Source organism: Salmo salar, chromosome ssa03, assembly GCF_905237065.1.
Source record: "Salmo salar chromosome ssa03, Ssal_v3.1, whole genome shotgun sequence".
In the NCBI taxonomy this organism is placed as follows: Eukaryota; Metazoa; Chordata; class Actinopteri; order Salmoniformes; family Salmonidae; genus Salmo; species Salmo salar.
This window is the reverse complement of record NC_059444.1, coordinates 57,699,841-57,810,050: the sequence shown is the minus strand read 5'-3', so window position 1 is coordinate 57,810,050 and position 110,210 is coordinate 57,699,841. Positions and strand designations below refer to the sequence as shown.

Below are 110,210 nucleotides of genomic sequence, written 5' to 3'. Positions count from 1 at the left end.
TTTCCACATGTCTGCGCACTACCCTACATTTTGTAATTGCACACACAAAAAATGCATTCAATATTATCTAAAATAGTTGTTATTGTTGACATGTATTTCACTCCCAAGAGTTAATGTATTGCACATGGGCGTGTGGAGAGTAAAATTGCTAATTTAGGCCTCCCCCAAAATGCCTGCGTGCACTTGGGTGTGGTGAACGCTCCTTCTAAAATAATACATTTTGTGAAGTACAGCAGGCCCAGACGCTGTAAACGATCTCCATTAAAGACACCAGCACCAGACTCTACCTCATGTTCACCCCAGCTTGTTTTTACTTTGCGTCAGGGGCAAGGCTTTCATATAATTTGCAGGCCATTTAATAGCACATTAACATTTACCGTCTACAATACATTTTCTAACTTCTATCTTGTTTTAACTTTGTAATACAAGACAAATATCATTCACAATTTTTACAAATTATTTTCTGCATTGTGAACACAAACTTCTCAATAAAATTCAATGAACAAAAACAAACTCAGAAGCCATATATGCTTTTGATAAATGCGTTTATTTCTTACAGATAAATGTTACAGCATTACTATTGATGGTATGTACTCTATATACAGTGCCTTCAGGAAGTATTCATACTCTTGACATATACCACATTTTGTTGTGTTACAGCCTGAATTCAAAATGGATTAAATGTATATTTTTTCTCTCCCATCTACACACAATACCACATAAAGACAAAGTAAAAACATATATTCTCAAAATTTTTCCAGATTTATTAAAGTTTAAATACAGAAATGTCTAATTTACATAAGTATTCACACCCCTGAGTCAACACATGTTAGAATCCCCTTTGGCAGCGAATACAGCTGTGAGTCTTTCTGGGTAAGTCTCTAAGAGCTTTGCACACCTGGATTGTACAATATTTGCATATTATTCTTTAAAAAATTCTTCAAGCTATATCAAGTTGGTTGTTGATCACTGCTAGACAACCATTTTCAAGTCTTGCCATAGATTTTTTTAAGCCAATTTAAGTCAAACTGTAATAAGGCCACTCAGGAACATTCAGTGTTGTCTTAGTAAGCATGTGTTTTAGGTTATTATCCTGCTGAAAGGTGAATTTGTCTCACAGTGTCTGGTGGAAAGCAGACTGACCCAGGTTTTCCTCTAGGAATTTTCCTGTGCTTAGCTCTATTCCATTTCTTTTTATTCTAAAAAAAACTCCATAGTCTTTGCAGATGACAAAAATACCCATAACATGATGCAGCCACCACTGTGCTAGAAAATATGAAGAGTGGTACTCAGGACATAAAGTACATTTCTTTGACACATTTGTTGTAGTTTTACTTTAGTGCCTTTTTGCAAACAGGATGCTTATTTTGGAATATTTGTATTCTGTAGAGGCCTCCTTTTTAATCTGTCATTTAGGTTAGTATTGTAGAGTAACTACAAGGTTGATCCATCCTCAGTTATTTTCTATCCCTGAGTGGTTTCCTTCCTCTACAGCAACTGAGTTCGGAAAAGACGCCTGTATCTTTGTAGTGACTGGATGTATTGATACACCATCCAAAGTGCAATTAATAATGGAAAACCACCCTGGTCTTTGTGGTTGAATCTGTAATTTTCTATCCCTGAGTGGTTTCCTTCCTCTCCAGCAACTGAGTTAGGAAAAGACGCCTGTATCTTTGTAGTGACTGGATGTATTGATACACCACCCAAAGTGCAATTAATAATGGAAAACCAACCCTGGTCTTTGTGGTTGAATCTGAGGGACCGTACAGATAATTATTTGTGTTGGGTAAAGAGATGAGGTAGTCATTCAAAAATGTTAAACACTATTATTGCACAAAGTGAGTCCATGCAAATTAACATGTAACTCGTTAAGCAAATGTTTACTCCTGAACTTATTTAGGCTTGTCATAACAATGGGCTTTCATTTTTAATTAATTTGTAAATGTTTCTAAAAACATAATTACACTTTGACATGATAGAGTATTGTGTAGGCAGGTGACACAAAATCTCAATTTAACCATTTTAAATTCAGGCTATAACACAATAAAATTTGGAAAAAGTAAAGGGGTGTAAATACTTTTTGAAGGCACTTTCTGAAGGTACATCTTCATATATAACCCAAGAGTTGCCATGAATATTACCACAGGAATGTCTCTGTTGGGGATATGACTGTTACACGTGAATGGCTGATACACTTTCTCTTGTTTGTTTTGATGATTTAATGTGAAAGAGTATAGACTTTTTGGACTGGTTCAAAGAGCGAGGCCCTCAGGGGCGTGTGTGTGAGTTCTGTGTTGTGTGTGTGTTTGAGCGAGAGAGATCTGTCATCATGAAACCTAACAACTTCATTAACTTGGTCTGAAGGCGGATTCTTACACGTTCAATGGCAATGAATTTAAAACAGGTTAGGCCCTATCTGCCTTTGCATTCTGCATTTCAGTTGGCATTGAAGCCTATTATCTACTTCCCCAGAGTTAGATGAACTCATGGATACTATTTGTATGTCTCTGCATACATTATGAAGGAAGTCTAACTTCCTAGGTAGTTTCGCGAGCCAATGCTAACTAGCGTTAGCACAATGAATGAAAGTCTATGGTATCGAGTAGCATGCTAGCAGTTACTATAGACTTCCAGTCATTGTGCTAATGCTAGTTACCAATTGCACTAACACTAGTTAGCAACTTCCTTCAAATTGCACGCAGAGACATAAAACTGGTATCCATTAGTTAATCTGCCTTTGGGGAAGTAGATAAAGGGTTTCATTGCCAAAATCCTGAAGTATCCCTTTAAGGCTTATCCAGAGGGGGCTCACAGAAAGACGACAGAGTATAACACATATGCATGTCAGAACGGTCATTAACAGACATAGTGTGTTTGTATGCAGTCATGTCAAACCTTCAAACTTCCACATCTGTAGTATTATTTCAGCAAAGTATTCACGAAAACATTACCCTTATTTAGACGCTAGCCGAAAAGGCTAAAGGCATTTGCACTTCAACTACAACTTCATGATACTGCGTTATATATATATGTATATACGATTAACGATTATATATAATTATATATATATTATTTGTCATTATATTTTATCTTATCAGGATAGATAATGCAGTCCAATATCTTAAAGGCTGGTACTTTACATTCCACAGAAATGTAACGCTGATTTATTGTGTCTAGTTATTGCTCAAATGTGTAGGTTACTGTTTACTGCTTTAGGCTAGTAGCAACAATCCCCTAAAGAACCGCAGACTGCATACTATTTAGCATATAGGCTAATATTAGCTGCATGCTATACTAGTGCTGAAGCTTCTACTACTAGCCAATATAGGCCTACTGCTGCTACTACTTGCTTTATATATGACACCCCGTAAGGTTCTATATAGAAGAAAATTGGTTCCAAATAGAACCTTGTATGGAATGGAACCCAAGAGTTCTATATGGAACCATACGGGGGTTCTACATATAAGCTTTAGGGGTGCCATGTATGAAGCAAGCAATATAACCCTTTTTGGTTCTATCCAGAACCTTTTTTCTACGAGTGTAGGCTACTCACAAAACGTATTTGATTAGCTCTCTTGTGCGGAAATCCACTTAAGAGACTTTATGAGTGTCTTTAAACAGTTATAAAGAACCTGAGCATATTCATACGGTATCATTTCATTTCCACGTCACTGGTGTTGCCCATCAACATTATGTGCATATATGCACGAATTGATTGTGAGACTGTGTTGTGCCCATAGCTTTGGAGAGGCTATATGATAGTTGTTATAACTCCTGCCAATATCAGGTTTCTTATTGAAAAGTGAGAGCCTCTGTAGTAGAAAGAAATATCTGATGATGAATTATAAGTATGGATAAATATGTTTGTTTCATGGTTTGTTTTAAGTTGATTTAACCATTTTGTGTTATCAAAGCCTTATTATTGTAACTTGTTGGCCTATCTGCTTACCAATGATTACATTTTGTTACGATTTCTGTATTTCTCAATTTACCATGTTAAATTGTATTCGCCAATATGTCTTATCAAAATAAGTGAAGAATAGTCTGAGTCTAATTTGTGTACATTTTTATGCTCGATGCATTATAGTCTACAACAATTAATTAAACGTTGCTCTTTACATTTTTTTTTACATTTCGTGCGGTTTGCAGATCATGTTTTCAATGTTTACTACTCCAATGTATCTAATTAAATTGTTGGCACTTTGCACAGCGGGTATTTGGTGGAGTTCGTTAAATTATCACTGCAACATTCAAGCCAGTGGAAGGCTACATGCAATGCTATTTTATTTATTTATTTTTATTTAACGTTTATTTAACTAGGCAAGTCAGTTAAGAACAAAATCTTATTTACAATGACGGCCTAGGAACAGTGGGTTACCTTGTTCAGGGGCAGAACGTCAGATTTTTACCTTGTCAGTTCGAGGATTCGATCTAGCAACCTTTCGGTTACTGGCCCAAATGTGTGCAGTGAAAAACATTCAAATCACCTTACAAATGAATCTCATCAACCCAATTCCCTTTTCGCATGTTTTCGTGTTTGGCAATTAGCCTATATTTTTTACCATAACAGCTGTTAGGCTATTTAGTGCTCAATAAATCTGCAGATATATTCGAGTGCAAACACAAGGCAAAGTTTTATCAGCCGAAGGTATTTCTAAATTGCCGTCCTTTTTGCACTTGATAGAAGTTGTTCTGAAGCTGAAATGCATTAGTTGCTAGCACCAGAGCCAGTGGAACGCAGAGAGAGCAGTGAAGGCCGAGGCCAAAGCTTTGACCCCCTTGAATGTGACAAGTCATGCACAATACGTGGAAAGCCGCCAGAAATAAATATGAACTGTCTCCAAACCGTTAACTTACGAGTCTTCTTTGCTTTCCCCTGTATCAGTAAAATGGTTATCATCCGCTGGGTTTTAGAATATCCCGGTGTAGTCTCATTAGTCTCATTTCTTCCGTGTTTACTTTTTGTGTCTGAGTGTGAAGTGAGCGTTTTTGTCAGTGGCAGGAATGCTACAGCAGACTCGTTTACGGTCCCCGCCACAGGCGATATATCAGGTCTATAAAAATCAAAGCTGCCTGATGTAGCATTTTATTATAGTATTAAACGACCAAAAAAGTTCAAGTAGTTTCTTCTATAAAGACAGGGGATTGGCACGCAGTAGTGTTTAATGCGCTCGTTAAGAAACATGACTGTTAATCTGCCAATAAAGCACGAACATAGACGTTTCCTACACCAGAGGAAACTCAGACGGAAGTTTGAAGAAAACAAACTAATAAAGGTCTAAAACCTGAAGATTTGAAACATAAAACGTGATAGGCAAGAGAGATGCATTTGATTTGATTTGACATCCAGAGATGAAAGTGATAGAGAAATAACGGCGCCTTAATAGTATTGTGATGTTACTTTGATTCTGATGCTGTACTGGGCATTCATACACGTAATATATTGGATAAGGCTTATTGTATTCAATGGCCTTGTTCCATAAAACGCATGCATGTATCAGTTTGATTAAGAAAATTATGTGGTCGCTTATTTGTCGTCCATTGTTTCCAATATGCATTTATAATGTCCTTGGGATCCATAATTTAACTGGATATTTCTACGACAGCCTACAGATACCCACATATATATGGACGCACTCCCATTTTGCATATTGCATAAAAAAGACAATTTATTTAGAGAGGAAAATATGTACAGTGCTAGGAGAGGTGCAGCCCCTTGGCGGATTGATTTACGCCCCATTGACGCTTTATCAGGGTCGTGAAAAAAGTCTGACCAATCATTTCGCTCCGAGCGCACAGTCCCCAGCAACCCAGCTCTACTTTGTTCGTGCGCTCGTTGAAGGGGAGTCGCGTAAAAAAAACGACTTCTGTCCTACATGTTTTGAATTCAATGAACCGTGTTTTGTATAATGTCCGAGAATGTCAATTTCTGGAACTCTGAGCAACTATTATGTGGACTCTATAATAAGTCACGAGAGCGAAGATCCGACTTCAGCCAGGTTTTCCAATGTACAGTATTCCAACTCCAGACAACCGGGGGGACATGGCGAGCATCCCGAATTCCCCTCTTGTAGCTTCCAGCCTAAACCTCCCGTTTTTAGCTCGTCCTGGAGCCCTTTCAGCCCCCATGCCTCCAATGGCTTACCAGCCGTTTACCATCCATACATCCCGACTCAGCCCGTGCCTTCCACCGACACCCGATACATACGCACTTGGCTCGACTGCGCTCCGCGCTCGGAATCCCTCCCCGGGCAGGGACAGGTCAAGATGGAGCCGCTACTGGGACACCTCGGGGAACCCCCCAAAATCGGTGGACACGAGTACATTTTGGAATCCTCTTCGGCAAGAGAGATGAATTCCAGCCAGGGCTCCGGATTCGAGGACAATAAGGATATTTGTGAAGTTAGCGAAGACAAAGACGGGCCAGATCAAAGTAAGTTATAAAACGAGGAAGTGAACAGTCTGTAAAGCTTTTAATGCTGTCATAAAACAGGAACAAAGAGATTGCGAGTCATAGATTCTCACTACCAAATCTGGTCCCGTAGTGTGCGTCTAACTTACTATGTATGTTTACGTTAGAATTATTATCATACATTTATACATACATCAGGTCAAGGTATGGATGATACTCTGTTTTTAGTGCGACATTTCACGTGCGCGGTTTTCTGCGCTGTCCTGCTTTAGTTTTGGGGACCAACTGGTAGTGAATATAATTTTACTGCAGCCCTTTTCACACTGAGTTGTGTAAGTTTTGGCACACAGTCTCTGAGAACAGGTTCTCTGCGCTCAATTGCACTTTAGTGCAGTTCATTTTGTCAGCAGCTTGTTTTAATCTAGTAATAACTGAACAACACCTCAAGAAAAACGTCCCTCTATTGAACTATGTGCCAAGAGTCTCTCCAATGCAAAATTAGGGGTTACCAGGGCAAGGCCCTCTTAACTCTAGTCGATATTTTAGTGTAAATATCCTCTCTAAGGGGAAACGTGCTTTTGTTTTATTCACGTCTGGTGGCAGTAGTCTATTTATAGACGTTTAATGTCGTTTAGAAGGTGGAGTGTGGGGGATTGGACTATATGTTCGTTTTTGCAATTATTATTTTGGCAAAGAAACCGCATTGACGACGTTTTCTGGAAAGCAAGTTTTATTGATGCCTTTAGGACTGTTGAGTGGGCAAGAGTCTCTCTTTCTTTAACACCAGAAAATGAATCTGAAACATTTTCCAAGTGAGACTCTCAGCTATTTTTTTTTTTACTAGCAGACTCGTTTGTCTGAGCTATATGACATTATGTGGAGGATGTTGGTCACTACTCTCAGTTGACTCACTGTTCTAGCCATGCCTATGGTTGCCTTGACAGAATAAAATGTATTTTCTGTCCTTTACCAACACTGCCTCATAAGATCAGGCTGGCTATTAATCAGGCCTGGAGCCGAGCCGGAGTAGAAACCTATTTATGTGTGCTACTCCGCACAGCACAGTCTTGTTGAAATAGGCTGTGCGTGCTCGCCCGGTAACGTTTTGGTGCACCGGGAAACTGAGAGATATACCATAAATATAGGCTATCTGAGGCCTAACCTTAATTGGATAGGTCAAGGTTCTGACTGATGGTCATTTTCGAGTAGCATGGACTGACGGTGGAGACGGACATTGATTTGAATCCACAAAATGTGTTCACGCAAACGTGAACTCTCTAATGGATGGTGCGCAACAGAATTCCCCTTTGTGTTGCCCTGGGCGGCATTCCAGAATAAACTACGTGCAAAGGCAATGAAGTTGGGAATTACACGTCCCTCTTTGTGCTAGCAGCGGCTCGTGAGTGAAAAAAGTTATTGCCCCTGAAGTTTATTAAGTTATAAGACCAGCCAACATCACTATTAATTGTTGTATGTTGGCTCCCTGGGACAGTTCTGGAAAAAAAATATAAATTATGATGCAACCTTATCGTAGAGAAATGCAATAACGAATCTCTCTTGGCATATACGAAAGGTCAATTTCTCAGACTATTAAGGTAAAATTGCAAAGAGACATGATGGTATTATAACGGTCCGTAGCCATTATGTCTTTCCATCCCAACATTCGTCACAAAACAGACCCCCACCCCATGATCATCCAGCGACAATACCCTCTTAAACGTGCATTGTTGCAGATCATGTCTTTGAGCTGTCTCATAAGTATTTATATGGCACACCTCTATCTCCGACGTGTCCGCCGGCAACGGATCGGTTTACAGGGTTATCAATCATCCCAGGGGGGTTATTTCCTTTCATGATAAAAATAGGATTGCATCATACGATTTAGGATATTGGAGACAGTTGGTGTGGTATTAAAGTGCGTGTCTAGGGGCATGGGCCGATTGGATTTCCCCACATTGGTTACATGTATGTAGCCTAAGAGAAATGGCCATGGGCTTCAATGAGCCCAGTTTTTTTTTTTTATCTGTAGAAATGCCCAGATCCATTGGCCAAAGCTATAACCCTTCACATATCCATACGCGTTATCGGATAGCACTGGATGGTTTGTCATGCAGTGACAGGAAAAGCCCTGACTTTGCACGGGATGAATGACACTAGGTGATTATGTACTTGGGGAATGCGAAGCACCACTTTGCGTGTCACAAAGCCCAGTTCTACCTCCAGTGCCCCGGAACAGGTATTGGTGTCCACTTGCAGATGCAATCGTTCCAATGCCATGCCTGGGAGATTTATATCCCCACGGCCTTTTGTGTAATCACGGTATTCTCAGTTTAAGCTTTTCAAGTCCATTTGAATACCATGGTAGCCCGACATGCAGGCTCTGCACAGTGATGTTATACCAAAAGCAACTGTGAAGAAATGTAGATGGGCCTACATGAAAATACATAGCATGCATTCCCGAGAAAGCCACCAGAGAGGAGAGGCGTCTCCACGGAGACAGCAAGAAATATTTCCCCTGGAACATTTCCCATAAAAAGGAGATAATCCACTTTCCAAAGCAACCGCATTTGAGGGGGACTGCATTTTTGTTTGGGTTAGCCTCGGTTGACTATAGGTCTCTCATAGTTCGAATGCTTTTGGCTCTGTTGGGGGAGGATAGCTTCTCCTCATAACCACGCTGCGCTTTCTTCCCTAATTGCATTCGGCTGAGGCCTGCTAACCAAGCTGAAGGGTGGAGTGCATTGCAATGATTGGAGGTTTTGACAAAAAAAAAAACTACGGGATACGGAGATTCATAGTTTACGAGATAACATCACATTCCAAGTGTTCCATCCATGTAGAGTGCACTTTTCACAACCAGGGTGATTTTCAAGGTCTAGTGGGGTGAAGAACACGAGTACCTTTTCCATTCTCTTTGTCTTTCCCATTTATGATAATGTTATGACAATATTAAATGACACCTTGTGGTCCAGAATGTACTTTCATGGTGAACATGAAGGAAGAACTCGCCTGTCCTCTAAACTCATTTACAAGACCCACCAAGGTCACCTTCGGCCTGAGGGGAGGTGATGGACTACTTTCCTCTCTCCTCTGCTCCATTACATTACCGAACACTCTTCCATTTGGAGCAATATGAGACATGGCTTTTGATATCACTTTAACTCGATTATGTATCGCATGGGCATGGAAATCTTGTTATTACGCACCGATGTTTGTATTTAGTTATGTTATTAGGCTTGCTAGTCTAGGGCCTGTTCTGGTCTGTGTTTGTTTGCCCTTTACTAAAGGTGTCCGTCTGACTTTCCCTTGTAGATGACCCCTCTGCCAACTGGTTGCATGCCCGGTCTTCCCGGAAGAAGCGGTGCCCTTACACGAAATACCAAACCCTCGAGCTCGAGAAAGAGTTCCTCTTCAACATGTACCTCACCCGGGACAGAAGGCATGAGGTAGCACGCTCGCTGAACTTGACCGAGAGACAAGTCAAAATATGGTTCCAAAACCGACGGATGAAAATGAAGAAAATGAATAAGGACCAACCCAAGGATTAAGAAAAAAAGGGAGTTATATTAAAAAAACAGCACCATCACAAAGAGTCTGCTTTCGCGTGACTTTTTCCTTAAATAGGCATACATGGACTGTCGTGGGTAAAGTGGGGGTGCAGGAAGCTTGTTTTTATTATTTTCCATCTCGATGTGAAAAACATCCTCTGACATTATAGAAGCGCAGACCAATAGAGAAAACTCTTATGGTGCTTTGTAGCTGAGTTGGTATAGCATGGCGCTTGTGACGCCAGGATAGTGGGTTTGATTCCCGGGACCACCCGTACATAAAATGTATGCACGCATGACTGTAAGTGCTTTGGATAAAAGCGTCTGCTAAATAGCATATATTACATTATATAGTAGAAAGGAGGGTGGATTCACGCGGCTCTTTCTCAAGCACTAACTTTTATCACTTATTTATTGCTTTACGCATGACACCAACGCTTCATCAGGAGAGGCATGGAAGTGCTGAAACGTCGGTTTCATGTGGTCATTAATACATAAGAGGAACGGTTGTAGTTAAAGGGAGTGTGCGACCTGCATTTATTCTTATCTTTTAGCTTTTTCGCTCCATTCCTCTCTTCAGCTCCATAGATGCGCCTTACATAACTGGTCTTTCACGAAAAATACATGATTTTATTATTCGAGCAGCAGTTCCCCAACTCAGTTGCCCCAATTATGTTATATTGTAAATCGATTAATAAGCTAGTGTAAAGGGGTTGGCCTATTATTATTATTATGAGTGTATTATTTATAATTCCTTGTAGAGTCACATCCCCCAGAGCCCCTTTGACTGGCTCGTATTTAGCAAAATATCAGGGTTCCATGTATTTGTTGTAATCCCTTTAAATACTAACTCAACAGGTATGTGCACACTCTTATATGTATCTCTTTTTTCTACATGTGCATCATTTTACCTTCAAGTTCCTTGTGCGTAAAAGTGCGTAATAACCTAATAAGGGTTTCATATGGAAAGGTCTATGGCATAGCTCTCCAACCCTGTTCCTGGTGAGGTACTCTCCTGTAGGTTTTCACACCAACTCCAGTTGTAATGAACCTGATTCATCTTATCAACCAGCTAAATATTAGAATCGGGTACGGTAGATTAGGGTTGGAGTGAAAAGACACAGGACAGTAGCCCTCCAGGAAGAGGGTTGGAGAACCCTGGTCTATGGGGTATTTATCCTTTAACATTTCCTTGCGGTCAGTGTTACTATTTCGTTGTGTAATTGCTAAAAACATAACTTAAAGAGTTTAAGCCGCTACTGAGAGTAAATATTTTAGACTACTTTGATGTGGAAATTCATCAGGAATACGTGTTTTTGGGTAGATAGCGCGACATGGTATATTTCATTGAAGCAACATGCAACATGTAAGTTCACATTCAACATGGAACCTTGTTCGCGACTGCGATTAAGCCTAGTTTTATATAGTTCGGTCTGCCAATATAAGGTCAGTAGACCCGTTGGCCTGTAGCCTACTTGCATTCATTTAATGACTGTGCATTCTAACAGTGGAACGTTTTTAAACATTTACGTGGAAATGAAAGGGCCTACAATAACCCGCCCTTTTACACTCTCTCGTTTTGATATATGCCACAAAAAGATTTACTCATATGCGCTTAAATACAGGATATAACACCTGTCGAAGAAAAACAAGCCTACATTGTCTAAGAATAAAAATGTTTACATTGTTAGCGCATGCCTAATATCATAATGAAATGTAATTTATTTCTTTACGTTTGTGTGTTTTGAAAATGAAATCTATCTGAAGAAAAGCAGTTTTGGGATGGTAATATTTCTAATTGATTGTAAATAGGCCTAGGTGAATAACCTCAATTGTTTTATTCGGAATGAGTTGCATATGTTAAAAATTGGTGTTTTGGGAAATGACATCGGAGTTGAATGAGCAGACGTCGTTTTCCCAGTTTTAGATATTGTTTACATGTTCTTGTCCAGAATGTATTGAGCGTTAACTGATTTAACCGTGTTGTCGATACAATAAGGAATGATCTACTTATTTGGTGTACATGTATTTTTGTTTGTTTGTTTGTGGGAGTACTTACAAACATCCTGGGAAACTGTTACGATGCATTTTCAGTGAGATATGAAATGGGTGGCGTTTCTGGAGTCGCGCGCATAGCTGTCCTTCATTCTGAATATTAAGGAGCATTAGACCCTATTGTCTCTTCATGCGCTCGAGCCTCGCAGCTTTCATTATAGAGGCCTTCAGGTCATCTCAGCTGGACTCTTCATTTTTAATAACAACAACGCTGTAAGGACCGACTCCAGGAGCTACTATCCCACTCTGTCTTTTTTTTTTTATATCACATTAATCTCTTGTGTCTCTCATGTAAATTGTATTCAGTCCTGTGTTGTTTACCTGTGAGATAGCACTGCTGATGCTGGATTCGTATTAAAAAAATAGTTTACATTAGAACAACGTCTCGGCACTTTTTACTGCTATTGATAACTTCATGGAATTGATATGAGATTGAAATGAAAATAAAGCAGTTGTATTTAAGATAGCCAATTCCTTTTAGACAGTGAGAAGGTCTCGAGAGCGCGTAATAGGGCGCATATGCGCCTTCTCTGCGTGTGAGTGAGAACAAAACAAGTTTGAGCCTTTTTATACTTCCAAATTCATTTCATCTTTTAGAAGGAGCATGTGTTCAAAATGTGTCTCGTGCGCCGGAGCATTTGTTTTGAATTGTACTTGAAGGAAAGGAGTCAATTTGGCCAAGTATGCACATGGTTCCCTGAAGAAGATAGCCCTAGACCCTAACATTCATTAAGATGACCCTATGGCAATGTTTATCTTGAAGTTTTCATCTAATACGTTTATGAAAATTAAAAGTTTTGGTTAGGTGTATTTAAAATGTGTCACTCTGGGTAGAACCCGAGAAGGGGTTAGAGAAGGACGTGGAATGAAACCAATCGGCTGTGCTGTATTGTGCGTGGAAAATACTATTCATGAGGCCTGTGACATATGACTAGTGAGGTCGGTTAGGTGAGGTAGGTTATGTGAGGTAGGCTATGATTCTAAGGCCCATGTTCGCTTTGTTCCAAAGATGAACGCAAAGAAAACTATGATTTTCGAATGCGTCTTTCCAAAAATGGCACGCCCAGCAAATGCCCAACCCTTTGCATAATGAGTCCATGCATTATATTTAACTAAAAAGCAGTCTATTCATGAACTTGGATGAAATAGTTTTATAGATATATTGCGCGTATTTTGGTACAGTGTGGTGCATGATGGTACAATTCATACCCTATATACTCCTGTAACATCCTATAATAAACTATTATGCTAAATGTTTCATCGATTTCTTTTCAGAAATGGAAAATAACAACATGGGCGTGGAACTAAGGAAACTCAATATAGGCAACATGAGGTTGAATGTACAATAACATTTTTGGGTGTTATTCTCTGAATCCCTGCAGCCTGTAGTAATTAAAACAGATATTGAAGTTCGGGCCAACCAGAACTACTGGCTTGCAGATGTGCAACTGAGACATCGACGTTTTTTGCGTCGCCAAGCATATGTGAATAAAAAGCCTATTTCTTCTTAAGTAGGCTAAGGGGTCAGTATTAGTTATTACGGCTTTGTACCACCCAATCCTGGGCCTGTTATGGTATCTTTCAGGAGGAAACAAACAGCAAAGAGGATGTGGACTTTCGTTTGGGGAGGAGGAGATGGGGAAGCCGACTGTCATAAAAGAGAGAAAGAAAATTCAATGCGGTGTGCCGCAATAAAATAATATGACTGCAATAAAACTTTATAGGGTATAAATTTCTGAAGGTTAAGAACTAAACGGCTGTAAAGCAAACACCGGGAGAATGAAAAGTTTCAAGTCCTCCTTAATAACTGTTTCGAGGTGTCGTGGGGTAGGCCTAATCTACGTTCTAGACTGGGGATTTACGTTGTTCCATTGCGTTTGTCATTTATTGTTTGCTGCGTTTGTTGTTTACGGATTCCACTAGGAGTGGGGGGGCTTGCGTGGCGAGGTCTGTACTTCCAGATGAACCGCCGGAGTCCAGTGTTCTCGCAGCCTCCCTTTGTTTCACTTCCGAGCGCATCCTGGCCGCCCTACAGCAGTGCCATAAAACGCCACAAAAAGATTCTGGCGAGACGTCTGACATGGGGGAACCTTAATCTGTTTACAACCTCGCGCCCAGGCTAGGCTGGCCATTTTGTGGCAGAACCTTACATTGTTAGGTCGTGGAATGGGTTATAATAGGTGGCCAGAGTGCAGCTCTCTTTCTTTTAAAACCTCTGTTTCCCCATGTTCTCAGTTCGTAATTCTGTTGTATGACAGTATGCTCGGATTTTGGAGACATTCATTGAGTAAAAAGGCAAACTCCTGGATAGAGTAAATAAAATGTATCATGGGAATTTTATCATATACCAGACTATCATACCAAATCTGAAATGACTATGATCATTGCAACCTCTTTTTGACAATCATTACCACTCGTCACTATTTGCTACCACTATGAGGCCTACAATTAGACTACCTCTTCGACACTTTTCAAAGAAATTACCAGAATTATAGGCTACAATTAGGCCCCACAATAATAACCAGAGATGAACGAATAGTAATGAGCAAAATGGATATTATACTGTCTCTAAATTGCTTTGGCATTTAAATCTCTGCAAGCTACACTTCTCAAATATGTGCATAGTCAATGAATGTTTCTATTCAGATAGATTTTTATTGTGATCAAGATTTTATTCTTTTTTTTGGTTGACAGGTGAAACAAAAAACAAAAACCAACAGAAATGACATAAATGCTCATTTATCCCCCCCCCCCCACTCCCTCCGCTTCCAACCCACAGGACCTGCTTACTTAAGTACATATATTAAAATAATGACTTTATACTGCCAAGTGTTGTAGTCCATAAGTTAATATTTTCTAATTTTGCACCGTGTAGTCGAGAGATCATATGAATAAATGTGCCAGGGGTACCCTGGGGGCAGAGAATACAGACAGGGGTTGAGTCTGTCTTCATCTGGAAAGCTTTTTTGGGGAGTCGCAGAACTCATACGGGCAAAATGAATATTATACTGTCTCTAACTTGACTTCTAAATCACGGCAAGCTAGACTTCTCAAATATGTGCATAGTCAATGAGTGTTTCTATTCACATTGTTGATTCTGTTTTTCCATCATGAGCTTGATTCAAAGTTCTTAAGAATAAACATTCGGATAATTTTTATTTTCGTTTGAACCATGCACGAGAGAGAGGTCGTCGAATATGGTGGAAGCATAATTTACCGTCGTGTTTACACGTCATTCGTTTTAGAAATAATGAATAACCTCACTTGCCATATGATTACAAAGATAAATAAATATTTTAACATTATATGTTTCATTTGTTGTCTGCATATTATCAAATACAATACGGTATGCTTTCTACTAGGTAGATAGCTCATAGTGTAACAACTTAAATGAAACAAATATGTATGATATTTTTTTCCACAATATGTAGGCCCATGTTCGGCAGCTAATTATTTCTTACAAAAATACGTTTGTAGGCTAGATATAGATATTCCTCAATTGATCATGTGTTGTCAATTAAATAGACCTACATAATTACTCATTTTTAGCAATATTAATTAAACTAGACGGCATTAGGCCGATGTATAGACTAACGTATTCAGACTGTCTTCAGACTCAACTAGAGGAACAGCCCTTGTAGGCTATATGTTTTCTTATTTCGAAATAAGGCCTACACTTTCACCGTTTAGTTGTGAAATACCTTCATTATGTGGGTGTATGTGTCGTGTTTATAGAATCATAAACTGGTGATAACCTGAAATCCCGGCGGCACACCTAAAAACGGCCTCTTGATGGCGATGTTGGTCCACGAAAGAAAGCCTCCACTGTGTTGTCCGCCTATCCGGAAGTCCTTCGAAAACTCAGACAAGCCACTTACACCACCTAAACGTGGGCCAAGAGAGCCTCTTGAAGATATTTTGAAGGGCGGCAAGAAGATTAATATAGGCCTATATGTTTCTCCTGTATTATGGTAAGATTTCAATTTGGGCCTATGCATTTGGATAGTGAAATAGAAGCGCATTGACAATGATTTGAACTATTTGCTTGCTTCTTCAGAAATGTTATTAGCCTACAAATAATGTATTTGCCTTAAAGCACTTATATAGAGGGCACAGCTCTTCTGAAAAGATTATATAGCTTGCTAATTTTAAATAATTTATCTTCTGTTGGTTTAAAGTTGTTGTCCATGACTTTGGGAATAATTATTCAAATCAACTGAATGTTGTGAAGGTTTTTATGATTTATTGTTATTCGACTGCAACATGTTAAACTTTGCAGTACAACTATTATATTCATTATTTTGATCGAGAAACGCTGTTCATATTGACGTTTTTCACAATGTAACGAAATATGGAAATAAGAGAGTCTTGCTGTATATCGTCATACTAGAAGAAAAATGCCGCTAAATTGGGTTCAACCCTACATTGGTAACACTTTAGCGCTGTGAAATATGTTTGAATTTACATTAGAACCCCCTGATATGTAAAGGATAACAGTTAATTTCAGTGTAGCTAATTTGAAAGTTTGTTATAATTCGAATAGACAACTAATTGGTTTGGTTTAGAACCTTTATTCAAATTGCAGTACACTCCTTAACGTAGCCTATCGTGAAGGCTCATGCTATATAATATGAACATGGCAGACACATTGTCCTTCTGTAAGTTGGACATTCACATGACATATGTTTTATAGTTTTCCAAATACACGGTAAAAGCGTAGTCCTCATTCAGTTCTTCAGGTCTCCTACGTTAATAATATGTTTTAACAATTGCAACGGTTACATTTGACAGTAGCCTAGCAGGGCTAATACTTGCATACGCACACTAGGAATAAAACAATGCACATAAAATAGATATTTTCTCACTTCATTTCAACAATCCTGAACATATAGGCCTGTATCTTACATAATATCGGAAAACTGCATAACACAAGAATAACAAAAAGTTACAATTCGTTTGGCTTCTACACTACAATGTAAGTCATATATCGGCTAATATAGCCTAACTTAGAAATGTTATCATAATCTTAATTAACTAGGCTAGTTGTCCTAATACTAGAATTGTGAATAAATGCTCGAAGACACTCCTCCTTGGCTTCGTTTTGTAAATGCAAACTACGCTCAGCCTATTTCTTAAACCAATCGCGTATTGACAGGCCCATATTCTCTTTAAAACTGATTTTAGTCCCAATACTAAGAATATTTTCGTTTTTATGAGGTCATTAACGAACACAACCTTTTCACCAGTTGTCCTCTCGTTAGTTATGCCAGAAAATACGTCTAGGGGTTAAAATATCAGCTTCTATAATGACAGTCCGTATGGAAAACACAACTAAAATGACAATGAAATACTTGAATATTTCTGTATCGGTGAAATTGCTCCAAGTGAAGCATTTATGGTTTTGGTCGTGGAACCTCATAAAATCCTAACAGCTTTTTTGATGCTAGGTGTAAACAACAAACAGCCTCAACGTTTATTGCATTTTATAGTTTGTTAAACCATTTACAACCACTTTCTCCATTATACCACGAGTGGCGCGCCTTTCAGACATCACATCTTTATGAATATCATATTTATAAAAATACGATAATCAAAATGTTAAATCTGACTACCTCGTTTGTTCTCAACAAGCCTCAGACCCTGGTGCCGAGGCTTTGACAAGTTGTTTTAGAACTGCAATTACATTTATAGGACTTGTTAAAACTGATACCAATTACATCGTGTACTTTCACAATTTGCCAGGGCGACCCTGACATTTTCGCAAGAGAGGAACCCACCTCGTTAGAATTTAGAAATGAATGAGTAGGCTATATGTGCATCCCTTTAGGTTGACCATTAGCCAGGCTACATGCTAAAAATCAATCTCTTTAAGAGAGGTTTTTAGAGTGGGCACGTTGGGGTGGGGGGGGGGGGGTGGGGGGGCGCTCTGTATTTGATCTGATGCGAAGCGGCAGATTTCTCATTAACTTACCCGCTTGAATATATTAATGCGCATATTCTCCCCTCCTCTCTCCCTCGACCCCCCTCTCTTTCCCTTAGTCCCTTGCTCCCTCTCCGTCTCTCTCCCTTTCTCTTTTTCTCCCTTTTTCATTCTCTCACTCCTTCCATATCAGAAGCCCGCAGAGCAGAGCAGTGTCCGTGTGGGATGCGAGAAGCCAATGAGATGAGGACCCGGTAATAGATGCAAATGATCGTGAAAAGACACCGCAAAATATGAAACAACTCATTTGCAGCGGAGTAAATCACAGAAAACTGTTTGTGAACTGGCACCTCATACCGGAATTGTGATGCAGGAGCATTTCAGTGGAGACGATTTTATGGAATCGGCATGATTGTGGCTCCAGCTATTTAGATTGGGTGTTTTGAAATACAACATTAGTCCATATATTGCGAACTAGCTCGGGTTCTTTTTTTTACCCAAGAACTCGTCAATTGCCTTCCTCTCGAGCGCCTGAGTCTTTCTAATCACAAACAACAACAAAACCAACAAAAAACAAAAGATGAGTTCATATTTTGTCAACTCTCTCTTCTCCAAATACAAGAGTGGAGACTCTTTACGTCCCAATTATTACGAGTGCGGGTTCGCGCAGGACCTTGGGAGTAGACCCACAGTAGTGTATGGACCAGGCACCGGAGCAACTTTCCAACATCCCCCTCAAATCCAGGAATTCTACCACCACGGCGCGTCCACGCTCTCCAGTGCCCCTTACCAACAGAGTCCCTGCGCCGTAACATGCCATGGAGAGCCGGGCAACTTCTACGGGTACGACGCTCTCCAGAGGCAAACACTTTTTGGACCCCAGGACGCGGATTTGGTCCAGTACAACGACTGTAAGATAGCAGCTGGTGGCATCGGGGACGAGACCGAGAGCACGGAACAGAGCCCCTCTCCAACGCAGTTATTCCCGTGGATGCGACCGCAATGTAAGTCAGAGCTAAAACTGAAACACTGCTTGTGGGTATGCATGAAAAGAGGGAAAGGGGTAGAATGTTAAACCTTAAACCATCCGCCAGTAGGGCTGAGGTGCATTTCCTGTGTTTAAAAGGAGAGACACAGTGCTTTTATGGTTTTAAGGTGTCCAAAACGTACGAATCACTTTACAGTTTAATGACCCCGCCATATACAAGAGAGAGGGGAATAGACAGGAGAGCAAAGCTTTTCTCTCCATGTGTGAGCTGGCCCGCAGCTGATTCTCTTACTTCTCACCCCGGTTAAAGTTTTACTACTCGCTTTTACGACTTACAGTGGTCTCTGGGATTATTTCGCTACAAGGTGGCCATTTCCCACAGGTTAGGCGCTTTATGGCTTCACCTAATGCATTGAGTAGTCTATGTGTGTGCGTCAGACATGATTTACTTTGGATTTTACTTCATATCCTATGAATGTGTGGACATTGAACATCCAATCATTTGAATTGCATTGCAGTGCTGATAAATCACTTGGAAGTCAATCTAGGTTTAAGTAACCTTGGGGATATAAAAACGAGTGGATTTTATAATTGATAGCTTCACTCTGTAGGCCGAGAGATAATAACAATTGCTTATGGGGATATTGGGGATGGAGATAAGAGGATCGTATTTGTGAACTTGTATAGGCTATTCGTAATGGCTATTTGTATGTGTTCCTCAAACATGTCCCCTCATTTTGCCAACAGCTGCCGGACGAAGGCGAGGCCGACAGACCTACAGCCGCTACCAGACACTGGAGCTGGAGAAAGAGTTCCTATTCAACCCCTACCTGACCCGCAAGCGGCGAATCGAGGTATCGCACGCCCTGGGACTGACCGAGAGACAGGTCAAAATCTGGTTTCAGAACAGGAGGATGAAATGGAAAAAGGAAAACAACAAGGACAAGTTCCCCAGCAGTAAGACAGAGCAGGAAGAGATCGAGAAGGAGAAACGACAGAAGGAGCAGGGCGCGGGGACACACTCGTCCGGGGAAGACTGCGACAAAGCCAAGCAAATGTAAGCTATAGGGAGACTGAGGGGTCGAAATCAGCACCGCGGAAAAGGCAGCGAGAGCGATAAGGAAAGAGGAGCCAGCATGTGGTTTTGTCTCGGAACATGGCAGTCTTTGGCTAGTCGTTCCAGGTTTGATTCAATCGATGGGAAAGTCTCCTGACGGTGACAAAGGACAGGACCATTCACATTGTGGTTGTTGGGAGACAAAACGAAACATTTGAACGGGAAATTAAGCATTTGTACTTTTTATCTGATGTTGGAAAGTATTATTGTGTTAAAAATAGCGTCCTTTGTGGAACAATTATCGTGAAAAAAAAAACATTTTTATTGTTAGAATTTTGACATTAACAATTATCTTGGCAGCTGTATAGTTTTTAAGTTAAATTGTGCAATTTTTACTGTTCTCACTTCAATGTTATGATGACGTAGCGAATAATGAATTTCCAACAACATGAAACTGCCTATTTATGCTGTAGGCTTTCCTCTTTTTACACTTGTCCTTCCTTAGTTCGTTTTGATTGATGGTATTTTGTTGTCTTCCTTATTTGGGTAAGCATGCGCACAGTGCAAAAAAAATGATCAAAAATGAATAAAAATACAATGGAAATTAAAAAAAAGGTGTCATGTGACCCCTCGTTGAAACAGAATGTGTACTCTAGGCTACTCGTGAATTAGTTTATGGGGACTTGATGATACGCTTTATTGTTCTTCATCACTTTGTTCTATTGTCTGAACCTGGAAGCGGCGCAAGACAGAGGACACAATAAAGTTTACAAGCGAGAATCTGTGACATCATTGCTGTTCTCCGCTTCATTTCCTCTCAAGGTGTGAATCCCAATAGGCACCGTCACCACACAGACTGACTCAGCCAATTAGTAATCCCACCCAAAACCTTCACCAAACCAATAACTATTTATGGCTACTGGGTGCACACTTCTAACCATGTAGGATGACGCATGGTCAGAATTGTGTCGTACATGTTCATCTCCACACAATGTTGACGTAGATAAGGCCGTGGCATGTGGAACCACACTGTAAAGGCTGGCTAAATCATATGGCTATTTTGAAAGGCCTGGCTGTAACAACGCGTCCCCCACTTCAGAAACAAACGTGATGATATTTCACTTCCCATAACAGTCACATTCATGTTGAGTTTTATTGGAGAGAGGAAAGGAAAAAAGGCGCATAAAAGCACCTGTGCGCCAGGTGATTCCTGTCAAACACTGCGATAGGGTGGTAAGTGGCACGAGGTGACTCGAGACGGCTCCTGGCCCCCCTGTTCCGTAAAAGCAAAAGTGCTTGTGTTGTCCAGAGCTTCTCTGTCGTGCTCGAGATGGTTGCTGTCGACAGAGGGATGCTCGAAAGCAGAAATTCTTCCAGAACGGGCCCGAGTGGGCACCACTGGTCCACGGACAAAGTACAGGCTGCGTGCGCAGAGACCACGATAACAGACAGAGGAACTTACTGAGAGATCCCACCACTGACAAGGATAAGTAAAATCGATATGGAAACAAATAGGTTTTTCTTATTTGTGTGGTGTCCAACGAGAAGTCGAGGACATTTTAAGATCTGTCTGTATACATTCATTTGGATATTTGTAAGGATCAGGCCTTTTTATCATTGTGTAACGCGCCTGGTGATTACATAATATATTATATTGACCATCGATTTGTTTGTGTTCTAGTTAGTTCCTTGATTGGAGGTAGGCCTACCGTTCGGCGTACAGTGAATAGTATTTTATTTGTATGGTCAGTGGTGCACTTTTTTCCACATTAGCTGAGCTTGAAGGAAGCCCTACTGTTATTGGACGAGTTTGTATCACATGGCCCTTGTCACGTGGCCCCTGAGGAAAAAGGGGTGATATTTGGTGTAAATCTAGACTGTAATTCTGTAATATATCACAGTACCTCGTAAAACCGACACTAAAACCTCCCGGCCTACAAATCACCGGTCAAATTATGAGTTCATTGTATTATGCGAACGCTTTGTTTTCTAAATATCAAGCTGCAAGTTCGGTTTTTCCAAGTGGGGTCTTTCCCGAGCAAACTTCTTGCGCCTTTGCGTCCAGTTCACCAGGCGCGAGCAGCTATGTCTCGGGCTCCGGCGGCTCCGGCTTCTCCTCCTCTTCCTCCACACTGTCGGGACTGTACAATAACGCAGGGAACATGCCCACCCAAACCCGCAGCATGTATCCCTCTGCGTATGGGCTGGGCACCGGCTCTCTGAACATGCACTGCTCCCACTTTGAACACCCCGACCTCTCCATGATTTGCTCCGGTGGTGACCCGTCCAAGGTGTCCAGCTGCGGTAAGGCGGAGCAGAGACAGAACGAGGACAGTTTACGGATCTACCCCTGGATGAGAAGCTCAGGTACGTGAGCTTAAAATGTATGTTTTCAAAAGAAGAGGAAGGGAGAAAGGAATGGGGCTTTGCTCCGACCTAATAATTAAGCTAAACGGTCTTTAAACGGTGTTGTTGCGAAGTGGCCAGAGCGACTTCCTGAACTATGCTTTACGCCGCTTTGCCTGCGCAGATCTTTTATTGCTAAACGACCTCAATAAAACCATAATTTAAGACATCTGAATATTCATTAGGCGGTATTGTGTTAAAACAGAGAGAGGGGGCGTTGGATTATTTTACTCTGTCCTCGGGTAGAAAGAAATAGCCTACTTAGGCTATTCCATCACTTTCTGTTGTTTATGCTCTTGGTAAGCGCGCTCTACAACACTGCATGTTTTCCAGATGCCTGGACCCTGCCCTGTGTTCACTGGTTATATTAGTATCGCAGAAATGCCTCCGAATGTTGCAAACACCCTAAATAATACCATGCTAATAGTTGGTTAGCTCTTGGTTTGCGATGTTAGGTTGTGTTGTTTTGTTATAGAAACGCCTTTGTCTCACATTCTGAACTGGCTTGTTGAATAGCTTCAGTGGGCCTTACAGCTGCCTACAGCCCACCCAACAAACAAGTACATCTAGTCTGAGAAAATGATGCTTACAAAATAGCAATTCATGTTAGATTAAGTATACTGTCAAATAATGTGTGTATATGTGTGTAGATGTGTAAGTGGCTGTGTAGCTGTGGTATATGTCTGTGCGCGCGCCTGCCTGTGTTTGTGAGATGTGCGTTTTACGCACTTAAGGAGGCTGAACAATTACACACCATCAAGGAACAACTTTCAGTGCGCGCGGCTCAAGTGAAAAAGTGGCTGACAACTTTTTGTCTAATGATTTTCAGTAACCTCTCAAGGCCTTGGCTACTACTACCACAAACTTCCTATCAGTCAATTGTCAGTTTAGTGCTCCCTTCTCTTGTTAGCCTCTGGCGTAAAACGTACAACATCATAAATCGTTTTGAAAAAGATACGTTCTCATTAGCAGGGCTTTTGACATTTACTAGCAGGTATTCGTTGCCGCACGTTTTCTCGTCGTGTAAGTTGGGTGTAAGCTATTTATGTCCTTGTGTGAAATATGCGTACTTTAAAAACAATCCTCATGGAAGCGTGTTCATGCCTGGCATGTCTGTCTCTCTTTGCCAGCCTACCGCTTGCTAATTTGGTTATAGGAGCCACCAACTGACTTTGAAAACCTAATTTAGATTTTCAAGTGTCATTTAATGAGGCACCTGATATAAAGAAATACGCTTCATTGGTGTTTGCAATGGCTAAGACTATTCATACACAAATAAATATAACGAATCAAGACATTGCTCAAGTTGACTAGGTAGAGACAATGACAGGCAGTCTCTCTCTCTCTCTCGCTCACACACACACACACACACACACACACACACACACACACACACACACACACACACACACACACACACACACACACACACACACACACACACACACACACACAGTCTTGTACAGCTAACCTTGTGGGGGGACACAATTCACTCCCATTCAAAATCCTATTTTCCGTAACCCCTAAACCTAAACCTAACCCATACTCTTACCCTAACCGAAAAAACCTAACCTTAACCCTAAATCTAACCCTAGCTTTTAACCCTAACCCTAAAACTAACCCTAGCTCCTAACCCTTCACGTAATTCTAACCTTAACCCTAAACCCCCTAGAAATAGCATTTGACCTCGTGGGGACTAACAAAATGTCCACAGTTGGTCAAATTTTTGTTTGTTTACTATTCTTGTGGGGACTTCTGGTCCACACAGACAAACACAAACACACACACACACACACACACACACACACACACACACACACACACACACACACACACACACACACACACACACACACACACACACACACACACACACACACACACACACACACACACACACACACACACAAAACAATCTTTCAGAGATGAGACTTGCTAAAAAATACTATTTTCCTGACATGTTCACCGGCATGGCAGGGCCTAGCAATGAATTTATATAATTGAATTGAGATGAGTTGTTTAACTAGCCTGTATGAGTGTGATGTTTGAGCCTAACAAAGCAAATGCTGGTATGTGAAAGGAAATACACCCACTTCCCTGTAACTTATCCTCAAGCAAATGTCACTTTATAAATAATACCCTTATCAAATATAGTTTATAGATAGTCACACACACACACACACACACACACACACACACACACACACACACACACACACACACACACACACACACACACACACACACACACACACACACACACACACACACTTAACTTTCAATGTCTTATACACTGGGACGGGTGTGTAGTAGACTATGCGCGAGCGTACTAGAGGGCCTCTGAGAGCACAATGCTCGCCCTTGTTAAAACTCCTTACAAAACTGCGTTTCACGGAGAAGAATTCCAGCCAAGCCGTTTCTCTCTGCTGAAACACAAATCACCGAGGACACCATAGGAGAGAAAAATATAATCAATATGAATACTTCCCCCCCTCTCTATCCCTCTCTCGCTCTCTCTCTTTCCCTCCCTCTCCCCTTCCTCGGCTGGCTCCCCAGACACCTCCTCCTGTCTCATTTCGAGCCAGTTTCGCCCAGAATGTGACACGTCGCCAGAGAGGAAATGAGAACCACACCAGTGACCACGGCGTGCAATAAAACCCCACAGTGCTGCAGCTCAGCTCAGACTCCATTAGATGTCTGCCTTGAGCGGAAACGGGAGGAGACCCGTCCCATTCGCATCGTATGCGGAACTTTTGGAAGTAAAACCCCTTGTGTATGTCAACAGGGAGTGATCTTGTTTTGCTCCTCGTCTATATGCCATCGAGGTTTATTCGAGAAGGCCCTACGCCCCATTACGAGATAGGGGTCCTGTTGTGTGGTGGAGGTTGTGTTGTTGAGCACATCAAAACTCCCATTTCTGTTCCAAGGCAATGGAATGTTAGGTATTTTGTGCGAAAGGGAAATGCATGAATACACAGCTGAGCATTTCCAGCTGGATGTTATGGTTTTATAGCCTACTTGTATTTGAATGATACTGAATGATACTGTATATCAGTCCATATAGCATTACAGAGTTCTAGTAATTGCACCATGAATGTCAATGGAAAAGTAAGTGGCGCTAAGTTCGTTTAGATACTTTACAAAATATAACGTATTATGCATATTATGGAATAGGAAAACTGTAGATTACCTAAAATGATAATACAAAGCATGTAAAGGCCTATAGTATCTCATTACAAATTGCTTATTTATTACTATTATTTTCTTATTATTTTCATGAAACGTTGCAGGATTCCAGGGCAAAATGACACTAAGGATTTGTGGTTGGCCTATAGCTATACAGTCAACGCTATCTGACCAGGAATACTAATGAAAAATATATATATATTTCTGATAAGTGATACTTTTTACTAGAATTCCATAACAAAATAACAGTGTGGAGATTACTATCACTTCCGTTCAGGCCTATACATCCGCTTCCCTCGTATTACCCCACGGTTATACCTGCGGGGATTGTAAAACTGTTTACTGTACACTCTTAAAATTAGTAGTGGAAACAGCTCGTTAAATGTAACTTTTAGGTGTTTATTTTGGTCTGCAAGTCGTGTTTACAACATAGGCCACTACTGAGGTAGCACAACAGATGCACTACATTTGGCCCAGCTAGATTCAGAAATGTAATTTATTTCCAAACTATGAGAAAGATTTTCCCCAGTTGCCTTTTAACCTCTGAGAAGATAGTAAATAATAACAATATCCTCTCCACAACTAATCCTTCGAATCATATAATCTTCAGAAATCTAACTATATTGTTGCATTTATTCAGCAAATATCACAACATTTCCCACTACTGCACTTTCCATGCACCTTTATCAAAGCTTTGTTATTTAGTTTAAAAAAATGACAAGCTATAGCCTATAGGCCTACTCTTTCACAAGAACAAAAAACAGATTCGATCTAGAGCATTCGATTTCATAGAGTTTTTTTACTATTTCAGTTTGCTGAGAAAAAAATGAAACGTGTTTTCGCGCGATTTCTGTCTGTTCAGTGTTCTCACGCAAGCTCTGTTATTTACAGGTGCAGACAGGAAGCGAGGTCGACAGACGTACACGCGTTACCAGACGCTGGAGCTTGAGAAGGAGTTCCACTTCAATCGTTACCTGACCCGCCGAAGACGCATAGAGATCGCACACGCGCTGTGTCTCACCGAGAGGCAGATCAAAATCTGGTTCCAGAACCGGAGGATGAAGTGGAAGAAGGAGAACAAGACGTCCGGCCGGAGCTCCCCTGCAGCCGAACCGCCGGGGGGCGAGGAGGACGAGGATGAAGACCAGTAGCGACGGTGAATGGACGGTGAAAAGACTAATGAGCACTACACGAGACTGATATTATATTAAAACCGTAGGGGAAAACCGTGTCCCCCCTATTCTTACACTGAGTTAAACATACAATACTACCTATACGATTAATGATTCATGTAGCCTATTGCCACGTCTTGTTTTGTTAAAAGTACAGTGAAATTGTATAAAGAAAACAATTACAATGATTTCTAAGCGATACTAAATAAGCTATTGTTGCTTAAATGTTGATTTAGGTAAATATGATCTAGTTCTTTGGCATAGACCTGTAATATTGCAAAACCCTGTTTGGGAAAACTAGCCTGTATGCGGGGAAAGGGATCGGCTTTGCAGCAGTTTGGCAACTCCAAGATCATCCTTGTTATTATATTTTCATTCTCTGTCATCTTGTGATCTTCTGGATGTATATTTTATGACTTGTTGTAAGGGCTTTTACCCCTATGTCAATTGATTTTACGTATTTTGTTTGTTTTCTTGAGATGTAGGCCTACAGTGGACTACGAGATGTAGGGATTTGTATATTTTCGTGTTGTGAGGAACTATTTGTTATGCAATTGCACAAGTGTTCTGTCAATAAAGCAAAAAGTAATCAATTACAGATGATTTTTGTTTTGGATTTCTCTTGGATTGGGTGTGTGCTACATTCCTAAATGCTTAGGCCCTATATGTTTGTAATACGTAGGCCTATGCGATGGCCCATCGAGGAGACTTATGCTATTTGTTGAATCAGAAATAATATTCTTATCGAAGATCGAAAAAGACAAACGTTAATATTTATGATGGTTCAATCACTAGGCCTAGGCTACATGTACAGTTGTAGGTGATATTTCTTAAATTCATTTCACCAAATGAGCCCACATTAAGCATTTTGTTTAACACAACTTGTGAAAGCATGATACTATCCACAATCTTATCCGAATTTAGTCAACTTTTCTTTTTTTTCGCCCATGATCACATTTCTTTGATAGTAGGCTAGCCTTCCACTGACAGAATAGTCTGGTCAAATAAATAAATAGGCCTATTGATTTGTAGGCCTTATAGCAAAGTGTTATAATCTTCATTGAATATTATTTTGAATCTATGTTTATAAAGGTAGCCTAACCTGTTTAATTTCTAATGCAGCCCAATGTTTAATATTGATGATATAGGGATACTGGCATTGCTATGAAAAGCCTGTCAGTATCATGATTTCGATCCTGTTTAGTTTATTGATGCAAGCGTTTGAGTTATTTTGAATATTTAGTTTAGTGGCATATATTTTAGGCTAACCTATGGATGTTAAATATATCCGTTTGCCCTGGAATTGTTGGCTATAGTCTCTGCCTTGCTTCTGTGCATACAACACTGACCAAAAGAAGGCTTCTATTGGGGGTTGTAACTAATGCGTTTATTGCATCAATGAAAGACCGGAAACCACCGTAAAAGTAACCAAAAAATCAACAAAATGGGAAACAGGCGCTAAAGGAAACGTCTGCTTATGTGCCAGGGTTGCAGGCCCTGCAACAATACCCGTCTTCAGAGTTTAGTCTTTCCATTTTCATATTCGTTAATAATCAACACATTTCATTTGCTTACAGGAAGCATCAATTTGCATCGTTTAGTTATTGTATACTAGACGAAAACGAAACCAGGATGCAAATGCGTTTCATTCACTTTAGGACCTTCTTAGAAGATATCTTTATGATTTGGGCCTTGGCCACAATGCGGCGATTATATGCCGCAGTGCGAAACATTTTACGCACGCCTTTTACAGCATAGATGTTCAGTTGAATGTTGATATTTGCATATTTCCATGGTTGTGTTGTTCCACAAGATTGGATTAAAACTCCTTTATCAAAGTATCTCCTATTGGATATTTTGGTAGACTGGAATGCTTTGTTGTTTCGTTTACACGCCTTAAAGTCTGTTTTCAATGCTATATCGTAGCCGTGCAATATTTGTTGTTCTGAAAATAGTTTTGTTCTGAACATACACCACCAATACACCGTCAATACATACAGCTGGTCTCATGCAAGCAATATTAATGCGAATAATAACCCAAACATCTGAACAAAGGCCTCGAGAATGCGTAGATAGCCTATAACCAACGTAAATGGCTAACATTGACGTAATTTGAGGATGCAACTATTCAATGGTTCATCATTAGCTCTTGTTGTAAGTAGTTCTTGTTTTTATACAACTTATTTTCTTTTACATTTCAACAATACAATGATAATATAACCAAACAGCTGGAAAAGGTCAATATAAGCCTAGTCTTGTCCTCCAACGCATTGTGCCAATAGCACACAAAGATAACCCTTTTCAAATATCTTTGGAAAAAAGACTAGATAGGAAATATCTGAGCAATGTAGTTGTATTAATTGCTTATAAGCGCACAGAAACACGATCGGCCTACAAAATCATTCATGTGAAACACAAGACAAATCCTCCCTTTGCTGTTCCTATTTGAGAGAAAAAAGATGGCGATGGAGGAACCACTGCTGCTAAAGCAGTCATGAAGAAACGCAATAAATTCCTTGTTGTTTTATGAAAATTTACAACTTTGTGATAGAACTTTATGAGTACCTGGGTCCTGGGATTGGCCGAGGATGGTCATGTGGATGGGTAACGGGGAACTTTTTATGATTTCCCAAGTGGTTATATTGCAGCAATCTTTTGGACACCGCACCTTCTGTAGCAACACTGTGCTCCTTCAACGTTCTAGGCTGTTTAATCGCATGTATGAAATAAAAAAAAGAACCTTGTCCCCCGCGCACTGTTTCCAGAGAAACTGGGAGACCTGCCTCCACGCCCTGCGATATGCTAATGTGGCCGACTGTGATTGGGATTTCCGCTGCGATGGAGAGAGTGACTGACTGTGAGAGATCTGGACACACCGGAGGGTCTCGTCTAATTTTTCATACCGGGATGCTTCATTCCTGTTGACTAATGTAAATGAAAGGGCATGGAGGCGGCCTGCGACACTGTAAAGCCACAGTGGTGACTTCGCGCGCTAATGACCGTACCGAGCTAGGGCAACAGGAATGCTGTACCGCGAGCTGTGCGAGACTCGCGGATGCTATCCAAGGACTTAGTGACGGATTATCAACAAAGGTAAAGCGTGCTTGTCTGTCATTACACTCACGCTGTTTCGTTTCACAGAAAGTTTGAAAACAATGATTCAAAACGCAATCATAACTGCTCTCTCCAATGCATATATTCACATTTTAAGTGTGCATAAATCTTTAGTAAATATTACATTATATGATGATATTCTATAAGATGTCGTCACTCGAAAGTGCTTGGAGATGTTTACCTTGTTATGTGTGCATGACGAATTTGTATTTGGCTCGGAGGCATATTAGAGAAATATATATCGATTTCGATATGCTCATTTGTGGCTGGCTGATGTGGTTTGTGGTATAAGGATATCCGTGTCCGGGCTGCGAGGGCGAGGTTTGATGTAGCGGCTCCTACGCAAATAGAATTTCTGATGTACAGTCTTGGGTCACCTCTTAAGTGGAATCCTTAATCAAAAAGCACGGAGCTATACAACATTCCTTCGCTCTCGTACGCCTCCCTAAATCGTAGAAGCAAACAAGACGAGGCACACAACATGGCGTTTTGTAGAGATAGCAGATGATCTTTTGAGTTTAGCATTGAGGCTGACCGTCTTTTTTTCTAAATCCTCCATTACGCTAGGGCTTGACAAATAGTGGTGTAGCGTATCACTTCCAGATCACCGACACAACGCTTCCAGGTTACTGGACAGTTGGTACGTCTGTTCGGTGTAGAATGTTTTTGTATGTGTCTGCGGGGTGATCTCGCCCACTTTTATTGCTTTATTTCCCCTTTCATTCCCCCTTCTGTGCCATCATCCGGTATTTTTTTACACGCTAGACCCTTTGGTGCCCATTTGTCGTATCCTCATCATTAAAAGGTCCCCACACCCACCATAAAGGCTGCTTCCACAGTGCACTTGTTATGATATCTGTTTCATTCTGTCTGTGCCTTAAACCAGACGTAGTCTACTATTTACTTATTTCAATGTACCACCATACTACAACTACCACTAATAGCCTATACTTGCTTGCCAATCATCAACCAAAGTAATAACACATAATTTTTCCAATGTATAATCAATAGCGGTATTATTATTAGTAGTAGTATATAATGCGTAATTGTGTGTGATAATATTCGCTTCTAGCTGTGTGTCAAGGGTCTGGCAGTCTATCTGCTTATATATCTATCTGCAAGTATATCCATCCATCTGTGTGTATGTGTGTGTGTGTGTGTGTGTGTGTGTGTGTGTGTGTGTGTGTGTGTGTGTGTGTGTGTGTGTGTGTGTGTGTGTGTGTGTGTGTGTGTGTGTGTGTGTGTGTGTGTGTGTGTGTCTGTCTGTCTACAGCTTATCACAATACTTCTAATATCAAAATCTATTTTCTTTATCATCTCACTTCAGTATATGACATCCCAACAAACAACACAACAATTCCTTATTCAGTTTATTCAGTAGTACCGCAAAATACAGACTAAAATCCAATAAGAAAGTGGCATGATAAAAACAAAGGACCACTGGATGATATGGTATTTAATTGCAACATGTTATGATATACATTTACTATGTTATAGCATAGTACATTTGGTATGGTATCGCATATTGTCAGCAAAATACGCAGCCTACTATAGAAGTTCATCCATGCAGATACAGTAACTATCAAAGAAATAAACGGTAGCAGCCTAGTGCATAAACATATATCCTATTCCACTTAACGATGATAGAGACTTTGTTTTGGATTTCATTTCCAAATGTGATAAGCTGACTTGGCAGTCTTGTAGCTTTGCGGTAATGCCAGTTGATTTGATCTTGCTGTGACGCAGGTCGCTGGTTGCTGCAGCGCCTGCTCCTTCCTAACTCTTTGGTGCCATCTAGCGTCCATTTTTCCATAATGCCCAAAAGCCTCCTATATCAGGGCCTTCTGTCTGGTGTGTGTGCGTGTGCGTGCGCATGTATGTGTGTCTCTGTGTTCGAGTGTAATAGTGTACAGTTGAAACGTACATATTTTGCTCCTATGATTGTGCGGAAATGTGTTTGTCGCTAAGTGCGTGAGCTGTTGACAAACAGATATGTGATATTTCCAGTGTTATTGGACCCTCTTCTGAACTATTGCGTGTAACAAAACGGCGAGGCCCTGGCTGGGGCAGGAGATAACAGGAAAGCTGTAAAGGGCGGGTTGGGCTCGGTGGCAGTGAAACGTAAAAGAATGCAGAGGTTGTAAATTCTCGAGCTGCTGTTGCCGCGCTTTGATGTGCCTGCGTTTGGGGGAGATTTGTGGCACACATGCAGAAGCCCAAGCCTTAAGGCTCGATTTCGTGCATCCCCCCCACTTCTCCCCCTCTAAAAAGCCCTTCACCAAGACGTAAGCGGATGACCGCTCCAAGGTTATTGCATTGTGCAGTGAGTGGAGCGTGTAGTGGCTGTTATTACGCGGCTGACTTTAGTTGGTCATTTGGTGTATTAAGTGATGTTTTGTGCTCTCTCCCCAAGGAAACAACCGTGCTATAAATGCAATCTGGCCTTATTATTTGTGAGGGTCGTGTTGAAGTGGAGACACAGTGAGAGGGGTATGGAGCTGGATGTGTGTTGGAAGCATACAGGATTTGTCCTTGGTCACTGTTATCATTTGGTTTAGTGGGGTCACACACTCAAGGTAGTCATTTGTAAACACCTTGAGAATTTTTTTTCGTACCGTGTGTGTGTGTGTGTGTGTACATGAATGAATGCGTTTGTTGGTGCGTGCAAGCTTGTATGTATTACATTGAGCTGGCTAATTGTTTAGTTTTGATGTCAAATTAAATTTTACAGCTCGGGGATTCGATCTTGGAACCTTTCGTTTACAAGTCCAACGCCCTAACCACTAGGCTACCGGCCGTCTAGTCTATGTTACAACAAACAACATAATCATTTCCCTTTGAAGTGTGTATTTTACTATATCAGAATACAGTAATGACTAAATATCTAGATTTTGACTGACAACCATGATTAAAAGTTACAAAACATCAGAATATTATCAATACACTGTGTTAGAAGTAATTAGGTCTACTGTAGGCCTATATGAAACTCTATGAGACTAACGCTAGGAAATATTCCATGAGTAACCTGCGTCCAAAGCTTTTGGCTGAAGGCTGATCAGGTAACAGTCTAGTGACTTCACAAGAATTGAAAGTCCGTGAAGGACTAGTCACTTTCTGGAGAACAATAATAAAAATGTAAGAAATGGTCTGGCCTGTCTATCATTAACCAGTACAAGTCATTCACCGCGACTTAAAACCACACAATGCTGCATATAGGCTACGGTAACACTAGTTGCTAATATTGATCAAATTAGTTTGCTAATATTTGTTTATAGTTCTAAACGTTAAACTATGCATTTCCAAGCTAAACATGTGCGGGAAAGCATGGTTGTTAGAGTTACCTTTAATTTATGCATTATTCACTTAGGCTGTCTACCTCCGTTTAATTGGATATTTCCACACACTGTCATGCATGTAAAGACTTACAGAACTGGAGATTCTTCAGAATTATCGAGTTGCTGTGTTTGCAATGAAAATGTATAAGACTGGTGAATCCTCGGTTTAATTTAATACAATTTACTCAAAAGTAGAATACTTAAATCACAATAATCACTTTCAATAATCAACCAGGTTAAAAGTGGGATTACTGTTTATGACAACTGTAGCAGAACGGGGCGAGAAGTGTCAAAAGCAGATGCTTCTTTTCGATAACCGAATGAATTAGGCTACGCACGCCAGTGCGCACTAAACCGGCGAATAGAAGTGGGCACTAAACCGGCGAATAGAAGTGCGCACTAAACCGGCGAATAGAAGTCAAATGGTTCTAAATACTTCTGAATTGTTTATTGTGTTATGGTTAGGCTAAGTGCACTTATCTAATAAGCACTTAAAACAAATGTACAGTAAAGTAAGAGCTAAGCCAGGGGCATTTGTTATAACTTCTGTTGCCACCTCTTGTTTTCAATTCCAATCGTGTCTGTGAATTTACAAGCCCCCATAAAGTCATAAAACACTAAAACACTTTCCCCAGTGAAATAAAACAGGAACTCCAAAACACAAGACACCACAACTCGTTTACAGTTTTCTTGTATTTTAATGAAAGGCCTACATTATCACCAAGATTACAGATAGGCCGATGAAAATCTACAATCGACAAAAATTGGCCTTTTGACATTATACGCAGTTATTAACTTAGCAGAACAAACAATCGAGATGTTTAATCGTGCAAAATATACTCGTAAAGACAATTATTTCCATCAAAATGCTGCGCGTAAAACCCATTTTATCCACAGTAGCAAACATAACATTTACAAGGAAATATAGGCGTATTACTACTTGACTTTGTTTCACACACATACTCATATACATACATGTATTCATATATTACAACATAAACAAAATATACAGAACAATGCAAGACCATGAAAAGAGCACATACTCACATATGCATATGTCATGCGGAACTCGGGGGACTATAAGGTAGTTCCGGGAAACATGACAAAAAGTGACAGGCGCGTGTTTCCTCCCTGGTCTGTATAAACAAATCACAACTTTTTCTCCATACAGTCAGACGCATCTTCACTTGGATTTCCGGTCATAGTCCATCTATATTCTGTAATGTTCAATGAATTGGTATCCAGTGTGTTGCTTCCCATGCAATTTGTGGACAACTTTTCTGCAGTGCAGTTTTGTCCACAAAAGTTACCAAGTCAGAGTACTTCAGCTGGCTTTACATTGCTGTTCGTATAGTTATAAGGAGACCTGCAACGAGACAAAAAGCAAAATGAGAATTGGTTCAGAGGAACAGACATTAAAGTTAGTTTTTACACAATAATAGCGCCATATCATCAGATCATTATGCTAAAATGTGCATTGTTAAGACTGAAAAAAATGGTGTTATGGTAGTTATTATTATTAATTAATTATTAACCGAGACTTAGACTGGCCCATTTCTCTGTGTACTTTAACAAATGGTCACACAATGGAGGTTTTCCGTTCACACAAAACTAAGCCAAACCAAAGGAAGCTCTGTGTCCTGGTTTGAAAGGGAACCAAAATGAAAGTAAAAATACACAGGCTGCCGGCGCTATTCTACAGACAACACTTGTATGAGGACCGGACTTATTTATGGGACTGGCTAATTTATGATTTTGTAAATGCCATTTGTAAATGAAAAACAGATCCACACCTGACTTGACTCGTGGTAGAAAAGTCAGCGAAACATGTAAAGCTTTAGAACGCGTAATGACCTTCCCAGTCAATAATTTTGAAATAAAAACCGGTGCATGAAATGTGGTCAGGGCAGCATGCATGTAAATACATACTCAGACTAGACAAATGCGGTAATAAGGAACTTGTATGATACCGCAACGTAGGCCAGAGCCGTTCAACAAACAACCAATGGTAACATATCGACTAACGTATGGCAGCTAATTTGCTCTAAACATTTATATAAGCCAGGGCTCTCAAAATATTGTATCATATTCAACTAATGTAGGAATATTGTTCAGTGAAGGCAACTGTTGCAACACCCAAAGCAATTGTAACGCTGAATATTCCAATAAATTCCAATAAATATAATAAGCACGTGCATGTTGAAATATATTGTCAAATACCCGGATGGAAATCGCTATGGAAATAACGGTGATGATAATGTGCTGTAAGAGGGGAGAGGACATATGTCATCACATATCTACTGTACTGAGCGAATAAATCAGACCACCAAAAATATAAACACAAAATATTTCAAATGCAGAAGATAACTCAAACTCCCATTGGTGCGTCTCTATATGATCTACGTGTTCAAGTCCTTTTTAATGTGGGGATTATTTGAAGGGTCATATTTGTTGTCTTGAGTGAATAGGGCCTTTACCGTATATGGCTCACCAAAGACCACAGACAAGGGGGAGAAGTGTCTATGTATTCAATTTACCACTTTAAAATTCCAGTGTGATTCGTATTGTGCAATCTCATTGGAAGGAGAGAAAGGCGAAAGAGATGGGAGAGAAAAAAACGCCTGCTCTCGGGTTTGCGCTGGGGTCCCCCGGCGCATGCAATCACAGCCCCCCCTCCAGGGTGCTATTTTGCAGGCACTGACGCACGCTATTGGTCAGCGCCTGGTCAGATGGTATGGTTTCCCTCTGTCCCGCACTGGCACATCGCCACCCAGCGCCCCCCCTCAACTAAAACCCAATCTCCGATAAACTACTAATAGCTAAACCAGTTGGACTATAAAACACAACAAATCATAAACCAAGGAAAAGAACCTGTACCCTCCCAATGAGTTCCTATTTTGTAAACTCAACTTTTCCAGTGACTCTGCCTGGAGGACAAGAGTCTTTCTTGGGACAGATACCGTTATACTCCTCCGGATACACTGATCCTTTAAGACACTATCCTGGTGCTGCCTATGGCGCTACCAGCGTTCAAGACAAGGCGTACCCATCCTCGTATTACCAGCAGGCGAATGGTGCCTATGGCCGGGCCAGCGCCGCCGGTGCATGCGACTACGCAGCAGCCAGCTTTTACAGGGAAAAGGACCCCGCCTGCACCCTCGCCAGCATAGAGGAACATTCGCTCGTCCTGAGCCAAGACCATCGCAAGACGGACTGCTCGGGGCAAAATAAAAGCATATTCGGGGACAGCGAGGACCAGAAGCCCTCGACGCCCGTTTATCCGTGGATGCAGAGGATGAACTCGTGTAACGGTGAGTCCACATTGTCATGTCATTTTTTTTCTTCTTACGGTTTGTTTTGGTTTTTGCCTGTCTGGGCTGATACATAGAGCTCGCCTATTACATGTGACCTGCAGCAGCACTGTATAGCGCCGGAAGAGCATACAGTGGGAAATATTGTCGCTCTGGTTGTGTCTTAACACCCAGGCTGAAAGTAGAGGAAGCAAAGCATGCTATACAAAATAAAATGTACACTTTTGATGAGTCCTCCATATGTACAGTTTTCTCTCCCCATAAACTGTTATGATTATGGTTCCTATCGTCTCAAGGCTGACATTATTCACGTCCTAGATTAAAATCGCACGGCACACGAACACATCCTTGGCAACAATGGAGCAGCAGTTCCATCAAAGATGGGTTCTTATCACAAAATGGCTCGTATTGTTATTCTGACAGGGTTCCAGCTATTAGTGCTTAGTTATTCACCATAAAAAGACTCTCACTATCACAAAGTTCAAAATGTATCACAAGGCAAATACACATAGTGACAGTGCTATGGGTTACAGTTATAAATTAGGTCCGAGGCATGAAATATGATAGGGAAACACATTACACAACAATAGAGGAATAAATTAGCAGTATAAATTACATTCGAGGAATTCCGTTTCGACACACAAAAAAACCTAAAAAAACTCTTAACAGACAGTGAGAGAGAGCTACTCTTCCCTGACTGTCGGATATCCCAACATTTGAATTATGATCACTTTAAGTGCACCCTTCTGTATAGGCTTTTTATTGTTTTCTGTCTCTAAGCAGAAGCTGTGTATGACTTGCCAGAAGCAGTGTGGGTAAATTAGTGAATGCTTAGAATTATGATGATCAATAAAGAGCTCCTTGTTCTTTAATGTTATGATGCGCCATGGTTTGCCCCTACTGCAGGCTAGAATGTTTTTATGAAGATAAAATACGTCGTTATTAAACTTGTCAAAACTAACACCCCTTCTCTGAATAGCTTATCTTTTTGTATGTGTGGAAAAAAACTACAGGAAATAACATGATATTTCAGTTGCTTATTTCTAATGCTGGCGTTCATTGTTTGGCGCAAAAATACACCCATGTATGATTCAAATATCGTGCATATTTGTAAAAAGATATGACCTAAACCCTGTGCAATATGATTTAAGGGCAGCTTCCAGGACTATATAAATGATATCATTTTATGCTACTGTACACCACATGTCTACCAGTAAGGCGTAAATCTTTAGCAAAAGCTCACGAGTACCAGTCATGTTATTCGCCCCAAGCTCTTTCTCCTCGGACACAGCCTGTCTATATCAGTGGTATAAACACAAGTTAATGTTTGACTCTCTCTTCCCTTTCTTTTGACAGGGACCTTCGGTAACCCCGGTCGAAGGGGTCGTCAGACGTACACCCGCTACCAGACGCTCGAGCTGGAGAAAGAGTTCCATTTTAACAGGTACCTTACCCGGAGGCGCCGTATCGAGATCGCGCACGCACTGTGCCTAACAGAACGCCAGATCAAAATTTGGTTCCAGAACCGAAGGATGAAGTGGAAAAAAGAGAATAAACTGATCAACTCCTCTCAGACCAGCGGAGAGGAAGAGGAAGAGAAGAGGTCAGAGTAAAGAAGAAGACAAAAAATGCATAAAATGGCTTATGGCATCTTCGGATATCCTACACATATGAAGATACTACCTTCATATGTCCAAAGTTTCCACCGGTAAAGTTGTGTTTGGTAAATTTGTTGTAGCATTCCAGAAGTTCACTTAACTGTCTATTTTTGTTATTGTTATTGTCATTTTATGTTTCTTTTTTTTAATCATGATTCTGGTAGCCGAATGGCAGTGTTTTTGTGCGCTGATTTAGGATGTGGCCCCAAAAAATGATTGGTCATGTTTAACGAAACTATTTGAAATATATGTCATATTCGTGTTCATATTTAAACTGTATAGAAATAAAAGGAAATTCTCCTTGTATGGTGAATTAATGTATTTCTTTTGTAAGTTAAGTACCCAGCCAGATCGAGTTGTTTTGTTGACTTGTTGTATAGTTTCATGGGGAGAACAAACTGATGGACTGATAATTCAACACTACCAAAAGGCTGGGTCAAAAGTTTATATTTTATGGATTTTATACGTGGTTTATGTTTGTGGTTTTGTCACAAATAGGTATCTACTTACGAAATCATTCAATAAAATGTAATAATTATTCAACCTGTCTTGCACGGTCTGAGCGAGCATACTTTACAGGTCTTTGAGATTTTGTCTGTGCTTAGAACGCCATTTTCAATAAGTAGACTAGAACACATTTGGCTCAGGAAGTGAAATAGGCCTAGCCCTATATAATTCACAATTATGTCCAGAACAAAACTTGTGGATAAGGTTTTGAAACAGGAAATCATAGGAAAGCTAAATTCCTTTCTGGAAAACGTATTTTAAAGAACTGTCTACCATTTGGCCCTGCATAAAAACAGCGAGCACCGTCCATCTGCTACAGTTATAAAGGTATGCGCAAACACTGACTTGGTCATAAACCAAGGTTTGCTCTTTCACAGGTGTATGAAACACACGAATTTAAGTTGAACCGATGCAAGTGAATACTTAAGGCTCAAACAGTGACAGCAAACTGTGCGAGGCTGATTGAATGAATGGCTGGGTGAGAAAGTTGACCTGTCCGCACAGACACTCACCCAAACACTCAAGTGTCCATTCCACGACCCCCATGTCTCTCAATGGTCACGTTTCCCTTTCCAGGTACCATCAGTGTGACATTTCATATTCAATAGAACCCTCGGGCCTGGTATTCCCTAGTAGATAATTACACACAAATGATCTGGAAATTGTCTACCGACAACCTCCCCAGTGTACATGACACATAAAGTAGCCAAGACATCACAGTGTTGTCATTTGGAGTTTGAAGGAAAACATCACAAATACATATGGGGGCTACTTGTGAGCTACAGCAACATCTATAGAAGTGGGTCTTGCTTGGAGTAGACTGATATTCTCCAGGCTTCATGTTACAGATGTACCACACACACTTAAAATAGCCTCATGTGTGATATGTGAATACGTAGAATACATAAGTGTCAATCTGTATCCCCTTGGAGATAGTCTGGACTATTTCAAATATCCTTTTCCGGTCTATATGTAAGCATTAATGTATGTTCTGTATAGGGGGTGGGGTTTACATATCATGGTACTCATAGCCTACATGAAATAACTTGCGCCTTTCAATCAACAAACCATAAATCAATCATTACCGTAGATCATGACTTTGCATTCCTCTCGTGAACAGCAACACGTTTCCAGTCAATAACTTTGCATGCATGGTGCATTAGAAAAGAGCATAAAATACATACACAAATGATGTGACGTCGAAACAACGCCTTTATTTCCTTTCACGGCTAGGCCTACTGACCGACGACATTTTACTTACAGGTAAGAAACATTACCAGGTGTGCCGTTAGCTTAGACTGAAGGTTTACTATTCGCGTTAGAGTCTAGACCGAGTGTGTGCTATGTTCTAAATACAGACCTTTCAGACGTCCTAAAAATAGTCTCGTAACCTCAAATTAATAAAACAAAAAGGGAATTATATATTAATATGACTAATATCACAGTGTTCAATATCTATCAGGTATTATTATTATTATTATTATTATTATTATTATTATTATCTATGATGGAGAGCCAGTGGTGGTTCTAGACCATTTCAACTGGGGGGCCAAGCTGGGGCCAGTTGTACTGTTAGAGGGGTCAGTTACATTAGACGTTATTGTTGTCATATCGTTTTCTTCACATTAGCAGGCAAAATACAATTTTCATAATCATTAAAAAATGTATTTGCATTTTCTGTCTAATAACGGATGTAAAAATGTGTTATGTAAAAATTATTTCATACTCCACATTTAGGGGGGACACAAGGGGGTCCAAAATTGTTGTCACAGGGGCACTACCCCCCCTCCAGAACCGCTAGTGTGGAGAGCCAGTGTGACTAAAATATTACGAGACACTTCCCCTGAGGATGGTCGAATGAACAGGACTCTAAAATCGGCATCATAGCTATAAACGTTATTAGCTGTAGTGTGTGTTGGTCTACTGTATTCATATTCAGTTATTAATGGTGCATTTATTGCCACGAGCCCACTTTTTCTCCCATTGAAAAGGTTAGCAAAGACGCAAAATGATACTGCGATCACAACAACCGATAAAGAAAGTTATGGGGTAACAAATCATTTTTATTCTTTCCGAAAAGAGACCTACATCCTAACTAAAACTCCTTCTCCAAAGTCCTTCTTTACTGCATTAAATTAAATTCCCAGTAGGTGACGCTCTCAGCCAACACGGAGCACAACCCTGCAATGGGGAGGCACACGTTGACTTGAGTCTAACGACTCCCATCTCGTCATCATTTGTAACCATAGAGCATGAATTACCTCTTGAAGTCATCAGTGAGAATTTACGACTGGTCAACAAAAGCACGTGATTCTCAAACGCACCCCCACCCCCATATTTGGCCGCATACATAGCAAAAACGAAGTACAGTGCATTGCTATAATTCATTAATACATCATAAATCGTGAAGCACAGCGTTATAACGACCAAGATCTACAAATCAAGCCCTCTAAAACAACCTAAATGAGCTCTTACTTTGTAAACTCGTTCTCAGGGCGCTACCCAAATGGCCCCGACTATCAGTTACTAAATTATGGAACTAGCAGCAGCGTTATGAACGCCTCGTACAGGGACTCCGGCACCATGCATTCGGGCTCTTACGGCTACAACTACAATGGGATGGACCTGACCGTCAATCGTTCATCCAATACTGGCCACTTTGGGGCTGTTGGGGATAACTCCCGGGGTTTCCAGTCTCCCGCTCCGGAGACGCGGTTCAGGCAGCCGTCAAGCTGCTCGCTGGCGTCCCCGGAGCCGCTGCCGTGCTCCAACAGCGAGAGTCTGGGACCCAAATGCTCGTCGCCCCCTTCCGACCAGAGCGCCTGCACGACGGGCAGTAACCTCACCAACACCACACATTTCACTGAAATAGACGAGGTGAGCGCTTCCTCCGAGACCGAGGAGGGCACCCATAGAGCCAGCGCCAACCCCGCCGCCCGGACGCAGCAGAAGCAAGAGTCCACTGCAACCTCCACCACCACGGCATCGAGCGATGGCCAAGCACCACAGATATTCCCTTGGATGCGGAAACTGCACATTAGCCATGGTATATAGCCTACGTGATGTCTATCTTTACACATTTTGATACCAGAAAGGTTGTGTTTTGTGTGTTCGTTTTATCCGTTAGCGTTTCCTCTTGTTGCTCCTGACGGTGCCTTTATTTGAGCAAATTCCACAAAAGCACCATAAATCTGTCAAGAGGGTAAGCCTCGCAAACTGAGGGCTAGGGAATGGAACGGGGTGAGAGAGAGAGGGCAAAGCGGCAGGAAGATTTAAAAGTTGTTGTTCCTTTGAAAAGTTAAGCTTTATTACGTGTGGGAACTTTATTACTGCAGGGGGGGAGAAGAACGGCAATAAAATGTGGAGAACGGAGAAAGCCAGTAGAGAAAAAGTTGAGGGATGTATTAAGGACAGTGGCTATTCAGGAAAAGAAAATAGTAATGTTGTAACCAAGCATGATCTTTGTAATGGGGAATAAGATGCCGAGTGAAAGGAATGCATTGATAGCCTAAAAAAAAGACACAAAAATACCTTAATACAGCCGGATTAGGCGTGTAAGCACCATTTGGGGTAGTTTTATGTGCAGTGATAGCCGTAGCCTATATCGGTCGTGTGTTGTGTTTACAAACGTGTGCTGGTCAAAGTTATTGAGTATTTGCTTGTGTTATGCTTTTGGTGGTTCTTTCTCGTTAATGTTTATCCCCTTGCGTTTTATCCATGCTATTCAGATATGACTGGACCAGACGGCAAAAGGGCCCGAACAGCGTACACTCGCTATCAGACGCTAGAGCTGGAAAAGGAGTTCCATTTCAATAGGTACCTTACCCGGAGGAGGAGAATAGAGATAGCCCACGCGCTGTGCCTCTCAGAACGGCAAATAAAGATCTGGTTCCAAAACCGAAGGATGAAATGGAAAAAGGACAATAAACTGAAGAGCATGAGTCTGGCTACTGCAGGTAACGCTTTCCAGCCATAGACGTCACGCAAGTAAATAATACACTACGAGGGGTGAAAAGAATACACACGTTCAAAATAGTTTTTAAAAACACTATAACTGAGTACTGTACAGCGCGGCATCTTTTGGCATGTTGTTGATGTTTTAGGGCAATTTAACTTATACTGTGGTACTGCTTCTATAAAAACAGTTCATATTCATATGTTGTTGTCTTTTTAATACAACAGTGATTATTGTTTGGAGGGGGAAAAAGAAAAATAGATATAAATGCCGTCCGTTGTTATTGTTCTAAATATCGTTTATGTGTCAAGTGCTATGTTACTGCTTTCTTGAAAGTTGGCATGTGAGCTCTTAAATGTTATAACTTATTTACAAACTATAACGAATATACTTTACGAGTTTACAGCTTTAGAGACTCCTCTGCCCAAACATGAAGTTAAGCTGTTTTAGACAGGCCCCTGTATTGCTTTAGGAGGAGTCACCGTGTGTTATATATGATCACCTTCATGTTTTCATACCATTGTTTGAATCATATCTTTGGATTATTGTGTCATGTGTTTAAATTACTCATTTATTTTTTTGAAAAAAGGGAAACTTGTATATACAAAATCGTGACTAGAATTCCCGTATCCGTTCATACGTGTGTATAGTTATATTCAAAATGTAATTGTATATTATTGGATCATGCCTATGTTCCAGAAAGGATGTATATATTACACATTTTTCATGTGACCAATTGGCTATTTGTATTGGGCAGAGTGAATGACAAGTGTGTGGGGGAAAATGACAATTGTCATGTCGGACTGCCTGCCTGTAAGCATTTTGCCAATAAGCTTTTTGTATTTGTTTGTAGCTTACCTTGGAGTACAAAATAAAGTTCCTCATACTCAGACCAAACCCCTCGAGCACACTGCTTGTAATTCTCTACCCCCTGCCTACCTCACAAACGACCCAGCTGGGGTCAAACACGCATCAAACTCCTAGACCCCATGTCTACCCACTGTCCAACCCTGGTACACATGTATCCTGCTTTGTACGACATCAGCTGTCAATTCGTCTCAAAACCGTATCAAAATACTTCGGGAATATGTCTTCCAGAAATGCAGTCGGCCAAATGATAGGCTGGAGTTAAGTCATAAATTGAACAATCGCAGTTACGCATTACGCACAAGGACATGGCCACTACTGCAGTCATTCTCATGTTTAAAATGCAACCTGAGGGACATGTGGCAATCCCAACGACAAAAAACTGAAACTGAACTAAAATACACACCGAGCACACACTCTTGGCCCATCTCTTGTTGACAAACGTTGACATCCAAAACATGAACGAATTTGGCACTTTTCTGTAATGATTTCCTCATTGTTAAACGGTGCCCCTCCTGTACAAATTAGTTTACGTCTCACTTTCAGTAAACAAGCACTGAACTTTCAAACTTACCGGTGGGTTCTCAACCGTTGTTTCTGGTCCTACGCTACTTTTTAGAGCCGAGTAAAGGTCCTGCCAAAAAGCCCCATCTGCCCGGCGTTGCCTGGCCAATTGCGTTTTGAAAATTTGCTTTCCCCTTTGGCCAAACTATACCAAAAGAAGCTATGACATTTACATGTCAAACGGATGAGGGTTTTATCTTGAAGTTAGATCGTAAAAATCGCCCAGGCCACCGACAGATACCCCTTACTGGCTCTCAAAAGTCACGTGGGGTCCATAAAGTTAGTTTTATGGTTTTGGGGAGTTGACAATATATATTTCACATTCTAGAATGCAAGTGACGGTTTAACTGCTTCCGAGGGATTCTAAAGGGTCAGTAGTTAGACAAGAGCTCTGTAGTAGGCCACTGCCGTGCCCTTGTCTGGTACACACAATGTCAGCGCTCCGGTTCGAACCATTTCAATGCGGAAAATGTAGCCCGTGGACTGTATGAATGCACCAACTGCACAGTAAGTCCAGTTTTAAGGCTTATTTGGCTGGTGGCTAGGCCTAGGGGCAAGGGAGGAAGGAGAGGGGAGGCATCGTGTGTAATGACTGTCATTTATTTTACTCTCAACAGTGGTATTAATATGGTGCTGAATCTCTGGACCTTCATATATTTCGGGTATTTTAGTTAGGCCTATCTGCTATGTGTGGGGACATGTGATATAGGCGTCATAGATACATGTGTTTATGTGTGCTTGTGTATATGCTTTAGTTGTGTATTTGTGGATGTAACTATACAAACCTTGACCTCTGCCTCTGAAGGAATTCATGTAGACTCAACTGTTGAGGGAGGTTACTTAGACATATAGCCTGTCGTTTTTTTATTGTCATTTTGCATCTATGAAATAAAGTTTTGTTGTGGTATACACTTTGACATCCTGATTCGGAAGTATTGTTATTAGATATAAAAGTATTGAAATGTTCTTGTCAATAATCTCATAACGTATTAATACATTTAAAAGCTAAGGCTTTTAAGGTGCTTGGTAACCTGGAGTGGAGTTGCTTCAGCCACAGACAGATTGCAGCATAGGCTACTCGACGGTCATGGCGATGGGTCCTTAGACAGTAATAGAGCTGTGAACAGAAAAGAGAAAAGTTCAAAGTGGTTATTAATATGAATATGAGCGTGATATGCGTGATTATGGTTGTACATTGTTTCTACCTGTCTGATTGGAGGATCAGATATGCTATTGGGATTATCCAGTGGGCAATAGATTACTTTTACGCATACTGGTTTAGTGTATGGAATGGATATCAATACCAGCAATCAGAAAATGTCACCAAGTCCACTATGCCAAATTCCATGATTTTCATAGGACCACACACACACACACACACACACACACACACACACACACACACACACACACACACACACACACACACACACACACACACACACACACACACACACACACACACACACACACACACACACACACAATAATGATATGCGTCCTAGAGGTACAAGCAAATCTTTGTTCGTACCCTGCCCAAGTATTTTCAAGCAGGGAGGGTGTGAATAACAAAACTGGATGCGAACATTCACATTCGACCCCTGTATCAAAATCTCCATGTAGGCAGGACTATTTCAAGGAACAAAGCCTTGAGTTAAAATCCTTGAGATATATTCAATACCATGGAAATGGCACTTCTGTATGACGTATGATTAAATCATGTAAATTGTTTAATAGTTGTGTCAAAGCGACACTTACATTTGAGACCAACTGTAGCTGAACTGTAAACTTTAAACTCTAAATCATTACATGTCCTTGTGTAAAGATCTTTATCGTGGAATCTCTGGCAGTTACTGTCGTTCAAAAAAAACAGAGGATACAGACGTCATTATTTTAACAATTAATAGCTATGTAGTCTACCCAACCGCAACAGAGATAGCCTGGCGAATCAACGGCTGCTAATAGGGAGGGATTTTATTTCGGAAGTTCCTCAGAACTCGTCTACACATCTCCAACTGTCATTAATTATTTTCTCTCAGATCTATCCCAATGTATTTTCAATATGGCGACGACTGGCCCTCTTCTAGTATTTTCAACCGTCTGGACAGTTGTTGTTTGTAAGGACAGTTGTGCGTGCACATAATGCAAAATATTAAGAAAAAAAACTTCTTTACGCAGTGGAATATTTACCAGAAAAGTTACTCAGAAACAGCAATTTTAGTTAGCATTATTCATATTCATGACAGGCCAAAATTAATTCACAAGGATATGAGGTTTTATATGTCTAATGGCAACTTTTGCATTTGATAATCGGAAAATGGAAAATCCACTATAGGCTTCTCTATGAGGCCTATTTGAACTTCTGTTCATATGACGAATAACAGCATATCGAACTATGAGCAGACATATGTAAACACGTTATTAATGTTTAGTTTCACAAGAATACCTATATTACAATAGCAATTGCCAATTAGTTTAATATCAGATTATTTTCACTGAGACTACATTTAATTCCACTTTCTCTTTTCACAAATATGATCAAAATCAACAATGCAAAATCAATCATATATTCAGCTGTTGGGAAGCGTCCCATATGGTAGACAACTTGAAAATCCAATATTGTGCAGTGGGATCTTAGGCCTAGTTCATGTGTTTTTTTAACTCTCAATCCTCCTATTTATATATATAAAAAAGGAATATTGGGTTTCCGGTTTATTTTACTCTTGGCTCGTGGTGTGTGTGTGTGTGTGTGTGTGTGTGTGTGTGTGTGTGTGTGTGTGTGTGTGTGTGTGTGTGTGTGTGTGTGTGTGTGTGTGTGTGTGTGTGTGTGTGTGTGTGTGTGAGCGCGTAACAGACCGAGGAAGTTCCAGCCAGTAAACAGGAAGGCGAAACTCTGGTCGCGAGGAGAGGTTAGGGCTTCCATTTCATTTTTCATTGGCTTCCTTTTTATAATGATAGCCAACAGTCGGAAGGGCTCTGGCCAGAGGCCTCAGCCGGTCACAGAAGTAGTGCGCGACATATGCATTTTTTCCTCTTCAAAGTTGTCAAACGGGTTCACCGACCTAAACCCCCACGATGTCGACCGCTTAGTTTTTTCATCATCCGTTTCCCGTTTATGTAGGCTACATGTACTTTTTGAACAGTCAGAGGCTTAGCATGAGCATAAAAGTTTGTAGATGTGTGGGTGAGTAACTGGGCGACAGCTTTTTCATTGCAAGGTGTGTGTGCTTTTACGTGTGGGTGTGGGGTGTGTTTTGGTTATGTGTAGGCACAACATGAGAGAGCAAAGAGAAGCGTATCGGTAAACGGGTATGACAAATTGTATTGTGGTTTTAACAGAAATTCTGTTGTGTGTCACAAGCCTTCAATTTGAGGCGTGTATATAGTCAATTTCATTTGAGTTTAAAGAGAACATGACTGACCTAAATAATCTTGAATTATGACTGAAATTTGTAAATGGAATTTGGAGAGTTGCTGTTGCTTGTGTACCATATGAGCACGACTTTCCCTTTTGTCTGTGTCTCGACTGTTATTTGGTATCACAAAAACCTCAAGATCTTTCCGGTCTTTTCGATGCAGGACCTGGAACATTCGTGTGCCACATTTCGAACGTTTAAATTGCCATTTGAAACCGCGTAATGTGTTTTGCATATTGATAGGGGTAATCTGGGCGCATATCTCATCCATAATGCATAGGGTGTCACCGCGAGGTCAGCAGACGAACTATTCAAAGCGAGCTCTGAGTGCGCAGGCGCAACCACATTACAGCAAGCCCATCAAGCGCAGCTATGTACCATGTTTACCAACCGACAGGGGGAAAAGGAATGAAGTAAGTTGTTCTTATTTACCTATTGTTTACCCGCTTCTGTATCCGATTCTCAGGGTGAAATGGGGGGGGCAAAGGCAACGAAAATATCCTAAACGTGTCTTGCACGTGGGCTATGTAGTCTCCACGTTTGAGAGAGGACTTCAACGGAAACGCGCTGAGTACTACTATAAATCTGTTTTCAATTGCAGGCTGAGCAAATCTGATATTCCTTGCGTTGAGATAAGAACTTGATAACGCCAAATCCTTGTTAATATTCGCTAAGATTTATGATAATGGGATCACCCTCCTGCAAATATTTGAGGTTGTATATCACCTATATTGGATGTGTATTCCATGCATGTTGAGGTTTACTGATAACTGGAGGAAAGGGAATCTGTACATCATTTCATTACTTCAACATATTACCTTCGACGGGCTATTAATTCATTCCAGAAACCGCAAGTTATATTTGTGCAACTTTTCTAATTCTTATGTAGGCCTATGTATGTGCTTTTGTTTTGCATATTGCAGATTTGTAAAATTTATTTCACTTCTAAACTAGATGCTAATGGTTTGCGTCTTTCAGTTCTATCTATACAATAACAATAAGTAGTATTATAGTTTAACAATGAAAGTGGGCCATTACTGATCAAAATGTAATGTGTGAAAGACAAGTACGATATACAGGACTGTTTCATGTGAATACATATCGAATCTCAACCTTTTACCATTTGATGTCAGCATTACAAAGCATTTGTATTTTCCCATAAAGTTTAGTTTACTATGGTGATCTTATTCTTCCTCGAAAACCACTAACCATCCACCACTAAGTAGACCTACCTATTTTCAAAAATACTTATACAACTAAATATCTTATTTCTATCTCCATCAGGCGAAATATTTTCTGGAGAAGGCCTTAAACCACAAACACAAAAAGCTAGATGTCTTCCCCTTGTAGTTATTTTTACACAATTAGATCTGTGCCAAGGAATATTCACTTTACACTTTAAATGCAACTCTCTCCCGTCGCCAGCAGAGCCCGCTTTAGACCAAGTTCATAGCCACAAGAGAGAGTTGTGAGTCCGCTTATCTTCTACCCATCCAGCGCTTTGACCATTTGAAACGTAACAGTCGATAACCTAAACACTGTTCTTTACTAAAATAGCCCTCTCAACTGCGTCAAATTAAACTTTGATTCTATAAAGTGGAGACCACGAATCGAAACAGTCTTACTACAATACAAACAACAATTCACGTCAGACTGTCTATCTCCCTGTTTTTCGTCGCTTTGTTAACTACACGAAGAGCTGGAAAGGCAACCAGAAAATAAACCAGTAGTGTCTGTTAAAAGCAGTTCTGAGATAAGAGCGTAAGCATCGTAGTCTCCCGGTCTTTCTCTTCTCCCCTGAAGCTCATAAAGGAAGTTGAATACAGTATTGGTAGAATGGCTGTATAGCTGCATGGGGTCAAACAGTTGAGGGGTCAAAAGTTTACGTCGTGCGTGACTCTGCAGTCGGCTGTCGACTCTGTATTGTAGACCAATTGCTTGGTGTCAATGGCAAAGTGGGAGAGGAGAGGGAGGGATAGTGAGGAGGGGGCGCGAGGGAGGGGGCTGTAGATTGTCTCATGCGCAAAGATGAGAGAAATGATAGAGAGAGGAGAGGGATAGGTGAAGGGCTGACCTTCGTGGTAACAAAACAAGCCCCAGCGCGCGACGGAGAGAAAAATGGACGCTTAGATTGAGGGAAGAAACGGAAGGATTTGGTGACATTGGGGGTCTCTCACGCACAATGCAGTTGTTTGCTCTCCCCAAACGTCCTGTCACAGGGACAGCGGGAAATATCTAATGGCTCGTGCAATAGAATTGTATTTATTTGAAACAGAATCGAACATTTTGTCTGTTGTTGTGGTGGTCTAGTTTACCTTTTGGCAAAGCATTACGAAGAGAACGAGAGTAAACTACCCATACATAAAATGTATGATGAGGAATATTGATCATTTTCTCTAAAATAGCTCTTCATCGTATTGCAATTAAATGATAGAACCACACACGTAGCCTATGTTAATTCGTGGGCGTGTTAAAAAACATCAACATATAGGCCTAGGTCTAGAATTCTATAGTTTCCCCCTTTCCAGCATCGGATAATCCAAATAATGATAGGCCTATCAATTAAGCACACTTCATTGACACTAGCCTATATATTTCCGTTTGTGTTGCATTCTTTCACTGTCAGACATTTAGATAATAGGCCTGTATGAGGACACTTGTCAGTTGGAAAAATATGGGAAAGGACAAAGTAAAATGAATGATTTTCTTCATCGTTATTAATTCTACTCTTCTAATACTACAACAACTGCAACTATTATACTTGTATTAGTAGTAGTTGTAGCAGCAGCTGGCAGTTGTGATGTGCGGTAAATAATGATGGTGTTAGTGTTACTGCCATGGTGGAGGTCAAATTATACAAATAATAGGCGATAGTACAGGCCTAATAATACAAGTTGTGTTAAACTTGAATGTAGTGAAATATCTGAAATCTCTGTATGCGACCTGCGGTTATGGACCCCAGGGCCCCCCCTTCCTCTCTCTGTGCTTATCAGCGCAACGCCGTCAACAATCATCTTTATCTTGCTTACCATCTTAAAAATCCCTCACCTTATCTGATTTTCCGCTCAAAAATAATGTGCACGGAGACATCTTGAAAAACGAGTCTTTAGAAGGTTTATGTTACGGCTGGAATCCTTATTGAGCAGGTTCATTATATTTCCAGACGCTACAATTGCATGTGATGGTTTTCCCCTCACAAATGTGTTGGATTGTTTTTGTTCATGTCTATTTTAAGATAATGTATTTTGGAACCCCTGTAACAATTTAAAAACACAACAAAGTCTGTAGGCTACTAAAGGCGTATTGCAATGTAGATGATTTCAAAATTCAAAAGAAGGAAATCACCCTCTCTGTTGAAAAAGTAAACGTGTCACTTCCACAAAGAACTGCAGTAAACAGTGGAAATACAAGGAAAACATCCCATTCCCCCACCCGGAGGAAAACAACAGTTTTCATTTCACTGCGAAAGAATGGGTAAAGGATAGTGGTTGGCAGAAAAGGGATGTTTAGACAACGTTTTGTCCACATGGTGACAACTTTCCCTAGTAAGAATATCAAAGTTAAATACCTGGAATAAGGCTATCATGCAATCTGGTTGACCTTTGGAACCCTAAAACACCACCCTTCAGCAAAGTCATCAACAAATAGGCCTCCATTCCTCTTTACGTAAACCTCTTTATCTACGTCGAGAAGTTGGATGGGTGACTTTGGACATATTGTTGGGGTATGCTTAATGTTGGGGGGAGAAAAGAGAGAAGGGAGAAACGAGAAAATTGATAATTCAGTAAATAAATAATTACGTTATTGACAAACATTTGGCCTAATGGTAGAGTTTAGGATGATATAATTCTGGTTGGTCGGTATTTTGGCAAACAAATAAGTGCATAAGTGGTGAATAATTGTGTTAGAGAACATATCCCTATTGGAGTTCATCCGGAGTTCACTGAATTAATTTCAATTCCATTGTAGCTTGTGCGGTTGCCTAGCAGGGTATTGCCGTGAATATTAATATCTGCAGTTTGCACATGGCTAGAGAAAGACAATAATAAATGTAGCTATCGTAGCTTTACATTTTTCAGTACGTCAAAAGAATTAACATCGAATGATAGCAAAGATTATTTCATTTCTGTTGAGCCTAAACACGACGCGTGCGTCCTTAAAATGTCCAATGTAGGCCTAGTATATATTTAGATGAAAATAAGACTAAAAGTGAGCACATATGTTAGATCCACAATACTCAATAAATCTAGTGTAAGGAAAGGGTATCGAATATCCTCAACTGCATTTACTTAATACTTTTAAATCGACAAGTAGCCTAGTGCATTTATGGTGAAATATAGGCTATCAACTAACAATCAATTGAATAATTTATAAAATGTTAAACAAAACATATAAATATTTTAAACAAGATCGATTTCTAAATGTTATTCTACATTAACAATATTGTATATCACGGTTTGTTAACTGCACATTTGGTTCCCCCCATTGTGCACAGGAGATTTTATTTATGCAACAAAGAAAATGAAAATCACTATGCTTGAGTTGTTTTTCGGGCTTGGAAAGCCTTTTTGAATGAGCCCCCTTCCTAGTCCATTTTTCTTCAAAGTAATGACCTGGGCACAATTCTATATGACCGAGCAAGCTATGCATACATTACTATAGAAGTTGCGTGTGGGAGAGACCCAAAGAAGGGGTGAAACGCAGGTCAGCACGTCTAACAAATATTAAAATGTCCTCGGACTCTTGACACGCCTTGCTGTTTAACAAAGACTGCCAAACTGCGAGATTAATACGAAAACTTGAGTCCACAACAAAAATGCCTTAAAGCACCCGGTGGTTTGTCGCGTTCACAACAGTAGAGGGGTAATGTGCATTTTATTTTTTTAAGATGTATTAGGTGGCATGCGGTGGTGTTGAGCGGGGGGATAGACTAGCCCTCTTTTGTCGCCCACCGCAAGGTTAAAGCGACTATGTCGCATTCGTTCTACTGATGAAGTTGGTCTCCTGCTGTTTAATCGAATTATTTTCTTCCTCTTACAGTATGTGTAGTCTACGCGTCGGAGATTGGCTTGCGCCCTTTGGATAGTTTAATGTCCGCCTGCCCATTGTCGCCCTATGCTACCGGAGTGAAGCCTAGGCGAACACCGCGGAAATGAGAGGGAGTTTCACGCAGAAAGGTATCACGGAGAGGTCACGGGCTAAACCTGTAGCGTTAGAGAAAGGAAAAGGGGGCTTCGGGGCTCACGGTACGGCGAAAGAGAAAGAAAGGCTTGGAGAATCGACAATAGCCGGAGCAAAGACCGCGTCCTGTGTGCAGCAGGAGAGATGGGGAAAGGAGGGAATCGAAGACGAGATGAAATGTGCCAAGGAGAGAAGTAAGTAAGAAATTGGCGCTTCATTTACATATCGCGGTGTTCTCCATAGAGCAGGTGCTTGCCTGGGCGGACCACGTGCTTTGCACTGCGGTGAGTGGCACTGTTCCCCCTCCTTTCATATTCGGAGTAGTTATGACTTTAATTCAACCCATTGAGGCGCAGGACCCTGAGCACCGTGTGGTATTTTGGGGTGAATATTTACCTTGGCTATAGTTTGTGGGCGCTCTGCTTGAATGCCTGTCGGTGTACACATTAACCCCCGAAGGGGCAGATGGCTCAGGGGTCCCAATGCCGTTCAGATGGGATGGTTAAAGGGGGTGAAGGCGAGGTCGTGGACTCCAGGGGGTGAAATGGCTAGAGTGGGCACGAGGGCTGGACTTTCTCCCTTATGCTATGAAAACATATAAGGTCCTATTTTTGTGCATTAGAATTGAATCGCATGACATATGTTTCTTATACAGGTATGATTGAGACTAGCTGGATTAATTTGTTCATATTGTCCACATTGTATATTGATTCATTCAGCCGTGATATAAAGACTTCCTGCTGTTTTGAGGAGTAAGAAATAACAGAGTGAGACAATGCAAGAAAAGGACGATTTGAGTATTCAGGACATTGTTAAGGCCTATTTGTGAATTAAGCAGCCCAACGAATATGTAAACGCTAGGGGTGCTAAAGATTTCGTAATATAGATATTTTTTTCCTCATTACAAAGTATGAAATGAACAAAGAGAATTTTGGTATAGAGAGGTTCACTTCGATTCCATCTCCATTTTTTCGTTTTTCTGAAATTACGTTGGCTTTTGCCCAGTAATAGTTTCTTAAATTGAATTTGGTCCCAAAATCCATAACAAAGAACCCTTGCGATTTCTAAACAAAGACCCATCCAAAGAATAACCTATACTCATTGATATAGGAACACTTTGATATATATATATATTTAGACTAAAATGGACACATGGGATTATGAAATATCAATATGCCTACCTTTTGCTTGTTTTACCGCTCTAATTTATTGGTAGCCTATTAAATAATGGCACAATATAAGATATTTCAAAATATTTTAATTCTCCATCATATGAGAAGCCTATCACTGGTATCGTGTTAGATTATTAAATAATATTTCCTCATTAAATAAATAGCCTATTTGAATATGTAAAAAATATATTTTCATTATTGCAATTTATTTCAAAACCTTTGCATGTGAATCTAATTTTAAATGCCTCTTACAGAGAGGATGGTTTGGGAAACATGCTTGAGGTTGTTTGGAGGTGAAGGTCTTTGTCGAATGCGTATGTGCAATATTTTATTTTTGGAAAGTAAAAACTGTACTCAGAGACTATTTCACATGTAGCCTGGGCCTATCATTCTCAGAGGTATCCTGTACACACATTTTATCCGAAATATTTCAACATCGTTTGATACGCATGTTAATATAACTCTGTAAGTCATTTTACAGATTTTACAGATATAAAATGCCAACGCAACCTATTCCTATTAGGTATTGTTTACAACACATTTAATAACACACATTTAGCTCTCACAATGAAGTCGACATCAAATGGTCTACTCTGGTAGATTGTTGTGGTTCTAAATGCTGTCGTACACAGGTCTTACCTTGATAGTATTGATGATATTTTATATGGTCAATATGTTTGCTTCTTCGTAAGGTTGGAGTCTTGAGTAGCCAGAATTAGTATATGTGTTTTTTTCCAGGACGTTTCAAATCGAAATGAGAGACTGTGCTTGTTGTGAGGGGAAACTTGTTAAAAAGGTCGTAAATTCTGCTGTACTGCTTTAAGGATGTGAGAGGAGTTGGCCACTTCTTCCTTCGTGCATATTTTATTGTTTTATATACCCTACATCCGGATATCGCCGTTTGAGTGGTGTTTGCCGGTGACTTGTAAACAAAAATGACCTGTCATAAAAAACAAATGTTGTATTACAGACTGGGCTCGAGCCTCGGTTGACCTTTCTGCAGTTTGACTCACTTGATCTTTCTTGCTATGTGTATCGTTGCTTGTCAATATTGTGTACAGTAGTCGATAAACAGCTGGCACTCTTATCATCCCGTACACCCTCAAGTTTATTCACTTGGCTTTTGTTCGCTCTGCATTGTCAAATAGATGACTGGCTTCGGTTATAAACGAGCTCCCCTTTCTCTTTTAACTGTAGAAGGGTGAGCTTCAGTCTCCCCCTGAAGATGAATATTTTTTAAACCCAATTATTTACACGGATTTGCTCTTAATGTTCTTTTGTGGTTACCGAAAATCACAATGCCGTTCACCTATTGTGCAATATATTTTGGTGAGTCATGATATGATGTATTTTTCTAAACATAAATGCATGGAAGAAACAAATGTGAATTTGTAAAGTTGGTCCCTGCACATCACCAGCTAGCTATGTTTGCGAGCATAGCACCTTTCATTAAGTAGTGCTTTGGCACATTGCTGACACACTTGAAGGAAGCTTGCTTTGGCCGTAGCACGTTGATACCTCACATGACGCAGTCAAGGTGAGCAGCCCCTTTCAATACCTGTCCGGAGAATACCTGTCATCTATATATACCCTGTAGATCCGGATTTGTGTGAACAGACTCACGGTCACAAATTCATATCTAAGGGAGTATGTAGTTGATGTATACACTACAAGCCATCGATGGATACAGACGACTGCCAGTTGATGTTTATTTGAATTGTGTTGTACCATTATGATATATTATCCCAGTGTAGGCTAATGGGGTGAGATACTTTGTTATTGCTTTTCACTGTTGATAATTTCAGTAGAAAAGGTTAACCGAAAGTTATAATGAGTTTTATTTGCCATGTTAATCTGTCAAGTGCTGTGATTTGCTTGTCTTCCACTGAAAAGCGTTTTCACGGTGCCACCATTTCGATTGACAAACAGTCAATTTGGACAACAAAGGAGTTTTATCGCATGTTCACTCACCATGCATGGAGGCTTATTCCAACGATAACATTGCATGGGTTAGAGAATGGAGTCCTGATAAGGACCACAACTATTATTCGGTTGGCAATGCAAGGGCGCGTGGTCTCAATTACTATGCAAGGTAGGTGTGTAAATTGTTGTGCAGGATAAACGTGGTGTTTAGGGGGGACTGACGGTGAACTCGCTTTAATACAAAGGTCTAGCTGTGATTTAGGAGGCTTTGTAACCTGAATTAGTTGATGAATTTTCTATCGATCCTAAACAAGCCTAGATTCATCTCTGACAGCCTTCTGCTGCACGCAGCGCACGCCAGGGCATTCTCTCACCGTTATTAGGGAGTGCATTTAAAAGCTTGGCAAGAACGAGCACACGGCATCACTTTTCCCAGCCCTTGTTTTCAAAAGCTCCAGCCAAAAGAAGAAGAAAAAAAATAGTGAGTGAATATGGCTTAACTATCAAGCTTGGGACGCAACACGTTTCTTGTTTATGTACTGTATCACGAATTGGACAGGTGAGGGGGTTGGTTAGTTGATCTGCTCTGTAGACGTTTGAAAACTCCGGTGGTATGTAATTCTGGCGTGTCTGCTTCAGGTTGTTATTGTTTTGATTCGTGCTTTTCGCGAGCGTGCCAGCGTGCAAAAAAAGTATGCAACATTCGAATGCCACAAACTATGCCCAGATGATGTGCGGGTATGCCTAATCCTATTTCCTTATCCGGGAATCGTCAGGATCCACGCCATTGGCTCCCGCTGTCACATGGATTCTTAACTTTGTTCACTTGACAGAAAGTAGGAGGGTTCTACGAAACAGGAAAACGAGTAAAGCGATAGATATAAATTTTAGTATATTTTGTGTGCAATTCAAAGAAATTAATGGCCATGAGTTCCTATTTGATCAACTCCAACTATGTGGACCCCAAGTTTCCACCCTGCGAGGAATATTCACAGAATGACTACCTACCCAGTCACTCTCCGGACTACTACAGCGCCCAGAGGCGAGAGCCTGCTTTTCAGAATGAGTCGATCTACAACCAGCGGTCGGGCTGCGCCGACCCGCCTTACACAACGTGCCAGGGTCCGGGGCAGCCCACGGTGGTGATATCTCCACGGGGTCACGTCCTCCCCCCAGCCGGACTCTCAACCCCTCTCCCGGAGCCTAGCCACCATTGCGACTCCGTAACTCCAAGCCCTCCACCCGCCTGTGGCCAGAATCCCCTCAACCAAAGCCCTTCCACGGCCAGCTCTCGCAAGGATCCCGTGGTTTACCCCTGGATGAAAAAAGTCCACGTAAACATCGGTAAGTGCTGCTAACTTCTCCCTACTCTGCGTCTTTGTGAGCCTGAATCAGTTTACCTAAGGTGGGAAGCTTAGTGTTCGGTGCTAAATCTCTCTCCCCTCGTGAAGTAACCCTTGGTCTAGATTTACGATCGGCTGTTTGCAGGGCAATATAATTACATCCTCCATAAATTTTTATTGCACTTCTTCGCCAAGTACCTTTGAAGTCTATGCAACCTAGCCCTTCTCATTTCTTCCTAAGATTGGTTTTTATGACGACTCGACTATCCCATAAGTTAAGTTTTATGCTTTGGTAATTGGATTTTAAGTGGTTGGATGTACAAACGTGTACTTTCCTCTGTCACCTCTCTATTGTTCATGGAAAACTTTTATGGAAGCTAAAATATTCATATTTATGGAGACTACAATAAAACACTGATGGTAAGTCAAATAGTTGAACTCTATTATGGACCCACACAACTATTCTGCAATGATTAGAGTGTGTGCTTTGAGAACTAGAGCATGCATTCAGACAACGACAAATGAGACTATTGTAAAGTCACTGTTTAAAGACTTTGCCCTGTGCATAATACCAGCACCATACGCCAGAAATTCAAAATGAAGGAGTTGGGGCCTTACTTTTAGATAGGTTATTACGTTTGTATTTTATTAGGCTTTTTGTGGTACTATCCACTGTGTTTTGTCTAGTTTTGAATTAGTTGAAGCACCCATTCAGACTATAATAACACCCTCATGCGTCCCTCATTCACAGTGAACGTAAAGAAAGTACAATGGGCATCCATGGACGTGGGTTTACTTGTAGAACTTTGCATAACATAATCCAGCAAGGTTATGTCTATATAGGCCTACCTTGTGACGCTCTGAGGCCGATTTAATATAATATTCAAAATGTTTTGAGCTGTGTATTAATAATATATATTTCGGCCTACAAATGCAATACGTGTGTGTTTTGGGGATGGCCTGTAATATATAGCTTTCTGTCCCACAGTGAATCCAAATTACACAGGGGTGGGTGAGCCCAAGCGCTCGCGGACAGCCTACACGCGACAGCAAGTCCTGGAGCTGGAGAAGGAGTTCCACTACAATCGCTATCTGACCCGGAGACGCAGAGTGGAGATCGCCCACACCCTGGTTCTGTCCGAGCGCCAGATCAAAATCTGGTTCCAGAACCGGCGGATGAAATGGAAGAAAGACCACAAGCTGCCCAACACAAAGATCCGCTCCAACAGTAACTCCAACAACACAAACTCGCAAAGCAGCGGGCTCGCGTTGGGGAGTTCTCAGAACCGAACCAGCGGGCCTCCACCGAGCCTATAGCCTCCACCCTCCCCTAACCATCCACCACCCACCCACCATGCACTTTGAAACCTCCGTTTCTGGAGTGGGATACATGGTTTCCACCATGTTTTTACCTCCCCTCTTCAATTCAATTACAGGGATAGAACATGTTGGGGGAAAGAGAAGGGGGAGTAAAAAACGAAGAAGAGAACATGTGTATCTCAAAAAATGTAGAAGGGGAGAAGATTCAAACACAAACACTTCCAATGATGTGTTCACAACCTGATCCAGTTCCCTTTTTTTATCCCGTGCCCCTCTCCTCCTCTCTCTCTCTTTCTCTCTCCCCCTCCATTAGAACAGAAGGCGGCAGATACTTTTCAGATTTGGTGAAGATGGATCCGTGTTTCATCTTTAATCATGCCAAACTCGGCCCCATTTGTCATGTTTACTCTGCAGTACAAAGGATGAACCGTGGGCCTGCCCATTACCTCGACGTCCAACGTTGTGTTTAATACATAGCCCCCTTGTTTCGCCAAGAGCCGTTTTCTTACTCCTTTTTCTCTCCTCAATACTAAAAAAATACACCGAATATGTTCTCCGAACATGAAGTTTTTTTGTAAGAGAAAATATAGCTGAATCTCAGTTATATTCTATGTTTATATATTAAGACTGACAACGATTGTGAGGTCCGTTGCTTGTTCATTTTTACAGGGACTCGTTTTTCCTTCTTTGTTTCTAGCAAAGACAGGGTGCATATGAACAAAAGATGGCAAATCACGGTATTAACAAAGGATAGTCGTCGCAGTGGAATGATGGAGCTGGACTTATAGAATACTTACATATATGAACCAAAATCTGGTACAAACCTACCTAAGCATTATAAACACAGCACTACAATGTACTACCTAGCTATTATAATTACCTCAGTTGTACTTATGTTCATTATTTTCTTGCCTTGTGTTATGAAGTGACAGGTTAAGCTCATTTGAATTTTGTGGCAAGTATCTGCAATACGAACATATTCATTTCTTGTAAGTGAAATGTAATTTAAGCAATTTTGTTGGCCAGGGTTGTAAAGAGAAAAAAAGGTGCGTATATTGCATGACTGAATACACATTTATTTGATATTTTATCTTTCTCTATCTGGTATCCTTTCTTGGCACAAACATGCGCACACACTCCCTCTTTCTTTCGCCCTCTCTCTGTCTCTCTCTCTCTCGCTTTCTTCTCACCATGTGCCATTTTGGGTATTTTATTTGTATGTGTTCCTTTTATTTACATTCCAAAGATCAGTCCTGTCGCTGATAATGTCGAAATTTTAGTTTTTTCTTCCTTCATATTTGAATGTTGCTCTTTTTCTGCTTATTCTCCTCAGTGTCTACCTATTATTTGTAAATAGCTATAGAAATTTAATAAATGGCTGAAAAAGCATCCATCTATTCTCTTTGTGTCCTCCTTTCCCTCCCTCCTCCTTTCTCTGTTTCACCAATGCTATGGGTCCAAAAGATACTGAGATATGTCGCTATCTTCAGACCAGCTCCTTTAATAGCAAGGGATGTGTAAAAAAAATGATTCAATTTAATTTCGTCCTCCCATGGTGGGTTTTCGTTTGCCTTTCTATGTAGCCTGTCTTTAAAAAAAATCACTGAACATCTCCGTGGTGATTTATATCTTATGGTCATGAGTGATCCTGGTACATTATGCCTTGTAATCTCGTTTTAAATCACAAACCCCTTCGTTTCACTCTCTTCTCTCGTTAATTTAACGGTGCTCACACACCCGCTGCTCGCTGGTGCTGAAAACAGCCTGAAAATATGGATCCTCGTTTAAAAAAAAAAAATGTTAAATAGGTTCTCGGCTCGTGGGCTTTTAATGCTTTAATGAGTCTAATTTTTGCACAACAGTTTCTCGGTGTTTGCTGGCTCGCTGTGTATTTTTTTATATTACAAAGGAGCGGGTCGGTGCCATAGCTCAAACCCTGACAACCAAATAGATAATCAAGAAGACAAATGGCTTCTTTTGTAAGGCGCGGCTCTTGTATTAATTTTCATTTTCTTCTCTTAGAGCAGGTATCGAAAATATAGAGTAGGAGAAAATAACATTCCGTTTGGGTGTTGAACTTTAAACAAAAGTGTGGCCTCAAATTGGTCTGCTCGCATTCTGTGGAACAGAGACGATTTTCTATTACTTGCTGGTTGATGTAAGCCCTTGTGCCATATAGCCTCCTCCAATCACTTTATGTGATTTTATTTCTCACCATATATTTATGAAATGCCTTTTGAAAACCACCAGCGTCCTACAGGCCTATGCTATGCCTCAAGATACTGAAGCAAGTCCAGTCAAAGATACCCACATGGTACCATTGCAATACATACAATGTTGATAGGCCTACTATTGAATTCGTTCGCAGTATTTTTGAATGCGCTCTTTTTTTAAGTTCTAAATGTGTTTTCGCGTGAAACCGATGGTAGGCACTATAGCTCACACACATAGAGGCACACCATTGATTTTCATGTGGGGCCTTAGGCAATGTCTCTATACTTTTCAGATGGCAAGTGATATGTCCACATGTTGTTATATTCACAACAGTTCAAACGTCGTTGATTTGAATAGATACATTGGTCCCCGACGCATATGTGTCTTCACAAAAAAAAAGCCCCCAAGCACTTGCATAGTAAAATAAATGAATTTGTGTGTGACATCACATACAATATGCACCTTAGAATTCTATTCTTATCCTTTATTCTATTTTTTTTTTACTTCTGCTTTCGGAGGGTGAATAGGAGCGAACAGATTTCTAAGGGGCCCCAAAAGTTCACCACCATTATTTGCGGACAGAGCCAAGAAAAATGTGAGAATTATACAGAAAAATCATTAATCACTTCTTCTCTTTAAACACTTCTTCTCCTCTATTGTCATTCAGCAGCACAACTGCACGGACCTTCTGCTAGGAGGGGAGAGGAGTCTTGGAAGACACTTGAAGATACCACCCCCCCCCTTCTCAACCTACCACCTTCTTTTTGACCAAGTCTTGCCACAAGAAAACTTTTTTTCTTGAAGAAAATCCCCATAGAATCCCAACGCATTGAGAATCTTCGCATTACCGAGGATGGCAGCGACGAAGGTAATGACTTTTGTTTCGTTGGTATGCTTTTGTTGGAGTTTTATTGCTTTATAGCCCTTGCTTTCACAGCCGGGTAACATGCGCGCATTTGTTGAGGACAGGGGGGAAGGCTAGGTAGGTTTTATGGTCGCTTTGATATAGTGTGGGGACTTCTGGAACCCTGCTGCTGTGTATCCATGATCGGCGTGGAGGGTAGAAATGAAGTTGCGTTTTCCTGAGAATTTGTGCAACTGTTTACTTCTCTTGGGTCAGATGTCTCTCTCGCTCACCCTCTTCCTCTCTCGCTCACCCTCTTCCTCTCTCGCTCACCCTCTTCCTCTCTCGCTCTCTCTATTTGTTGCTTATTTCAATAGGCCTATGTTTTTAGTACGTTATATATATATATATGGATATGGCTGTATACGCTTTGTAATAGGCCTGCACACCCATGCATAATGATGTCCTTTTGGAAAGGATAGCATCCTTGTCTTCAAAGCTTGACACTGCATTCTTCCAGGGTTAGGCTATTTACATGATTAGAATGCTGTGCTATTTATATTTTTCTAATTGAATCTACTTTTTTAGTGTTACCTGCAGTTAGATTTGAATTTGAATATGAAGGCTAAGTCCTATCGTTCGTATACAGGTGCGTAAATGCAACAGAGGCTTGGCTATGAGTAATTAGATGATCAATTGGTCAAACCCAAAGAACGATTCATGGGGGGATACCGAGTGCTTTAAATAGAATTTACTTCGAAATAAACGACTTGTAGCACATCTCTGCAACGCAATTGCATTTAGTAGTTTGCTTAGATGAGCACGAATGCCTCAGAAGTGCATTCACTGCTGGTTGACTCCTTCAAATCAATCTCTGTGGATATATATATAAAAAGTCCAAAGGTTCTGCTATGGTTTCTGCTCCCTCTGCGGGCCTGGGTGGCATGATGCGTGTTAAAGTAACAGAAACAAATGGTAAAAATATAAGGATTGGTATCGAAGGGAGAGGCAGAGAGAGAGAGAAAAAAAAATCGATGGGTGGAATTGACAACAGAATGGCCTGGCCGAGCGCGAGTTCAACCAGGGGACAGTCACAGACTGACCCTTGGTACCCCTTGACCCCTCGCAGACTGGACACCGCTCCATGTTACATTTCCAACAAAGACCCCGGGCGAGTTAGTCATAACACCGCGGCCTGGTCACTGTAACCTCGGGGCACGGTGCTATCTTAAGAAAACAGACAGCGGTGCCCTTCACCAGAGCTATCTAGCTGCATGGATTCTTTTTTGCTTTCTCGTTCCCCTCAGATTCACAAATATATAGGCTGAGCCTCTGGTTGCTATAGGAGACGTTTGAGTTGTGTCTCACATCTCCTTGATAGGCCTCGCTATGAGTGAGACTGTACATTTCAGCAGCTTCAGCTTTACACAGGAAGTCATGGGGCTTTATACCCCCCCCCCCCCCTCCCCCAGATACGACTTTGCCAACGCCTTGCATTGTATCATGCTCCCTCAGTCCCTCTCCAGCCCCGCTTCCTCCCTCCTTGGCCCTAAAACCCCTCCAAGATTTGTTGGAAGCCTCTGCCGCTTGGCCCGGAGAGCTGCGGTGGTGTGGTGCCTGTTTCAGATCACACCGCTAATTGCGAAACAAATAGCCTCCGCGCATTGCTGAATTATTATTGTGGACAGCCATGGAGCGGAGGTCAGCGCCATGTAGTCACATAGATATATAGCTAACGCACGCGCACTTTGTGTGCAAAAGCTGGAAGCGTTTTTTTTTTTAAAGGAGACATTAAGTAAAGCAAAGCACCATTGTTACTGCTGCCAGCAACCCACTGTCCACTAATACATAGTACAGTATAACGTAAGCTACCTAGAATAGTGGTGGTTCTCTTTGGAGTCGTTTCCCTTTTCATTGTGGACCTATGGGCTATTACTGAATGTGTGGCTCAATATGATGTTGTTTCATCAGATAAATCACCAAATGCGGAATGTGCAAATAGAAGTAAAGTTCCATGTTACTATTTTAGCGAATAGGTTTTGGTTTCAAGGGTAGTAATGCATGGTAATAATGGATAATGCAATGAATAATAGCACTGCTCCTATCTATAGCGTTCTTCTAGCTAATCTCTTTACTTCTCTTTATTATTTAGCCTCCTACTACTATTATTATTATTAGAGCCTACTACTACTACCACTACTACCACTAGCTGCTACTGCTACTACTAGCTACTACTACTTTATGAATACTGCTATTATTATAGCCTACTAATACTACTAGCTACTACTTTAATTATACTACTAATGATAATAGCACTAATAATGATAGGCCTACAGACAGACAGACAGACAGACAGACAGACAGACAGACAGACAGACAGACAGACAGACAGACACAGAAAATACATACAAAAGGCTACATAGTACATAAATACAATACAAAGGCTACAGTACATACACTAACAGCATCCATAATTCATCTTTATAATTATGATCGCAACGCCAATACCTTGATACCGTTCATCATGTAGGCCTACCTTCATGTTTTATCATATTTCAGACTGGCTTCCATAGATTTAGAATTGTTTTCAGAAGCATACAGTATTGATTGAAACATACCTAAAATAACTATAGTATAATGTCAGGTTATGTTACATGCTGGCTGGATGCTGTCCTATGGAGTCCATGTCCGTCGCAGAATATATTTGAAAAAGGTTGTGTGTGTCCTGCCGGCTCTGACAGATTTACGATCCCCAATAAAGGCCGGGATGTTGGGCTTCGTAAATCAATCTCTGCTACCACATATAAACCTAGCCTTTAGCAAAACGTTGTGTTTACATAGGCAAACTTCAGCTTTGATTTTCATGGACTGCTGTTTGATATTTTTGTAGATTTGTTTTGATTGTCTATTTATTACTATTATGATGATGATTATTATTATGATGTCTTCTGTAAGCAAAAGTAACCCACATATAGGCTATTCTTTATTTACACAGTATTTAAATTGCTTTTTTTATGGACACTTCAGTTTTTAAGTGCAGTTTTATTCAATTCTAGAGTGATTAGGTTAATCATTTACAAGGATAAGGCTTTTGGGTGTTCCCATCGATCACGGATTTTTCTTAGACCTTTTCTTGCAATGTATTCCCCCCCCCCAAGAAAATAGGCTATTATTAGGCCTATATAATCATCACTATTATTCTCATTAAGCTATTGGTGTTGTTGTTGATATCAATATTATTATTATAATTAGGCTACACAATATGGTGTCATTCTTTTGTGAGTAGTATTCGTTTGTTGTTCTTATTGTGGTCATCTTTGTTGCGATTATATGGGCCTACTGTGATTAGTATAATTTATAGCCATCATTAATAGTGCTATCACCCCTGCAAATATTTGATTTAAATTATGTGTGAAATCTTTTGGAACTCGTTGAAATGTGATGTCACTTTTGGATTTCTATGTTTCCCAGTCGTACCTTTGTGTCTCCCCTATTCTTTTATCGAAGAGAGCAAAGCTACAATAATGATACAATAACGATTTTTATCTGATATGCACAATTGTATTGTTCTACTCTGCCATCCGCATGTAGGACCTATCGTGCGTGCATTGTTCACATTTTCCCCCGACCGCAAATATTTCAAAGAACCTGCTGGGCAAAGTTATAGCTGCAAAATAGCTTATCTACACAGCGTTGATTTCTTTCCTAAATAGTTCGGGGTAATTACGTTTGATATCAAACCCGTTTGTGCCGTTTTCCCTTCAAGCTGTTTAATTTCTTGTTTACGATATTTCTGGGGGAAAGGGAAGCATCTTCAGTGTTCTGTTGTTCTCTGCTACTCGTAGGCACAGCACCAAGTCCTGCTATTGTTTGACCTTCAGGAGTCTCCTTTAGACATAGCTGCATGGGTTTGTTGGACACAGCCCCAGGTCTATTGTTCTGAGTGAGTGCAATGGCAGAGCACACCAAAGGATTGGTACCATTGTTGCTAAGTGCTTGCGGCAGGGTCTCTCCCCATTCAACTCTCTCCTTTCTGCCGCGTGCTACCTGTCTTTTATTCGCTCCATAACGGTCCCTGTAAAAATTAATCACCCTCGTGCCACGGGCTTCCACCAAACTTGTTAATAATTAGATGCCTGCTATTTAGAGATCTCGTTGGCGCAGCTATGTGTGCCATCACTTCACAACTCCGATCGAAGTCATTCGAAAACAAGGATACCACAAAAAGGTAGTTGTTTTCTTTGATCTTTTAGCAATTGTGCCGTATTGAATCACCATCAGTAACGATAGTGTTATTATGAAATTGACTGTGGGTGAAAGAGTGTATGCATCAATGTCATTTCTTCCAGAATGGCCAAAGATGTATTTAATTATTGTGTAAACAAACGATTTGTGCAAACCAACAAGGACTTCAACGAATAACGTGACATCAATAATATCAACAATAGACCAAGCAAACAAGTTTAGCTATTACAACATTGGCTTTTAGTGTACGCCTTCTGTGCATAAATCTATATATAAATAAGGATTGCTTGTTTTCAATCGAAATAAAAACACCCTTATCTCGAAATACATAAACAGAGGTGGTAAGGAATAAAGACCAAACGAACGCACCCAAGTGTTTCACTATCCTCCTCTATTCGTATCATGTCATCCCTCTCATATGGCCACTTACCATAACTTCTTTCAGTAGCCTACATAGCACATACATAGCATAAGACGTATTTCTCCCTTTCACAAAGAGCTGTAGATTAAACGGTGCAGGCCTATAGGCTAGTCTTTATTCTATATTTCTGTAAAAGATTTAAGTTAGAACGTGGGCTCTGGAGTGTTGGGTCAGAGTGGTCCCCGGAGCGTGCAAGGAGAGGTACCCCATCCCCTCCTGGTCACGTGATTCATTAAATAATTAATGCAGAGGTTGCAGAATAGATATGTATTCGTCAGGAATATCGCAGACATGGTCTCCTTGTGTCTGACGTGAAATTCAACTGTCCTTTTAAAAACAAGCCCTATAGCGGAGGGAAAAAAAGAGAGGGGAGAGACACACAGAGGCTGCAATAAAACAAATTTGGACGGGAGCCTCTCGTCGTGTGGACATTGTGAGTATAGCGGAAACGGGGACGCCACTTCCACGCAAGTGCATTGCTGCGCCGTTGGCTTACCCGAGTCAATGAATTATATGCTGTTTGTAATATTGTGGTAAATATGTCAAAAATACTAATCTTGCCGTACTTTGACATCATGCATGTGTTTGCACCCATCATCCCATCGTTTGACTTCAGCCTTGGTTACATGAACAATAGTCGCCTTTACATGTCACAGTACTGCACTGTATTGCAATGCATTGATAGCGATGTATATATTTTAAAAGCAGTCGTATTACTATTCTCATCCGTCCCCCATCCCATCTCGGTCTTCCTCATGTCTGCATGTCTCTCTCTCCCTCTCTCTTCTTTTCAGCCAGCTACTTCGCTTGATTTATAGTGATATGTGTGTCAGCGGCAGCGGGCTGCCATTGTGTGTTTGTAAGGGAGTTGTGTTGTTTATGGCCGTCTCCACGATAAATCATTTCTCGGGGAAAATGATTGGCGAGTGATGATAAACGGGAATGAGGAAGAGATTCCTGGATCTTCGTTTCTCACTCTGGCTTTTTCGGTGCTTCTTGTCTCTCGCCGGTCGAGAAAAGCTTTTGCCTTTTTCACACTCCTCTCTCCCCCCCCCGCAGTTGATTATCGCGGGCGATTTACGGCAATGGATCAGCGACTAATATGAAGGCTAAGTAGCTCGAGGTCTTGAGTTACTGCATATGCGATTACCAATTAAGGGAAGATTTGTTTAAATTTGGCAAAACGGGAACGCCTCGTCGCCATGTGAATCTCATAAAAGCGCCGGAGCTCGCCGGCATAGGCCTAGTCATAGCCAGGGGTGTAATACCTGAGCTCCAGACCTTTTTTTGGACAAGATAGACAACTTAATTGGAATACAAACTTAGTAGGAGAAGAGTAGGCTATAATTCTGCTAGATGGGATGTGTTGTATAGAGGGGTGGCATGACGAGCATAGCATCGACTCACTGTAGCTAAAGGGACTGAATGATTCATTTTTAGAATATTTTCCGACATATCTTTTCGATACATTTTCTGTGGATTTTGTTCGACCATTGAAATGATGCAACATTCGATAACTTATGTCAGTATGGTGGTGTTTAGCAAACAGAAGATCGTATTTGTTATTATTTGGTGTACTATTGTGTCCATTATGCCGTCTCGAATGTCTGCGGGTTGTGAGAATAGCACAGGCGTCATTTTTATTGGTTGTGGTGGCATTTTGGGGGGAGTGGGGGGGGGGGGGGGGGGGATATGTTATTTTCTGGGCTAACCGTAGTCAGTGTCGTATATGACGCGTTAACGTTATTTTGGTGTGGACATAACATATGTGTATGCTGCATTGATGCTGTTGAAAGAGAAAACTACAAAGACAGACAAAGACTGCAACAGTTTCCCATTTGAAAATGCTTTACTCACATTTTGGTTTGAAAAAGGATGACGTTACAGATAATGAAATCAGTATGTTGTAGGATAATGATAATAGGCCTAATAATAATAATAATAATAATGATAATAAAACATATTTATAATACAGTGCTTCCTTTTTGTATTCATGAATACAAAAGCAGCTTAAATGTCAATACCATGGCTGGCTCCTTCCACAATCCTCCCCTTCGCCTCGCTTAGTGTAAACCTTTGTGTAACAAAATTAGAACAACTCTGTGGCTCCCATCAAATATTAATGGGCATAGCAGCGAGGGGCAGCACTTTTCAAAATGTCTATTCCAGCGGCGCTACTTGTTCTCGGGCGCTGTGTCAAAAACAATATTCCAGCTCATTTCGGTGGACGCTCAGGGGGCGATGAGAAGGGGACATTGTGCGCGTAAGAGATCACGGTTGCTCACAGAAACCGCCTCGTGTCTGATTTCAATGACAGCCCAGCGTTGGAAGAATTATTCCAAATGCCAGTCAGATGGGTAGCTAGGCTGGGTGCTCAGACTCTGGGTGGAAACAATTGTGCATCATCATCATAGTAAAAAACGAACTATTAGCATTACGCACAGCTCTAATACACGTAAATAGGCTACAAATAGATTAGCAGTAACACTTGTAAGTAGCATGTAATGGTAGCAACAGTGGGTTATGAGGCTTCTATAATAGCATCAGTATAATACTATTGCAAATGTTCTATATTACCCTCCCTGCCTTAGCTAGAGGTTGAAAGCTGAAAGTGGGCCCTTTGTTTGAATGGCACTTCGGTTCGATTCTATAGGATAGGCTATTGCACTTCAAAACCTTTCAACAACCTGCAACTGATTCACGGCGTCCATATTGTATATGTATATCTTTATAGGGCTCTATGTATGTATGCAGTAAGTGTGTCGGATTATTGTTTATCATTTGTGTCCCATACAAGGTCGTTAGAATCCCACGCATAGGAGACGAGGCAGCAAGAGCGCATCTTCCCGCTCAACAGCGTTGGGAACAATACAAATATATGGCTGCCATATTGAGCCCTTCTCTCACAAAAAGGCGCGACCCTCCAATAATACACCATTCATAAGCATAGTCCCTTTTCTCCGGAATATTCTCTCGCTTAACTCTAACTATTCGTTTTGTAGTGCTATAGCAAAAATATCGAGATAAATGTATTTCCATCCGTTTTTATATTTACATAAAGAAAACGGTGGCTTTATAATACTAGTATTTTGGAGCTAGCTTAAATTCGATTGTTGCACTTTGTTTTTACAATTATAGATACAAATAGATATAAATAGATAATGCTTACCACACTCATTGTAGTATAAAAACAATAATGGAACCTTTATGTAAAATAGCATGCATGGTACATAACACTGCAGGCGATAAAAGATTCACTAGAACACGACACTTTTCCTGTGGACAAAGAACAAAAGACGTACCATTAATAATTCATTTACGCGTAAATAAGTAACACATGTATCCACCAAATAATAGCCTGGACAAAAGGTCCACAAAACGCCATGGGATTGTTTTAATATATCCAAACAATAGATAATTGTTCCATCTAAAGCCTGTCCTTACCTCGATCTAACTTAGCTCTATATTTGCAATATTTTTCATTGTAAACAAATATCGAAAGCATTAGGTTAACTTTTACGCAATGGAAATCTAACCATCTATCATATCTTGCACTTATCCAAATGCCTGTAAAACATAAGCGTAATATGTGTCCTCTTTATTTCAGTCACATTGACCACCCTTAGCCATAATATTAAGCAGAAATTTTACATAATAGCTTACGAGGAGCCTAATACAATTTCGATATAATGTTACTCAATGACTTGCCCAAAAGCTACACAATAATGTAGCTCCTCAAACCATCTATTATAACCAGGTGAAAATACAGCTAAAATATCAATCTAGTGGTCAGATTAGTCTTAAACTTGAGTCTTAAAGTTGAAAATAATAGATGTTATTTCCCCCAAGTTATATTACTTCTATTATTATTATTATCCTTGTGAGTAGTCTATTTCAAACTCCTAATTGTGTTCAGAGGGCCAGGTAGGTATTGGTTGGCCAGGTAGGTATTTCCCCGGCCTTCAGTAATGCAGGAATGATTACCCCTTCGGAAATAAATCAATATGAAGCCCCGCGCTAATTTATAATGATCTGCAAGAGCAGCAATTCAAAGGCGCATGAAAAATGACCGGTGAAACCGTATCCAGAAGCTGCAAGGAGAATTTTCACCCGGTTGAAGAGCTTGCAGGAGAGCGATAAGAGTACTAAGCCGGAAATGTTCAGAAGAAAGGCAAGGTTTTTCATGCAGGACTAAAAATAACTCGGATACTATCGTGGCACATTTGCATCAGTATAATTGAATTTCCCACTATTCGTGTGGGTACCTCTCCCTCCCTCTCCCTACCTTCTATCTCCTTCTCTCTCCCCCTTTCTTTCTATCCCTCTCTCAATTTATTTCTCTCTCTCACTGTGCGCGTGTGTGTGTTTGTGTGTGTTTGTCTGTGCGTGTGTGTGTTTCTTTGTGTTGTCTGAGCGTAGGCAGATAACACTCAGACGCACAAAAGAATCGACCAAGAAACAAAGCCAAGTGCATCCGACTTAGTCACAAATTCTAAAACGTAATAATCTACATTTACAAACGTTAGTGCAGTAAAAACAGTCCCAGGGTGAGAGCTTTTAAACACATCAACATAGAGGTAATTTATTTTCATATCCCCTTACTAGCCCTCTGCTATGACGCACGCCTATTTCATTCGTGAAGAACATACTATCCGCTATCCGCCAACCATCCCCAGCCTAAAAATGAATTTAACTCTGGCAATAAAATGGCAGTATCGGAATGAGGTTGACCACGTTCACCCCTGCAGAAGCCCGCAGGTTGTAATCGCCATATGGCCCGCGTGTCGGCCTCGCAGCCGTGCAGTCAGATCCCTATTGGACAGACGAACCCCTTTGCCTTCTCCACCCTGTGTGTCCTGTCAGTCCACTGGTTCAGTAGTTCACCTTGTCAATCCACCCCGCTCCATGCAAGCAGCTATAGGCGGAAAAAAAGAGGCAGAGGGTAGAGGTGGAATCTATCGCCTGCTGCTGACTGCTAAGCCCGAAGGAATCGCATGCAGGGTTCGAAGAGTTCGGAAGTGCAAAGGGGGGCTCCGTGTTCGGGAGTGCTCGGGCTCGGAAGACCCGCTCGTGTTGATGGGTGCGCGCGCGCATGTGTTGTGAGCAGTCCGTCCTGCTCGCGGTTGAGGATATATAGCTTTCCAAAGCCGCCATGTAGACTTCCTTTTTTGTTTTGTTTAGTGGAAAGATATCATTACCAAATTACGCACAACGCATCCAAGGTCACCAAAAAGCAAAAAAAAAAGATATATTCCAGGCGCGTCTACAATAGATAATCCCTCAAACGCTGGCCAAGCTTGGCTCGTGAGACCCAGAGAAGTGCTGGAAGTCAGGTAAGGTTTTCAGGCATCTACTGACGCCGGATGCTTGGGCTCTTCCCAGTGTCCTATGCTCCTCTGTAGACAAGTCATTAATTATCCGTTGTGTGACCCATCTTTGGGTGTGCCTGAGCTCGCAAACTTTTGTGTTTTCGAACAGCCGAAGACAGATGCCTTCGAATAGGTAACCGAGGAGGGCTAAAGGGAGACTCGCTGCCCTCACTCTCTTTTCCCTCACCCTCTCAGTGCATTTCTTTACCTCTCCCTGACTGTCCCCCTTCTTCTTCTTTCTACTTCTCTGTCAAGCATTAATATCTGGGCTCCCACACCCCCATTTAAAAGTTTACTCATTGCGTAAAGTGCGGTGCATCAAATGTTAAGAGAGGGGAGTGGGGGACTCGCGGTGTGGGGTGAGCCGTGAATGGATCTGATGGCTAGGTGTAAAAAGAAGATGCATGTGCTCCTGATTTATGACTGTGTGAAAGGATTGCTTACTCTAGCTGCTCCCAATTTACCCTCGGCTTTTTCTCTCTCCCCAGGAATCCCAATATACTATCAAGCCCGTCACTACGGGCTCTCTTTGTTATTATTTTCAATATTGCTGTTTGTGGAACAACTGGTGCGCCACACAAACCTACAAATGGCGTTTTAGGCTATGTCAAGTAATGGAGATTAGCGCTATTCATTCTAACACGACCTGGAGGTTCATGGGACATTGAAAGATCTTGTATTTCATACTATAACTGTTAACCTCTAGGCGTGTAAAATAGAAGGTGTTCTAGTAAAAATAGAAAATGTTGACTTCAAAGGACCTCGAGAGCTCACTGATAATAGTAAGATAGTCATTCATAGGCCCTCAGTGAGCCTATACCCACATTGCTAATTTTGCTTCCCATGCATCTCGGTCTGTACATCTGCAAACACCAAATACCTTTGAGTCGATTAAATATATTGTTTCTATTCTAAGTGACCCATCCGTGAAATATTGAGATATAGATAAAGGCATATGGCACACAACCTCACTAACATGTTCTAATGTTACAAAAACATGAAAATAAACGGTGTAAGGGGACTTTGTACAGCAAGAGATGCAGTAAATGAAGCCATACTATTACATACTTTGCACAATGTCAACTTTGCACAATGTTAAACCATTGTAAACCGATTATCTGCAACTGCCATTTTGCAAGTACACATTGTAAACACATTATCTATGCAAACATTATCTAGACGACCCTGGAGATAAACACCAGCAAGATGTCGGTGAAAGACATCTTCAAGGCACATGGACTTGCAACCATATAGGAACCGATGATGCCAACTATAGCTTCTTTAACCCACAATAAGTAGCTGCGCGTAAAGGAAAACCAAACAAGACACCCACATATGTTGTTCTTGTTGTTCTTTGTGGTTTAAAAAAATAATGTATTTCATTATTTGTGAACCTGTTTGACATTTTACTGCATTGTTAGGAGCTAATAACATACGCCTTTCGCTGCACCCGCCATAACATCTAACCTCTGTACGCGACCAGTACACTTTGATTTGATTTGAACATGGTTTGTTATCTCACTACATGACGACCATGCTTTGACAATACCATTATACTTCCATAAAATACATTTACTTCTATAGACTAACTTTGTCTATAGGCTATAGGCTGTACTGCATATCAACCAGTAGTTGGATAGCTCGGTGGAAATCATGACCTGGCAGTTTGTGCGTCATGGGGTGGAAATCTGAATGAAACCACAAAAGTCTAAGTGGCCATGATTTAATTGATTTTATCATACATCACTGACAATATAGGCAAGCTCCAATGGAAAAAAGGGAAAGTAAAACTACTGTGTGTCAGTATATAATATCTGACAGCTTTGGATAGAATCCATGTGACCTTTATGCAAGTTATTTCCTATAGTGGCATCTGCTTAAGACGCCTTGGATCACGTTGCAACACAGCAGTCATTAGCATCATCTCTAAAGCAAATGAAATATCAAAAGGTACCATGAAAATCTAAACGTTCAATTGAAGTCGTTTGTATATTGAAAATAGGTCCAGGTTCCAGTACAGCCGACGAAATTCAACCATTAATTACCTAAATCTTGGTCATGTCCCCTACCCCATCCTCACATGTCATATTGTTGAGGTTGGCACTTTCTAGTTCTCTGAAGCAGAAAGGGTACTGTGACCTATAAGGCCCCCAACCAACCGTCTCCAAGTCAGCGTCCTCTTTTGAATTCTCGGTTAAAGATTACCACCTAGAGCCCTTCTCCCATAAAGATTAACCCTGATCTCTCAATGAAACTAGCTGATGGAAGGGATTCCTTGTTGAGCATTTAGAACATGAAGATGATCTATGTTCTGCAACCAAAAGCCAATATGCTGAAGTCCTTCATATGCAGAGAAGTCAGTGGCACTGATGCCATAGCAAGGCATCCATTTCTTCCCTCCCCATTGGCACCTTTCTCTCTCCATTCACACCTTCAACAAAGGAGGTGAACAAAATTAAATAAACACTTAGTAAAATTAGCTATAACGCCAGCATAAGAACGTAATCTAATGACATTCACTCTAAAAGCACAAAGAGCTAATCTTGCATAGACATATTTGGCCATATGTCTTATTCCAACACTAGCACACCACTTCTGAACTTGCGTAGGTTCTCTTTCACAATGACAGCTAGCTCCACGGGGATCGATACAGACATAACGCTCAGGTCACCGGGCCTCAAATGGGAGTTTAATTGTAATCTGGAAATCTTTAGTAGAGGGCTATCTGCGTGGGTGTAAAACCAAGCCCACTTGCTCCACCAGTCGCCCAGTGAGCAGTGCAGAAAGCCCTTTTATCACCCAAAGATTGGAGGCAGAGGCCTAGCATACACACTGGTCTCGCTCACTAAGTCCGTGGTGTTGACAATCTCACGTCATCCGGCGGAATGGGAGAGAAAATAAGATGCATCATGTCTCTCCTCGTTTAGAACAAATCGTCGCTTGCCATTTGGGATGCCAGTCGTTAGATCTCATTGCATTTGAAGGTGGCAGAATTCGGCGAATGGACTCTATAAAAACTACACCCTCACAGAGATTGGGAGAAAAATAGACATTTTGGAGTTGGGGGGGGGGGCATGCAAAATGGGGCAAAAGTCAGAGAAGTAACCAATCCGGCAAAGGTGAAGGAAAATATATTTCTCCGTCGTTTTGGAGGCATCAAACAAGGGGGAAGAGTAGCCACAATTCTATCAAAACCAGAGTATGTTGACGTACGCGCATCACGTGAGCGCATGATACCGGGGCATTATTTTGGATTTGGAAAGGACCTTATATTGTTGCTTGCTGGCTGTGTTTTCGCCCAGTCACTAACTCTGCTGTTAACAACTGCCTGGTAATTACACAACAAATGGGATTTCGGCGTTTCGCTGACTTCCAGAAGCCCATGCGGCCTCTTTGAAAGCCTTAGACAGCAAGGCCCGGATTAATACATAAATATAATACATTAAGAGAGGACTGCAAAGTAGACTTCTTCCGTTGATTGATCATTAATCTGGTGAGTTATTGCTCTTCAACGCAAAGGTCACTTGGAAAACCGAACGCCAATCCGTCACATCGAGATGTAGCCCCGCTGCATGCTTGTTAATTTCGCGTGTTTTGCACCCAGCTCGTGTTCATAAACATGGTGAAGTTGTGATGGTGGAGAACCGTTTTTCGGTAAACGAATGGCTACGGAGGGTGTGAGGGAAACATGGCCAGACGCAGGCTGGTGAACGGACAGCTAACGGAGTGTTGGGGGGGGGGCTTGATAATAAAGTTGGACAGAAACTGTTTGTGTACCAGGGCTCTAGTGTGGAGCTACAGGGCTGTGGGATCTGATCATTGGCGTAGATTTCATAGAAAATTTCCAAGCAGGCAAGCATTCCCCATTCCCCTAATGCCTGTGCATCCACTTAATATGCATTTTGATAAATTATTCAGGAGCCCTTTGTTGCAACCCGTGCAGAAACGAACCAGCCAAATCCCTATGTTGTTTGTCTCCGTTATTCCGATAGCCCTTTGCAAATGCCAGGCTTTTTGGATGATTTTCGTTGAATTAGTCCTTGGTTAGTCGTCATTTCTTCTGAATTTCCTTGCTCCCTGGCTCCTTTCAACCTTTTTCCACAATTTTTTTTTTGGCTCATCAGCTCTTCTGCTTGTAGCTGCCTCCTCCCTTTGTTCTGAGCGTGCAGCGTTGCTAGCTGCGGGGGCTGTAGCACCCTGCACTTTGTAGGTAACTTTACGTTAGTCCAGTAGGTCTCCGGGTCGAGCGAGCTATCGGTGCTGAAAATCTTCAAAACTACCAGGGTAGCAGTGGAGTAAAAACCGGGGCAACGGGGATGGAAGCGAGCCAATGCTGTGCGTGAGTGCGGGGATGCAATAAATAACTTTATATCGCTATAGGCCGCAAAGTCGGGGAGGTCGGGGAATCCTCGTTTTGATTTATGTGTTTGGGGTAGCTGTCAGGAGCCGGCGAACGAGAGCGTCCAACGTTTTTATTCCATTTTTAATAAGAGCTACTATGCAGACCATCATGGCCATTTGATTTCATTTCTGCTCCGGCCCTGTCTCTGGATAAAGCCATTTTCTGTCTACTTTTACTCTGAAACTGGATATAGTGCAACATTTACCTAGACTTTGGGATTATTTTCCCAGAATGGTGGGGCTTTTATTTACCGTGTTTCTCAGTGGGCGCTACACTTTCGTTTATTTTCGATTTCATTCGTTGAACTGTTCCGTTTATTGGGACTTTGTAAGCTATTTCTCACCTTTATAGCTATCTTTATTGTAATAATTATCATTTTTTCCCTATTATTATTGTGTTCATTATTTTCCTTATTATTCGCCTGTGGATATTATTGTTGTTGTTCTTATTAGTCTATTAGAATATGATTGTCATTAGAAAATATTTTGATCCCTACTGCCTTGATTGGTAGGCTATTATTAATTGCTAAATTAATAGTAACGAGTCAATGTCAACATAGCAACAACTAGCCTACTATTATGGATGATTATAACATGATTACATCAGTATCCACACAATTTCCTTTACATTTTATATTTATTTATTCAACATGAACCTCACTGCCGTGTGGATTGATTGACTTGCTCCATATGTAGGTCTACTGCGCGAGATTACAGAATCTCAAAAACAAATAATGAGAAATATGATATGTAATCTGATAGATAATTGAAATCAATACAGTGGGCTCATGAGAACACACTGGATTCTATCCTTTGGCTTTGCATTTATTCCGTGATTCCACGGGATTAATTTAAGGTTAACGATATCTGTCACCTGTGGTAAACTCTCAGGTTGCCTGTGTGTTCGATTTGTAGACAAGAGGTCATATGCACTGTATTGGATTTTTTATGACCTCCTTTGATTGCATCTTTCTCCCCCCCCCCTGCAGTTCCCTCAAGCCTTCAGGAAGCTGTATTCTTGCATAAAATCCAGTGATAAGAAACAACATAATCCCGGTAAGTCACCCTATGACAAGTATATAAGCATTGCAAATGACTATTTGCTCGTTATTATGAATATGAATGAAAAACGGATGTGTGATTGAATGCAATCTCTTCAATTAATAGCTTCATTATCCCATTGAAATAATCTTTTTGAACATAAGAAAACATACTTTTACATATTTGAAAGTAAATATGTTTTTATTGGAATGAAGTATGCATACATCGCATACATTCAACAATGATGATTTGGTCTGCATATGACATTCACATAGTCGGTAAACATTTCCTATGCCAAGAGTGTTTATTCTAATATTCTCTAGTATGGCATGCATGTAGCCTGTGAGAATGGCTTGTGATATATTTTTGAGGCAGTGGAATATAAGTATGAGCTTTTAAAAAAATAAAATAATAAACATCTCTTTGCCTATGTGCATAAAGCACCACAGATGAATCAAAATCATTGTCAAAATGGTGGTGCATGTGTGTGTGTGTGTGTGTGTCCTTGTGCTTGCTTGTGCTCTCTTCTTTCGATGATTCAATGAATGCCATAGTGTAATATCTGGAGAGAAAAAAAACATTATGGATGATGAAGGTATGGGCGTGTAGCATTATGTAGATTAGCCATGCAATAAAATCATAGGGTAACTCACATAGTCAAATAGGCACAGAGGTGGCAATGTCCTATTGTCCAAAATAGAAAACGAACACTTTCAATATATATAAATAGATAGGCTATGTCTTTCAATGTAAGGGGTCTGTCATATGAATACAGTAGACAATTGCTGAATACATTTTAAATGCAATATATTCACACTCAATGGCATATTCACCACACAATCACAAGCATTTACCCTTGAAAAAAAAAAAAATACACAACATTCAAAACACTTTCCCCCTAAAAAGCTTTCCTTCTCATTTAACAAAATAGGAAATCCCAACGAAATTTCTCATTGGAGTTTGTAGTCTCTTTATGTAATATGTTGGTTGCAATGTTCATTGCAGGAAAAAGGAAAACCTTGGCACCCCAAATCTGTCCATATATTCCACCGTTGAAATAGTATATCCATGACTCAGTCAACTCCAATATATCAGGAAGACGATGCATCTCTTGTCATCCTATGAAAATAACGAAAATACTCTTCCTCAATCTTCTAACAAGCACCGGCATGTTGTAATCCCAAAAATCATGTTGGTAAAGACTCTTCTCTTGCCATAACTAACAGAAAAAAAGAACTTGTCTTCTCCCGGTATGTACTTAGTCGTGAAAAAAAGACCAGTTGTAGATACAAAAGACTGGAGTGTTTGGGTTTTTAGTTAATTAGTAATATTTTAAGTGGGTTGCATTTGTCCATTTAGCAGTAGTTGCAAATCCAGAACAATGTCAGGCAGATAAAGTTGCAGACACCTACATTTTTGTCTCCTACCTTCTTCCTACACGGTTGGTGATCCTCTCTATTCAAGTTCCCACACGAAATGCATCTTTTTAAAGTAGCTGTTTACAGCTAGTCCTGTGTGGTAGAAGTCATAAATCTTACGTAGCCATAAACGAAGGGGGGTAGTGTCCTGAATAATAAAAAATAGAGAGAGAGGGAGGGAGGGAGAGATGGTGAGAGGTAGTGAAGAGAGAATATAAAACCTGTAAAACACCTTCGGCTTCGTGTTTTCGTGTTTTCATTTCTCCTCGTTTCCTTCTCAGTTTTTCTTCTTGTTGATTTACTTTTCTCTTCCCGTTGGGTGTTAAAGTCCTACATAGCCTACAGTAAAAACACAGGAAGTCCTTTCTTCTATTTTTTAACATGGACTCGCTATCGACGTTTTTCTAAGAAGTTTGTGTGGCACCGGCTTGTCCTAGCTGTTAAATACCACAGATTCTCTTCTTATTCCCCTTTTACTGATTTGTTTTTACACCCCTCCCTTGTTTTTCAAGTGCGCCTGTTGTCTGTTCCCTGAGCCCCCCACCAGCCTCCCTTTTTCATTTTGTCCATTTGTTATTACACTAGTTGTGTGTGTTGGGAGAGATGTGTTGAAACATTAACAATACAGGGAGAACTCGGTTTCTGCCTCGAGCCAAGCGGGAGCCGGCTGTGGAAACCCACTTCCTGGTAATTTAATATAGGCTACACCAGTGGAGGTAAAAAAACAAAGGCTCCTCTCATATACTTAACAATATTACCATGGCTTGACACCTAACCAGGAAACACGTGAATCATCAAAAAGTACTAGCGCTGTCTCTCCGCTTGTAGGCCCCTGTCCTGTCCAGCACGTCTGCAATTAGCATAATTTTTCACTGGTGACGTTGTTTGATGGGGATTAACAGCCGCGACTGGCGCTCCAAGTCAACCCCGCTATATCCGAATAGCTGCACCAAGGCCTTGTGTTGACAATACAATAACCCACCGAAAGAGCTACGAGGAGCGAGAATAACCACCGAGAGAAACACACGCATGGGGGGGAAATGCAATGGGGGAAATTTCGCGGCGAGCCCCGGCTCTGCTCGGATTATGATGTTAAGGTTTGCGCTGTGAGAGAAAGGGAAATCTGAGGCCATTGTTATCAGCGAGCAGGGCGTACCAGTCGACAGGGCAGCCAGGCACTTGCTGCCTGTCCATTCGCAGCCCCCCTAGCATTCCTCAGATCTTTCATGCCAGACCGTCTCCCCCCTTCCCAAGCCGAGGGGATCCGTGCAGGAGCGCCCGGATTCAGGCTCGGGGCAGCAGTCCTCGAGATACCGGCGGATTTACATTCGCTGCGAGTTTTTGAAGGGAAGCGGAGAGCTCTCGTTTTATTGATTGCATCGAGGCCGAATGTGAAAAATATATGATGCCTGCCCGTGCTTCCTTCGTCAGAGGCTAAGGTAAGCTGGTCTGAAATAGGCTATCAGTTTGTGAATGGCGGAGTGTGTCCCGGTGATTTATGACCATATGACTCCAATCGCGGTTCAAGAAGAGTTCACAATGCTTTAAGCTTCCTTCCACGCCGTACCCCCCCCCACCCCCCTTTTTCCCTTTAGAATCTCTCTCCAACAGATTCATTTTTCCCTCTTATATTTATTTACAAAGCAACGGGGAAATCATTGTTGGGCTATCTGTTTTCGTGGGCTTTGATGTTCAGACATGGGTACGCGTTTATTTTCAGCTCGTACCGAGGCATGGATCCTCATGTTATTGGAATGCCGTGCTAAACTAATCTCCATTTGTATTCTATCTGGCCATATTTCTAAATGTTTTGATAAGGTGTTTTTCGTTTGACATGCCATTCAGACGTCCAAGGCCTATTGTTTTTAATTGAACGAAGGCAAGGAGCGAATGAAGACGGCTCGACATGAGAGACCGTTGCACTACTCGTTTGTTGTTTTGATGCAATAATTGCCATTTCTCAATCTGTAAATGGGCTAACACATGTCTCAATATATAATGTCTTTATGTGTGTGTATTTCAGGCGCCATTTGTAATTTTATCCATGCTAAACTACAAATTGGACATCCAAACTGGTGTCCAGCTCGTCTCCGTGTTGTTGTTGACGTCCTTGTATGGGATCGCTTTTTATCCAGCCCCCATTCGCTCTGGACCCCATAATTGTATTAGAGCGAATCTATAGGAAAGTTAGTTATCGTGTTAGTGTTACAAGCAGGCCAGGACATTACGTGTTCCATTTAATGGCATTGCGATATGATTTAATATATATTATTCCTGTAGCCATTTCCCCCCCCTTCTTTCTCTGTCGCTCCCTCGAACAATTCCTTAGAGAAAATAATTAGGATTCCAGCCGTCTACTGGAAAGATAAATGAGCGACATTTGTGACGTGGTGAGAGTTGGTGTCCTAAAGCTGTAGCCCAGGATCCCCTTCCTTCTCTCAGACATAGCACTGCTCTCATCTCATTTGACCTAATCCTTACCTCTTACACACATTTTTATTCAAATTGGAGAATGTCTCCATTTTCCATTTTGTTTTGTCGTTTTAGTGGGTAGGCCTATATTATTAAGATGAGCTATAAGTCTCACAACGGATATACCTAAAATAAGATTCATTATTTATTTATGAACACAAGCGTTGTATTTTCTTGGAATAGCATGTGTAAGAATGATCTTGTTTTTATGGATAATTGATTTTAGCCTTAACGTGTATAATGGTTATTCTTTGGATTATTCAGATTGTCTTTTTTATTTTTAGGCAATGGTATTGTTTTATTGTTGTCCATGGATTTTCTAGTGATTATATAATTTCAATTTCCGTCTACCATTTATGTAATTGTAGGCTATTGGGTTATTTATAGTAAATATTAATAGGCAATAACATTAAATATGTCAATATTATTATGCAAAAAGCCTAATAATAGAACCATTTCATTGATATAACTATATTCACTGTTTGACTTTGTTTATTTGGGTGAATTTGCCACCATAATACCAAGTGTAACCACAAACACAAAGCATGTGTTTTTGTTTTGACTTATATGTAAGTGAACCTGCTAGTTGGCTTTCCAACTGAAGGCTGCCTGCTACAACAACAAAAAAATATACTATTCCTCAAAGCTTCCGTGGTCTTTTCAAATCTATTTTCCAACGTTTTATCTCGGTTGTCAAGCGTCCAAACGAAATTAATCCCAGGTGCGTTAAGGTGCTTGGCAGGGGCCACGCACACTGCCCTCTTGGCCACCCCAGTAGTTAGCACATATAAGGTCTCGAGCTTTTTTTAGGGCTATAGTCCTCTTTGGCCGAGCGACCGTTATGAATCAAACTCGCCTGAAGCTTCCGGGACGCTATCTCATTCTCCTTCTATGGAGACGTGCAACAACGTTCACAACGGAGTCTCAAGTGCCGTTTTTTCTGGGTTTTAATGTTGCCCAAATACAATGTTGTGTAACCTGAGAAAACCTGGCAGGAAATGGAGCTAAGAGCGACATATGCACTGATTTCCCCCAACAACATGGCAAAGACCCCTTCCTAGCATTCTGAACAGGCTAGATAGCATTTTACAGACAGCATTTTTTTTTAAACATCCCTAATTGTATATTGCTCGTTTTCATTCATTAAGACAAACGAGAATACAAGCCACTATATAGCCTAGCTTGTTTTTAACACCGAAATGCACCGTCTTTACGCAGGTTTCTGTCTTTATCTTTCAAATGTGCAAATAAATATGACTTTTCTATTACAACCATAACACAAGACATGTTAAGATAGTATTTTAATACAAACAACCTTGCGTATGAAAACGAACACATCGCTCTATCGCAATTCAAACGACTTTCAATGTATGAAAAAAGAATGATAACAAAAACACGTTTTATTATCGTAGAAATAACAAAGGCCAACGCTGAAACATTATTCAGAATGTTATAATGTGAAAATCCGGACAATATGCACAAGTAATGGGATATACCTACCCAAATAATGCAATCACCACATATTTGTGAGGTTATATTCGTTATTTATTCAAGGACAACATCTTGAAGACAATCGTGTCCGTGCTCCCAGGTGCGAGTGCAGAGTGACTGGGTGGATGTTGTTTGTTGTGTGTATGTGTGTGTGTGTGTGTGTGTGAGAAGGAGAAAGAGACAGAGAGAGAGAGTTGGGAGAGGGGGAGTGCTGCTCATAGTGAGATAGAGTAGGCCCAGTGCACTGTGGCCTGACATGGCATCTGCAAGCCGTGCTGTGGGAAAGCGCTATTCATGTCATGGCGCCTTTCAGCGGCAGAAGATGGATTTATTTTGCGCCTCTCTTATTATGTGCTTCTTATAACCTTTCAGGTCAGCTTCCAAGAGGCCTTTGGAAAGAGACCGTCACGTGACATCTGGTGCCAATGTTCTTCCAGAAGGTCGTCAGGACCCTGGTAGCCGGTAACTCCACTTTTGGAAATGCAGAAAACGACCTACTACGACAACTCGACGCTTTTCGGAGGTTACTCGTACCAAGGGGCCAACGGCTTTGGCTATGATGCTCCTCAACCGGCCTTCCAGTCCACGGCTCACCTCGAAGGCGACTACCAGAGGTCGGCCTGCTCGCTGCAGTCCCTCGGTGGCAACAGCGCTCCTCCCCAGCAGCATGCCAAGACGAAAGAGCTGAATGGCAGCTGCATGCGGCCCAGCCTGCCACCTGAACACCAACCACCACCCCAGGTGTCCCCTCCGGTCAACCCCGCCAACGCCACCAGCAGCAGTGCCACCGCCACCAGCAGCAGTGCCACCGCGCAGCAGCCGGGAGGCAGCGGTGGGGCCGCCAAATCAGCGCCCAAGACGTACACTCTGTCCAACAACCCCACCCTCAACAAGCAGATCTTCCCCTGGATGAAAGAGTCGAGGCAGAATACTAAGCAAAAAAACACCTCTCCAAGCGCAAGCTCAGCTAACGGTGTGTGCCCCCCCTCCCCAATGCCCGTCACCTTGTTCATGCCCCTTATATACACATTCAAAGCTGGATAGCTTGACTACAGCACAGTTACAATACATAATCATGGATTTGTATCTAATAACCTAACTTATTATTTCTATATTTAAAACCTGGGTTTTTTCCTAGTTTAGGTCGTTAGGAAAAGCCCTCTAGTCATAATCACATTCATTTGGTAAGTGAGACCTCTATTAATTGGACTCACAGAAAATAGAAGCAGTCATTCTCTTTATTGATGAGCATTTGACACAATTGCATTAGAACATGGCAGTGTTTGGCATACACTGTGTATCTTTTCATCAGACAGAGAGGATACGTTTGGAATCCCAATGTTCTTGTTTATTTGTAGATAAGAGGAATGCTTAATCTAAACTGTAGGTTGTCAAATATTATTGATATGAACATATTGACACACAAACACACACAGGCACCCATGCACGCACACACAAACACACACCAATTTATGTACATTCATTGAACCTCAGATATGTGTGACACAATTCAAGTGAAAACAGTTAACGTGCAGCTCCTTCAAATATAGTAGGCTACAGTTCTGGGCTTTGTCTATGATGCAATTTACGTACACGGTCAATGTAGGGTCTCCAATCTCTTAATAAATGACAAAGTTAGGAAGTGTTGACAACTAATATCTAGGGGATACGTTTTGTTTCCTGGCCTCTGCTTTATTAGGAAATGATGCATTCAATTTCCGTGTGTAGTAATTATGTTTTATTTCATTCCCACCCCAGCAGAGAGCAGCGGAGGTGAAAAAAGCCCCCCGGGTTCCGCAGCCTCCAAGAGAGCGCGCACCGCGTACACGAGCGCGCAGCTGGTGGAGCTAGAAAAGGAGTTCCATTTCAACCGTTACCTGTGTAGGCCTCGCCGCGTGGAAATGGCCAACTTGCTCAACCTCAGCGAGCGCCAGATCAAGATTTGGTTCCAGAACCGGCGTATGAAGTACAAAAAGGATCAGAAATGTAAAGGGCTGGGCTCGTCATCAGGGGGGCCCTCTCCCACCGGAAGCCCACCCCTACCCATGCAGTCCTCAGCTGGCTTCATGAACTCCATGCATTCAATGGCAGGCAACTACGATGCCCCCTCCCCGCCATCTTTTAACAAGTCCCATCAAAACGCATATGCCATGTCCTCAGCCTACCAAAACCCCATGAAAAACTGCCCCTCCCAACAGAAGTATGCCAACACAGCACCAGAATACGACCCGCACGGGCTACAGGGTAACAGTGGCAACTATGGGACTCCCAACATGCAGGGCAGCCCCGTGTATGTGGGAGGAAACTACGTGGAGTCGATGCCCACCTCTGGGCCGTCCATGTACGGCCTCAATCATCTACCACACCACCAGGCTGGGAACATGGACTACAACGGTGCCACGCAGATGTCAGCAAGCCAACACCACGGACCGTGCGACCCCCACCCGACATACACAGAGTTGGCAGCGCACCATCCTTCTCAGGGTAGAATCCAGGAAGCTCCCAAGTTAACTCATCTGTAGTAGCAGGTTTGGGGGAAAAAAACTAAATTACAACTACAAATAACTAACCCATGGGACGCTGCAATGGGGTTGAAAAAAAATATGATCCAGTGGTTTCTTGCCATGGCCAAAAAAGTATTGTCTGTTGTCTTTATCATTGTGCGTATTAGTAACATTCACTTGAATTGCGTTTTGATTAACGGTTTACTTCCTTGAATATGGAGCCCTCCCCTCGAAAACAAGTAATTAAATAGTAATAGTTGGGCTTAATGGACAGCTAACAAGGTGGGAGATGTATTACTGTCAGACCTTTTTGACTCGATGGAACACATGTTATGTCAACAAGGAATTATGCTTAGCCTGCTTCCCTGCAGTCAGCACAAATGGCTAAGCTTGACTGACGTCAATATGCATTCTTCAATTGGTGCAAGCAAACCACTGGATTGTTTTAGATTACTTCCCTTATTCATATTACCTCTCTTTGGAAATGTCTCACTAACCCACTGTCCAGTGACATTTTTTTTTACATGTCCTCGCCAAACATTGTGGCTTCAAGGGAAGAGCCCCTTCAGCATCACACAGATGCATAGTAGGCCTACACCCCCACTGGGTTTATGGTGTTTGGGTTCACATTGCTATGCTATGCTAGCTAACATCCACAAACACACACAGGAGGACATAAAATAGGTATTTGTTATGTTGTTATATCATCGTCACAGGGTAAAAAGGAGTTGAAAACTCTTGAAAACTATGATAGGCTCATTTCCCCCTCATCCCCTCTCTCTCTCCTCCCTCCCTCCCTCCCTACTCTCTCTCTTTTTTCTATCACTCCCTACTCTCGCTCTCCCTACTCTCTCTTTCAATCGATATGGTTCACTTACATTAGCCAAGACTAATGCGAAAGGCTCACATTTTCTCATGTCTTGACTTAACGTGGAAACAGGGTATATTTGAACAAAATGCATGTCCGGGAACCAAGCTGAAGTGTAGGTTTACACTATAGCTTTCTCGTCTGGGCATCATTGTTGCACTTAGAGTTTACATTTTGATGGTTAAGGAAAAAATACATCTTATTTCGGAAACGGAAGACCTCCAATCAGCGTCTTTCTCAATGTATGTTCAAGTGAACATTCATAAATATATATTTATTTGTTATAGCCAGTTTAAATACTTTCTTTTTGTATTATTTATCCCCCATGTATTTATATCAAGAAAAAAAATGTACTTTTTTTTAGTATTTACCTGTTATAAAGACGTTGTGTTCTTGTCATTGTAAGGAATTAATTTTAGTTATTGTATTTTAGAAATAAATAGTTTAATGTTACCCTTGTACATAAATAATGTCTTGACTTGTACAGGGGGCGCGAGGACGGAATCAGACCGTTCCTGCATAGTCGAGAATTAGACGAAATATAGGTAAACCCTTTTGGAGAACTTCCTTTGTCCTTTGTAGCTCCTTTTATTTCATTGTTAAGAGTTGTCTGTTGAACAATTCTTTAATAAAATGTTATGTTATTCAGTTCTATCTGGTCATTTCAAGTTTTCACCTAAGGCAAAACGAGGTCCATACTTTTAAAGTTGTTAAAAAACGCAGAGGTATTAATTCATGTGCACAAGACATGTGCACAAACTCTATTGCTTCCTCGCTGGCTCTATTCCCCTCTCTCTCTTTCAGCCACACACACACACACACACACACACACACACACACACACACACACGCACGCGCGCGCAAGCACGCACACAGCTTCTTGGGAACATCTTTCCTTGTGGTATAGTGCAAGACCACTGAAAGAGCCCTCGGGTATGCGCTTGGGTTGGTCACGTGGTCCAAGGCAACACAATCTTTGCCAAAAAGCTAAATAGTTTAGTACATCATTTACACATAGATCGCCTCATATCCTGAATCCTATTTTAACGAGAGTAGGCCTACTGTATGAAGACAATCAAAGTATAGAAAATAACATTTATTTGAATAGAAATCAACATTTATTGGCAAATAAGCAAAGGAGCAGATCACAGATGTTGGAATATGCCTATACCGAAATCCAAGAAAATATAGTTTAATAGCTTGGATTGCTACCGAAAATACTCATTATCGTTGAAAATGCAATTAAGTTCCCTTTCAGATGCTGTTAAATATTGAAAGTCAGCCATCAAGACTAATACTCTTACTAAAACTAACTGCAACTGAGGAAGTTGATTAATATAGCAGTACTAAGACAAATAACACTGACGGAATAGTAATAATAATAAGTAATAAAATACACGGTTTATGCTATGCTTCTACTTCAAAACACATTTGCCTTGTCTTAAAATGATCAAATCTACTTACACCTAATTGTAAATGTGTGAAAACACTAATCACCCAACATGAATAATAAAAAGACAACATATAGCCTAGCTAATAGTCTGTTAAACAGTAGTTAAAAAATGTTAATCGTTTATCGAATTGTTTGCTTAGCTGTAAAAAAAAAAAAAAATGTAAAAAGAGCACACTCCCACCACACTCCAAATATAAAAGAGCAGATTCCCAATAAATAAATATATAAGTAAACAAATAACGTTGCAAGTCCATGTTCTGTCAAGCGTAAAGATTTTTGTGGCACAAACAAACCACATGTCAAAACGCAGAGCTTCTCAAACACATAAAAAGTCCAAACAAATAGTCATTAAAAATGGGAATACAATTCCTGATGGTGAGAAATACTCCCCAGTTGTCCCAGTTTTTGCACAGTCAGCTCCAATATAAGCAAAGAGCTGACCTCCTTTCCATATTCTACAGCCTGCATGTATGGGAGAAACGCGGCCTACTCACTGCCTTGTATTTAGCTTTAAATGGGCCAAACACCCACGCACATTTCTCCCGTCGTTGTTTTTAAAAGTCAAACGGATTTGAATAGTGCACTGCAATCTTGGCCCTTTTCGTCTATTTTGAGATAATGCTGAAGCTTATTTCAGCAACAGGGTTTTATGCGCAATGGAAAACAATTATTAGGCCTGCGTTTGGGTTGTTAGACTACTTGCTTTTGCGTTAAAATCAATAGGCCTAGATTCTGGGGGATAGAAAGAGCGTTTCTTTGTTGCGATCTTGAAGGAAAGAGAAGAATTCTTGAGGCTGGTTGCTGTCAAGCGCTTTGCCTGGGAAAAGATTGATCACCGCAGTTCTTTTTTTTCACTAATTCTTCGTTTCCAAAAATATCCTAGCAGCTAGGCTACTATCCGTGTTAAACTTCTACAATATCCTTCAAATCAATACATGTAACCTAGCCCTATAGGCAATATACTACGTTCTTGCTTATCGATAACAACAAATTCGTAGTGTAAACACAGACCTCGTTTTCAGTTTTTAAGAAGCTAGGATTCCCAGTTGTACACGCGACCTCGCTGTGAACTTTAGTCAGTCGGCTCAGTAAACAAGCCGTCCATTTTTTACACTGTGAGAGAAAACTCCAAGCTAGCAGTCAGTGGAAGGCCTTGCTGTGCTGCATATTTTTAGGACCATTTCTTTCACTCACACACACACACACACACACACACACACACACACACACACACACACACACACACACACACACACACACACACACACACACACACACACACACACACACACACACACACACACACACACACACACACACACACACACACACACACCATTTAGTAGCATATCTCTCTCCAAGGTGATAAAGAGCTAGGCTAGCAGTTATAGAAAGATAACATAATATAATTATACACTTACACACACCGACCTGGCTCTTCACTCTGTAGCTTCCCTTTATGAAAACAAAAATATAGCAGTCTACCATGCTAGGCTCTAGGAAACCGTTTTTCAGTATTTTGCCAAGCGAATCTCAGCCTCTTGTTGAGACATCTCCCATCTAGGTTGGGTGGAGTTATTTTTACCTTAAGTCTGCTCCTCCTGTCAAACTTTTAAGATTAATGGGCTTCTTTTGTATAAACACGCCGTTTGCCATATTGTAAATGTGCTCTTAACAACAACCAAATTTTACTGGATTACATCACCAGGGTCCAGGCAGAATCTCTGCATGCAAATCTCCATTGTTTGACATGAAGGCCCTCACATAACCTCCCACTCGAAACAGCGAGGTGAGACAGTTGGCAACCGAACACTTTTTTTTTTCTTCTCGAAAATAATACCCCCTGCTAACACAAACCAATATCTTATGGTATTTTTGAGCATTTGCTGAAAAATAATGCTTTCTTTAGCCACCAGGCCCCGGCTTTCCATTGGTTGAATCTTGTCATGTGACCAGGAATTGGCTGCAATTTCGCCCATAGTCTTCAGTTTAGTAGACCAAGGTCCCCATACGCTAGTAATATCACCAATATACACAATTATTAAAGCCCGCAAATACGGGATAGCGGGGAGCTAATATTCACGCGTTTTTGTTTTTATTTTGCTCGTTTTGATCTCGCCGTCCGCCTGTGGACCAGGACAAGCTATGAATTTTGAATTTGAGAGGGAGATTGGGTTCATAAACAGCCAGCCTTCCCTTGCAGAGTGCCTGACGTCTTTTCCCGCTGTCCTGGAGTCATTTCAAACTTCATCAATCAAGGACTCGACAGTAATTCCTCCTCCTTTCGAGCACACCATCCCCAGCCTGAGTCCCTGCACAAGCAGCCAGGCGCGACCGAGGAACCAAAAGCGAACCTCCAATGGCCTCCAGCTTCGGACGCCACAGCCGCAACAGGGCCCAGCCCCGCCGGCAAGCGCGGCTGGCCCGCTGGCACACGAGTTCCCCTGGATGAAAGAGAAGAAATCCTCGAAAAAGGGACCCAAATCTGGGAATGCCACGGTAGCCTCCTCTTCTCCCTCTCCGGCATCCTCCGGGTACGCCACTGCAGGACTTGAATCACCGACAGGTCGGTACATGATGTAAAAGACAAGGCTATACATTTGATGTGCCGTTTCTTTTCTTTTCCATTTTTTCTTTATTTGCATGGTTCCATTGCATGTTGGTCTATACTGCACCCCATAGAAACAGATATGAAAGCCTAATCTTTCTCATATTATTGTTGCAGGGCATTTTTCTCACGTTGATGTTAATAAAAGGACAAGAACCATGCATTTATTTCTGAAATATGAGTGGCATTCTGTTGTGTGTATGGAGGAGTCACAGAGACCTGCATTATGCTGCAGTGTTGCTTTGCATGAGCTATTTCCCGTCATAATCCTTATTATTACTAATCTATTACTAATCTATTACACAACTTTCGATTGTATTTCACTGTAACATATCCATATCTTGCATTGCGTGATTTGATGTCAGGCATATAAACATTGATATAGCCTACACATAATCGGCTATATGTTAGCTATATTGCAAAGTCTTTGTAATGCCTGTATGTGTCAGATATTCTATGCATAATGCGGATGTGTGTGTGTGTGTGTATTCTTGCTGATAAAGTTGCATTTCTCAAGATACAGATTGCAAATCTTGTCCTAGAATAACGATTTAATCGCAGTCAGTGTCTGTGCCGTCTTAATGATATATATTCATAACCATGTCTCGAGGTTTGGGGTAGCCATGTTGGATGTCAGTATATAACGTGGAGGCAATGGGACAAAACAAAATATGGGGCTTAGATGAATAACGCGTGTTCTCTGCAAACCTGATACACTGACATCAGAGAAGCACTGCAGTCATTTGAAAACAATGCACGTGTGGTAGGCCTATTGGGATTTTGATACGCCTCGTTCATTTTTATGGTTTTCAGTAGCTGCGTGCCAAATGTCTAGGCTCAACCCCATTAGCTTGCTATTTTGGACTTATTTATGTTCTATGTCTGGGCTCTTGCAGAGGCGCAGGGTGGACTGGACAGCGGAAGCGGATCCCGGAGGCTGAGGACTGCCTACACCAACACGCAGCTACTGGAGCTGGAGAAGGAGTTCCACTTCAACAAATATCTCTGTCGGCCCCGGCGAGTGGAGATAGCTGCCCTTCTGGATCTAACCGAGAGACAGGTCAAAGTGTGGTTCCAGAACCGGAGGATGAAGCACAAGCGGCAAACGACACACCACAGTGAAGGCCAAGAAGGCGACCCCGGTGGGTTCGAGCCCCTGGAAGGTGCCGATGCTTCCTCGCCTTACTCGAGCCAGCCACTGGAAGCCTCGGGCTCGGCTGCGTCCGAGGAGGAGACGTGTAACTCGGCAGCCTCCTACACGAACAGCAGTGACAATAACCAGCCCACGCCTGAGGAGGGCCAGCTGAGCTGCCAGGAGCCCGCATCAGTCTCTGACACAACTGTGCGGTCGACCCCGTTCCCAACGCCCACTGCAGATAACCCCGCAACAATGGGCGACGGTGGCGCATCTGGCCCGGATCATTCTTTTTCAGAGCAGCAGGACGCCTCCTCCCTGCCCGATTTGAATTTCTTTTCTGCTGATTCCTGCCTCCAGATTTCTGACGCTTTATCGCCCAGCTTGCAGAGCTCGCTCGACAGCCCGGTAGATTTCTCCGAGGCGGACTTTGACTTATTTACGAGCACACTTTGTACAATAGATTTACAACATTTACAGTTCTAACAAGAATAGTACAGAACAATCGAATTAAGGAGAATGTCCCACCGTCTTACAATGGTATGAATGCTTCTCGGCAACAGTCCTGAAACACATTTATGAAAAAGATTCTTGGGTTTATTTTGAAGATAACATAGAACCTGAGATAGCAAAGGAGCTATTATGTCCTTCCCTGGCATTATAATTTTGGTTTAATCCATCAAAATCACATACGGATTTCCCCTTGTTCAAATGTCAGGTATTTATTGCCTTCTTGTTTTCTGACAGTATTAATTGGCAGTTACAGTAATAGACTACACTGTCTCCTTAATGTTTCAAAACTGTTCAGTGCAGCTCAATCTTTGAATTCTCAGGAAATGTAGGCCTATCAGATATATAAGCCTAAAGGATAGTTGAACTGCGTTTAGAAATTCTCTCGAGACGGGCGTTGATCCTGTTGATGAGGTTTAGAACTAGTTTATTTATTGAGATTCTTTAATAGTAAATTTCAAATTATTTATTGTACATTATTTTCATAGTTGAAATAAAAACAAACTTTTATAATGTGGCCTAAGTGTTTTTGATTATGTAGTTACAAGTAAATGGAAAGTGCAATTATTTTTGATAGATGATAATTGAAACAATTATTTCAGATAAGAAACATATAGAAATATTGCAAATAGAGATTGTTTGAGATGTATTGGTTTATCAAATATCTGTCACTGGTCTTGGCAAATGCATAATTTGCTATTGCACAGTTGATATGTTCAAAATGCAGCAAGTTATAATAATTCTAATAATATTAATAATAATAAGTAATATTATTATTGTCGTTAATATTATTTCCACACAATTATGTTGTGATGGTTTCATCTATTATATGGCAACACATGAAATCTCCAAAGGTTGTATAGCTCGTTGGTTTCAGATTTTGGGGTATTAAAGAAACAAAAACGAATCATTTGCTATTTTAAATATTATTGAAATGTTTTAATTATTATCTTCCAATAAGATATTGCTGGTGCAAATGCATTATTGTGAATTAATTCTGTGCAAATATAAACACAACACATATAATACAACTGTTTTGGTAAAGACGTTAGCCAAGATAAATCCTCATAATCATAGCTGATACAGAACACAATGTGTTGGCCAAGTTATTGTTTTTGTCTAGCCTAGCCTGGTGGGAATTTGTGGTGCATGGTAGGCTAGCCGACCTAGCTTAGCTTACTTTAGCTAGCATTGTAGCATGATGGAATGACTGAGCTAACGGCGCTCATGGCTGCTGTCATGCTGATGCAAAATGGCGCTGAGAACACAATGGGCGATATGAACAATAATGCGGCAGCCATTATAGGACATTTGGGGTATGTGGCTTCACAGCCCAGCATCCTGCAACACTTTCAATGATAACTGGGTAATACATAGGCCTATAGCCAAATTGATCAAAATAAACCAGTTATGTAATTGAACCGTACCTTATGTTAATGAGATAGGCCTGGAGTATTTAGCACTACTGACTATTTATACCTATGTTTGGTTTATACCTCAATTATTAACATGGTCAGAACCAAAATAATAACATAATAATAAGAATAATATGAATAAGAATGATTATAATAATACAAATTATAATAATAATACTAATAATTATTATGTGCAGTACTGCATTGTTTATGTAGGCCTAATATGCCTAATAATCATGCATTATAGTAGGCCTAAAATTCACAATGAATAATGTGTATTCCTAAGACATAAATTAAGCTCTTCTCTGACTCAGCCTGTCTACTGTACCTATTTAAAATGCATCTCCTGGATCTGTGTTCCAATAAGCACTCTCCTCCTTGTCAACTTTACCACTGCCTGTCTACCCGCCTCTCCATAATCACATAGTCTACACACATACATGTTATCTTATAAAGCAGTATTACTATGCCATCACTACATAACTCACTAGCTAGTCCAATATTCCCTTTTATGATGGTACTTAGAGGGAGTTATTTTATTAAAGACATTGATATTAAGTTCCTATATCAAACATGAATACTATCATTATTTCATACTGCAATTACTTAGCCTACTGTGTCTCTGCCAAAGTAATGGCCCTTACATTGAGCTCCTGGTGGGGAAACCAAATGTATAGTGTGCACCAGCTAGACCCAGAATGGATTCCTAGTGTGCATGGAATCAAGTTTAAGGAGAGGAAACTGAGAACTAGAACCGGGTCACAGACCTTTGGAGTCATCAGACTCAGGGGGCCTTCAGGAAAAACAGTGGAGTGGTCCAGACAGGGTTCAGCCAAGACTAGTGTGTGTGGCAGGAATCGTTCCCCCCCCCCCATGAAAGACAAAGACACCTGATCGATCCCAACTTCAGAGGCCCCTATCCGCCTCGTCAATGGCAGAGCACACTCACAACCCTGGGACCCTAGCAGTGACAGGTATGAATCAATTGAACGTTCAAATAACCAATGGAATGAATGGGGTCAGTTCAGTTCACTGGTGTACCTTGGTGTGAGTGTTTGTGTGTGTGTGTGTGTGTGTGTGTGTGTGTGTGTGTGTGTGTGTATGTGGCGGAGATAGAGGAGAGTGGGACTGAGGTGGTGTGTGTTCATATTTGACAAGGGTGTGTATCACTTGATCCTTCCAGGATATATCAGCTGATCAACATACATCGTGAAGGCTATGGAAACATGGGTTGTGACAAAGTGAGATGTTAACAAAATTAGCATTAGTAAACGTAACATTAGCATTAGTGGAAGGTGAAGAATTACGATTAATGTCAAGTTTAAGGTTGAAAAGGGCAACTGGGGTGTCTTATCGACCAAAAGAAAGCCCATCTAAACTGTCGAAACTTGTATCCTCAGTGCCGCATCTCAGCAGAGAGTCACTTCTTGGCTCAACTTCAGCTAGCTCAAGCTAGCACTCCCCAATCTCCTGAAGTGAGTCGCTATGGGAATGGACATGTTCATTCAGCTTCTCATGTGAAACATCTAGTCCACTCTACCTGGGACCAGACCAAAACCTGGACATAAGCACAAGGAAGACGCCGGCCATTGTTTAGACAACAAAAGTCACGCCCCGAAGCCCTTACTAGATCAGTAAACACAGGAGCAGGAGGTAATGGCCGATTGATATGGTTTATGTGCCTGATAATTGGAGGTGTGGTGCCTGTGTCTATGCTTCTCTGTCTATATTTGCTTTCGTTGGACTCCTGCCACTACTAAGAGAGAGAGTTTATCAGTCGGGTCCCCTCACAATCGGCGAAAATCAAGACGCTTGTTTATTTCCCTCTTAGAGAGCGGCCATTGCTGTGAAGTTCTTGCGAGGTGTTTCTCTTGGACAGTACAGGCTAGTAAGGTGGAGCAAGAGATTTGTTGCATGAAGAGGAATGTCACTGCCCCAGATTTTTCAATATGATGTTTACATAGTTATGTTTACACATAAATGTGGGCTGGGTAAGTGTTTGCTATAGCCAATCACATTTGAATGAGCCTAATGATTGTTGGCTGTAACTCGTCTGATTGGCTATGAGGGCTCACATGAGGAGGAAGTAGGAGGTAGCCCAGGAAAAGCAGCAGCTGCATGCACAAACTGTCTTCACATTGGAAACCTGACTAGGTTGACCTGTATGTACAGTGCCTTCAGAAAGTATTCATACCCCTTGACTTATTACACATTTTGTTGTGTTACAGCCTGAATTCAGAATTGATTAAATAGATTTTTCTCTCTCACCCATCTACACACAATACCCCATAATGACAAAGTGAAACATGTTTTTAATTTTTTTTGCAAATGTATTGAAAATAAAATACAGAAATGTTTCATTTACATACGTTTTCACACCCCTAAGTCAACACATGTTAGAATATCCTTTGGCAGAGATTACAGCTGTGAGTTATTCTGGGTAAATCTAAGAGATTTGCACACCTGGATTGTACGATATTTTCACATTATTCTTTTTATATTCTTCAAGCTCTGTCAAGTGGATTGTTGATCATTGCTAGACAGCCATTTTCAAGTTTGCCATAGAATTTCAAGCCGATTTAAGTCAAAACTGTAACTAGGCCACTTAAAAACATTCAATGTCATCTTGGTAAGCAACTCCATTGTATATTTGGCCTTGTGTTTTAGGTTATTGTCCTGCTGAAAGGTGAATTTCTCTCCCAGTGTCTGTTGAAAAGCAATCTGAACCAGGTTTTGGATTTTGCTTGTGCTGTTTCTTTTTATCCTAAAAACACTCCCTAGTCCTTGCCGATGACAACCATGCACATAACAGGATGCAGCCACCACCATGCTTAAAAATAGGAAGAGTGGTACTCAGTGATGTGATGTGTTAGATTTGCCCCGAACATAAGGCTTTGTGTTCAGGACATGACGTTCAGTACTTTACCACATTTCTCCAGTTTTGGAATATTTTTATTCTGTACAGGCTTCCTTCTTCACGCAGTGATTTAGGTTAGTATTGTGGAGTAACTACAATTTATTTATTTATTTTACCTTTATTTAACTAGGCAAGTCAGTTAAGAATACATTCTTATCTACAATGACGGCCTACCCTGGCCAAACCCAGACGACACCGGGCCAATTGTGTGCTGCCCAATGGGACTCCCAATCACAGCCAGATGTCATACAGCCTGGATTTGAATCAGAGCCTGTAGTGACACCTCTTGCATTGAGATGCAGTGCATTAGACCGCTGCGCCACCCAGGAGCCCCCAACAATGTTGTTGATCCATCCTCAGTTTTCTCCTATCACAGCCATTAAACTATGTAACTGTTTTAAAGTCACCACTGGCCTCATGGTGAAATCCCTGAGCGGTTTCCTTCCTCGCCGGCAACTGAGTTAGGAAGGACATCTGTATCTTTGTAGTGACTGGGTGTATTGATACACCATCCAAAGTGTAATTAATAACTTCACCATGCTCAAAGGGATATTCAATGTCCGCTTATTTATTTTTATATATTTTTTTATTTTTACCTATCTACCAATAGGTGCCCTTTTTATCAAGGCATTAGAAAAACCTCCCTTGTCTTTGTGTTTGAAATTCACTGCTTGACTGAGGGACCTTACTGATAACTGTATGTGTGGGGTACAGACAGACATAAGGTACTCATTCAAAAATCATGTTAAACACTATTATTGCACACAGAGTCATGCAACCTATTATGTGACTTGTGAAGCAAATGTTTACTACTGAACGTATTTAGGCTTGCGGTAACAAAAACTCAAGACATTTCAGCTTTTCATTTGAATTCATTTGTAAAAATTCCTAAAAACATAATTCCACTTCGATATTGTGGGGTATTATGTGTAAGGCCAGTGACACACAATCTACATTTAATCAATCTTACATTCAGGCTGTAACACAACAACATGTGGAAAAAGTCAAGGGGTGTGAATACATTCTGAAGGCACTGTAGCTAAAGATGTACCATAACAGTGTAAGGTATCAAACTCTGACACTATTAATCACTTTGTTCTTTGATTCACATGGATCTTTATGACCACAACATTGTAGATAAACAGTTGACATGTCATATTATGATCATAACAACACAGATTTCATATTTGACATTAAAGTATGACGTAGGGTTTGACATAATCTCACACAAGAATGGAATAAACCGTAACTGAAAAGTGGAGAACTCATCACATTTCTTCTCACCTTGTCTGAATTAAACAAAAGGGGTTTGCTGAGGAAAATGAGCGACACCAAGACTTTGGTTGCTGCTGTTACGGTTTGATCACAGAAGCCGCCACATCAAAGAGCTATTTCCAGGATGGAAAAAGACAGGTCCTGTGAGCTGCTCCTGACGCCACCAGAGAGAATGGTAGGCAGTAGCCTCAAGTGATGTCCGCTGATGCCGTGGAGTCACGTAACGTCATATCTGTATGGTGTACACTGGTGAAATTACAATCAAACTCTCCTTGATTCAATAGGACAGGTAACACTTTACATGTAGTTCTCCTTTTACTATGTGGTTACTCGATTACATCTTTGACAGCCAGAATACAAAATCTCTCAGAATTACATTATATCTGCTGATAAAGTAGGCCTAACATGTAATAATACATAATCATTAGGCCGACACACGTTACAATCCCCTCTATATTACTAGTCCATGTATAACTATATTGTAATACAATAGGTATTTACACAATTATTACCAAATAAATTGAAATTATTTGTGATGTTTGGACAAGTTTAGAATAAAAAGGGACCTAAATTATAAATGGTACGGAACGTAAAGTCGAACGTTATAAAGTACACTGTATATGAACATGATGTCACCATCCCTCCTCCTGGAATTTCCCAGTGTTTTCCCAGGTGGCAATCTGAGGTGATAACATTGGTTGACAGCCAGATAACTTTTTAACCTTATCAGCGATGGTTGCACACAGATAAGACAAATCCAATGTGGCAGTGAACCAACATGGCTGCCGACACATTGTCTCAGCCCACAACTGCTGATGTCCTTCAAACACAACTGGGGCAATCCACATGGAAAGAGGTGCAAAAGCAAAGAAACAAACAAACTGTGTTTGAGAGCCATGTAAATATGGCTATCAAATATGCCACATGTTTTGATAGGCGACACACGATACAGATTCAGTCGTTCTCCATTGTTCCGTAACATTCTTCATATCTCATCATTCCATAGCCTCACAGATGTGCCAGACTCCCATGTGAGTTCAGGGGATATCACAACTGAAGTTTCTGCCACCATTTAAATAGGAATTTCTCAATATACAGTAAAGACAGTGATAAACATTGGTAACACTTGGCACCGTACATTACATTGCCCTCAATTACTCTAAAACCACTACGGTAACCTCTGAACTGTAACTTCTCAGCATTACACACAGTAACTGAAGAGAAGTAACAGGCAACAAGACATGACTTGGCAACGTGACACTTGATTTGGCAACCGACCAGATTCTGTTACTACCAGCATCGTTTCCATGTAATTACATGTTAAAAACATGTCGGAATTATAAAGCATGCATATATCTATATCCTGCAAGTGTCACCCCACCCCCACCTCACACACACAAATTGACTGTGTTGGAATTATACTGTAGATTCCTCACACTTAGCCTTTCTCCACATATCAAGATGAGAACTTCAACAACCTACAGCTGAGTGTATTGTGACCAACTGAAATATGTCTGACTATAGCATGAGCAGCCTGGAGGGGCCTATAGAAAGGGGGGTTGTGGGAGGAGGATTTTGGGGTCATATCCTGTGGTCTAGAACATGGGCGGAGAACCGTGCTGCTTGTGAGCCAGGATAGTCCCCTCCGTCAGCACCTCATTCAGAACCTCAGCAGCCATACGTGATGACCTCATCCAAACTAAGGATTCCATATGGCCATCCACATCTGAGGGGGAAATCTAACCAATCAAGGTTGTTGTTGTGTCAACCCCATTGCTTCATTAGCAACTTCTCACTGATACTTGACGTGATTATGACACACACACAAAGACAATGGTGAGTTTAAACCAATAATCTGTGACACATGAGAATATCACTAAAAACCGGCACTTTTTTTTCCTCCTCTAGTCTTGTTTGTTTCCTGGTTCTGGTGTGGAGAGTGGTTCTACATTCTACATTGCGGCGGTGTTAATGTAATAGGCTGCCTATTCAGCAGTCGAGAGGGAAATCTTCTCAACCCGTCGCCTATCACATTCCACGCTTTTCGGGAAAGACGGGGCCTGCTTCCAGGAATGCTGTAATGGGCCCGGAGGGTCATGTGACTGTCTAAAAGCCCAGAGTGCGCTCAGTGGTTCTCAGACCGCCCTCTGTATAACGGAAGGATCCGATAACACAGCGCTTAGAGAATAGGCCCGGCAACAATGCGCACACTTCAGCACCATGGCCATAAGGTACAGGGGCGTTGTTTTATCAAAACCAGTAGGTCTAGGTGTCATGATATGGCCCATACACTGCTAGAAAGTAGAACACACACTCACAGAAGGACACACACTCACTCCTCTTTGAGGAGTGCATCTCACACAAAGTGGGTTTAGTCAAATGACAGAGCTCGAACCAGGTCAAAGGTCATAAGGTCATTATCGAATCAAACTGTTAATATCTACGATGGAGAGAAGATGACGTAGCCAGCTATTGCACTGAAGTCACTGACTTACAATAAAGCAGGAGATGAGATGTAATTATTTTTTAACCTGATATTGCGCAAATGAAATGAGATAATTTGACACATATCTGTTTGCTATATTCAATATTCAACTTGGAAAATATGGAACTAAATATAGCATGGTTTTATCAGAGCCATATACACTGAGTGTACAAACATAAGGAACACCTCTTTCCATGACATTGACTGACCAGGTGACAGCTATGATTCCTTATTGATGTCACTTGTTAAATCCACAACAAATCAGTGTAGATGAAGGGGAGGAGACAGGTTAAAGAAGGGTTTTTAAGCCTTGAGGCAAAAGGGGTGCAACTCAATATTAGGAAGGTGTTAATAATGTTTTGTACACTCAGTGAATAGTGATATAGTCTATGTGGCGCTGGGTATACTGTATTATGACAACACAATATTCTAATGTGTTTTATTACCTGTTGATGGACGTCATTTTCTCCCCTGGGATACTGCAACACCCATCACAATGGTGTTGTCACCGAGCACTGTACAAATTGTTACATTGAGTGGCTGGATAGACAATAACTGTGGTGACAGCAGTTGACTAATCATCCCTGAGAAATACCTTACTCTCAAGTATTGACACACAGCGTGACAGGTACCATTATGAAAGGAAAAACTAGCTGTCAAAACTGACTATCCTCGCATTGTGAAAAAAAAAATGGTTTCAATGTCATACCATCTGGTTTAACTACAGTAAATCAAGTCAACATAAGCCACAGTCAATTGATACAAAGGCCGGAATAACTATGTTTGTTATGTCTATCTTTTTTAAAGAGGTAATGAAGAACAAAGAAGAAAATAAGATAAATATCTATCTGAAGGGTAAGTTTGGAAAGAGGGTGTGGAGGGAAATACAAGAAAGCCCTTCCCACAATAAAACAATTTTAAGATGACATTAGGGAATTCTGGTAATGTGATGTCATAGAACAGTGGCTGCCGCTGATTGGCTGAAGACCCGGGGCGTGGGGTGGTTGGATGACAGAAATATAATGCATTTTTTCAAACTACAGTTCGTTTCTTTGAGAAGATTTAGAAAGCAATCTGTGCATTTTAACAACAGCTATTTCACTTTTGCACGTAAAAAGAAAATGAATGACCACTGCTGCACATGCTGCCACTGTTTTGAACAGATTAGATTGTACTATTTAGAATGAGCGGCCAGCTCACGAACGAAGGAGTGCACAATGGAGAACTCAACAAGCATGCATATACAATACGTGAAAACATATTATCCCTAACTGGGGATAGCTAGCTAACATTATGTCACAAAGCATAATGCGCTAGCCAGTTAACTTTCACTCTGAAAAAACGTCATATTTTTGAGTAACTCAAATATTACTTTAGAAAGACTTGAAATTGGCATGGGAGCGAACTAGCTAGGAAGCTAGTAACTAGCTAGCTGCTTATCAAAGGTAGATAACTGGTTAATTTGACAAAAAAATTACTGAACTATTTCTCAATGTTTCTCAAAATTACTGTAGCTCGCTAATTCTTTTGATCATGCTTTGCGATACACCCGGGTTTATGCTGTTTTAGTCCACACAACATGTTGACCTGTCACCCACAGTAGAACCTGATGAATAATAAAATTGGCCAGCCACCATCATGCTTTTTTGTTCTACTAGATCTGCGATGAGAAAGTTCTAGCTAGTGTATCCTTCTGTCCTTCGACTCTTGTCGGATGTAGATGTCCGGTTCATCAGGTTCCAGGCTCCCATGACTGTTATGATTACAAAGAACTTTTTGGTTTAGCGCCATCTGTACCTGATAGAGCAGATCTAGTCTCACATGCGGAAGTAAGTCATTTGGCTCAAGAGACTTATTGGGAGGGAGAGCAGACGCAGAAGTTCTGTCGGGACTCACATTTGAGTGACCCACGACAGTCCATTTACTCTGTGCTGTTACAATTTGTGCTATAAAATTCTGCGATTTTATTGGGGCAGTGCCCCCTCCTATCAAATAGCTGGCAATCCAATCCCTGTCTGCGTGACCTATGCACCAGCGGAGCTGCTGGCAGTCACTGAGGGGCAGAGAAGTAAGTAACTGAACAGCTTGTTTTGAACAAACAGGAACATTTACACATTTACCGCACTTTTATGACCATTTAAAACCTAATCAATGAATTATGTAATATACAGTACCAGTCAAAAGTTTGGACACACCTACTCATTCAAGGATTTTACTTTATTTTAACTATTTTCTACATTGTAGAATAGTGAAGACATCAAAACTATGAAAGAACACACATGGAATCACGTAGTAACCAAAAACAGTGTTAAACAAATCAAATGAGTTTCTTCAATGTAGCCACCCTTTGCGTTGATGACAGCTTTGCAAACTCTTGGCATTCTCCCAACCAGCTTCACCTGGAATGTTTTTCCAACAGTTTTGAAGGAGTTCCCAAATATGCTGAGAACTTGTTGGCTGCTTTTCCTTTACTCTGCGGTCCAACTGATCCCAAAGCATCTCATTTGGGTTGAGGTTGGGTGATTGTGGAGGCCAGGTCATCTGATGCAGCACTCATTCACTCTCCTTCTTGGTCAAATATCCCTTACACAGCCTGGAGGTGTGTTAGGTCATTGTCCTGTTGAAAAACAAATGATAGTAGGACTAAGCGCAAACCAGCTGGGATGGCGTATCGCTGCAGAATGCTGTGGTAACCATGCTGGTTAAGTGTGCCTTGAATTCTAAATAAATCACAGAAAGTGTCACCAGCAAAGCACCATCCACCATGCTTCATGGTGGGAACCACACATGTGGAAATCATCCGTTCATCTACTCTGCGTCTCACAAAGACATGGCGGTTGGAACCAAAAATCTCAAATTTGGAGTCATCAGACCAAAGGACAGATTTCCACCGGTCTAACGTCCCTTGCTCATGTTTCTTTGCCCTAGCAAGTCTCCTCTTATTATTGGTTGCCTTTAGTAGGGGTTTCTTTGCAGCAATTCAACCATGATGTGTCGGTTACTTGAAGTCTGAATTTCTGAGGCTGGTAACTCTAATGAACTTATCTTCTGCTGTAGAGGTAACTTTCCTGGTCTTCCTTTCCTGCGGCGGTCCTCATGAGAGCCAGTTTCATCATAGCGCTTGATGGGTTTTGCGACTGCTGTTGAAGAAACTTTAAAAGTTTTAGAAATGTTCTGAATTGACTGACCTTCATGTCTTAAAGTAATGATGGACTGTCATTTGTCTTTGCTTATTTGAGATGTTCTTGCCTATATGGACTTGGTCTTTTACCAAATAGGGCTATCTTCTATACACCACCCCTACCTTGTCATAACACAATTGATTGGCTAATACGCATTTAGAATGAAAGAAATTCCACAAATTAACTTTTAATGAGGCACACCTGTTAATTGAAATGCATTCCAGGTGACTATCTCATAAAGCTGGTTGAGAGAATGCCAAGAGTGTGCAAAGCTTTCATCAAGGCAAAGGGTGGCTACTTTGAAGAACTTCAAATATAAAATATATTTTGATTTGTTTAAAACTTTTTTGGGTTACTGCATGATTCCATATGTGTTATTTCATAGGTTTGATGTATTCACTATTATTCTACAATGTAGAAAATAGTAAAAATAAAGAAAAAACCTTGAATGAGTAGGTGCGTCCAAACTTTTGACTGGTACTGTATATATTTTTATATAAACATGTGTTTATTTATTTTTTGGGACCAATCACAAGCCGGGCGCTGCCCCTAACACCCTAATGAGCGGGCCACTGCTGTCGTAGAATCAAAAACATCAAGCAACCACTGGTTACCAAAACATTACCCTTTGCAGTACCATATCTAGCCAGCAGTGGAGAAAACTATATGGATTCCATAGTGACAGGATGCCTGGCCACATTCCTCCAACATTTTCACCAATCAATCACAGTATAATAGTGCCTTCAGAAAGTATTCATATCCCTTGACTTATTCCACATTTTGTTGTGATACAGCCTGAATTCAAAATGGATTACATTTATTTTTCTCAGCCATCTACACACACAATACCCCATAATGACAAAGTGAAAACGTTTTAGAAATTGAAGCAAATTTATTGAAAATGAAATACCTCATTTACATAGGTATTCACACCCCTAAGTCAATACTTTGTAGAAGCCCGTTTGGTGGCAATTACAGCTTTGAGTCGTCTTGGGTATGTCTGCAACAGCTTTGCACATCTGGATTTGTGGATTTTCTCCCATTTTTCCTTGCAGATTTTCTCAAGCTCTGCTAAGTTAGACAGGGAGCAGCAGTGAATAGCAGTCTTCATGTCTTTCCACCGATTTTCAATAGGATTCAAGTCTAGGCTTTGGCTGGGCCACTCAAGGACTTTCACATTCTTGTTCTGAAGCCGTTCCAGCATTGCTGTGGCTGTATGCTTGGGGTCATTGCCCTGTTGGAACATACAAATTCCCCCCAGTCAAAGGTCTTTGCACTCTGAAGCAAGTTCTCATCAAGGATTGGCCTCTATTTAGCTCCATTCATTGTTCCCTTTATCCTTACCAGTCTCCCAGTCCCTGCAGCTGAAAAGTATCCTCCATAACATGATGCTGCCATCACCATGCTTAACAGTGGGGATGGTGTTAGACGGGTGATGAGCTGTGCCTGGTTTTACATTTTTGTCTCATCGGCCCACAGAATCACTTACCTTATGATCTCAGAGTCTTTCACATGCATTTTCGCAAACTCCAGGCGTGCTGTCATGTGCCTTTTTCTCAGGATTGGCTTCTGTCTGGCCACTCTCCCATAAAGCTCAGATTGGTGAAGTGCTGTAGAGATTGTTGTCCTTTTGGCGGGTTCTCCCATCTCAGCCAAGGAACTCTATAGTTCTGTCAGAGTGGCCAATGGGTTCCAAGTTACCTCCCTGACCAAGGTCGTTCTTGCCCTGTTGTTCAGTCTGGTCGGATGGCCAGCTCTAGGCAGAGTCTGGTTAGTTCCATATTTTTTCCACTTTCAAATGATGGAGACCACTGTGCTCTTGGAAACTTTCAACACTCTAGAAATTGTTTAATACCCTTCCACAGATATATGCCTCATCACAATTCTCGTAGATCTATGCACAGTTCCTTGGACTTCATGCTATAGTTTCTGCTCTGACATGCACTGTCAACTGTGGGACCTTATAGACAGGTGTGTTTCTCTAAATCATGTCCAAACAATGTAATTGGCCACAGCTGGACTCCAATCAAGTTGTAGTGACATCAAGGATGATCAAAGGAAATTGGATGCACTTGAGCTCTGTTTGGAGTTTCATAGCAAAGGGATGTGAACACTTATGTAAATGAGATCTTTCTGTGTTTCATTTTCACTTTGTCATTATGGGGTATTGTGCGTAGATCGGTGAGAAAATTATTCACATTTATTTTGAATTCAGTCTGTAACGCAACAAAATGTGGAATAAGTCAAGTTGGTATGAATACTTTTTGAAGGCACTGTAAATTAATTTGGCAAATTAGAGAAGTATTATAATAGTGCTTTGGTATATTGAGTTTAGAGAAACTGGTCCATATCAGCAGAATACTACTAGACTAAGCTATCCATGAAACACAACAAACACTCCCCTCATTTCCATCATTCTGAATATCAAAACACATAGCACCATATGAGTGTCTCTGAGCCTCACTACTTTCACCTTCTCAAAGCTGGTGAGACAAAATGCAAAAAGCCAAAGCTATGTGTGTACAGTACACAGAGTGAGTTAACATCCCTGAGAGAACACATCAAATACACTTTCCTTGCTTGGATAGAGCTGGAGGACAGTAGCTTTGCATGTAGGTAAATATTGTTGTCCGTATCTGGAGGCAGTAGGACATGTCTGAAAATAAGGGTCCGGTGATGATGGCATCTCCACGCTCAGCCAGCTGAAACGAAAACAGCAGCGTACACTGACACAAATCGCCTAGCGCTATTTGCATCATGATTTGCAAAAACACTTGGGCAGAGTCCTTTGGGCTGTGTTTCAAATGACACTCAATTCCCTATATTGTGCATTATGGGATCCTATGGAACCTGGCCAAAAGTAGTGGACTAAATAGGGAATAGGGCCCTGGTTAAAAAGCAGTGCACTAAATAGGGAATAGGGTGCCGTTTGGGACAGAGCCTTGGTCAATGCCAGATTGCAGCATCGGAGCACTTGAGGATAGGGGAGAGGATGATGCCACTGCCACTATGTAGAATCAACAGAGTCTGGCTGCAGTGACATTGCTAACAAAACAAGGCTTGTAGATTGTGATGTAATGATTATGATTTTAGCCGCCCATCTGCATCTGATGTATGATTCATGTCAGCTAACAAAACAACAGGGCACAGCCTGCTGTGTTTCTCTAATCAGACAAGTACCCAAGGGCAGCATAGAAGGCCACATTCAGAGCCAGAGTGTACACTGCAAATAACACAAGTGGGTGTTCCAAACCTCCTCAGATACATTTGCCCCCCTTTGGACTCACACTAGCCACGACACCAATACGACAAACCCAGGTCTCCTGTGTGCAACCAAACAGTGTTAACCTGCTAAGCTGAAGATCATGGAGTCAACATAAGTCTTCACAGGTCTCAAGCAAAGTTACTTATCATGTGAGCGTGGTGAACCAGACATAATGGTCTGGGAAAATGAAGAGGTTTTAGGGGCTATGCTTCAGCTGTAATATAATGTCTTACAGGAATTCCTGACTCATTCTTAAAGATTCCTCTTTACACTTAGGGCCTAAGTGTTCCTTATCTAGAATCAGCCCTGGAATCTTGCACTGAGCAGTAGACCCACTAAAGGGGGGGAAATGGTTTGGCTTTATGCAAGAGAATCATATTAAAAACTCAACATAAAGATGTTAAAGTAACTTTCTCCACTTTCAAACATTGCAGCTTTTTTTAAATCCACTGGGCTATCAATCCAATTATATTCATAATGTAGCCATATTTATTGTTTCTCTTTTCATTTGCTATTATCCTCCCTTATAAACCACTAATATAGCCTACTATTTTCATGATAGTGTTATTATGATTACAGGCTGTGAAATCAAATGGATTCTTTTATAATGTTCTCATAAAATGTTCTTGTTATCATTTCGAGTGGTACTACAAAGATATCTGTTCAGGAGCATAAAAGTTAAGACAAGCTGGAATGGGACGCTTAAAAAACGTCGCCAAGAAGAAGACATGGAAGTCCCTGAGTTATTGTTACCTCGTCGTACCGCTAGGTGGGTCCTACTGTTGTCATTACCATTTGCTTGTATGGCCGTATCTGTTCTGTTTGTTAGCAGTTTCTGTAAAGGGATTACATGCTGCGAAGTGTTAAGAAGGGGGCAATGATCAGAGCGTTAGATTCTAATCCCTGTTAACATTTGCATTTGAATTCATCTTTAGATGGATTAAGATTTCTTTCTCGGTGACCTTTTGTTAACCTCGCAGCTAACTGGTGATTTTGCCACAACAGTTTGTTTACAGCAGAAATGTAGCCTAATGTTCCCTCAATGGCCTATAAAAGTTTGCAATGTAAATGACTGATTGTGTTAAGGTAAATTATATGTTTATTATAAACTCACAAACGTTGATATATTGGAGAGCATATTAGCTGTTACATTTTTTTTTCAATAATCCCCAAAAGTATTTTCATAAATAAACGAACAGAAATGATCGAAGGAATTCGTAGCCTATGCATAGTCAGATGCGTCCGTGCGTTAAATCCCTCCAATAGGAAAATTGTCCATTCAATGTGAAAATACCAATAACAATTTCCATAGTTAAACGTGTTAAAACATTAATTAACATAGCTATTTTGTTTTATCTGGAGCGTAGCCTATTGCACAACGTGTAATGGTATTTGTAAATGATTGTAGGCTATTGCTTTTTATTTCATTCTACCTTTTTTTTTTTTATTGTTAACAATTGGTAGTGTTTATTGAAAGGTACCATGTAACAAATAGGCCTACCATAACCACAAACAAACACAGCCTAATGTGGGCAATTTCGTTTACACCTAGCTTTTAAAACGTTTTGCAGGCTGCTCATTGGTAGATTGAATAGCGTTTGGGCATTTTTATCTTTTCATTGCCAGTTTGAATAACTTTCAGAAATAAATTCGGATAAAAAAAGAAGTCATGTTTTATGTTAAAGTGAAGGATAGACATGTATGCATTTTTTCACTTTAATGCATGGCTAGTTTACTTTTTTTTTTCATAAGATTATTTTTAATGAAACAGACAACATCCCAGATTAGAGTTCACGTCTAACACAGTCGATAAAGAATATCATGTAATCCAGCCTATGTTTTGCATTGAATAAACAAAGATAAATTGTGAGTTACAAAAACATAGCTGTTTAGATTAAGAACAGCCGTTTTAAGAGTCAATAAAAGTATTAAGCTCTAGTTTAAAACTCCAATTGAAACAAGAAAATCAAGATAGCACATTATTTTATTGTTGTTATTAAGGCGTTACAACGCTCCTCAACTAATGACATGGGTCACTCGTCAAGGGCAGCGTGTTGTGTGTGTGAGGGGATGGTGGGGGTAAGCAGGTTGAGATGGGGTTTTCTCCTGAGAAATACCAGGCCTGGTTGACTTGCTTCCAATCAATGTTTTCTGAAGAAACATGCTGAGGTTAACCAAAATACTGAATTTTTCCGATATAGTCAATGACAAAATGATTGTAAACTGAGTAGACGACTAAACCTATAAAGACAGACTATATAATCCATTAATAATATTTAGAAAACTAGGACTACTTTGCAGTGAGGCAGCATATCGAATGACACTATGGGTTGGCTCTACTAAACCGATAAGTACATTTGAGGGGTGGTAACTAAAAGGTTGGTGTACTCTTAAGAGAGAAAAGATATCGCCAAGGTAAACAACGATCTACTTGGTTTGAACTTTTGGCCGCGCAATGCAACCATCCTGTTCTCATGGATGCGAGCCGAACAGTAAACATCCTGACAAGTAACAAATTACTGTGGGCGTTATATTGTTAGTCCCTCTCATCCACCATGTATCAACGAGCAAATATATTAGAGATTCTTCAGTCTCCCTCCTTTGAGCGTGGGCTGCTTCATGAACAGGCAGACTTTCTTACCTATTGTCACCACAATTAATAATTAGCCTTTGCCATTTCCTCTTTTTTTTCACCTCCTCCACCTACGCTTGTTAACCACTGGTCTAGACAACTCATTCATTACACTATTGATGGCGTCCTGGTTGTTGTGGAATGTGGATGACAAAATGTATCACATTTCAACATAAGTATAATGCCACTTAATATGCTCAGTAATTCTTTTTCTGCCTTCATAAACATAAAGTTATATTCAACACTTATGGAACTGTTACATACAAAGGACTCCTATCAGTGAAAGATATGACTTCTTTCTGCTGGTCTTTCTGCTACCAGAAGGCTTGCTGTCGGCCTAACCTCGTTTCTGTAATAGATCAGCTCATTGATTAAATTAGATAGGCCAATGCAGGCTCGGGACCGATCTGAAAACGATGGCGTCACTTCCAATCCGAGTGTTAAACAGATTTCAACCCCAAAACAGATATTGGGTTCTGTGGTGAGCCCTTTTCGCTTGGGCCAGAACTATCTAATGACATTATGCATTGCTCTTTGTGTAATGCGGGCCAGGCCATGGAATACAGTGGATTTTATGTATTTAGTTGTAACAATGAGAAAAGTGCATCCACCTCTCACCATAGCTCAAACCTCTGATAGGCCTAACCAAATGGACTTCTACACTTTTAAAGTAAGTATAGGGAATCCAATAATAGGGGAGAAACGAAATGGGGGGTTAGCGAATTTCCAACTCTTTCTTTATTTCATTCTCTGCCGGTTCGGGAGAGGTTTCTTCAGAGGGGTTTGACATATACGTGCTGTTATCAGATTGATGGGCTGGTTTGATTGAAGTGGCTTTGTCATGCAAATGTCAGCCGCGTGATCGATGATCGCGGTGCGCTGACAAACTTCTGGAGGTCCCCATCACCATTGGCGCCCTGACGGCTCACGTGACCAGCAGCTGAGGTAAAAAATAAAAAAAAAGTGTTATAGGGAATCCCAGGGTGACTTCTCCAGGAGGTGAGCGCTTCTTTTTTTCTCTTCCACATGACATACCGAGAGGTTGCAGGGTAGGAGGAATCCCCCGAAACGCAGGTTGATCCTCCGTCATCAATTTGCGCATGGAGAATTCCAAAATGAACTCTTTCTTAGAGTACTCAATTTGTAGCCGTGGACCGAACGCCTACTCACCCAAGTCCGGATACCACCACTTGGACCAAGGCTTCCCGGTCCCTTTTCCTTCGGGCTCCGGCACAACAAGTGATAACGGTGATGGACGGCTTTACGTGGCGGGCAGCGCCCAGGCAGTGGTGGCCCAACATCAGCACCAGAGCAGTAGCTACGCGCATCATCATCAGCCCCAGTCGCATCATGCCAACATGGTCCTTCCATATGGCAGTACAGGGACTGCGGGATACGGGACGGAAGCGTGCGCAAACCCGGACTATGGACACCCACAATACTTTATCAACGAGCAGGACGGGATGTACTATCAATCAACGGGCCTTTCCGCCTCCAATGTAGGCCCCAACTACGGCTCCCTGGCCGGGGCATACTGCGGGGCGCAGGGGGCTGTCCCCGCAGCACAGTACCAGCACCACGGCTGCGAGGGCCAGGACCACCAGCGGGGTTATTTGCAGAGCACCTATGTTGACA

General features: G+C 41.1%; 9 protein-coding genes and 2 long non-coding RNA genes across 23 annotated transcripts in view; 9 read left to right on the top strand and 2 right to left on the bottom strand.

The window, feature by feature from the left end:
* The first annotated feature begins 5,786 nt into the window (after positions 1 to 5,786).
* On the top strand, positions 5,787 to 12,393 carry LOC106600835 (homeobox protein Hox-B9a). The gene is made up of 2 exons (XM_014192543.2): positions 5,787 to 6,433; positions 9,725 to 12,393. Exons 1-2 carry the CDS (start codon positions 5,920 to 5,922, stop codon positions 9,958 to 9,960), a joined length of 750 nt encoding a protein of 249 aa, XP_014048018.1. The 5' UTR covers positions 5,787 to 5,919; the 3' UTR covers positions 9,961 to 12,393.
* A 5,907-nt stretch (positions 12,394 to 18,300) lies between these two features.
* Positions 18,301 to 20,277, top strand: hoxb8aa (homeobox protein HoxB8aa). Its single transcript, NM_001139574.1, is given in 2 exon segments — positions 18,301 to 18,939; positions 19,671 to 20,277. Coding segments are annotated over 2 exon segments (738 nt in total). The 5' UTR covers positions 18,301 to 18,515; the 3' UTR covers positions 19,985 to 20,277.
* A 1,637-nt stretch (positions 20,278 to 21,914) lies between these two features.
* On the top strand, positions 21,915 to 27,339 carry hxb7a (Homeobox protein Hox-B7a). Its single transcript, NM_001140910.1, has 2 exons — positions 21,915 to 22,347; positions 26,464 to 27,339. The coding sequence occupies exons 1-2, from the start codon at positions 21,936 to 21,938 to the stop codon at positions 26,721 to 26,723; spliced, it is 672 nt and encodes a 223-aa protein (NP_001134382.1). The 5' UTR covers positions 21,915 to 21,935; the 3' UTR covers positions 26,724 to 27,339.
* Positions 27,340 to 29,397: 2,058 nt separating this feature from the next.
* Positions 29,398 to 86,346, top strand: hoxb3a (homeobox B3a). 13 transcript variants are annotated; one of them, XM_014192396.2, is made up of 5 exons: positions 29,398 to 29,837; positions 61,292 to 61,492; positions 76,894 to 76,960; positions 82,699 to 83,299; positions 84,085 to 86,346. In XM_014192396.2, the coding sequence occupies exons 4-5, from the start codon at positions 82,807 to 82,809 to the stop codon at positions 84,846 to 84,848; spliced, it is 1,257 nt and encodes a 418-aa protein (XP_014047871.1). In that variant the 5' UTR covers positions 29,398 to 29,837; positions 61,292 to 61,492; positions 76,894 to 76,960; positions 82,699 to 82,806; the 3' UTR covers positions 84,849 to 86,346. The 13 variants fall into 13 exon arrangements, with proteins under 13 accessions (XP_014047871.1, XP_014047870.1, XP_014047869.1 ...); XM_014192395.2 differs by lacking the exon at positions 29,398 to 29,837 and adding an exon at positions 43,790 to 44,562; XM_014192394.2 differs by lacking the exon at positions 29,398 to 29,837 and adding an exon at positions 52,560 to 52,846.
* LOC106600839 (uncharacterized) lies at positions 33,872 to 44,202 on the bottom strand. The gene is made up of 2 exons (XR_001327906.2): positions 44,066 to 44,202; positions 33,872 to 34,559 (listed from the first exon to the last, which is right to left on the bottom strand). It is a non-coding gene; the product is annotated as an uncharacterized lncRNA (long non-coding RNA).
* On the top strand, positions 35,643 to 38,367 carry hoxb6aa (homeobox protein HoxB6aa). The gene is given in 2 exon segments (NM_001139575.1): positions 35,643 to 36,504; positions 37,861 to 38,367. Coding segments are annotated over 2 exon segments (684 nt in total). The 5' UTR covers positions 35,643 to 36,077; the 3' UTR covers positions 38,118 to 38,367.
* Positions 40,814 to 42,797, top strand: hoxb5aa (homeobox protein HoxB5aa). The gene is given in 2 exon segments (NM_001141673.1): positions 40,814 to 41,715; positions 42,398 to 42,797. Coding segments are annotated over 2 exon segments (831 nt in total). The 5' UTR covers positions 40,814 to 41,132; the 3' UTR covers positions 42,646 to 42,797.
* Positions 56,472 to 58,757, top strand: hoxb4aa (homeobox protein HoxB4aa). The gene is given in 2 exon segments (NM_001141908.1): positions 56,472 to 57,091; positions 58,079 to 58,757. Coding segments are annotated over 2 exon segments (753 nt in total). The 5' UTR covers positions 56,472 to 56,667; the 3' UTR covers positions 58,408 to 58,757.
* LOC106600838 (uncharacterized) lies at positions 77,126 to 79,168 on the bottom strand. Its single transcript, XR_001327905.2, has 2 exons — positions 77,599 to 79,168; positions 77,126 to 77,507 (listed from the first exon to the last, which is right to left on the bottom strand). It is a non-coding gene; the product is annotated as an uncharacterized lncRNA (long non-coding RNA).
* A 2,375-nt stretch (positions 86,347 to 88,721) lies between the features above and the next one.
* On the top strand, positions 88,722 to 91,917 carry LOC106600836 (homeobox protein Hox-B2a). Its single transcript, XM_014192545.2, has 2 exons — positions 88,722 to 89,717; positions 90,656 to 91,917. The coding sequence occupies exons 1-2, from the start codon at positions 89,297 to 89,299 to the stop codon at positions 91,378 to 91,380; spliced, it is 1,146 nt and encodes a 381-aa protein (XP_014048020.1). The 5' UTR covers positions 88,722 to 89,296; the 3' UTR covers positions 91,381 to 91,917.
* A 17,390-nt stretch (positions 91,918 to 109,307) lies between these two features.
* The window catches only part of hoxb1aa (homeobox protein HoxB1aa), a 2,608-nt gene continuing 1,705 nt past the window's right edge, over positions 109,308 to 110,210 (top strand). Inside the window, 1 exon segment of the mRNA NM_001139577.1 lies at positions 109,308 to 110,210. This exon segment is cut by the window's right edge and continues 96 nt beyond it. Coding sequence (NP_001133049.1) covers positions 109,691 to 110,210 — 520 coding nt within the window. The 5' untranslated portion in view covers positions 109,308 to 109,690.

Bases quoted from the DNA above. Each gene is read 5' to 3' on its own strand.
- LOC106600835 (XM_014192543.2), top strand. From the start codon at position 5,920: ATGTCAATTTCTGGAACTCTGAGCAACTATTATGTGGACTCTATAATA. The intron at 6,434-9,724 runs GTAAGTTATAAA...TTTCCCTTGTAG, and splicing joins CAAAGACGGGCCAGATCAAA to ATGACCCCTCTGCCAACTGG.
- hxb7a (NM_001140910.1), top strand. From the start codon at position 21,936: ATGAGTTCATTGTATTATGCGAACGCTTTGTTTTCTAAATATCAAGCT. The intron at 22,348-26,463 runs GTACGTGAGCTT...TGTTATTTACAG, and splicing joins CCCCTGGATGAGAAGCTCAG to GTGCAGACAGGAAGCGAGGT.
- hoxb3a (XM_014192396.2), top strand. From the start codon at position 82,807: ATGCAGAAAACGACCTACTACGACAACTCGACGCTTTTCGGAGGTTAC. The intron at 83,300-84,084 runs GTGTGTGCCCCC...TTCCCACCCCAG, and splicing joins AAGCGCAAGCTCAGCTAACG to CAGAGAGCAGCGGAGGTGAA.
- LOC106600836 (XM_014192545.2), top strand. From the start codon at position 89,297: ATGAATTTTGAATTTGAGAGGGAGATTGGGTTCATAAACAGCCAGCCT. The intron at 89,718-90,655 runs GTCGGTACATGA...GGGCTCTTGCAG, and splicing joins AGGACTTGAATCACCGACAG to AGGCGCAGGGTGGACTGGAC.